This window comes from Pagrus major, chromosome 11 (assembly GCF_040436345.1).
Source record: "Pagrus major chromosome 11, Pma_NU_1.0".
NCBI classification, from domain to species: Eukaryota; Metazoa; Chordata; class Actinopteri; order Spariformes; family Sparidae; genus Pagrus; species Pagrus major.
The window spans coordinates 14,594,978-14,720,628 of record NC_133225.1 but is presented as its reverse complement, the minus strand read 5'-3'; the positions used below and the strand labels follow the sequence as shown (position 1 = coordinate 14,720,628).

The 125,651-nt window shown below is 42.0% G+C and overlaps 2 protein-coding genes across 5 annotated transcripts in view; one reads left to right on the top strand and one right to left on the bottom strand.

Moving 5' to 3' along the window:
• Positions 1-32,533: 32,533 nt before the first annotated feature.
• On the top strand, positions 32,534-117,772 carry tle2b (TLE family member 2, transcriptional corepressor b). The gene is made up of 20 exons (XM_073476733.1): positions 32,534-33,355; positions 44,055-44,152; positions 46,356-46,419; positions 66,189-66,233; positions 88,646-88,708; positions 91,461-91,535; positions 94,079-94,259; positions 95,402-95,418; positions 98,198-98,338; positions 100,877-100,930; positions 105,087-105,254; positions 105,704-105,863; positions 106,569-106,738; positions 107,494-107,570; positions 108,489-108,738; positions 109,043-109,290; positions 109,840-109,987; positions 110,982-111,132; positions 111,280-111,356; positions 114,340-117,772. Exons 1-20 carry the CDS (start codon positions 33,332-33,334, stop codon positions 114,445-114,447), a joined length of 2,319 nt encoding a protein of 772 aa, XP_073332834.1. The 5' UTR covers positions 32,534-33,331; the 3' UTR covers positions 114,448-117,772.
• Positions 117,773-120,263: 2,491 nt separating this feature from the next.
• tle2a (TLE family member 2, transcriptional corepressor a) overlaps positions 120,264-125,651 on the bottom strand; it is a 44,886-nt gene continuing 39,498 nt past the window's right edge. For all 4 annotated transcript variants that reach the window (XM_073477070.1, XM_073477072.1, XM_073477073.1 and 1 more), the window contains exons 13-20: positions 125,054-125,250; positions 124,687-124,766; positions 123,952-124,201; positions 123,428-123,675; positions 122,234-122,381; positions 121,978-122,128; positions 121,684-121,760; positions 120,264-121,446 (exon numbers count right to left, since the gene is read on the bottom strand). In XM_073477070.1, the coding sequence (XP_073333171.1) occupies positions 121,339-121,446; positions 121,684-121,760; positions 121,978-122,128; positions 122,234-122,381; positions 123,428-123,675; positions 123,952-124,201; positions 124,687-124,766; positions 125,054-125,250 (1,259 nt within the window). In that variant the 3' untranslated portion in view covers positions 120,264-121,338. The remainder of the gene's footprint in view (positions 121,447-121,683; positions 121,761-121,977; positions 122,129-122,233; positions 122,382-123,427; positions 123,676-123,951; positions 124,202-124,686; positions 124,767-125,053; positions 125,251-125,651) is intronic.

The window sequence follows — 125,651 nt, the reverse complement described above, 5'->3', positions numbered from 1 at the left end:
TGAGTTGGAGATCAACAGGACCAGAAGCTAGCACAGATATCGTCAAGAGTCAACATCCCAGTACAGTACACACAGTAACATCTGGTTCTGGTTTAAACGACTCTAAATATGATCTTTCATGATGTTGTGTGACTTCCTGAGAGCACAGAAGTGTCTTCTACTCGGATTCATGCTGACTTTGAGTCTACCCCTCCTACATCTGTTAGTCCAGCTTCTTTAGGACCAACATGGAGTTATAAACAACAGAGTTCTCAGATCAACAACTTCACTGAATCTGTTCGAGAAGTACAGAACGTGTGACTGCCTCAGGCTTCCTGTAGTTCACAGCAGATCCACCAGGAGGAAGTGTTGATTTACGTTTCTCAGCCAAGGTGAAAGCGGCAGCAGGTAATTGCTCTGAGGTATTATCGGGTCTGCTCTCTGTGTTTGTGTGTCACATTTGACAGGGAGCTGCTTCCTGTTCTTTTGGCTGCGCTGATGAAGGTTTATCTATTCAGCGCCGCGTGTACCCAGAATTGATGTGACATCTCTGAGACGGAGGATCACGGCCTGTTTGGCACCTGCGCATAATCCTCATTTAGCTGCTCTGTCTATTAAGACCTGGGACATAACTTGGTTTGTTGCATTCACACACACACACGCACACACACACACACACACACACACACACTGATTGATGCACATGCAGGGGTTGTTTTTTGACAGCCATCCTTGCTTTTCTTCTCCTTTATCTCCTTCTAACTTTCTTTTCTTCTTCTGTTTGCCTTTCCCCCAGTGTGTCCATGCAGGCTGATGAGTGTGTGTGCCTCACTCTGTGTCTGTGTCTGTGTGTGTGTTCACAAATAGAGAAGAGAAAGAGGAAGGCTTGTGAAACCTCAGAGTTCCTGTGGTTGCAGCCCTCCTTCCTCTCTTCCTCCCTTCCTCTCTCTTCCCTTCTCCCTATAGACAGCTCTGGATCTGACACTTGAATAAATATGAAAGTGCCCTATTTTTTCTCTTTCTGTCTGAGGATTCACACACTCCTCACAAGCAGCGAAGCCGAGGCAGCAGAGGGGAGGTTTTCTCTCATCCACTCTTTTTCTGTAGAGCACATTAGAGCCTGTGGAAAAAAGATAAAGTGGCACCATCACACTCGAGTTGTTTAATTAGTTGCACCTTAAAGGATGACGCTGATGATATTATGTGTTTTTCTTATTGTCAACAAACCCCAAGAAAAGACTAAAGACGATGAATTTATCCCAATAAGAATTAACGCCTGATATTCTTCACGATTCAGGTCAAAAAATGATTAAAACACATCAGTGAGTCGCACAGGGTGACATGTTCCACCGTTACAATAAACACACTGAAGTTTATTTTAGGTCGGCCACACTCACACCAACCTGCTGCTTTAAATGGTTTTGTTCTTTCGTGGGATTAGTTGACAATATAATACCGAAAACATACTGATCGAATGTTTTTATTCGTCTCATTTTATGTGTATTTATTTCTTTTATGTTCTGGATCGATCCTTTAAGGCACGGGGATCATCAGTAAACTGATTAGAAAGATCAGGGTTATGTTTCTTAACTTTTCTATAATTTGTTGTTGTTGGGGTTTTTTTGTGACATACTGCATAGTTTCACCTCTCAATCCAGGAGGGAAGATCACTTTTAAAGGACAAGTTCACCCGAAAATGAAAATCCAGTCATTATCTGCTCAACCCTCATGCTGATGCAAAGTCAAGTGATGTTTCGTAGCCCACAAAACATTTCTGAAGCTGTTTTGTGGACGATGAAACTTCAGACTTGCATGAGGGTTGAGTAGATAATGACTGGGTTTTCATTAAGTGGTGAACTTTTTACAAGTTTCTTTCATGTCAAAGGACATAACTTGTGTTAAAATGTTGGCGAAATGGCATTGTACGCTTCTGCAAACCGAGGATACGCTTATTTGTGCGTTTGGCACGCATCATAGCGACGGTTTCCACTTTAAAGAACTGTAAAGTGTCAGTGGTTTGCAGAAATGTACATTGTTAACATTTATTCTGGGGACTGGATTGCAAGTGGTCACAAGTAGCCAAGCCTTGAACTAATTCATTCTCACTGAACGAGTCCATATCCACTGCACCCTTTACACAACAGCCAGTCACTGCCCGGCTCACTCTTGTCCCACCACTCACCACTCACCTGTCACTTGCTGCAGACGCTCCCAGCATCCATCCATCCACCCACCCACCCACCTGTAGGCTCTGAGTATTATTGTCATTCCACACTCCCTGCTGTGCTGAGCCGGCTGCTTTGAGCTCCAGACACCAAATATCAATACTGCACATATTCTGCTGTTATAGCTCCTTCAGTGTGAGACGGCTGACTGAGTCTCATTTTTAAAAAGGATCACAAACCAACAAACCTCTGCTCGTGAGACATCAAAAACATGAATGTATGTGTCCTGATGGGGATGCAGTGGAAAGCGACATTTTGTGTGTCTGTGATGATGATGATGATGATGATGATGATGATGATGATGATGATGAGTCTGAGCGAAAAGAGAGAGACAGAGAGAGAGAAAGAGAGCGAGAAGCGTCTTGATTAATCATGATTGACTCATTCAGAGCCCACTCGTCTTTTTCCCCTCGCTCCCTCGCTCGCGCTTTCCTTTATGGCTTGATTACGGAGACGCACTCTATCTCTCATTACCTCCCCCCCCCCTCCATCTCCATCCCTCACTCCTTTTCTCCATCTTTTCTCTCCCCTTCGCCGCCCTCCCTCCCCCCTGCGCCGGTTTATTCATCCGTCCCCGGGAAAGGAGGCTGTCAATCTCCGTCTGCCGCCTCTCCATCCTCTAACCCTCCGCCTGTCCCTTCGCCTCTCCCTCCATCCATCCCTCTATCTCTCTCTCATCCATCACTGTCACTCTTTTTCTCCCTCTTTCTCTCTCTGAGACTCTTTTATATACAAATCCTCTCTCTCGCTCTCTTCAAAGGCCTCCTCTATTTATCTTCATCCCTCTTTTTTTCTGCCCTCCTCTGCATTCAGAGTGATCTGTCGTTCCCTGTGTGTCTGTCAGGCACACTCAGAAATGCATACACATTTTTATTTCACGTTGCCCCCCCCCCCCCCCCCCCTCTCTTTCTCTCTGTCTGCCTGCCTCTGTGTCTCTCGCCCTCCCTCTCGGCCTCAGCTGGAGGAGCAGTCAGTGTTGACACAACCCGGTCTAATACAGATGCTTCCAGAGATGCACCATGGGAAACCGTCTCTTGGCCTGCTTTTCTAATCTCGTCTTCTCTCTCTGTGCAGTTCCCCATTGCGCGCGCACACACACACACACACACACACACACGTCAACCTCAGTGTGTGTTTGTTTATGTGTTTGCATACTGTATCTGAACGTGTGTGTGTGTGTGTGTGTGTGTGTGTGCAGCAGCTGCTCTCCTCCAGCAGCAGGAACCAGAAAGAGAGATGAGAACTATTCAAACTTTAATGGACTCATATGAGATACAAACAACCTCTCTCTCTCTCTCTCTCCCTCCGTCACCCGCTCTGTCTGTCTCCTCCTCTCCTCTCCTTCACTGACCTTCCCTCCTCCTTCTCTCCTTTCTCTTCCCGTCCTCTGATATTTTCATCTTTTTTTATTTTTTTGTTTTAAATCCGCCCTAACCTTCCGTCTCTCCTCCTCTGTTCTCTCCCCTCGTGGCTCATTATTTATTCTCTTCATCATCTCACCCTCTTTTCTCTCTCACTCCCCCTGTTTTAGGTTTGTCTTTTCATCTCCTATCCTGTCTTCATGTTTGACTCATAGCGGCCCCTCGCCTTATCTCTATTACTCACCGTCTATCTCTGTCGCTTGCTTCTGTCTCTGAATATTTTTGTTCTACTGCCTAATGACTTTGCTTTCTTCAACCAGTGGCCTCATGGCTGTCCTCGCTCTTTCTTTTTGTCTTTCTTTCTTTCTTTTCTCCTGCTGTTGAACTGCTGTTGAACCCTTGAGCTTGAGCATGAGATTAAATCATTTTAGAAAGACGAGAAGATCAATACCACTCTCATCTTTGCTTTATGTTTTTATATCTATCCAGGGCATTTTGCTTCGCGTAGCTTAGCAAAAAAGATGAAGAACGGGACGATGCACTCACCTCGCTCTCTAAAAAGTTCTTACCTACCTACCAGAATCTTAAAAGTTGAATTTACATGGTGTGTTATGTGGAATTAGTGCATGATTAGCAGTTTCCTTGACGAACACTAGCTTATCCTTCGGCCCAGCACATATGTGTAGCATCCCTAGTTGTCAGATGTTGTTGATGAGCTTAAAGGAATTTGGGAAATGAGCTTCACCGTTGTCTTGCCTAGAGTTAGATGAGGTGATAAATACTGCTCTCATACCGATTTAAATATGAAGTTACAGCTAGCACACATTTAGCTTAGCGCAAAGATAGGAACCAAGTGGAAACAGCGAGCCTGGCTCTGTCTGAAGGTCAAGAAATCTACCTCTGAAACTCAATAATTAACAGCTTATATTTCATGTGAATAAAGACCTTAACAAGACAAATTGGGATTACAATCCATTTTTACGTCCACGTTTACCAGGTATGAGTCTTATTTTTTCTGCTGTTGGCGCAACCAACCACCACTCAGAGGACCAGCCTAAAGCCATCAATGGGAATCTGTACACCACAAGTTATGTTCAGCAGACACATGACATTGGTATCAATCTTCTCATCTCGTTCTCAGAAGCAAGGCAAATAAGCTTATATCATTAAATGCTGAACTGCTCCTCTAAAGTTCTGTATGAAGAATATGTAAAGATGCTCTGAAGTTTCTTGGTTTTATAACAGCGAACAAAACCGTTTTTACTCCGATGTCCTCTTTTCTTTCTATTTCCTTGATATTTTTTTTTTTTTTTTATCCCTTCTCTGTAGTCTCTCCCTCCCTCTCTCTCCCTCTCTCTATAGTCTCTCTCCCACTGGTAATGTTGTTCAGTGTACAGCCCTCCCCTGTGTGGTTAGTGGGCTGTTACCCAGCTGCCTCTGATACTTCCTGCCTGTCACTTCCAATCCTGGTGACAGTGTGCCTAAACCCCCCCCCCCCAACACACACACACACACACACACACACACACACACACACACACACACACACACACCCTCGCCTTGTCTTTTTCTGACACACCATCGTTTAGGAACATTATGCAGTCGCCTGTCCGATAGATATGCATAAACACGCACGCTAATGTTTTTCACACACATACTTGCGAAAACAAAATCAGCTGCGGATGCCCACATGCAGGGAGAAACACACACACACACACACACACACTGAGAGGCAACACTCCAACAAATGCTGGCAGTCATACATGTGTATATATGAGGATATGAACATACAAGCACATATGCCTGCACACACACTCACACACACACACACACACACATTAGCAGCACAGCAGTTGAGTAGACTCCCTATCGCTGAAAGCCAAATTCATTTAGAAAGTGCCCTTGCTCTCTCTCTCTCTCTCTCTCTCTCTCTCTCTCTCTCCAGCTCTATTTGCAGCCTGCCACACTGCTCATCCTCCTCCTCCTCCCCCCCCCTCCTCCTCCCCGTCTCCTGGCTGCCAGAGGAGAAACCAGGTCTCCTCTTTCTCTTCTTCTATCTCCTGTTATTCTCATCTTTTTTTCCACATTTTTGTCTGTCACTCTCGCTGCCTTTTTTCATTCATTTTTCGCCCTCTTTTGTCTCCGCGTATCGTTCATAAACTGACTGTGAAGGCTCATTCTCTAAAAAGTGATAACTTGGTCCACTTACTGGCAAATACTGAGGCTTTCAGCTGTGTTTCGAGGTCGTCCACACAGGATGGAAACTGCGCGTACTTTTTTCATCTGAGCAAAATCCTTCCACTGAGATGCGATAGTCTGAATCACTGGATGTAGGGCCCAGACACACCGAACCAACGTCAAAGAACTAACGCGGTAAAGGTTCACTGTTGTGTCACCTCATGTCGCTTGTGTCTCAACGCACTTCAACACACTGCAAAGGCTACCGCTGACAGCCAACTCACTCGTACATTTGAGAGGAAATACGCTGGCGCGATATATGTAAAAAAAAAAAAAAAACATGAACAGCATGTTTAAAACAGTCTTTCATGCAAAAATAAATATTTCTGGTCCCTTTTTTTTATTGCTGCTGCTTTGGTACATTTTCCAATGTTTGCAGATATCTGGCCGAGTGCAGACAACAACAACAGTACCTCCTCTTTGAACATTTCCAGTGTGGCTACAAAGTTTGACAGCACATTTCTTTTCAGCTGCCTAAAATGTCAACAGTGAACCTCAGACCTTGATGCCAGTGGAGTCTAATCAATGAGCGAGGTCAAAGCTCAGGAGCTAATGCCAATATTTAACAATCATACAGAGAGAATTCATCAGAGAGGAGGAGGATAGAATTTTTCTCTCTGTCAGTAGCCTCGAACTACCAGAACACAATGTTGCTTCATTCATTTTGAGGCCATAATGCGATAAATGCATGACAGAACGAGTCATCAGCAACCTTCTCCCCTGTTCTCTGGGTGTTTTTCAATTTTTCTGTCAAAAACTGTAAGTGCTTGCTGAAAACACATCAAATGAATTCCTTGAGAATCACAAATTGGTATTGTTATATCACAGACTTTTGTGTGAGTGTGAGTCAATTGAGTATTTTACTACTACTACTTTTCACACACTAAGAGGAGAGGGGTTTATTTTCTTGTGGCCCAGCGGGGCTGAGAGGACTCTCTGGTCTGTGGTCAGGCACCAAACTGAAGATCGTCATACGGTCGCAGTTACTATGGGTTATGTCTATGGCTGCCTTCACAGCTGACCTATACTGTCGTTTTTCTGAAAAGGATAGTCTGGATTTTAGCATTAGCTCCTTTCATAAATTCCTTTCTGCCATCGTTATAAATCTTATCTTAATGGCTTTTCTGAATTACTCTTTGCCTTCCTCTCTTCTGTTGTCAATTTTGCTTTTAATCCTCTAAACGTGATTCTACGGTGCTACTGCCACTATTACAACGGATTCATTAGAGCTAGTTTCATTTGTTAGATTGTTTTTTCTACTGCTAAAAAAACCACCAAACTGCCAATATGAAGCTAAGAAACTGAAACTTAAATCGAGGAATATGGTAGTTTAAGAACGAAAAAAATCTGTAACTGAAATACAGATGGAACTGAAATAAGCCAGCATTCAAACTGACAGGTGTTCAGATTGTACTGAAGTGTTGTTGCCATACGATATGTGTCTGACAGTTCATGGGTTCATGGCCGGGCTTGTCCCGTCTATCACTCCAGCCTCATACCCCGAGCGTACCGACCCGTCCCGCGTGTGCTGGCTCTGTCTGCTCGGCTCTGTAGTTTCTGGAAAGCACTTTCATCCTGATCCTCATCACTAATTCATCCGCTTACGACCTCCATCCATCAGCGCTAGCTCAAGTATGAAAACACCTCAGGCTAACTCACTACAATAGTGCCCCGGCTTCCTCCTCACGCCATGAAACCCACTCTGCCTCTTTTTGTTTCCTCTGATACACCTGGAAAAAACCCTATCTCACCTTTTTTCTTCAATTTCTCTTCATCATCTGCCTCTCTGTTTCTGTCTCCCTTTTCTGCTTGCTGCCTCTTATATTCTCTCTATACACTTTTTTCTTCAGCCCCCCTCCTCCCGTTTTTTCTTCTCTAGCTGCTAAAAGCACAGATTACAGCGAGTGCCAATGACAAGATAATGGTGTGTTTGTAGTTACTCTCCTAAACACAGTAATGCTAATGTTAGATCCTCTCAGCTCCTCTGCGTGCTTCACAAATATATTCCTGCCAACATGTACTTCAGAATTCTAATTTTGTTGGTTTTCTATTTTGTCCTTTGTTGTTCGTATTAAAAATTCATGTGACTCTCCTGCAGCACCCTTACGCAGGGATCAAGGTTACAGCAGTCTGAACCGCTGCTCATTGCGGTGGAAGGCATTTAGTTGTGTTTGGATTTTTTTGACTTTTTCACATCAGGAGAAATTTCTTCACTGTTTTTCGAGAGTCATTTTTTACAGTCTATGGAGAGCATTCAAAGTCTTTTATACGACTTCATAAATACATGGTTGTCAGGCTGTAAAATGTTCCGTTTGCTCAATTGCTGCTATGCTGATTTTTTTCTGTGATACAAGTGTTTTCAGCTGTCATCTGTGATTTGTTACCCAGCGTTAGCTCGCCAGGCCACATCCCAAATCCATTTGAGTCTGTCCACTCTGGTTTCTAATCCACGCTATAGCGGCATGGCTCTAGGGATGTCGAGGTCTGTCTGTCCACAGCGTCGGTCCAGAATGAAACGTGAGATCTCCGGACATATATTGATTAAAATTTGGTGCATACATTCATGTCACCATCAGGATGAATTGCGTAACTTCGGTTATCCTCTGAGGGCCGTCATGAGGTTACAATTCCCATGAAACAGTTCACATGCTATTTGCTTTGGCAGAGTTACGTGTTTCCTGCTAAAACAGGCAGCTGGGGATACCCTACCTTGCTCGGCATTACCCGCCTCTGATTGGCTACATCCTGCCCGTTAAGTATTGTGCATGTGCAACTCAACAAGATTGAACAGGCGAGATGTTTCACCCTGTAGCTAAAACGGAGCGTTCAAGAGACAGTGTGAAAAGGGATGCTGCAGCAGTGCACCATGTGAGAAAAATAATGTGTTTTTTGAAAATTAAAGTCTGTAAACCTATTCTACTAGGACCCCCAAATAAAAGTATGAACCTGAAAATTAGCATTATATGACCTCTTTAATACAAGTCAGCGTGTCCTTTTGCAGTCACGTCTGAATAGTGACAGAACAGAAATGTGTTTAAATCTGATAAAAGCACAACATAGAATAAATAAAAACACTGGATTATAATATGTTTAATATCCTTATCAAAACACATGGAGTGAGTGAACAACATACAGTTGCGTAACAGTATGTTCCAATGCTGAATTATTAGTAATTTGTCACATTATACACGTGAATGAAATTAGGTTTTCTCACATCCGGAGCAGAACAAGCTCTACATTCACTCATATACAGATACAGAGGTGTAAAACACACATATTTTAAAATCTGTGGCAAACAAAATCCGAACCTCTTATTTTGTATTTCTTGTCTGCCTTTTGTTGCTTTTTAAAACCATTGTTTCGACATGTGACTGAAACAGAAATACTTTTTTTGTGCTGGTAGCGTGCCCATGTAGCTCTCTCTGGTTACCTGTGCAACATAACAGAAAGGCTTGCACGTAGGCAGCTATTAAAATAAATCATTTCTGCACAGTGAATCCTCTGTCAGCTGAATTACTCAGTTGTCAGTAGTAAATATAGCAGGTTTCACGCAGACGGGTTGATGACGGAAAGCTGCATTTTTTGACAATACCTAAATTGGGCTCTTGGTCTGTGTAAACGTCTGCCTCCTTCGTCTTTGCCTTTCTGCTTGTCTTTCCTGCTCTTTTTCTCTCTCGACAGTCTTTTCATACCTTCTTAACGGCACTTCAGCTCTCTTGCCAACTCTCCTCCCCTTGCCCTTCCTCTTTTCTACCTTGTGTCCTTCCTTTCCCATCAGTCCTCCCTCCTCTTCCTTCCTTTCTTTCCATCTCTCTTCACTGCTTTCCCTCCCTCCATCCCTCCTCCCCCTCCCTGCAGAAAGCCATATGCAGCGCTGTAAATGGCAGGTTGCTGTGTGGTTGTGATGTGGTCTCTCTGTGGTCTGTTTGCACTGCCACTGCGGTTCATTTTGCTTACCAGCCTGCTGCTTCACCCCGTCTGGACCCAGCTGGCTGCCTGGTTGGCCGGCCTGATGGTTGACTGACTGACTGCTGCGTAATTGAGGCAGTAGCGCAAATGCTTACACACACACACACATATACACACCACCACAAGCCTGCCATAAACTATCCTGGTGTGTCGCTGGAGACACAGGCCAGCCATCAGTGTCCCGTTGCTGCTTAGTGCTCCCTGTTGTCTTAATACTCTGACAATACCACCAAACACCATTCATCATCCCATAATTGCAACCTGCAGAGAGCCGGTCAGTGATGAAGCTGAGAATGATTAACGTGATGACTCATGGGACTTTATATGGTCGTCCGGCTGATGGGAACTATGATATATTTGTGAGAGGCACAGTCCGTGTCTGTATGTTGGTAAGAGTGTGTGTTTAGCTGCATGTAGCTATTAGACAGGTAGAAAAGAGATGGAGCAAAGAAATGGAACAGTTACATCCAGGGAGAAAGAAAGGTGGTGCGAGAGGTTCGAGCGCAGTAATGTTTGTTGCCTAAGTGTGTGTTTGTGCGTGAGTGTTTCACCGTCTGCAAAGAGGCAAGAAGGAGAAAGCGAGTCAGACAGCGAGCAGACAGAGAGAGAGAGGCAGAGAGGAAGCAGGAGGAGGGGTGCTGCCAGAGGGTGAATGTTGGAACATAGAGCATGCTGTGTTGATTTGATTAAATTCAGTTCTGTTCTATTTGCAGTAGGCCTAGTTACTCAGCTATATTTGTACAGTGCTGTCTGCTGAGTTTTAACAACACAGACACAGATTTCTGGGAGAGCGGGAGGCCCAGGATTAGGCTCTGAAAAGCACTTTTAAAAAGGATACACTCAGTTATTGAGGAGATTAGCCCCATTTGTCTGTTTTCATGGTTCATCCATTGCCACTGATACCTAAATTAATCCACATGTACTGACATTATCCCAGAATATTTAACCCCAGAGAAATCTGTAATTTTGTTCAATGTAACAATTTGTTTGTTGCAATAACTTAGGAGAGAGTCCGAGAGTGAGGAAGGAAGTCAAATGTGAGTGAGCTTGTTTTGTTAAAGTACATTATGGCCGAACAGCTGCTCTCACACAGTCTGTCCTCCAAAGGTTTTCTTGGTCTGCTGTTAAGACGATCCGACAAGCACTTTGTTTGAAGCAAAGAAGTGGCCCTAACAGTGTTTGAAATCCCCTCCAACAATATTTCCTGACTTTGAAATTGGGGGCTGACAATTTTTCAGACTTTCCAAAACTGCCACTTGTTACACAGTGACTGGCCAGGTGTGCAGAGGTGAGAAACTATCAGGAACACTTTTGAGAAAAACGGTCAGTGTGAACCCTTATTCCTATTTACCTGAACCCAGGAGAGATCAGGAAGGCAGTGTGATGAAGCCACGAGGAGGTTGTAACAGCAGGCTTTTCAATCCACCAGTGAATGTGGCTGTTTTGCTTTATAGACGTGGTTGGATGGCACATGGTACAAGCTCATTTCAGGAAAACCATACTCGCACTTCATTTGAAGCATACTAAGACCCAAAAGCAAGACAGAGAACAGGAGGGTGAAAAAAGCAGAATATTAGCTGTTAATGATGAGTGCTTGTAGTACAGTTAGCAGCCAGTCAATAACTTCACACAATGTCTTCTCTACCCTGAAACTCCACCAGTACAACAGGTAATATATGAGCAGACGCACACAGAGAGAAAACAGAAATGCAGCAGTGTAGTTGATGTGGCTTGAATGTTGCCAGTGAAATCATTGAAGCTTTAATAGGACCAAACGCTTCCTGGAAGAGAGTTCAATAAGCAAATATTTCCTGAAAACAAATCCAATTCCAGGCGTAACAAGTCAGAGATCTGAAAAATATTACTCTCTAACATAATTCAGTTGAGGGAAAGAAATTGAATTCAGCTCAGTGAGGGATTAAAAGTTCCTCTGAATGTGTTCACGTTTCTTTGATGGATGGAAGGAAGGAAGAAAGGAAGGAAGGAAGGATGGATGGATGGATGCTTGGAGGGATGGATGGAGGAAAGCAATGGATAGATGGATGGATAGATGGAAGGAAGGATGATGGATGGAAGGATGGGCGAATGGGTGAGTGGATGGATAAATGGATGGTAGATGGATGGATGGATGGATGGATGGAGGAAAGCAATGGGTGAATGGATGGATAAATGGATAAATGGATGGTAGATGATGGATGGATGGATGGATGGATGGATGGATGGATGGATGGATGGATGGATGGATGGATGGATGGATGGATGCGTGGAGCTTGGTGAGTCAGTGTGTCGTGAGTGTATAGCCTTCTGAGTCAATGTCTGGTGACAGCTTGGGAACAGTCAGCCAGCTCCAGTCCAGAGGGATGCTCAGACTAGGTCACACACACACACACACACACACACACACACACACACACACACACACACACACACACACACACACACACACACACACACACAGCCCAGACACTGGCTTGATGCTCGCTCAATGTCACTTTGACATTTACTCTCCAAGGGAACGCTGCTGTCACTGAGGACGATGTGTCATAAAATGGAGGCAAATTCTTACAAGTTTACTCTGTAGTGTACACACACACACACACACACAATAACACAATATACACTGTATATAGTAATGTTTCATTTGTGGGTTGAGTCTCATGATTTCTGGTCTGTTTGAAAGTAAAATCCCAAGTTTACATCTCTTTTAAGAGCTGTTAATAGTTTCCCCTTTCAAAGTGATGGATGTGGAACATATTGCACAACCGTTTTTAGCTGAATGTCCCGCGTCTGCTGCCAGAAACTCATCCGGCCAGACGCACAGCATCGCTCTCTGTCACACACACACACACACACACACACACACACACACACACACACACACACACACACTGTATGTTTACATAAAAATGAAATAACACATAAACTCTTCCTCTTTCTCTCTCTTGACCTCATTCCTCTCACAGACACACTTGCACATATACCTTTTAATACAATTTCTATAATGCAGACACACACACACAAACTTGACACACACAGACATCCCCTTGCTGACCATGTTGTCCCAGCTTCCTGCCAGATGGTGTCATTTGGCCAGACAAGGTTACTCTGCTCCACTTGCCTGCAAAAATGTCCACCCTAACAAGTTATTTAAAGGGTCACTTCACCCAAATTAGTCCTCAAAGCTGTGGTAAATGTACATTTGAAAACAGGCACATGTCTGTGCACAACTCAGTGTCCACAGACATCCCTGTCAGTGTTTCCTGCACTCCCCTTCACCTCTAGCTACCTGCTTCTCCTCTATGTTCATGTTCTTTCAGTTCATATGTGTTAGCTCCTGATGATGCTCTTCCTCCTTTCACTCTCTCCTGTCACAGATACGGTTGTCACGGAGAACAGGGATGTTAGAGGGGGTGCGTGTGAGGCAGGAGAGGCAGGGAAACTAGGTTAATGTCTGAAGAGGTAAGTTGTGTGAGTTTGATGGCTGGTTTGCGTGGTCTGGATCTGTCTCTCAGAAGGTTAGTGTTACTAAGGTCAGTGTTGATGGGTTAAACTGTGTGTGAGGGTATGCGTGTGTGTGTGTGCGTGTGTGTGTGTGTGTGTGTGTGTGTGTGTGTGTGTGTGTGTGTGTGTGTGTGTGTGTGTGTGTGCGTGTGTGTGTGTGTGTTTGATCTCAGTTCAGGACAGGGTTAATAATGTGGGTAGGGGTGGAAATCCCAGGTGGAACGCTTTTAGTTTCTGAACTTAATTGCCGTGACATGGCCCGGGCAATGTGCCAAGTGTGTGTGTGTGTGTTCATGTGTGTAATGATGTGTGCACCTAGCTGCTTAGATATGTGCGCACATTTGCCTGCAGTGACACAAACATATGTGCTCATGTCTGCACGTGCATGTGCGTGCGTGTGTGTACATGTTTGTGCTTCCATTTGTATACATTTATTTGTGTGTGCTCATTTACAAGTGCAAGAGTTTGAGTGTGTGTGCGTGTTGATCATTTATGTGTGCGTCTGTGTGTGCAGACATGCATGACAGGTTATATCAAGGCGGTAGGCGCCACAAGCAGAAACAATATCTGATGTCTTTATCTCAGCCTACGGTCAGTTCAGAGCTGAGCTGTAGCCAGAGAGCATGAACGTTTCTGCACGTAAAGCAAACACAAAGAGAACAGCTTCAGAGCGGGCTAAAGGCTGACATGTACAGTGTGCACACGCTGATCCGGGACAATCACTGTTCTATACATGTACATACAACATTCATGCTTTTCGTCTTTTCTGCAACAAACCCGATAGGATTTGGCTCAACAAATCAACCTGCTGGATGTACAGATGTTTACAGTCTTTGAGATTTGGGAGTTGGATAGGATTATTTTTGAGTGAGCTTATCCTTTTAGAGTCAGAATGAACTTTCACTTAAAAAATTAGGTCACTCATTTGATGGCACAGCAAGTCAGCTAAAAGGTGACGTGTTAATGTCTGTAACTCTGGTACTGAGGCCCTTACCTACTGTGCTGACTGTTATTGCCTTCCACTGACAACATACAGAGGTATTCCAGCCTCAATTTTCCATGACAAAACATTACCATAAAAATACATTTTTTGGGTTTCATTACAGAAACAAAACATACCGCTTAACCTCTGATATATATTATTGAAAAACACAGGAAACAAAACATAAAGCAAGTGCAACAACAAAAGAAACATAATCCCTGTTATGATCTGTACACTGAGAAACAAGATAAATAATACACAAATAGATCCACACCAAATAACAATATATTGAGTCCTGTATGGTACTATTGAGCCCATGCATTGTAAACAGCTCTGTTGAAACACACAAAGCTGCAGTGGCTGACTAAGAAAAGTAGAGATCAAGTAGAAAATGGGGCTGTAATGAGAACTCCGGCTCATATTCAGCTCTGTGTGAAGCTCTGGGTTTGTAACGCCAGCCGCTGCCAGTTTCCATTACCTAGTGCAGAGTCCGAACCTGCTCCACTTGGGCCTGGAGTGCTATGTTTGCTCAAATGGTCTTGGCACGCTAATGTGTAGTACACCTCACTCAACAAACACTGTGTCGAGGGAGCAGCCATGAAGTAATGTGTGTAATGGGGAAGTTAGGATCACGCCGTTCATACGCAAGGAAAGCATGTTCTCCCAGCTTCCCTCGCTTTTTCTTACTGGATTTATCTCTTTTACATGCATGTGAATATAAACATTACACGTGTGCTAAAAAAAAGTGCGAACATTGAAATGTCATGAGAAAAAAAACATCTTTCTTCCTTTTCCTCCCCTCTCTTTCTGTCTCTTCCTCTGCACTTTGTTTGGTTGCAGTTTTTCAGCCATGCTAGCAGTACGGCTCTAAGGATGTCTGTCTGTTCAACAACCCCTTCGGTTCAAACTGAAATATCACAGCAACTACTGGATGGATTGCCATGAAATTTTGCCACATAGACGATGAATCGACTCACTTAAGTGATGCCCTCACTTTTCTTCTGGCAGCTCTGAAGGTTGACATTTTTTTCCCCCTCAGGATGAATTGTAATGACGTTGGTGATCCTCTCATTTTTTATCTACTGTAGTATCATCAGATCAGTGGTTCAATGCTTTGCTTTCTGACCCAATCCTCCAAATCTAATAGCATTCCCATCAGCCTCAGCTGTACTTTGTGAAATTAGCATGTCAGTAATGTCATTATGAGCATGTTCGCATGTGCAGCCTCACAGAGCCGTTAGCATGTTTGTTAACTATTTATTGTCATTTTTCTGGCAGCCTGGCACCGTTTCTATCTGCTTTCACCTGTCCTTTATAGAATAAATAAAGTCAGGTTTAAGACTACGGAGGTCAACAGCGAAGTTCTTGAGGTGAAAATCCCATATTCATATTCTGAATCGAAGATGTTGATCATCAGCCATAATGTTGTAACCATCCAAGGTACGAATTACAAGATTGTGAGACGATGGTATATGCTCCTGTGGAAGCAAAAAGGCTGCACGATATCAACTTTGTTTTAAGAAAAATAAGTTTTACTCACAATTTCATGGAAAAGAAATACACTACCCACAATCCTAATGTGTAAGAGTGAGCTCTCTGTTTGGTGGAAAGTCATGTCAGCTAGCGAGTTACTGCTAGCACAATCGGATTGTTTACGTTATGTTTACAAAAGAGTAGTCTGACTCACCAGATGTCATTGGGTGCCTATTTCAAGCCGTATTCTCCTCCTACATGCTGAAAAGGGCGAGTTGTTCTTACACTAACCTGGTCATAAACATAAACAGGCTAGCAGCTGTTACCTTGTCTTTTGCAGGAATTTAGAGATTTTACTGCAAGGGCTCATCTGCTCACATGCAAAACAAGTTCACCCTAACTGTATTTTGGAGGGGCACCATCACTGCATCTAGGGTGTAGCCCTACCCAAGACAACTATAATTGTTTTACAGAAATACAAACAAGCCAGAGCATTCTTTCCACTATGCCAAAATGAGAATTGGTGCAGCCAACCATAGAGTAACAATGACGTCTACTTTGTGACATACTGCGTTTTTTTTCTTAGAGATGAGGAAAAGAGTCCAAAGGCGTGAAAATCGCTACAAGTACAAGTGTTTGCAAGTTGAAAGTCATTGGAAAGGAAGCATCTGTAATTTGTTTATCGGATGAGTCATCCTTCACTCCGTATAGCGTCACTCCTCGCCTCTAAAAAATGATGCACACAGTATTCTACCTTTGCCTTTTTTTGTGTTTTGGTTGGTTCCAGGCTTTAAACTTATTATGCAAGGATTTTTGATTGAATGGGAACTTCAATTCCATAAACAGAGCAGTCCAAAAAGTGTGCGGTCACAGTTGAGCTCCAAGGACAACAGAAAGCAATCCAGTTATGTTTGCAACTACAAGAAAAAATACCACTTGGGGAGAGAAATGTCTTATTTCATGATGAAATACGAAACATGTTAAACCTACTGTCACCTCCATGTACTGGATGAAACGTAACCAGCACGCTACCCCAACACTAATGAACTCCTTTTGTTGGAATACACTTAGTTTGAAGTTAAATAAGTCCATGTATTTGTATTTGTTGGAAATGTAAATAACTAACATATTATTCTGTGTGAAATATTCACTTGACAGTCGGATGGATCTGGCAACTTTGTGAGACAAAGAAATACCCAAGAGGCTGACAAAACCGTCTCCAAAAAGGGAAAAATCAAAATAACAAAGAGACGTTTCATTTCTTTGTGTCTTTATCGGTGTTTCTCCATATCTCCCAAACATCTAACTCTTTGATTCTATATCCTCTACATAACACAGGCACACACACACACACACACAGACACACACACACACACACACACACACACACAGAGGATTCACAGGTCCAGTGTGTTTTGCGTGTGTGTGTGTATAGTGCCTGCCTCCTCTGTAAGGCCAGTTGAACAAGAAGATATCCCCCAGGAATCTCCAAACATGGCATCATGAATTTTTCAACACTGACATCCGCCATCTGCACCTTGGCCAACACACACACAAACACACACACACCCACACACACGATCCAGCATTCCACACACGCATACATGCATCTGCTCGCTTTCAGTCTGTCTCACCTCTCTCTCTTCTGCATCTGGTCGCGAGAGCCCCTGCCAGTACATTTTATACCTCCATAATGCATTCTACTGTCAAAATGTTTAAAAAGAGAGGCAGGTAGAGAGAGGGGGAAGAAAGTAAGTAAGTACGGGGTGGAGGCAGAGAACAAAATTGATTTTCCTGTTTGATTAGTAATATGGATGAAACCATTTTTTCCACTCCACTGAGGCATATTGAGTTCAAGAAAGACCTGAGAGTCGGATGAAGAGGTGTGAGTCTGAGAAATTGAGGGAAAGCATTTTGGTATGCAGGCTGTATAGATCAACGTGCAGGGATGGAAAACAAAAGGCAGCGAGCCTGTGCTGTGCTGCTGCCGCTGGATAAACGACCGGCTATCACAAAGTAAAGAGCCGCACCGATTTATTTGCCTGGTGCCAGTGGAAATGATCAAGAAACGCAGGGGCACAAATGAAGTAGCACACGAGGTCTCACGCACAGGAAATGTTGCTGTTCCACTGAAAGTATCAACTCAGGAGGGTTCTGTTTTATGCTGCTGACTATGAAAACACAGCACCAGTGAATGAAAGATATACTATCACATGTCTGAGTGTGAGGGACTCTGGAATGTGTACATTTGTGTGATGTAAAGGTAAGAACTGAAGCTTGTTTAGTTATTCTAGACGCTTTTTTGTTTAATAATTCAACATTAATAATTGAACATCCCGACAGCAATCAGTAACTCAAATGCTCCGACAAATGAAAGGGAAAAAATCCAGTAACTGTGGCTGTTGCAGGACTCTAATAAGCTCATCTAATTGTGTCATTAAGCCTGTATGTAAAGATTGGACAGATAGGAGTCTCACACAGACCGAGGTGGATGTGTTGCTAAAGCTATTTGCAAGCTCGTGGCACAAGGTGAGTACTCACAATAACCTTGTTCCTTGTTTAAGTTCATCATAATAATGTTAGGTGGTTTCTTACATGTGGGTGAGACATGAAGTAGTTTTGTTATGGTTAAAAATGACAACGATATGCTGTGCTCACAGCGCACAGTCTCTGAGTCTGTTGTTCAGCAGCTAGCTAACCTAGTAGCACAAAGCGCACTGCCAATGAGCCAAAGACTGAGTGAGCAGCAGTTTTTCAGCCGCTCACCGAGTACCACAAAGCAAACAGCCCCTGAGCCAAAGAACAGAGTCATGGCGGCAGAAGAAGTGGCTAACGTTAGCACAAAGCACACAACCCCTGAGCCAAGCTAACTCAGTTACCACACAGCACACAGCTAGGCCAAAAAGCTAAGAGAGCTTGTGGAACTTACAGGCTGGACACAGTGGATGCAAGTGAAGCGCTGCTGCACGGCGTTTCCTCTCGCTTTTCATTTCAGCCTCCGTGTTAACAGGTTAGACCGGCCACCCTGGATGCATGAGTTGCGCTTCTCACATGTGTGTCAAGCAAGGCTGCTGCGTCACTTCATCTAGACATTCAGATTCTGCCTTTTTCTACTGTGACACACATGCAGTTCTCAGCAAAATAGACCTGAACATGACCTGTAGTCATACGGACATCATACCAACATTTTACTACAGTTTAATGTCCGTATCTAGAGAATATGTCACAGACATAAAGAGAATACACACAACAGGTGAAGGGCAGTTTTTCTTTCTCTCTCTAGCCCTCTCTGTCTCCCTCCCACTTTCTCGCTCTTTCAACGGGGATAAGGGAAATTCACGTCATCATAATTATTGCTAATTATCAAAGGCAAACTCCATGTAAACAGATAGGGCAGGCAGGATCCGCGCTGCAGCATCAACTCATCCTATGTGAACGCAAATGCGCGTGAGCAGCAGCCACTCAGCAATGCAGCCGCCACGCACCAAACAAGCATTCCGTGTGGCCAGCATATTAGTGAGCTAGCTGCCAACTCATATCTCCCTGCTAGCAAGCGAGAGCCACTGGGCAGTCGGTGTCTGTGTAGTCAGCCAGTGAGCGATCATTGGAGGAGTGTTTTGGAGGGAGTGGGTGGGATTTTTTTCTTGGACACTTTCAAAAATTGAGCTTGCTGTCGCTGGTTTCTACAATCCCAGGAAACCCCAGCTTTAAATATTGCTATTCACATTCAGGAGAGATGCAGGCAGAGAGAGAGAGAGAGAGAGAGAGAGAGAGAGAGAGAGGTGATGGTGGTGATGATTGAAGAGGAGGAGGTTTTTTATTCACTGCAGTCTGCCTCAGTCCCTATTAGTCACACAATTGTCCTGTGCCAAGCAGGCTGATCACAGCACAGTCTACTGTAGCCTGGAGGGACTCTACACACACACACACACACACACACACACACACACACACACACACACACTCATACTGGCACCCGTAAATTATGCACATGAAAAGTGCACATACTGTACTGCTCTTAGAATAGGTCATACTTTCACACACACACACACACACACACACACCAACCAACCGAAAAAGCATATGTTGTATGGACACACACACACACAAATCCAGAATCCAGCCCAGAGCCTTCTCACATGGCACATGTATGATTCACACAAACACTCACAATATACTGATATACTTCACCCACAAACACTACCTCATACACACATGTGTTTACACACATACATCATATCCTCACATACCTACACACTCACTCATTTATGGGAAAACATGGTGTCCACAGGAAAACACACACATTACAGCTCATGAGATGTACATCGACAGATACAGTACAGGAATCTAAGACATGCACGTAACAACCTATAAAGCTTTTAATACATCTTCACATCCATCCTAATCTGTGTGTGTGAGTGTGTGTGTGGCTGAACAGAAGAAATGAAAGGCTCTACGTGCAAGGCCATGGTCTCACATATAGACAAAAAAACACAATTTATACAGTGCACATACACACACATAAATATAAATGGCATTGGGCTGACTTGATTCATAGAACAGGTCTACTGGGTTGCACATGTACCAAACATGCAGCTGCCTCTCTGATTCTCTCTCTCTCTCTCTGTCCATGTATGTCAGAATAAGACAGTGACTGACGCTGACTTCATTACGCTCAGTCGCCTTATTTCCTGGAGATTCGATCTTGATGTGTCACAGTTCATTAGCAGGACGGGAAGACAGTTCCTGGTGTGTGGCTCTGTACTCCCGTTGGTCTCGAAATCAAACAATGTGATGAGGTTATAACTTTCTCTTTTAGCTTTCATTCAAGGATATTTGCATCCACGTCAGATGAACAATCGAAGAATTGTAGCCCTTTTTGTAGATATTCTGTAGATTTTAAGGTGGCAAACCCAAATAGCTTAAAGTAATTTCTGTTGTTGTGTTTTATGAAGGTTCTTGTGCATGTAAAAGGTCTTGAAAGTTAAAATGTACCTACAGAAGCTCCTCTCTCCCACAGAAAACACCGCTCATGAAATGCCTCGACACTAGTCCCGCCTTTAACTCTGTGGATTAATGACATCACACTACCTGACCATGTCACATATTTGCATAATTTAAACCTATAGTCACGGTAGAATTGAAGCTAACTGGAAGCTGAAAACAGGACAGAGCCATCCGGGGACACGGTGAGCGAGGCGTGTGTGAGCTGACCAATCAGAGCAGACTGAGTATTCAGGAGAGGGGGCCTTGAAGAGACAGGAGCTAAAACAGAGCACAGTGTTTTGCTCCATTGGACAGTTTTAGAAAACAAATTCATTTTTTTATAGTCATGATCCAAAATAAAATCATGAACCTGAAAATGAGCAAAGTAGGTCTCTTTTAAAGAGTACTCCACACTACATATTGTATGAAGGGAAAGCGTTGCGTGGTTTGTTGCTCCACTAGTTAGAAGCACATGCCAGATTATATGCAGTTGGTCTTTAATTAAAGCAGCATTCAGTTATTATGCGCCACATATCTGGAACAAACTCCCAGAAAACTGCAGGTCTGCTCCAACTCTCACCTCTTTTAAATCAAAGCTGAAGACCTTTTTGTTTGCCACAGCCTTTCACTGAAGCAATTTCAAGGCTTTAACTGCACTGTGACTTTAAATGTTTAGTCTTGTCTCTTTTAAACCTATTCTATTTTAGCTTACTTTCCTATTTCTTAACTCGTTTTAATGTTTTGTTTCTTGATGTCTTCCTACTTGTTTTTAAATGTATTTTAAATGCAATTTTCAATGTTATTTAATGTAATTGTATGCCCCTGTAAAGCACTTTGAGTTGCCTTGTGTCTATACAAATAAACTTGCCATGCCTAAACAAATCGTCTTGAATATCTAATTAATGTCTAAAGGCTTTGACCCAAACACATCAGCAGATACTTCTTATCTTCTCTAGTGATCCTTTGGCTCCGAACTGAAGCTTGCTGAATTTCCTGCCTGTTTCAGAACCTTCTTGCCTTCAATCTGTTCTTCAACAAGTGCAACCAGCCCAGCATCCTGAAGATGTATGCCCATTTTGGATGATTCAGCCCCTCCCAGCTTGTTCTGTCCAATGCAAAAGTTCCTTATCAGTGCAAGAAATGGTTTGGCTTTAATGTGGTAAGGAGGAAAGTTAGGTTGTGGAGGTTGGGATGGTGGCCTCCTGTCACAGACCTGCAAAGAGTAATTTTTAGTTACTGTAACCATTATCTTTTCCATGTCTTAAACAGCTGTTTTAATTGCCCAAGCTTGACACATTATTTGCGCTTTCTTATATATAAACCATGTGAAGATATTGGAGATATTATTTACATTTTTTTAAGGCATTGGATGAAAAAAGAAATAGCTGTAATTGGTATGTCCCAGGACAACATTTTGGGGGGTTAAAAATACATCATAATTGCGACTTTTGAGAGTTTTTGTTGAATTGTCCTATATCAACATTTGTGTCAGGTGATGGGGTGAGTGCAACAAAAGACTAAGGTCCGCTGACTGCCTTGGTAAGTCAATAACATTACACTGTTTGTCCCTGAAGAACTCACTGGCTGCTTTAGCTTACTGTTCAGGATCATGACCCTGCTGCATTTTCCTAAAACTGGTGTGCAATGTCTGTAAAAAGGTATAATAAAAAAAGTCCTACACTGTTAACTCTCAGACATCGTGCCTGAATACAGAACTATGTCACTGTCCACACACACACACACACACACACACACACACACACACACACACACACACACACACACAAGACTGACACAGTTATTTCCTGCAGCCAGGAGCAGGAAATAAGTTGGATGAGGCTAATTATGGCATAAAGTGTTACTGCACATGTCCCACACATACAGGCTAGCTATGCACGCAGCCAGGAAGTCACACTGATCTTGCAAAAACATACACAATCACACCCAGACACGTCAATGCACGCACAAGCAGACACACAAAAGAAAACACACACAGGCACGTATATCCATATACTGAATAGCCAAATGTTTGCACTGCAAGGTCAGAGGATCACATGTGTTTGCAGGTGCTCAGGGACTTGTAACACACTGCAGGTACATACACATGGCAGCTTTATTTGCCCCGTGTGTCTGAGCGGTTGCTTGTATGTGTGTGTGTGTACAGTGAGGCCTATATGTGTGTGTATGCCAGTGTTTGAATAGGCGTCTGTTTATCCGCCATTAAACCAGACCGGAGTTTATCCAGAGTCCCACATCATAGGGGTAGGGTTTCCCACTGTGCCGTTTTTCAATTGGACCTATTCTATTTAAGCTTATTTTTCTATTTTTAACTTTTGTTTTTTTTTAATGGTATGTTTCTTGATGTCTTTTTGCTTATTTTTAATGTCTTTTATTGTCTTTTAAGATGAGGATGGTGTGATACGGTTGAAAGGTTCGGATAAGGCTTGTAAAAGGACCTTAAGTTAAAGCAGCATTATGTAGAAATTGGTATTTTGTGTGAATTGGCACCATCCTCCATTTCTGAGTGCAACATCACCGTTGTAAATACAAATTTGAAAACTTGAAAACAAAGTCTGCACACGACTCAGGACTGTAATGCAAAGCTAATGTAACGTGAACCAAAGACAATTACACCTGGCTTTAACATGCTAATGGCTAAACCTCTCTCAGAATGGGCTGACTCGGCTTATGATCAAAAACTAGCGATTTGAGAACTTTGCTAACACAACCAAACATCAAGCAAGTGCAACAACACGAGACGAATATCTTAGCAAGCCAGCTTATATTACTTACTACCCAGTACTTACTACAACCACAAGTTTGGCGTCTTTCATCGGCCAAAGACTGAAAGCCAGTCTCAGATCGTCTGAGATTGTTCAGTAACTGTCCCTTTTCCTCTTCTTAGTTTCCTCCATCAACATCCTCTTCGGTCTCTTCACCTCTGTCATGATGTCCGTAGAGGCAGCTGAGTCCGGTTTCACTGGCCGCTCACTCGGCTTCGGCTCTGCTGCCCATTCCAGCCTTGGACCTGAAAACCTTTTTCCTTCCAGTGGGTCCAAAGTTGCTGAGATTGCAGTGTAAGCACCAACACCTCTTCTGGGGGTAGATAGATCCCAGTAGCTCACTTGGTAGATTGTGCACCCATGGGTTTCCCCTCCTCCTGTCATTTTTCCTGCTATCCTATTGAATAAAGGACACAAAAAGCCCCCAGTAATAATAATAATGATCAAAAGAACCGTCCCTACAGACCACTGTACCAATAAAAATGTTATTTTAAGGTGAAATTGTTCTTCCAATGTCAAGAATGAACGTTCCCACTCAATAGAATAGAATAAAATAGAACCAGACGGGAGAAAATAGAGCTGAATTCAAGATAATTAATTTTAATATAAAATACAGAAAAAGTTAATTAGCATATAATATGAATGGAAATCAGAACCAGTGTGGGCAGACATTACTCTTTCATGAAGCTTTTGAATAAAACACTTCAATTAAAACAACTTTATTGGCATGCAAAGCAGTTCAATATTACATGCATCTCATATCTAATGATCTAACACAAGGATGGTAAATGTCAGACTTTCAAGGAGCAGGTGAATGTTTCCAGACAACCTTCTGCGGGAGAAGACAGTTTCTCCATTAACAGCAGCCTCAACAGACCATGCAGTGAAAGACTCACTTCATGTCGGGTCAAAAACACTCATGCTGTCACCATCATCGAGGGGCACTCAAAATCACTAAGTGAAGAAGATCTACTGTGGGTGAGGCAGGTTGAGGAGAAGCAGGAAGCCTACAGAAAATACCAATTACATATTCATGCACTGAATTGTCGCAGTCTGTGATGATCTCATCGGGCTCCTGCATGGATGTTTCCTCTGATAAGTAGATACAGTCAGGAGGACCTTTTCCCCCACCATGCATATTGCATTAAACAGCTATACATTCATGAATATGACAGTATCCTCTTTGAGAGAAAAATGCATGTACCCCGTCCATAAAGCTTTACGTCAGCCTACGAGAAAAGACAAGGGGGTGAGTAAAATGGGAGTCAGCAGGTTTTTATTTTTATTCTGCAGCAGCGGTGTCGGCCTATAAAATGTGGTCTGCGAAGGGGAGCTATCATGGCGAAGCGTGTTGAGACACACCAAATATCATAATATCACCCTGAAATGAGATGTATGGAACAAGAAAGGAGCTCAGAGAGGAAGCGTGAGGTTATGTGTGTTACATGTAGAGAAAGAGGGGAATATAGGAAGCAATGACAGCAGGTGCAATTGTTATGCAAGAAAGAAAGAAAGAAAGAAAGAAAGGAAGAAAGATCCAAACAAAACATTATAGGAGTCAGTGTGCTGCAGTATTTCAAAGCAGAAACACAAAAACTGCAGGTCGTATGTCACAGTCGACTGCTTTTATCCCTGTAGGTTATGATTTATGGTGTTGTTCCATATACTTCATTATTTTAATTTAGGCATGTGAGGGCCACCCCTTTACTTATTTTGATTTCAGTGTTTGAAGTCGAATAAAGAAAACTGGCAAGAAAAAAAAAATCTTTAATTTCGAACCGGACTTCACTCACAAGGTGTTTACCCACTGTGTGTGTGTGTGTGTGTGTGCTGTAGAAATAGCGGGATTGAAATTAACGGCGGAATTTACTGAGCATTTATGTAGCGTGACTGACAGCGTGCGTGGGCGCGCGCGTGTTTATGCTTTTGTGTGTGCCTGCGTGTGTGTGTGTGTGTGTGTGTGTGTGTGTGCAGAATAATCGGGACTTCAATGCCCACAATCCCCACAGACTCCCCCGCCCTCCCCGGGCCGCCCACACCCATTCAACGGCCGGGTCGGCTCGCGATTGGCCTGATTGCCTCATGACATCAGGACCCAACGTGGGGTACCCTTAGAATGATTGGTTGGACCGAGGCATCCCTCTGGCCAATCAGAATGCAGAGACAGGCCTCAGACGAGGAATAGCTTTTAAGGTGGAGCGGAGCGGTTGCCGGCTTACTTCTCTTCAGTCTAAATTGAGATGTGTACGCATTAAACTTGAGTTTCCCTCTCCTTTACAGCTTGTTGTTGATGTTAGAAAAAGTACAAGGCAGGCACAGTTACCTAACTGACAGGTGACCTCGTTTGAATGTAAGTTACATCGTCTCTAGCGACCGTTTCTGGTGTGTAGTTCAGGTGAAAATGGTGCTGCTCTGGTCGTATTTGAACATACTCTTTCATCTATCCATTTAGTTTATATGTTTCTGTTTAGTTAGGGTTTATTTGCATGACATTTAACATGTAGCCAAAGTACAGTTACAATTATGAAAGATAAGGTTGAAAATAATGACAATAAAATGATGCTATCAGCTGTCACTGAGTTTGAGACACGCCCTTTATTCTGTAAGCAAGTTAGGCTAAGTTTAGCTAACAACCCTTACTGTGTTTTTGTAGCATGTAAGCTAACGTTAGCATGACCTTTCACCGACTCTTAAAGCACTTCAGTGAGACAGAATTTTACAGTCTAACCTTTGAAGAATTGAAGCATTTGGTACAGTCAGAAGAGTATTTTTTTAAAATTAATCATATATAGTAGCTTAATGAAACTGCCTCATGTAGTTTGATCCTGTCCCGCTGAGCATGAACATATTCAGAAGATGTCAGTTCACCTTCTGTGCTGACCTTGAAAAGGTGTCCAGTGGAGAGCCAGAATGAAAGTTTTTTTCAACCTTCACCATTGATGTGTCATCCTAACAGGTTTCAAAATGTAATTTTTCAACTTCATTTACAGACGTCTAAAGAACTTCTCGTGGTTCAAAATGAAAGTAGCAATCTCGGAAGCGGCAACTGCAGTCAGTTGTCAGTTGGCAGCTTTGCCACACCTCCATAACAACACCACCACAGGAAAGCCAAAAGGGAATGAATGATGAACAGTAACGTTAACTGTTTATTACCAACGCTAGCAGAGACCAGGACAAAACAAACTGTTATGTCGCGTGCGAACCATCTGCTCTCTCTGGCCGACCAACCACTGCTGGGTGAACGCGTCACGAACTGGGCGCTGCTTGTGATATTTTCTGGGAAAGTCACCATCGAAAGCCAGTGTACATCTTTGGTATTACAGCAAATGCAAGGGCTTTCATCAGTGCGCCATAGGCTCAATCATCATTGTGTTACCTCGTTTGATGATAGATAGTGACTTAACAGATATTTGTTTACATGAAAATCTTTGAGATTATTACTTCAAAGTTTTTATGACAGCCAAATTTTACATCATGCAGAAAAAGCTACAGGGTGGATTCAAAACTTGAGCCTCAACCTCAGTTGCTTGCATGAAGCATGCACTTTACCAGGTCAGCTATTCATCAGCTTTATTAAATAATGTGTTTTGGTCATCCAAACTTAGTCAGGTAGGCTAATATTCCAAGGTTGGATGATCAAACATGGTTCTTAAATTGAATAAATAAATTGATGTCTTTTGGATAGTTTATGCTCAGTGGGTATGTCCCTCCTGGACTCCTCACTGTTGGTCCTATCGCTCAGTTTGGTAACCTCTGTCCTCGCCAATGTGGGCTTAATAGTGCTCAAATATATGATCACGTTATTGTCAAAAAAATAACCTTATGAAGACTACTTGCGGTTATCTAATCTACTGTACATGCTATGTGACACAATTAAGTGCTTTTATTCTGCTAAAAATGTTTACTACAGCTATTAGTTGTTCAATATAATCTGTTACTGCTGTTTAGGGCTTTGAGAGCTGAGGTTATAGTGTCTTTACTGTATCTGTGCCAGCAGCTGAATCTGTTCCCCTGTGTTTCAGATGCTGACCATCACTCTGAAGGTGCTGACTCTCCTCTGTGCATCCCCTCAGCCTTTATCCCTGAACTTCCTCATGCATTACAAAGGCAGAGGTCAGTAAAAGGCACTCTTTTTAAAGCATTCAAAATCTATAGAGAACTGCAGTTAATTTGCTTTGCTAAAGGCAAACTTGCCCTCACTGTGCATTATTGTTTCCCAAGTTTTCACTACGCTTTATCCAATCCAAAATCCAGATGTAGCCTATTATGATTTGCTCTGCTTTGCTCTGCCCTTTTAAACTATAAATGGTGGAGTTGGTATTCACTTTGTCAACATGGGCAGGTGCAATCAAAAAGTGCTCATCCCACACTGTGTTGCTGAGATTACGTCAATCAATGCAGTATTATGAAGTGCTAGTGGTAAACTCAACTGCTAGCTTTGAATTTATCTAACTTCTGGACTGGGTTGACGTCTGTTTGTATGTATTCCTGCCCATCTGTCTCCCTGAAACCCAGTGTGAGGAGTTAGGGGAATAATTACCTGCATAATCCATTTTAGACAATTAGATAATGCTTATTAGTGCAATAGGCTACAGTGGGATTGATGGTGGTGGTGGTGGTGGCGCCACTAAATGACAATGTACAGTTTGTCTGTGTTTGTGTCTGAAAGAGAGATTTTTCAATGAAAGCAGATTGGAAGAAGAGCTGGAAAGAGGACGAAAGACACACAAAGTGAAAAGTATGTACAGAAAGGACTCAACCTCCGGGAAGCTCAGCGTTTCTCACTAAATTTCATGGTAATCAGCCCAATCAATTGGACTGTAATGGATCTTTTGACTGTTGCCTCACAGCATGAACTTGCTGTGCTGAATTTTAGACAGCTTGTGACTTTCTGTATGAAGTTTGTGTTCACTCATTGTCTGTAAGAATGACCTTCCACAGTCTGAAGACATGCAGGTCAGGTAAAATTGCTTTGTACTGTAGGTGTGAAGGTGCTCTGGTGACCTGTTTGGGGTCGACCTCTCTACCAGTGTGTGCTGGGGCAGGCCCCACTGGGCCAGGCTCCACTTTACAGGTTAAGTGGTTTGGATGTGAATAATTTGGATGGATCAATGTTTACACAAGGAAATTTTAGGCAGATGGTGGTGCTGATTTTGCACAGTTTTTGCCAATCATGGCTTCTGACTCAACACATTATTTCCACTTTGTCTCATACTTTTTTAGTCTGAGACAAGGCTGAAGTAATGAAGGATTCACGGAGGGAGGTTACAGAGGGCAAACACTGAGAATAATGCTAGCCAGTGGGTTGTCTTGTTACTGCCCTGTGGGTTGTTTATTTATTTATTTTTTCTTTTGGCACAACAGCACCCACTCTGACCATGAGTGCTAATTATAGGATAATGGTACGTTGAATTTTCCTGCATTTTCTAGGATTTTTCTTGGTTCGTTGCTTGATAGACATCGTCATTAGGTGGCACGAATAACACCCAGTGGAATGATATCGCAAGCAGTTACATGTCCGTTTGTTTTGCTTTGGTGGTGAAGTCATTGAAATGTTTATCTTTGACAGGCTAAAGAAAACACAATTAGAGAAGAGTCTTAAAGTGAGTGAATGGACTTAGTGACATGTTTTACACAGCTATATATCGTAAAGGTTTGCTAACTTTAGCCACCATAAGCTATATGTCATACAAAACCAACTAGTGGCAAAACCCTTGAGTGTATATAATTAAACAAGGCTGTGTATCATTACTTATGAATTCAAATTTTTATTTGTCAAAGGATGGATGTGCCATTCCTTCTTTTAACATTAGTAGTCTAGCTTTCAATTAAACAGATGCATATTTTAAGTTTCAGAGCATTTGAAATGAAAAACACAAAACAAATTAACTGTGAGATGAAATATGATGAAGACATTGACAAGACAATTAAAAAACTTCATATGTTGCCATTTTTAAAATCAATTTAATACACTGATTTGTATGTCTATTGTCAGTTAAATACATTCATTATTTGACGTCAGAACGAGGAAGTAGAACTATTAATTGACAAATATCATGATTATTTTATTACCTGTTTTACTCCTCTTTTTTCATGGTAACGGACTCTTGCTTAAATCCTGCTTGCTGGGTAATAGCTTATACCTGCTAAGTACTGTTAGTTCAAGGCTTTCATCACTGCTGTCACCACAACCTCATGTTGATGTATATCTGTATAAATTCTGTTTCCCTTTAAATGTCCACTAGCGACCAAGACTTATCTTTGAGCCAGATTAACTAAAATTACTCATCCTTGCCCTTCTCCTCTAATATCCAGACACATTTTAACACACAAAGTTTCTTACTCAAAATAGCACAGTGGTTTCTTATCATTAGATCAGATCCTGGGAAACACACTTTGCAAGGTTAACATAAGCCAGTATTAGGCTTCCCCAAAAGGATCTTACACTATATATAGGCTAGTGTTTAGTAATATACTGCATTGGATAATAGGATGTCTGTACGTGACCTTAATTGAGGCTTTGGGGCTGCCCTCTGGCTAACCCGCTTGTTATCAAATGCAGTTTCTGTCTTACTGGAAACCCTCCACAGATGCCAAGACTGACTGTGTCCGATCTTACAGTGTCGGATTAATGGCTGTTTGATCAAGTTCAAAGGCAGAGCTGCCCTGGATAAACTCATTATAAACAGCGCCAAAACACTGCTTGGCCAGACTGGTGTACTGTACAGGAAAGGCCTTTAAATACCAGGTCTTACTCAGTCCAGGTCCATTCTGGGCTGTCCTGTAAATAACACGTGCACTGGAGCCAGCAGTCAAAAGTAGGCAGGCAGACATTTTTATCTCACTGTAGTGGGGATATTTCTGGGGTGTTACAGTGGTAATCCCCAAGACACTCGACCTATTGATTTTGATGACATCTTTCGTGGTAAGTGGACGTTGCTTGTGTGTTTCTGCACTGCACTCTTGCCAGATATCATTACACAATGTGTGACCCTTTATTTAATGTCCATTTCCTTGGAATTTCTATTGTCAGTTGCACACTTTCTGGTGCTTTTGATCTTGTCTTGTTTGGGGGTTACTGCCCATTTCCTCTGTTTATTTGAAACAAACCACTGTTGCTGCCAAGGGAAAAGTAAAATGAATCACATCCTGTGTGCCAAGTGGTTTTTTCCCAAAAGACCACCTACCAGCAGATGGTTAGAATAGCAAATTTAAATGCAACACAATCTTTCAGTTATATCCATATGGTATGATATCACATGGCAGACCAGCAAGAAAAATATTAATATTTACTTTTGTATTGTTATCATATGCTTTTGTTTAGAACGCTTGTGTGTTGAAAATCCCTCCATCATGAACTAAAAGAACATGAGTTTACCCCAAAGTAGGAGTTAATCCGAAATTTTATTGTTGGGTAGATATCAAAGACGCCACACAGTAAGTGAAATAAGCACAGGTCGGACCACCTTGTTTTACTATGTATCTTTAAACGTTACAGTTATGGCTAAAAATGACAACAGAAATAAACATCTTGGCAGTTCAAATCAAATTCAAGTTGTCTCCCCAGAAGTGACTGTTGATAACGTCACGGTAATTCAGTCTATATTGGGAAGTATCTTATATGTTTCATGGTGAAGTCTAAAAGTGAGACTTTCATCAACAGCCAAGTGTGAGTGTTCTTGAGCAGGACATTTAATTTAATGTCAGACTACTTGCTACCTACCTGCATCATTGCAATGAATGATGCATGAACATACGCAATAAACACATCCCAAAAGACACGATGAATAACAAAAACATTTTACTTATATGTGCCATGCATTCACACTTAGCATGTGCACATTTGATCTATCAGATACGTGGGCACATGCACATGCAGGTTTTTTTTTTTTCTGATCTTCAAATCAAGCAGCATGCATACTAACTACTTAGTTTTAACAGGATTAAAACAATAAGTAGGTTATAGCAACTGACATTTTATACTGGTTTATATAAGCAGAATTCAGTGCCAAATCTGAGGGAGCATTACTTCATCAGAATCAGAATCAGAATTCCTTTGTTTGTCCCGCAAACAGGGAAATTTCATTAACAGATCATTGTGACTTGTGTCTATTATTTCTAATAACTGTGCCATGATCTGAATTTTCGGTGTTTTTCCCAGTTATGTGACACAATGAACATGATGCATTGTGGTGTTTTTATACACAAACAACTGCATGGTGTGGCTTAAACGTAAAATAATCCATGCAAAAACCCAAACACAAATTCAGTGCCTCCGTCTTCTTTCTCCTCGTTTGTGGCACAGATCTGTCATGTGCTGCTGACTTGGACATAAACCAGATTAACTGAGGGATGTGACATTTCTGTTGCTCTTCGGATAAAGTTGCTCTGAGGAGTTGCGAGTTGACTTATGTGGTTTAGCATGGTGATGTATTTGCACTTAACATCTGGATGCAATGCGTCTCTGACCGCTTCCTGAGGAGGTCTGAGCAGTCGGATCTGTAGCATTCATCAGTGTGTGTTTACACCTGGATTAATATGTGATTAAGCATGACTGGCCAGTCATCCAAGATGCATTTTAATGCAACTTGCAAACTGAGTAATAAACTTATCACTCCGGGTTACTGTTATGTGTGTGTGCAACTGTGTGTGTGTGTTTGCGCTGCGTAACAAGTGTGTCCACATCGCTGTCATGAATTTGTGTATGAGTGTCGGAGCATTTGTGTGTGAATCTCGATTCATATCAGTTTGAGCCTGAGTCTTTGTGCATGACTGATTGCTTTGTCTGTCTGACCACAACTGAAAAGAGATCCATCTCTCTCTTTGCCTCTCTCTCCTCCCTCCGCCTCTCTCTCTCTCTCTCTCCCTCTCTCTGTGTGACTGGGTGTCTCTATCTACTCAGTTCCACCTTAAGAGGAGCTTTAGCAGCCTGTCGTGTTTGTGTTGAAGCCAACAGGCACAATATATTACAGTCTAGGGCTTGCTGCTGAAAAGCCCGCTGGATCCTCCACTGACCTGCTGTTCTTTCCTGCTTTCCTCTCGCGTTTTTTTTTCCACATTTAGATTAAAAACAAAGCTCTTACTCTCCCTCTTCTCCCCTCCCTCCTCCTTCTTCCTCTTCTCCTTCTTATCCTTCTTCTTCTTTTCTGCGGCAGCAGTCAAGGCAGAGGCTTCAGTGTGTCAGAAAGAGGGTGAAGAGGGGGAAAAGCAGAGGAGAAGACTGTTTGGACGGAGCAGAGTGTGTGTTTATGTTTGTATGTTTCGCCATTGGACGGCCGGGTGAAGGGGCACAAGGAGAAGAGTAGGAGAAGGAGGAGGAGAAGAGGGGAGCCTGCCTGGATGAAATTCTCTGTGTCATGTCACTGCGCGTGGACCTTGACTGATCACAGGTTGAGGGAAAAGGGAGAGAGACACTGAGCGGAAGACGAGGAGGTGGAGAAACTGAGACTTGAGGTGCACTGGGAAAAGAAGAAGAAGAAAGAGGAGGTGGAGGAGGAGAAGGAGGTGAAGTCTTGGTTTATCATGACACTGTTGGATAAACGAGCCGACGGATAGAGCGCTCTTCAGTTGTGTGTCAACAGGAATTCGCCTTAAAAGACAGAGAGAAGGAGAGCCAGGGAGAAAAGAAGGACTCTGGAAGAGTGAAGACTGCTGTGTTCAACCCAGCTAAGGAGCAGGGACTGGACTTACTGTGTGTGTGTGTGTGTGTGTGTGTGAGACTTTGAGAGTGTGTGTGTGTGTGTGGCTGTGTAACCGGTGGAGGGCAGAGGAGTGGAGGGCCAGGGGACTAACCTGGCCATCAAACGGACTGGCAGCCTCTCCTCTCCTGGGATCATGTACCCTCAGGGCAGGCATCCGGTAAGTACCTCCTTATGTCTCTTTCTCCTGTCCGACTCTTTTTCTGTCCGTCTCTCAACTCTGTCTCTCTGTCGCTTTTATATCCCTCACATTTTCCTTGTCACTTATATCTCTCTGTCTCTTCATATTTCTCTTCTTCAATTATCTTGTTTCTTTCCTCCTTTAACTTCCTCTGTGTTAGAAGTCTCAAGTCTTTTTCCTCGTTTTTGTCCCTCTGTCATTCTGTCTTGTCTTTTTCAGCCTGTCTCTGTTGTCCCTCTCTCTTGTTTAGTTATAGGGACTGTACTGTAACATGAGGAGCGATACGTGATGGGAGGGGGGGTTGTCTGGGCTAAGAGATTCCCTGTTATGTGTACACACACACAAACACACACACCACCACCTCCTTCCTCTCTGTCAGCTGCAACCAGGTGCCTTTGAGATCTTGTTGATGGTTAGCTGTGTAGGTGGCATATAACTGAATCTGCACTTGTCAGCTTGTGTATGCGTGCATCCATTAGTGTTTGGTTGTCTCTAGGTGTGTGTATGTGTGGTGACGTGTGTGGGAATAGACCTGTTTGTATGAGTGTTTGTGTGTGTGAACTGGTCTGTACAAGTGTCAGTTGTCCATTTGCTCTTTTCTGTTGCTAAGCAAACGCTTGTGCACACACAGACACGCACACACACACACAGACAGTTTAATTGATAGTTAAATTCCACTTAATTCATTTCCATTACTAGTAAGAAAGGTCGTGAGTGCACAAGCACTTCCCCTTTAATACCTCCTTAAAGTCCCTTCCCTCCTTCAGTTTCGCCCTTCATCAGCAGTGAGAATTTGCAGTTAATTTACGTGCCCGGGTAAAATAAAGGTTAAATACATAGAGTAAAAAAGCACAGGAGGATGAATGACAGCTTAGGCTCAGTCTGGCTTAGGCCATTCGTTTCACTGGGGCCCTGGTCCGGTTGCTATAATCAGATTTGGTTGTCAGTCTCTTTGTATCTGCTACAAATGGGTCAGTGGCCACTTTGCCTTGAAGCCAGCCAGCCAGACAGCCAACCACTCAGTCAGCCAGCAAGCCAGCCAACCACTCAGTCAGCCAGCAAGCCAGCCAGCTAGCTATCACACAGAATTATGAATGACATTTTCACAAGAGGAAGGCATGAGGAATCAATTATATGTACAGAGAGAATGCTAATAAGCCAGTCGCTGGAATAGAAGGGAGAGAGAGACGCCGAGAGAAACAAGAGAGAAGTGAAAAACAAAGGGAGAAAGTGAAAGATGTAAGAGCCAAGCAAGAAAAAAGAAAGAGTGAGAAAGAATTCTTTAAAAAGGCACGGCCGGGGGTGGAAAGAGAAATGAAAATGAATGAGAGATGCAAAGGAAGAATAGAGTGTGAACATTCCTCTGTTCTCTCCTTTAGAGGCGTATCAGAGAGCTTCCTGCTGCGATGCTCTGCGTTTGTGATAAAGTTCAATCCCAGATTGAGCCAACTCCAACCGATCGATAGCCTCTCTCTCTCTCCTTCTGTCTCTCTTCTGTTTTTCTCTGTCTCTCTGTCTTCTCTCTCTCTCCCTCTTCCTCTGCAGCCCTCCTTTGCCAGTGGAACTTTATTTCTGGTGTTGCTATGAAATGTGATCTGTGGAGAGGTGTGAGGGTGCAAAGAACAGTTGTGTGTGTGTGTGTGTGTGTGTGTGTGTGTGTGTGTGTGTGTGTGTGTGTGTGTGTGTGTGTGTGTGTGTGTGTGTGTGTGCATGAATGTATTTGTGGCTAAAGACTGCTTGTACGCATGTCCTTGCGTACATTTACGTACATGTGTGTATGTGTGTGTTTGTCCTCAAAGTCAGAACGGGGTTACTTGTGAAATATGTATTTCCTCCTGCTTTTTCAAAAGCACAGCTGGAATATAACCCTTGTCAAAGCTCTGTCTTTCTGGTGCAATTCAAGAAAGATACAATATTTAAAAAATTGTAGGTGGCTGCTAGAAAGAATGATGCCAGAAAAGGAAATCAGAAGCCAAACCTTAAGCACACTTGGAAAATGTGAAATGGGCACCGTGGGCTTTGGTGCATCAAGCTTTTCAGAAGTTGATTCAGCTCAGATGTCGGCTTATCCTTGACTCCACCAATAGTTTTTAAAATAGTCTCCTCTTGCAACTGCATTATCACAAGATGATAAGGTAACTTTGGCATAAAAGTAAGAGTGATGAACTGTTCACTGAGTGTTAATTTGAAGCAAACTTAGAGTTTTATAGTTGTTTTTTTCATACCAAGTTGACTGGCTACCAAAAACTAGCTTTAAAATGACTCTTTTACAGAGTTTTGGTGTTGGTACTGTGTGAATGCACAGCTACTCACCTGTTACTAAAGAATTATTTAACTCCTGGAAAGATAGTCCTTGCATAAGAAATTGGTGCTACATATCCTGAGAAAACCGGGGGTGTTGTATTCCCTTGCACTCAAAATTTAGAAAACCTACAACAACCAGAATGCACTGCCCCGCAAACACTACTGCTGATGGGTGACGTACTGCGAGTTGGGTGGTGCTTGTTCTTGGGTCTTTGTCCATTTTGAAACAGGAAACAGTAAGGAGGCCGGTTAGTAACAAACAATATCGCGGCCAATCTGTACACTAAAATATGCTTCTGTCATTATTTTAGGTGAGAAATATGCAGTGTTGAAACAGGATCTTAGTTTTTAGTTTATCAGCACTGCCTAGTTTAGACAGTTTGATCAAAGTTTGGTGAGACACCCCTTACTCGATCCAAAAATGTGGAAGTACAATCTGTAGTTGATGGAACGGCCCTAAAATCCACCAGATGACATGTTTTGCGTCACCAAGAGGATTTCTGACGGCAAAAAAGTCAGGAGCTCTGCGTGCAGGCAAAATGGTAAAAAAATTTACAATTGTACATTTACATGAACATTGTAGTACTAGAAAGCTGGTTGAAAAGTTGAAAATCGGCAAAGTTCCCATGTAAGTGACTTCCCAGTAAACAGGCTTGACTCTTGTCTCTCAGTAGCCTTGCTGGTGTCAATCAAACATCATGGACTACTTCCTGTCAGGCAGGACAGAGATGGCCTTGAATGCCGCTCCTCTCAACCCTTCTGTGTGCCCCTTTTGGAAATGATAAGAAAGGTGTCTTCAGAATAAATAGATAAAATGGACATCCAAGGTTAAAGCAGTGTTATTTTTTTTCTATCAAAAGAAGAAGTCCGACTTTGTTCTCCTCGCTCTCTGGCAGGAAAAGGTTAAAACCAAGGGCTGATTTGCCAGGCGAGCGGAGCTGTAATTGGTTCCACTGGATTTTTGTGGCAAGCGTTATCAGAACTGTGTGAATGTGTGTGTGTGTGTGTGGATATGTGTGAGTTGTGTAAGTGTGTGTGTTTTTTTTTGTATTTGCTGTGTGTGGATTTTCTTTTTATGTGTCTTTGCCTTTTTAGTGCTTTGTGTGTCTCTACATTTTTGTATTAACTGTGTGTGTGTTTGCCCTTTTTGTTTACTTAAATGTGTGAAAATGTGTGTGTGCATCTCCTGTGTGGTGTTTCAGTTTTATTTTATGTGTGCATTTGCTCTCTAGTGATAAGTGTCTTTGTGTCTAAGTATATGTACATGGTGTGTGTGTGTGTGTGTGTGTGTGTATACCATGTACGTGTTTGTATTTGTCCTTGTGTGTGTGTGCGTGTGCGTGTGTGCTTGTGTTTGTGTATTCAGCTGTTAAAACGTGTGTATTTTGTGTGTGTTTCGTGTGTTTGTATCTTGGAGGAGAAGGGGAAAGTAGAGCGGCGGTGTTTGTGTGTGTGTGCACTGCGTGCCAACAACAATAACAATAAATAATGTTCCAGTCCGACCTCGACTGTTGCTGTGAATGTACAAGCCCTTGATTGGCTGCCACACCCCAGTGAGGGAGAGAGTGAGAGGGAGAATTTACTGTGTGTTTTCATGGTTAAGAAAGATGTCTATAACTGCTAGCCTGCAAACAGGACTGATCAGAGCTAAGACTCACACTAACATGCACACACATTTACCTTGAGAGTCTGGAAAGTTTGTGTGAGTGTACACTTAAAGCTGTCACTCTGCATGTAGACTACAACATTTCTCTCACACCTAAGAGTTGTGGTGGCTGTGGTCTAGTGGGTGTAGATCAGACAGTTTTCTTAAGAAAAAGCGTGTTGAAGAGGAAAAGAAAGAGAGGTTACTCCAATTTAGTTGCTGAAGGTGTTGATTGTTGGTCTATTAATGCAACTGTACTCTATCAAATCAAATCTACTCTGATCATTATTATTACACCATGCGGGAACATCATTCAGTCACTTTCTGCTGTGGAAATGTTTGTCATGACAATCTAACATCTGTTGTAGCACTCAGGAGTGTTTGTGTGTGTATGTGTGAGTGTGTTTTGCGGGTACAAAGAGGAAAAAAGTAAATTCTGAGGGATAAATAAGAACACAAGTGTTCCAGTGTGTGTGGTACAATCTAATTGTTGGAAAATCATTGCAACCAGGATGTATAATCATGTGTGTGTACGCACGGGGAGAGCTTTTTTTTCCTTTGGCCATGAGAAGGCTAACACTTTATTTTTATGGCCAAATAAACAAACTCATACCAAATATGTGGCCACAGAAATCACATCTACTCCATTAATGGGGGCAAAGCCACTCCAAGAGTGTATGTTTGTCTTAAAGTTGGATTTTGATGTGCATGAGATTAATTTTGTAGTTGCAGTGGCAGGATGTGCTTAACTAGTTATTATTGCGTCTTGAATTGTGTAAGTGCCTTTGATATGCAACTGTATCTGCTTTCTTGTACACTGGACTTTTTAGTTTTTGGCATCTAGCTGTGTGAGGCAGTTTGTTTTTCCCCAACATTTGTGGCTGTAATATAAGCCATGTACGGTAAACAGCACAGCGGATTGCTGTCACCTCCCACGGATGACATTCTCCCCTCCGTTCCTTTGTCCTCATCTTGTTTACATTTAATTTCATACAGCATTTCAAAGGCAGCCCCGTAAAATGGCAAAAAGTCAAGTAACAACAATACAGCTGCGGCGAGACGACCCACTGAACAAGCAAAGAGTCGCACAAGCAACCGACAACTCCATCATCAGCCGCCCAGATTAAGTCTGCTCACTGAGTTAAAAAAAAAACAGGCTTTTTCTATCCTCAAATCCTGTGTTCTGTGTTCTTTTCTTTGTCATTAAAAGAAATGATCAGAGTGGGGCTTGGATGGAGTCCAGAGACTCTTTTGGCTGCCAATCTTTCCCTGATTTGTAATCCACCACTGGCTTAGTGGCTGACTGTTGAGCTGCAGCATTAACTGACGAGCTCTCTGAATGACTTGCTGATTGGTTAACTGGTAAGACTGACCCACTGTCTGACTTTTGGTTTTACTGGCTGGATGACTGATTGAGTGTTGGCTTGTCAATTTCACTGTCACCTGAATGACTGACTGCCTAGCTGGCATAATGAGTGAGTGGTAAAGATTCATTGTGAGAGCGCCACTAACTCTAAATGAGCCTCTTTTCTTGGGAGCATGGCTGTCTCCAAGTTATCAAAACCTTTGAGTGGTCTGTGGAAATGCAGACAACACTGACAGAGAGAAAGGGGCAAATGTGAGGGTGTGATAAAAAGATTGCTGATTTGTAAGTCACATTTCCATTCTTCCCTGCAGCTTTTATTCAGTCTTTCATCAACACCGTCCAAACCAATGAGCTGTTGCTTATGTTCACTGCTGCTCACTTCAGCAGACACATACACACGAACACACTGAGAGACATGTACACAAGGGGCACTGACACTGCTCTGCCACACTTGGTATTTCTCATCTATTCATGTGCCTTTTTCCTAAATATTTCACCAGCCAATTATTATTTCATGTGCTATCTGAATGTGTCTCTGCTTGTCTCAGAGACACACAGGCAAAAAGAAGAACAAAGGGTCTAGGGAGGAGAAGTAAAGAACGAAAGGAGAGAAAAGGGAGGGAGGAAAGAGACGGAGAAGCAAGAGAAGGGGAGCAAGAAAGAGAAAATGTTTTGTTTGTTTGTTTTGTTCGAATGAATGCATCCATGCATAGGCATGCCTGCTTATACTGTGTGAATACTCATGCATTGGTAGAAAGTGAGCCAGGGGCTAAACAGAGACTGAGATGACAAGCAGATAGATAGAATCATTTATTTCCCAATCACTCCCAGACCTGCATCTGTTTTACAGTCGCTGTCTCTCTCATGCAGCCGCTGCCAGTGGTGGAAAAACAGACAGCTGCTTGAACAGTAGACTTCCATGTGACGGACGGACAGGCAGACAGAATGACAGAACCAGAGTGACCTAATATGCAGATGGACTGGGAAAACACTGAAGTGTGACTGAAAATAAGTAATACAAGTCACTGGATGAAGTCAGACAGATTGTTGCAACGTCACATCAAGGTTAAAATTTTCGACATGTGTAAATAATTTAGGGTGAATGAGTTAGTTTCAAGCAGATTGCTGTCCAGGCACTTATAAAAGTTTTGGAACTTCATCATCATCTATGTAACAGCAAAGGTTTGTGACAAAATCCTGGCCCATAAATCAGAAATGAACTTATCTTATATATTGGTATAGGCTTATACACTCAGTGGCCAGTTTATTAGGCGAATTTAGCTAAAAAACAATGTAGTCTAATACAACAGTACTGCAGTATATCCAGTGTTCATCAAGGTAACAATGTTCAAGGGATAGTGGTGGTGTAATAGGTGAGAAGGCTACCAAGCCAGTGACCGCAGTTCAAGCCTACGTTTCAACATTTGTAAACATGAGACGACAGGATATTTCTAAGTTTGTGTCGACAAAAAACATATTTTTGACGGGAAGTTGGGCCATCTTCAAACATGTTTTACCAATGTTCATATTATGAAGATGTTTAACATGATGGTTTTTTTTAACCCTAGCCGAGGGCATAAGTACGGCGTTGTCACAAGATAAAATTGAAGTAAAGTTGCAACATAAAGAAATGTGAACTTTCATTATATCTGTGGTTTGCAGAAAAGAATATTGCTTCCTTTTATTCTGGCTCTTGGGTTGTGGTTGTGATTGTTACCGGTAACACTTTTTGTAAACAGCAAGACAAGATTCTAGTGATGTCAATTGATCAATGTGATTTCACGTTATCACTTCACTGAAACTGCTAATTTATCAAGTCATACAGTCAAACTCGTGACAGCATGAAAGGCAGCTGAACAGGCAGGTAGGCAGACAGGTGATGGTTACAGCCAGTGGGTCCCACCTCCGTCATGTTATGTGATACAGCACAATGGGCTTCATCCGCCACTCCTCCACACGCCTCACCTCCCTCCCTCCCTCCCTTCCTCCCCACTATAGATAATCCCTCCTAATTCTCTGCTTGCCCGTGCCAGCTCGACCAAATTGTGATTGACTGCTGTCCCACATGGTGTCTGTGTGTGTGTGTGTGTGTGTGTGTGTTTGTGCACAAGTGACCCTTCCCTCCCTTCCTCTCCCCCCTCCCTCCACCTCCACCTCCACCTCCTAGATTAACCGGATCAGTTTTGGGTTTCAGGATCCCCTATGCTGGCTGCTACGGTGCTCACACACACATAAACACACATGAAAACACAGGCGGTAGGCTGTTTTTTGGCCCTTCGTGATGCGCTATTGGACCCCTAACAGTCTGGGCTGCCATCTGTCAACAATACAGGAGAGACCAATCACACACACACACACACACACACACAGACACGCTCCAACAACAAATGTTAGTTCTGGTGTACATACGGCATGACGTGATGATGCCTCCATCTTTGTAAACACTGCAGAAAGATGCGCATATATCATTGTATATAACTTACAGCTCAGTTTTATTTTTACCTGCTGAAGTGTCCTTGAGCAAGACACTGCCACTCCTATTATTACTAATAAGCATGAAGTCATTTGATAGCAGCTTCCCATACTTGACTCCTATTCCTGACAGGCACAGCTCCGCACAGGCAGAGAATATTTCTCCTTGTGCCTGAGGACCTTTTTATAACTTCTTTTTTTTGTGTGTGTATTTTTCATTTCCTTTTTGCTCATAAGAAGTTTTATCGCTGCGGGGTCCATGAAACTCATTCAAAAAAGGTGCAACTGGCAAACCAAAAGGAAGACATTTTTGAGTTTATGTCCAGCACATGAAAGGAATTCAAATCTCTGTCATCAGCACACCACGGAGGACGCCATGTTGACGCTGACGGTTGTCACTCGCGGATCTCTTGTATAAGCCTGATCTGTGACTGCGGGCTTTGTTATATGACTTAGTGCTGCTGATGTAACCCGCCAGCAGCACTTTGTCTGCGTGCATCTGCGTGAGTATGTGTCTGTGTGCTCATGTGTTCATGGCAGCAGATGGTGGGAGCAGTATTACCACAGAGCGATGGACAGTGCGCAGGGCAGAGCGACTCGGCTGTGTTGACTACAGCAAAGACAGTGTGACTCTCTCTCTCTCTCCCTCCCTCTCTCCGTCTTCTCTCCATCCCCTCGGTGTCAGACCGATGAATGGCTGGCTATCTCTCTCAGTCAGCAGCCACGCCGCTCTTTCATCATCTGTCTCTCTGCTCGTTCTTTCATTCCTCTGTAAGGATGTCAGACCAGTCTATCACTCCCTCCATCCCTCAGTCCATCCATCCTTCTGTCTGTCAGATGAGTATTTATCTCTCTTCCACCTCTTTTCTCCCTCATCAGTCCATCCCTCCATCCTCCCACTGTGTGTTTGTGTGAATCTGGATGTGCAGTAGTGTGTGTGTGTGTGTGTGTTTGTGTTTTTCAATGCGCTCATGGGTACGTGGGTGTGTGTGTCTATCTGCGCGTGCCAGATCACTATCTACCCCCCTACCCCTCCCTTCCCCTCCCCCGCTGTGTGTGTGTGGTGTGAATCAAGGTCAGTGGGGATCTGTTGGCAGACACCCCCCATCGCATCTATCCCACCCACCCACCCACCCCCCTCCGCGCCTCCCTCTCTCTCTCACACACACCCCCCCAGAGGGTGTGTGTGTGTGTTGTGCCCATCCAGCCATCTAGATGTCCCTGCTATGCCTGCCTCAGCTCAGTTTAGCTCAGCTCAGCTCGGCTCCATGGATTAATTACTGGGGAACCCACCGCGTCTCTGACCTCCACCGTTGGACTAATTGAAATCTAATTGAATTGTGCTTGTCTAGACTAATGAAGCCCCGCCACTGAAACCGCCAATCTTTTAGCTATAGCTACAGGCCGATAGCCACCCAGCTTCACTGTAGCGTGTGCACTGCGCTGCTTAGTTTGGATGGATGGACGAATATGTGAACAGATGAACAAATGGGAGGATGGGTGGATTCATAGTTAAATTACAAAGTAAAAAGAAACAGTTCATATGTTTTATATCTTTAGGTACTTAATTAAAGGCCACCATATCATCAGAGAAAGAGTGCATCTATACCAACCAACAAATGTCCTTCCTTATATGAGAGATTTGATCTGAGCTTATGTCAAAGCTGTAGTGGCATCTTTGCTGTTTGCCTGCACCAAGTCACAACGTTGACTTGAAATGTTTATTGTTGAAAATACTCGAACTGATTAAACAATTCTCAAAATACTGATAATCAATAAATAGTTGCAGCAGACCACTGTGGGGATCTGGGTTCAGTCCCCAGCTGTGGTGCTTTGGGTTTGGCTGGATATTAACACAGTGTGCAGCGTTTGCGGGGTTGGATGCCGATGAGGTGTCCTTGTCTCTGCACCAGCAGGGTCAGAGCACTTGTGCAGAGGGAGGTGCCATCTAGATGTGATAGTGTGAACCTCAATACTCCTGTTGAGGCTGATCACTGACAGGTGATGAGAAGTGGCTGAAAAGAAGTGGCAGAGGCACCTGGCAGGCTGCATCCTCCCCAAGCTAACAGCGGGAGTTCCCCCGTGCAGGGAAAATCAGCCAATCCAATTATATATATTCTTTGGAGAAGAATGAAGAAAGATGTTTTCTTTTTACACAAAAATCTACTCTAGATTTGCCTGACTAAAAACTAATCCCAGTCCTCAAACATGAACAATTACAGCATCAACAAACATCCACATTGTCGTTGTTTCTAAAACTTTATGAAGACCATGGAGGAGGAGGGTGGCTGTCGAAAGCGCTTTAGACAGACATGGAGGGCTAGTGGTGGTGGTGGGGTGTACCCCAGGGAGGTGCTTGTTTTGTTGGGCCTTCTTTAGCTTTTAGCAGGTGAGAGACGGTGCCGTGATTCCCTATAAGTTATTCATTTGACGTTTCCTCCCTTCTCAGCTCTTTGTAGGCTGGAATACATTAGCAACCTGGCAGAGTGGAGAGGATGCTAATGTGGAAGAGAGGGAGAGGGAGAGGAGAGGAAGAAAGGATAGGGGCAGCGGAGGGAAGGAGGCAGAGTCATTAGAGGAGGAGGAGAACAGAGAGAGAGAGAGGACACGGCTTTATGATGTGTGGGAAGGGGAAGTGACCTTCCTTCTCACTTTCATCTTGGCTTTTTTCTCCCCTTGCCTTGCTCCCTGACACACACACACATGCACACGCACAAATACACACTCAGATATATGGCGCATTCAGGTGCACATGTGCCTATACAAATATATTAGAGGCACAATGCATACAATCATTTTTTTGAGCAGCAACATGCACACATGCACTCACACTCACACCTAAGTATCTTTTTTTCATCCCTTCTTTCTCTTCCTGTCTTCTTCCTGTGCAGGTCCCCTTGCAGCCTGGCCAGTCTTTCAAGTTCACAGTCCTGGAAACCCTGGACCGTATCAAGGAGGAATTCCAGTTCCTCCAGGCGCAGTATCACAGGTACGCAAGCCATATTACACTGCACACATGACACAGACATTATACAGATATGCATGCATGCACGTACATAAATGTCCATATGGTATTATGAATAAAGTCAGAAATGTGGTTAACATAGTTCAGTTCTTTCTAATCAAGAGAAACTGTTATGAATGGTATGAGGAATCACTCTTCCATACTCTTTTAATATTGTATTTTCTCTACATTACTTGAAATAATTATAGAAACACCACATTGAAATTAAATTCATATTCAGTTCATTGGAAGTGGGTGTTGAATTCTGTAATGTTTGGACCAATACTGTTAAAATGACAGCGTGCTGTGTGCTGTCCTTTTAATCTTTATTATTACACTGAATGTAGAAAAATACTGGAGACTGATTGTGAGTTGCAGCCCTTCATACTGAATTAAGTTTCAAATCACATCTTTACAAACTTCTCTGAGTCATTATCTTAAATGTATGCACCGTCTTCTTTATTACTAATATTTGCAGTAATGACAGAAATTAATAAGGGATCATAGTTTTCTGCCTATATTCCCTTTATCAGTTCTTTTTACATTAAGTGTATTTTTTGTGTGATTAGTCAGATTTCCAGTTTTCTTCCATGATATTAACAGAATTTTACAAGTGATATTCTTAACTTAAAGTGAAAATGGACAATGTTTCAAATTGCCTCCTCCTAGTTTCCCTGTGGCACTACTGTTGGTGCCGCTGTCAAAAAGACAGGGTTAACAACATGGCTTCAGCTAACGGCCTGGCTACTGTCCAAACTAAAAAACAACCATAAGAAACACGATTTGACTTCAAAATTCCGATGTCAGTGCTATGAAAAGGCAGAGTAAAACACCCGATTGTAATAATGTTTTGTTACTTTCTGATCTAGTAGAAAGAATGCTGGTTTTGAACTGTGCCGAGTGCCATTGTTCAGTGGAATCACAGATCAGCGAGGGACTTTTGCAGTGTAGCGTTTCCACAGTTATTCCAGTTGTTCCACCGTTACCTGGACCCTTACTTATCCAATTGCCTTAATTTGTTCTTCGTTTTTTGCTGGAAAAAAACATTACCGATTTACCGGTGGTGGGCCGAATAGCATAATGAAAGCGAGGTTTACAGGGAACAGCTACACTATGTAATCAGCAACTATTTTAGAATGATAAGTTAAAGCAAAAAAGTTGTCTATTCCCAGTTATTTTTTTTTGTTTGCTAAATCCTCTTGCCATTATACTTTGTTACAGTTTAACTGAAGTTGTGGATAACCAAGTTTCTAGTTTCCAACATATCATACACATTATAATGCAATTAAGGTCTTTTTTTATTATTCTCTACAGCCAGAGGTCACTGATGGTCACTTTATGATATGGCTGACCAGAAATGACCTTGGCCAAGAGAGATAAACCTTTGTAGGCTAAAACATCCAGCCTCTTGCTCACACCTCAGTGGGCAGGCTGAACACCCTGCTGCGATATAGCAACACCACTTTACTGATTTGGCATTAGACTGCTGGATCTTAGTCATACACACAAAGATGCAAACAGCTACAAACATCTATCCATGTGCTCTGTAAATGTTTACATGGTAAGTTGCAGTGACGCTACACAAATTGCAGCCAATTAACAGCAAGATGCTATAGCTTTCAATAATAATAAACCAGCTGACTTACCTGTCAGTCTGTTAACCTTTTCTGAATATTGTTCTGATAAAGTAACTGTTAAACTCATACACTCATTCCCACCTCAGCTTGACAGTTTAAATAGTCCGGACCTCATTTTAATAATGTACCTGCAATGAAGCCTTTCCTTTATCTATGTTTCATCCACTACTGACTAATGCATAAACTCGACACGAACACACCTATGCTACTTTGTCAGCACCTATTTGACTCTAACATAAACACACCAATGTACACATGATGTATATAACTAGCCACACTCCCACACACACGGAGGTATGATAAATTGCAGTAGTGAATAAAACATACTCTGCTGGCAGTTGCTACCACGTAGGTGATATTTTTCAGTGTCACTTTCAGCAGTAATGGGTAGCCCGACTGTGTGACTAAGAATCATTTTTTGGTATCCTTACTCGGTCTTAAACTATGTTTGACCTCTGCAGTATCTAAGTCCTGTGGAAATTATAATTTATTTCAGTGGATGCAAAATACACCATTTAATCCATGTGTGTCCTTTTTCCGTCCTTGTGCAGCCTGAAGCTGGAGTGTGAGAAGCTGGCCAGTGAGAAGACTGAGATGCAGAGGCACTACATCATGGTGAGTCCAATCAGGACAGCAGAGCTGTATGGTGATTTGCTAGTCTGACTGTGGCACTTAGAAACTCTGAAAAGAGTCTGATGGGTTCTTGTACAGGAATTACAATCAGGGGAGTTGTATCTGTGCTTTTGATTAGCTGGATTGACTTTGTTGTGTTTGGATCATTCAGGAGTAAAAGCTCTGTTTGTCTCTCTACTTCTCTGTTGTTTTTTCTGTCTTCCTCTCATGTTTTCTCTCAAGATTTTTTCCTTTCTGTTTTCACTTATTTCAATCATTTCATTTACATCAATAAGCTGTTTATAAAACAAAGATAATGTCAAGGAAACAGCTTTCTTTTTTAAATCAATTGTTAATATCTTTAAACATCATTATTTACTTTGAAAACAATGTTATTTGCAGTACATAATTATTTGGGGTTCATAATCTTGAACACCTGTAATAGTGGAATATAGTTCAAAATGTCCAAAAGTTGTACAAACCGTCACCAATCAGAATTATATGTTTCTCTTTCTGTGTCTTGCTCACTCCCTGCCCTCTCTCTAAAACGTACTTTCCCATATCTCCCCCCATTTTTCCCCCCATCAAACCCTCTATCTTCCTCACTCTGTTTCTCTTGTCTCTTCTTCCTCTCTCTGTTTTCTCTTGTGCGCTAACAGCCTGAGCTCCCTCTGTGTCGGTGTGTCTGTGCGACTAAAGGCTCACATGTATCGTAAGCCTTCGTCTGTGGTACAAAACCCACACAGAGCCGACCAGAATACGATATGCACCATCTGCTAAGCTGCTCGCATTTCATAAACCTGGGAGAGCAGGCAGGATCAGGGCCGTAAGCTAGATAGACACACAGATGGATAGACAGAAAGAGAGAGACAGAGAGAGAGGAAGAATCAGACAGGCAGAGTGTGAGAGAGAAAGGAGAGCAGGCAGACAGGGAAACAGACAAATGGATATAGAGGCACACAGACAGACAGGCAGATGATAAACAGATAAAAATATACACACACAAACAGACAGGAGATACTAAATACACAAATTCATTCACTCTACACTTACAGATCCTTGTTCCTGTGTTCTTGTCAGGACCTTCCATTAAAAAGCTCCAGCTAATCCTACCTCCAATTCTTGTAATAACGTTATATCAAAGTAATAATAATATCAAAACAGGATATAATAGGATAAATGAAACAGCTGAGTGTTGTCCCGATACTTGAATTTCTACTTTGATAACAAACCTTTGAAAAAATTTAGATGATACCATTTTCAACACTTGAGGTCTGCAAACCGACCTGAGGGCTAGGGCCGGGTCAGGCTTTGTTTTTAAATACACAATCAGGGCTCGGGTCAGGCCGGGCTCCGTGCTCTTTGTTTTTTTTTGGCTGCTCTAAAGTCTGTGCTCCTTGCTGAAGCACTGACCAAGTCTATGTGACACACACACACACCCCTCATCACTCCTGAGCTGTCAATCAGGCTGCGCACAGTGACACACACAAAACACACACACCTCCCTCTGCTTGTTGTTTGCATGTAGCGGTTTGGCGGGAAAAGTGAGGGAAAGGTTCTAGTTCAGTGTCAGCCATGGAAGAACTAAGGCACAAGGTAGCGAAAGGGGAGCTTATTAAAATCCCAAACGAGAATGGTAAGGCTAGTTTGTGGGAGTACTTCGACTTGATTGTCGAGAGTGAGACCCGAGAGTACACAGGGAATGTGCATTGTCGCCGCTGCAATACGATTTTAAAATATGATAGCAAGAAGACCCGGGACATCCTCCCTCCTTCGCCATGCGGAACAGTGGCTGCGCCGGCGGCCGTTTTGGTGCTGCTAGCCAGTCAAGACAGTTGCCAGTGACAGCCTTCACTGTACCAGACATCAAAGTGCCAACTAAAGTGAAGCCTGGAGTTTTGGATAAGTGTGTGTGTTACATTAAGAGTTTGTTGTTTTGTAAATCAGAAATAAAATAAGCCTGTTTAGTCTCTGCTGTTGCTGCTGCTGTGTGTTTGTTTGTGTGTGTGTGTCTCAGTCTCAGCCTTATTTCTGATATTTAGGTTTAGTCTCAGGCACGGGCTTCAAATGTTGCATTACAGTCGAACCACTTGTCGGCTCCACGTCATGAGCAGTTCATGGGCACGGGCTTAATTTTCAAGTCTGTGCAGACCACTATTCAACACCACAGGGAAAAATTGACACAACAATGAGGGCATAAAAAAGATAAATATAAAAAGCTTGTGTGTGTTATGCACGACAGCTTCTAAGTAACTTATTTACTTCTGACCATAGTCCAAAGAGTGAGAGGAGTAGGGCCTGTGTGGACATTACAGCACTGTGTATGTCAACTCACTGTTGGAGGGAAGAAGGAGCGAGAATGTGCAGCTGTTACCGGTGTAGCGATATGGCAGAAAGTTTGTATTAAAACCATTTCAAATATTCCAAATGTATCGAGAAAAATCCATATTTTTGCCAACACTACTATAGCATTTTGATACAATTACTATTGCATATATGATGGCATAATGATTATACTGTTTAACATTGTAGTAGTTATTCTCAGTCGGTGATAACGTGGGGTTGGGTGGGTTTACAGGAATATTCATTCATTTATTCAACCTTTATTTAAATCTCGAAAAATTGAATTGAAATTGTAGGAATACTACAGAAAGCAGTGTGTCTCTATGATTCTCTAACTCTTCCATTACTACATGTTGCTACTTGTCACTTTCATCATGAAGGTAACCCTCTCTACTCTATAGAGTATATTGGCTAAAATATAGTACAGAATCAAGTATTTGTAATATACAGTTTAGAGCAGATGAAAAGGCACAAATACAAAACCATCTGCTACTTCAACACCACAGACAGCGCCATGGGTTTATCAATACACAGCACAGTTAGGCTACTGATATTTTAGAGCCATGGTCAGGACCATAGATTGGTACTTGCACAAACCTCACATAAAGGATCAATGGGTAAACAACCCTTCTGCCCCTGCTCTCTCTGCTACTTGGAGATGGAAAGGGGACATGGCAGGTTAACAAGGGGGATGCATTGGGATGGCATACCACGTCTCACTCCTCCTCAAATTGCCCACTGGTTATTCTTATGCATTGTTGTCTGCATAATTAGAGTTGTAAGAGGTAACATAACTTTAAAAGGAAGAAATAACACATTGTTTTTCTTATAGGTTGTCACTGCAATCCAGAATGAATTACTCTGCAAAAAAGAAGATCAGTACAGTCTGATGCACTTGCTGCTGCTAGTTTTACAGCCTTACTTGGTCTGTTATGACCAGTACTGTAGCTTATGGTGGCTAAGGTTGGCCAGAAAACCACAGGTACTTATGGCTGCGTAACGGACATTGCTGAGTCAGTTTGTGACTCTTCTCTGCTTGTGCTACTGTCACTGTACTAAATTTTAACATTTCAGTAGCTTTTTAAAAAACATAAACCAAGTAGTTAACACAGGAGATCTGTTTGTTGTTTTTGGCATGTTCAGTCACTTTATGATGATGTCTTTAAAACATGTGGCTCAAGACAACCTTGAATAGTGATGTGAATTCCAATGCCCTTCATTTGTCAGTTGTGACCAAAGTGGCCGCTATTCAGCAAAAATTACATAAACTCAGTTAGTCACTCTGTATACTTAAGTTACGACATAATCTCCTAGTCACATCCTTGACCCAAATAAGGGACATTTTTATTGCATTTTAAAGTTATTGCATTTTCTGGCAGTTGCATAAACGCAATACAACTTTGAATAAATCATATACTATATAATAACATACAACTGCAAAGCCAAAAACTTGTTGAGGTTTGTTTAGGACCTTAAACTACCCAAACCCCAACCCCCTACTGGTCCCTTAAAAACAGAAGGATTTTCTAACCGACCTCATTTTATAAAAATATTCTCACTGTGTTTTTCAAAGTGGTGAAAAATACAAGAAGAAACATGTGCACATAAATATGATACATTGCAGAACACACACAAAGAAAAACCTCTGCAAACCACAGACTTTTCAAAAACACCCACTTCCCTAATCTCAGGCACTCCCCATTTTAGCTGTGGTTTCACAGAATTACTGTGTGGAACAAAGAGCCCGGACAAACATCCACCTTCTCCATTGTAATCCCCACCACCCAGTCTTGTACAAAAGCAGAGGTGGCGTGCCAGGGTAGATGCAGTTCCCGTCTTTCAGTTGACAGGGGCAGTGGATGACATTTGATCAAACTTTCTGCATATTAAATGTCACGGCCTTTGTGACCACTGAGCCATTGGTAAGCTAAGGAAGCAGAGAAATAAGGAGGAGTGTCCTCAGCTATATATTCAAGTTCAACACTCGGCTTTAACAGTTACCTATGGCAGGAAGTCAGGGAGCTGCAGATGCAGAGGACATATCCACATACTGTAGGTTAGCATGGCAGATGGTTAGCACTCCAGGCTATATTATTTGAACTAGGGCTCACCCTGGTGTAGTGGATGGCTAACACAGTGCTATGCTACTTCATACTGTACTGTAGGCATGGCTCCGAAATGAGAGGGAGGGAAAGAGGGAGAGAAAATGAGAGGGAGGGGAGTGAAAGAGAGGCTCAAAGGGAAAGATAGCTTGAGAGAAAAAAGGCTCAGCGAGTGTCAGACAGAAAAAAAACTGGGAGCTGCTGAGGGAGGGAGGGATACAAAGGGAGGCAGAGATAAAGAGAATAAAAGAGGAGAGGGAGAGAGTGATAGAGGCAGGAGAGAGATATAGAGGGAAAGAGAGAGAGAAAAAATGCTGAAAAGGAATGAGAGAGACGAAATGAGGAAAGAGAGATACCAGGGGACAGAATTGCAGGGAGGAGAGATGGAGGGTAAAAAAAAAGATGCTGTGAAGGGATGAAATGGAGAGAGAGAGGGAGAGAGAAGAAAGAGTAGTATGTAGCACAGAGTGCAGGAGAAAGAGATAGTGATGTGTTTGTGTGGGGGGGCGTGAAATGAAAGAAAGAGAGATAGAGAGGGGAAGAGAGAGAGAGGGTGCACGCACAGACACGTAAATAATGTGAAGCAACAACGGACTCGCTGCGCCCACAGAGGAGATAACCCAGAAGGCTATATTTAGCTCGTTAGGCCTGTCATCCACACTGAGGCCTGTTTCCACAGGCTGGGGCTCTGCTCACCACGCTGCACTGCTCCTGCCTTTACTATTCATCAGTTTTAAGCTCTTTAAATACTAGGGTGAGGGGTTGGAAAGTAGGGAGATGGTTATACAGGGTGATACATGCATGTGGAATTCTTTATGAACACCAAAAAAATATGACAATTAAGAAAACATGCTTTTTTCTCTCTGTAAGGTGGCAGTCTCTGAATGTTTTATTTAACTGTACTCCCAAAGAAAACCACAACATAAATCCTGAAATACAACATGTTTACGTTAAAAGTGACATTGAACTCTCATGGCTGTAGAGAGGAAAGGCGGAAGCAGTGTGAAGTTGTTATAGAGCCACAAGGTCTGCCGAGGTAGGAGTTCTGGGTGGCACAGTTGGTCAATAAAACAATGGATTTTGACAATTTGACTACATTCATTCAATGTTGGTTTCTTCTAACCATGACCATGATTGTTTCCTTAACCAAGTAGTTATTTTAACCCAAACCACGATCTTTTCCAAACCCTAGACAAGCCATTTTTGTGTCTAAACCTAACCAAAACTTAACTATAGCTGTGTCACATCAGGAAAAAAATGTGTTTCCTAGATTGGAAAATGCTTTCATGTGTTGTGCTGGACGGCAAATGCAAATTATGTATTTTGACTTTTATTTGAAAGAATTTTCTTTAAAAAGTTTCAGTTTGTCTAGGTAGTGTGTCGATGCTCTCCTTGTCTGATCATCAACAATTCTCAGCATAACCTGCTTACTAACGCAGTATTCTTGTATATATTATAAATAAACCATACATACTTGAGGAGTAGAAGTTCCTCAGAGGCAAATACCTGAAAATCTGATAAAGACATACTCTAGGTTGAAACATGAGTTGCTGCAGCTTAAAAAAACACTATAATCATGTGCTGCAGAAATTTCTTCCCAGATTCTACCTGACAATCTGTGCGTAAGTAAAACCGAGCCACCACAACAGCGTAAATACATACCTTTTTATATTTGTGGGAAAGCCAGAGTAGAAGTACAGATACCTCTTTAAAAAGACGGACTCAAGTTAAAGTAAGAGAGTACAGGCTCTGCAATGTACAAGTAAAAAATATCCCTTGGAAGGAGATTTCTACTGGCCTTTTCTTTGCAAAGCTAACCGGACCTCACGTCATATTAATATAATTCAAAGACTATTAAACTTAAAGGTAGAATGAGAGGGATTTGTCCAAGCTGTTCATAAATGCACCAGAAAGATAGTTGATTGTTGAGTCTCATTCCTAGGACGTCAAATACCAACATTTTGTGTTGGTAAAGCATCGTTTGTAATCCAATTTCCCCTCAATTGCATTAAAACTACAGCAAGGATCCTGTTTTGAAAATGTAACGAGTAGAAAATACAGATATTTGTGTTGAAATGTAGGCAGTAAAAGTAAAAAAGTAGTTGGAAAAATAGATACTCAAGTTAAGTACAGATACCTGAAAAATCTACTCAAGTACAGTTCTATGTCAGTTCCCCTCTCTGGGAAAAGCACATTAAATTTCAATGTAGTGACAGTGCAGGTGGTTCCAGAAATGTCCTGAGGAAACCACTTCAGTAACCATGTACTGAAACAGTCTATTAGACTCAAAACGTCACAGCTAAATTTAACTATTTGAACGAATGTGACAATGCAAAAAGCAATAGGCTGTAGAAAGCCTATAACTGTGGTAATATTGTTGCTGAAAAGCTGTACTTTTCCACCAGCCATCATGTTTTCAAAGTTTTGAAGTTTTAATATGCTGATATCTCCTTATGGCATGCTACTTTTCAAAGTCTGGAAGTTTGTTTTTACTCACATTTGCCACTTAATTTCTATAGCTGGCAATGGTAGTGATTTACAAATTTCACGCTTGGAGAGATGATGCCATAACCCTCTCAAACTGCTCGTCCGTGATGTTTCTTGCAGTAAACGGCAGAGCCAGGTTTAGATATAGTGTGTTTTTATGTTTGGCAGACCCGCTCTCTTGTGTCTTTTTGGATGGAGTATATGTTTAGTATTGGATGCTTTACTAGACCAATTTCTTTGTATGTGAAGAGACACTGGCAAAGTGTAACTTTAGTGGTAGCTGCAAACACACAAACATCAAGTAGCACACATTAAGAGTGTCTGTGGGCGTCTTGCTTTTTCTCCTTCTGTTGTATTTATAATTCATGGCTCTCAGATTTCACTGCTCTCCTGGAATTCCACTGTGTATTTTTAAATAAGGTTGCATTGTAGCCCTGACTAATCAGGGGGCGTAGGCGTATTGGTCACATGCTTACACACAGTGCAGGCAAGTCTCCCGCCTGGAGAGCCATGTTCAACCTCTGCTTGCCCGAGGTTGAATCTTTGCAATGAGCAGATACACCAGCACGAGGCTCAGTGGATTGTGAAAGAAGAGGAGATAAAGTCTTGCATCATAAAACTCGAAAAGCTAATATCTTAATGTAGTGGACTGTTTAAGGCGTGCTGGCATACAGTGGGAAAACCTCGATGATGGACTGAAGGTTTTACAGTCAAATATATGTTGTAGTTGAGTCGCTGCCCTTTTTTCTTTCTAGGATTAAATGTCTTCAGAAACCTTTTTTTCAGAAACAGTCTTAACTGTTCTACAGCCTTCCTCTCATTCCTACTGTCAAACACAAGACAAAGCTCTTATGGGGGAGTGGACTTCCCGGACCCTTTAATAAAAAGTATAAAAAAAGACATGTCTATTGGAGGGTGACACCTCACAGTCAGGAATCACATTAGGGGGCCTTTCATTGCTCTATGTGTGTGTGTGTGTGTGTGTGTGTGTGTGTGTTAAAGTGAGGTACAAAAGCCCTGCAGGGGTCTGGTGTTAATGAACATGCTGCTGGCAAAAGAGACAAAATATTGTTGCTTCAGAAATCAATATAGAAAATAATGACAAAATGAAATGTGTGATTATTATATTGAATTTGACCATATTTTCACCCCTGCTAAGTATGTGTGTTGTTGAGTGGGGAGATGTTTGACAATAAGGCTGCCACTTTTATATATGAAATCCAAACTGCTGTTAAAAGACGTGGGCATTGATTCAAAGGTCTTGAGCCAGGCTAACCAGTCAGCATGTCATTTAAAGGTATAATATGTAACACTCTGAATGTTTCCAGGAATGTTTCAACCAAGAGAAATACGTGATATTGTTCAAGGTAACGGTGTGTTTTGTTTAGTAGCCTGTCGCTATAACTTGAGGTGGAACATCAGATGATACGTCTGAGAGTGAGGTAACGTGAATAAAACTTAACATTATCTCATCTGTGTGTCACGTCAGATAGATTTGTAATGGCAACAACAACAATGAAGACAACAACTCCCATGATCCCGCGCTGCTTCATGACTAAGCATTTTGTTTTCATTGTTTTGATTGAGAGACCCCTAGTGGCAGAAATGACATACTATGCATTAAATGGAAATTATGTAATTTCTGCTGCTAAGGGTGTCGTAGTCAAAACAAAACAGAAGACGTGAGTGGCGTGGGATCATTGACTGTTGTCTTCGTTGTTAAACGACCACAATTGCCAATAAAATTCGGACTTGACTCAGGCAGAAATGTTCACAGACGGGGTAATGTACTTTAATTTTATTCATGTTACTTTTAGTCATGTTCACCAACTTCTGTCCTCACTCTCTGACGTATCATCAGGTTTTTCCTTTTTCCCCTGAAGTGATAGCGACAGGCGACTAAAGGAAAGGATTTTTTTTTAAAGTGACAGTTCCAGTGGACATCAATGCCTCTGTAAAATGATTGCTTACTCTGTATAGCAGGTTGTCCAAAAAGCTGCCACTAGTGACTCTAATGTTACTCTAACATAACGTTCTCTTTGCACGGAAGACTTTCTTTAAGCCTTCTGCTAGTTACTAATATTTTTATTAATGTGTCAGTATTACATTGATTTGACCTTATATTACACCATTAATTACATTTAAATGCTGTCTCATTTGTCTAGATATTTCATTTGAAGCCTGTACCAGGATTGTATCATGGCCTCTGTGTTTCGTCTCATGCCTGCCATGCGGTCGTTTGTTGGAACATTGTGAGCATGTGTGTGTTTGTGGTCTGTGTGTGTGTGTGTGTGTGTGTGTGTGTGTGTGTGTGTGTGTATCAGTGTGCATCGTCCGTTCATCTCAGCCCCTCAGGCAGAGATGAAGAGTGTGTGTGTGTGTGTGTGTGTTTGTGTGTATGTGTGTGTGTGTGTGTGTGTGTGTATGTGTGTGTGTGTGTGTGTGTGTGTGTGTGTGTGTAAGGATTAATGCGGTGCTCTCAGCCTCTTACTCTGCTCCCAGCTCATCTGTCTGATTCAGGCTGACACACTGTGTTCTCTTCAGCAACATTACAGTCACAGACTGCTTGAGAAAAGGGGGAGGAGGAGGGAGGGGGTCAGAGAAAAGGATGAAGGGAGGTAAAAATGAAGGTAGAGAATAGAAGCAATAAGGGGAGTGAAGAGATGGGGACAGTGAGAGAGGGACAAAGTGAGCAGAGCTGACATAGATGAAAGAGAAATATGAGAGAGAGAGAGGGCACAAGGGCATTGGCAGAGAGTAGAAAGTTAAAAAAACAAACAGAACAAGGACATTGGCAAAAAGAAAGAGAAGAAACACATTAGTGACAAAATGGTGTTTTTTTTGTGTGAGTATGATAGAGAAAGGAAGGGGGATAAAGGGAAGGGTTGAACAGACAGAGGAGATGAAGAGAAAGGCCAGAAAAAAGCAGAAACGAGACTGATGTGAGATAGCACGAAGGAAGAGGGCAGAATCTGAATAGGGATTGCTCCTCTCTGAGCCGAACCTTGCTCTGCCAACCGATAGTTGGTGAGGGGATTTAAGCTGGGCCAGATGTAGGGAAGGATTGAGTCTGTTTTAAGAGTCTTAAACCTGTCTGAACTGTCTGGAGCGGGAGAAGCAAACAGGGCAGGAGCGTGCATAAAGATGTGCTGGGACTCCCTCGCCGTACATACTGTACACATGTGTTTGTAGATAGTGAACCCCCTCAAATTCAAGGTCAGTCCCTTCCCGTAGTTGTTGTGGCTCTCCCTCTGATGAAACAGGCTGCAAGAGAATCTGCAGTGAGGCTGAATGTCTGCCGTGACTGATTTAGTCGTCACCTGCTGACAGGGCACAATGGAGAAGTCAGAGCCTGCTAACCTAACCTCTGATGTGGGTTAGCGCAGCGTGCTAATAAATGTTTTAACATCTTTGTTATGTGTGTGTGTGAGTGTGTGTGTGTGTGTGTGTGTTTGTGGGCGGGCAGATGAGAGAGACAAGCTCACCCGAGAGACACCGATGAACAATGCTTTTGTTAAGGTTTTTACACACATCCACACGCAAACACACAAATAATGCATGCAGGAGTAAACACAAGCTGCTTGCACACACTTGTAAACAGCACACACACATACAGTGTTAATTCAAACATGTTGTAAAGCCACACACACACACACACACACATGCACGCACATGAATGTCCCATTTAGATAAATCACCTTGGATTAGACCCACTTCCTAAAGCTCATTTTTAAGTCTGCCAGTGTTCTTCGCAGAATGCATAGAGGAGATAGAGAGAGAGAGAGTCTGGCACCATCGTCTGACACTCTCTCAACACCATGAGGGTGGAGGGAAGGAGGGGGTAATGAAAGAGCAAACACTCCCAGAAGAATGGAGGAGTGGAAAGAGGAGGGAAACACGAGAGTGGAGGAAGATGGAAACAGAAAGAGAGGAAGAGGGAGAGAGCAGCTCATTGAGAGAAATGCAGGAATGCTTTCTGTCTGTCCTGCCCAGATGATGACAGCGTAGTGTGTTTGTTATTAGCGGCAGATAGACGTTAGATATGATGTTCCGAAGAGTGGAATGTTACAGTGCGATCAGATAAACAAGAATTACGCCGCAACCTCATTTATCTAAAGTAACCCATCTGCTGAACTGACATAATGAGCCAAAAAGTGAGAGAGATGGAGACTCTGCTGTAAATCTCACAATGTGTGTGGATAAACTGGAAAACAATTTACAACTCCAGAGATCCAAAGTTTTAAAAAGGACACAAAGCCTTTCAGTTTTGTGGTTAATATAACAAAAAAGTGCTGAAACTTGCCCCTTTTTTGTTAGTTTCTTTTTTTGTAGAGAATAGAGCAGAATCAAAATGATAACAAGAACTCAGTTCACATAAATTTATGGTAATTTCAGTATTACATAAATACAATATTTAAAGAGCATCTTGCTCATCTTAGACTTTGATAGAATAATATTTATATGGAGAAATATCCTCAGGCATACAGAAGATGTAATTGCTGTCTAACTTGGACAGTTCAGTAAATTATATATTTGTGTTGATGTAGACCTGTCAATATGGTTGAAATTCAATATCCTGTTACTGATGGTTAAATTCCTGTCTTACAATCATGATTTTGAACAGATTTCGGTCCAACAATAACACAATTTGATATTGACGGCTGATCACGCAGCACTGAATGCACATGACCTGACTGCATACTAACATTATCAAGGTGACAAAAACTCCCAAAGCTGCCTGTGGTGCTCCGTTTGCTGTAGTTTTAATCTGCAAAATGTTATGGATTGCAGCTTTTTATTTTTAATCACAGTTTTTTTTTTTTATTATGTGTTGTGTAGTGGAGGAAGACAAAAACATATTCAGTTTAATGAAGTTGTGGCCATCAGTCACAACAATGTTCACTTTATTTGTTTAACTTTCCTCGAGCCCAGGAAAGTGATTTAAAAATCCATGACGTCATCACAATATGAAGTCTATAGGCTGAGCGGGAACTACATGTAGTGGAGCCAGAGGGAGAACCCTGAAGGTTAAAAACTTTTTGGGTGTATGCACCAGGTGAGCATTTCTCACTGGACTGCATGTTTGCTTTGGATATCTAGTTCTTCTATAGTATTAATCTATTGTAACAAATAGGGAATATACAACAGTAACCCAAGCAAATTACTTTCTCACTCTCCTCATTATAAGGTAGCTGAAATTTGTTGTTATACGAGTAGTCTCATTTTCACTGCACTCGTGGATGCACATGTACATATATGATCACATTTCCTGTTGACATTTACATTGTATTCTTCATATTTCACTTGAAAAAATTAAAAAAGAAGTCACATATTAATACACATAGTCTCACTCACACACACACACACACTGTTCTCTCTCCCTGCTCTCTGGGTGGGCAGTGCTGGGTGTTCTTGGTAAGCGACGTCAGCCAGTTGGCTTAGTGCCCCTCTGCCAGGCTTAGCGTGCGCACAGACACACACACACAGACAGACACACACACACACACACACACACGCACACGCACACACACACGCACACACACACACACACACACACACACACACACACACACACACACACACACACACACACACACACACATCCACTACAGGCGCCTCACAATCTGCCCACGATGACAAGAAATCTTACACAGAGTGCTGAATGAGAACGCAGTGACACAACAGAGGGATTATATAAGGCAGGGGGTGTGGGGTAATTGGAGGAAGACAGGATGAACCTATTAAAAAAACTGACTTTTACCCCAAAAAACATACTTTACCACTGCAATTTCAACTGCTCACGCACAGTACAATATCTTAGAATCATAATATTTCTTTCATACTTATGTGTGTGGACTATACTTGAACATGCTTGTCAAGTGTTTGCTTTCAATATAAATGGGACTATGCAGGAGTCATAGTATTACATGCGTACAGTGTAAGATTAAATGTCAGTCATGCATTGTCACCATACTACACTTCCACACATCCAGAGAGTACAGAGCACAGTTGTTAGCACACTACAGTCCAGATCAGACTCCCATGGAGCTTTGTCACCAGAGTGTTGTACAGACTACACAAATAGTACAGTAGTCACTTCACTGCTGTCTAGCCTACACCCACAGGACAACTGCCACCACATTTCAGTCATTTCTCCTTTCTGCCTCTTCAAAGGAAACCCTGACTGGACCAGTTAATTGTGGAACTGAATTGGTTGCACAGTTAAAGGAGCAAATTTATAACTAGAGTGACTTATTTAATACTGTAACTGAGAAGTGTTGTGACTGACCTAGTAGCTTGAGGCTTTCGGCCAGATTACCCATTCAACTCTGAGCTTCTTGTCAGAGGTTGGTGTTTATAGTCCTGAGATTGTAAGACTGGTTTCTGCCTGATAATCACTGCTTTGTTGTATTTAGACTAAACGACTCCGGTTTATGTCTTGGCAAATAAACAGCATTCTGAAGTGTTTTGAGCTGTCCTGAAAGTGATCCTGCAGGGACAATTTAATATTTTTTACCTGTGGTTGTGCTCCAGCTATAGTGGACATGCAACAAGGGGTATTCATACATAATGCAGTGAATAACGCCCTGCTACTTGGAGGATGACTTTGCTTTCCTTGTTTTTCTTTATTGATACCGCACTGGGAAAATTCAGTTAAACCAAATTAATATATTTGATATGTGAGAATCGTGTGAGGCAGCTGGATTCGCGAGAACACATTATCATGTGATCTCCCAAATCTATTTAACCAGGCTTCAAGCTATGTGATTGTGACCGAACACATGGGCGCACACTGCGGCTGTGGGTTTAGGTGTGACAACCAGTGAGAGAAGCAGCTGAACGTTTGAAAACAACAATAACAGCTCATGAAGAGATTAGCTTGGATACTGCTAGCATCAGTTATATCAGAACTGGAGTATATTTCATTAAAAGTAGAGAAAGGAACAGTAAGGAAGGCTTTTCTTGATGGAAAACATGTTTGAGCTCTTCTCTCAATTAGCTTCGGTAGGAGTTTGATTTACCAACGGGCTCTGCTGGTAGAAACTCTCTGCTACTGTTGATCTGATTGATTGAAGTTAGCAAAGGTGATGGACAGATGGTTTGTCCAATCCCCTACCAAGTATGTTTTTGACGGTGAATGCTCTTTTCTAAACAGTTTCTGGCAGCACCCTCGCAGATGGTTCTGTGTAACAAAATGTTGTTTTGTTGTTGCAGGTGAACCTAAGTTAAACTACAACTGTTTAATCCTGAGTAATGTGTGTATAACGTACACTATTTCCTTCTGAAATGTAGTGAAGAAGTAGAAAGTAGCAGACTGTAGACATACTCAAGTAAAGTACCACAACCCAAGAATACAATAACTAACAAAACTTTAATTCCTGATGGCTGTGGAATGCATCGACGTGAATCACATTTTAAATTCAAAATTAATCAGTATCAATGAAACTTGACAGAAGGGAACTGAAATCCTTTTTATTGAGTTTACTGATGCTCAGAAATGCACAGTGGCAGCATCAAAGCTCCTTAAATTTTACTGTCGCTGCAGAGCAACATTCCCATCATACCTTTAATGCATTCCTTCCATATTGTCGTACTGTTTACATCCAGTCATCCAGTCATCTGCTTCATTTTAGTCCAGAGTAGAGAGCTCTTGCTGAGGCCGCCTGCTGAAATGTTACTTGCAAGGTTGTATTCAAATACTGAGGCCCTGGTTGATGCACTCAGCTGTTTGTGTAGCGAGGGAAAAAAGTGAAATACGAAATTAAAAGAGGATTTTAGAGAGGGGAGAATGAAAGGGGAGCGAGTGAAAAAGAGAAACCGAGTGTAATGACAGAGAGGTGGAGAGGCTGATGTGAGAGATGGAGGGAGAATTAATAAGGAGAGAAAGACGAGAATTGAGTTAAAAAGATGGGGAGGGCCGAGGTGAGGTGTAATGATGGAGAGGTGACGAGAGAGGCTGATGAGAGATGGAGGGAGAGAGAGGGAGAACAAAGAGAGATGTCACATATCTTTCATGTCGAGAGGGCTGGAGGAGAGGCAGACATGGAAACACAAAGAGCCAGCTGAAGTATATGTGTGTGTGTGTGTGTGTGTGTGTGTGTGTGTGTGTGTGTGTGTATGTATGTGTGTACTTTCATTTCTTACGTGTGCATATTAAATGTGAAAGAGATTCCATGCATTGATTGTTTATGCTGTTGTGTGCGTGAAAACGCATTTTTGCTGTGTGTCAGTCTGTCCATGAGAGAAATAAAAAAGAGCTAAATACACAGCGGAGGTGATCTCACCGGGGGAGAGAAAGGAGAGAATATAGATATAGCTCTCGACAAGGACGAGAGAGAGCAAATATCCAAAGTGAGCAAGCCAAGCAGAAAATGGCAATAGAGAAAAAGAGAGCATGAAATGGAAAGAGAACATAAAGGAGAAATATGATTGATAGAAATGACTTATAGGAGAAAGAATGAGAGAGTAGAAAAGAAACGGGGTGTAAAGGACAGAGGCGAAAGAAAATGATACAGCAGATAGATAAAAACAAGGGGAGATAAAAGACAGACAGAGCAATAGGGAGAGGATAGGGTAAAGAGGTTAAAAAAAGAGAAGGATAATTGGCAAGAAAGACAGTAAAGGTTCTGAGAGGAGAGAGGGGGAGAGAAAGCACAGGAGGAAGAAGGTGACAGAGCAGAGGCAGGACAAGAGGGTGACAACATAGGAACAGCACAAAGTAAAGCTTGGATGGATGGATGGATAGATTGAGAGATGGAGAGATAGATGGTCATGTCAGAGACGGAGTAATACTTCCTGCTACGCTGCAGTCTGTATAAAGACAGACAAGTCCTGAAGCCATTATTTGACAAAATTGACTGTGTCAATTTTAGAGAGAGATCATGGTCATGGTTTAAGTGTTCAGTCCGTCTACTCTAGCCTCCTTTCTGAAATGTTTTGCGATACTATAATCACTCTACACCTGCCATTGATAGCGACAAATTAGTAATAATTCACACAGCCACTAGGAATCTCCGGCAGGTTAGCGGAAGAAATGCACCATTTTTAGTTTTACTTTTCTGATACTGATTCTGATACCTTGACGAAGGGTATCTGCCGACACAAAGTACCGATCCAGTTGTCTTTTTCCTGTTTACTTCCCTGCATGGAACTTGTCGGAATCCGGGGTCATGACAAAAAGCATCCCGTCGGCCTCTGGGAATTTTTGTTTGTGTACAGTATGTATGGCTGTTACTTAGCAAATAACAAACTGAACCAGGTGTTGACTACAACAGAGCACATCTGCTCATGCTGATACCAGAGTTATCTCTCTCTCCATAGCTCTGTGTCAGTGCTAGTTACAATCATAGGCTGGTCACTCAGCGAGAGATGTAAAAAAAAAAAAACACGACGTGGTAAACTCTATCGGCAGGCTTGTTCATTGTGAACAACAAATCTGTTTGGAAGTCGGCAGGAGGAAAGCTAGTTAGCTATTAACTAGTAGCAGGTGGGCGGCAGAGTGAGTCCTGTGGTGCGTTTGGCTAACGGAGCTAAACGCACAGCAGGACTGAGAGTTTCCTTTTAGAGGAACACAAAGTGTTACACAGTAAACTGCAGATCAGTGTGACAATACAATTTCACTTCTTTGAGTTTTGATAGGGATTGGCAGGCTAGTTTATAGGTGCATTACCGCCAGCTACTGGATTGCAGTGTAGCAGTAGATTGGCAAAAACAGCAAAACTAAATTCTCTCTATTATTCCCGTTCCTGTAGTAATTAATTAGAAGATTGTGTACTTCCCATGATGTACTTCCTGGCAGATTCCCCAATGTTATATGGTGATTTCTCTTAATTAGTACTGATATCAGCTCCTTTCTTTCTTTGCCAAACCTGTTGCAGTCTATCAGTACATGTTTGAAATGTCCTAGTTTATTACAGTGTGCATAGTTCAGCCAAATGCTTGCCTTCTGTGGAGTGTCTGGATAACAACACGTTTACAGTAAATAAATGTAGTCAAGAACTTCAGCTTAGTGCAGTTTTGTAGTAAAAGTACTTTGAATATTAATACTTTCAATGAACAACTAAAGATGATGATAACAAAGTGAAGAAGCAACATTTTGATTTCGGAAGAGTTTACGTTCACTTCAGGAGGGTTAAAATTGTTTTTTTTGGACGGTGGTGAAAAAAAACTTTGTCTGGAGCCCATTTGGAATTGGATTTTTAAAAGGTAACATGTTGTCATTTTCAACAATTTGTAAAATAAGTTCTTTCACAATACAAAACTCAACAAACTCTCTCAGACCCAAATGTAAAAAAGTGACATTGCCACTGAAGCAGCAAAATAATGTCAGAGCATGTCACAGCCTCAGGGTGAAGCAGTGAAACAACACATGAAACTGTACTGAACTCTTTCAAGATGTGCCTTCATGATTTTTATTTGATCTTTTGTTATTTTATAGGTCTCACTGTATAATCCATAGCATTTGTTTTCTCCTTTTTTTTATTTTGAATTATTACACTTTCTATTCAGCGTCAACCTTGTACAATGTGACCCGGTAGTGCAGTACTTAATTATGTTCCAGCCAATAAAGCAAATTTGAATTTAGATAGGGAGGTGCATACATGAGTAGAAACAGACAGACGAAGATAGCAAGTGAGTAAAATGAGACAGGAAATAGAGAGATAGACTGAAATGGAGAGCGAAAGAACATCTGACAGCTAGAAAAAAAGAATAGCTAGAGAGAGTAGGAGGGGTAATGTAAAAGGCAGACTGACAGCCTCTGAAAGGTAGAGATAGGTGTGAGAGGGAGGGGCTGAATGAGGTGTGGAATGAATGGAAAAAGAGAGAGAAGAGAGTGATAGAGCGAAAATGGGCAAGAGAATACAGAGAGGAAGAGAAAGAGCGTAGTGTCTCGCTCTCATCAGTCAGAGCGTTGCTCATCCGGCGGCAGAAGCTGCCTTTGTCACCATGACGGATCCTCGCTGTCTCTATGCCGCTCGCCACCAACAACATTACAGCACATTACTGATGTACACACATACACACACCCACGGAAACACACACAGGGGAGAGAGAACAACACACTTAACAAGCACTCGCATGCGTGCAGAGGTGTTAGCACAAGGTTTTTAGCAAGCACACACACACAGGTATATTTAATGTGCTGGTGTCATATATATATAAAGACATGCACACACACAAACACACAGACATTCAGATAGGAGCATGACATGACATGCTGGGCATATATATGCTGTGTTACTGATGTTATGATCTGGATATGTTATCTGGAATATATCTACAACTAATGACTATTTTAATTAATAATTTTTCTGCTTGTTTTGTCCAACAGTTCAAAAATCACATTTGAGAAACAGGAACCAGTAAACTTGAGTTTTTTGCTAAAGGACTTGACTCAGGTTTTCACTGCCCAGTTTCATCATTGTTTCAGCTCTGACAGAAATGTGCTTTATTGCACTTTTAACCAAACCCGACAGTAATGTCACACTGTCCTTGTTTACACCTGTACATTACTGCAGGGATGTGAAAAGCTAGATTACTGGCCTGTTTGATAGCATTTAGATTGCTCTTAACAAAGGAATACCTGCATTTTTTTTTTTTACAAGAAGAAGATTTCTTTTAAACATCACAGTGAGTGTCTTCATAAAAAGCTCAGGGTAAAATTGTGTTTCTGTTATGGGAAAAGCAAGCAACATTTTTTTATCAGAACTGTATTATTGTAATAATTTATACATGCATGCAAATTTATCTTTTTAAATGTTAGATTCAGTGTTCCTATCGGGGTGTGATTTGTCTGATTCGGGTTTTCACAGACGCCACTGCAGCTTGTATTTTCTAGCTTGTAAGTTGTTTGGTCTTCCTCATACAACCCTAGAATGGAACATTATTTGTGTTCTTTACATTTGCAAATGATGCAGACAAATTATGTATGTCATTCCTCGTACTGACAGTTTCTTTGGTGAAGTACTTTTAAAGTTGTTGCACCCTCATCTTAGTGTGAGCTGCATTTGATAAGTATGTAAGATCATAAAAATAGGATTAAGGACTATTTGACCACTGAATGTCCTGTTATTAGACACTAGTAAATTTGACTTGATGTTATTTGCTGCTTGTTTTAAGTCTGTTGCTTGTTTCTTTCTTTTAGCAGAAATTTTATGTTGTTTGTTCTTTCAATGTGCTGCTGTCTTGGTCAGGCCCCCCTTGTAAAAGAGATTTTGAATCTCAATGGGAGTATCCCTGGTAAAATAAAGGTTAAATAAAAGTAAAACTACATGAAAATTGAAATGCCTTCCGCATGCATTTATGTCTTCCATTAACATGTGTCTTTCCTTGCACGGATAAGAAAGCCATGTGCAGATCCAGGTGTAAATGGGATCTATGCTACTACAGCTGTAGACTCATACTGTAGGAACACACTTATCAAACACAAATGCAGAAGAACAGTACAGACATACACACACATTTAGACACAGGAACACAGTCTTATTATTCTTGTAGCCACCGTATACAGTATATTGTACAGTGTAGGTCTTCTTTGGCACACAAACACAATATGCAGCACACATACGCATAAATTCATGCTCATTTAGCCGCCATGCATAGACATACAGAGACACAAATATCTCATTATCTATACACAGTCACACACACATGCACGCTTAAGCTTGAACTATACATTCACACACTCTTTCTTCTCTTGTTTTCATGAAAAACACAGAGACAAACAGCCGCATATGCAGCTACACTGAGCAACAGATGTTCAATGAGTTGACTGAACGTTAACGTGTGCTGTGTGTAAAACCCTAACGAAAGCTCTGTTGTTTGTGTTTGTCTCCACAGTACTATGAAATGTCCTACGGTCTCAACATTGAGATGCACAAACAGGTAAGAAAGACTATTTAGTTTTTTTTGTTTTTTCCTTCTCTTGCTTTCTATAGTGAGTAGGCGGAAGGAGGTCAATGTGGTATTTTACACTCACAAACATTGTATGCCACTGTGTCATCTTGTGTGGGTGGCTTTGTAATATATTTTCTCATAGCTGTCCTCTTTTATATTTAGTATTTACGCTAGGTGACATCCATATATGTGTTGTTTCCCTTTCTGTTTCGTTCTGCTACATTTTAAGAATCCCTTTAAAACCTTGGCCCGGGGCTTCAGATGAAAAATAGCCTCTTGGCGAATTCTGGCCATTTTTTACAAAGTGTTTTTGTTTTGTATTTTCACTGTCCCTTCTTAAATAAGCTAAACAAACAAAAAAAGATTAACAAATTATTAGAATCATCTTTTATTAAATGCTGCCAAGTGCAACACCACTACAAAGTCTAATTTCAAAACGCACTACAGCAATATCTTCTTATGTGTTTTTCTATTTTTCTGGTCAGTCAGCGTGTACTGTGTTTGCAGGAAAAAACTGGATCTATTCCATTAAAATTAATAACGTTTTTTGGTAAAGAAGGCTTGTTTTTTCCCTTTCTTTTATTTGGTAGACTAATAATGAGTGAGCAGGAGCAACAAGTGGTTTCAACACTGAGCAACGGATGGTTGATTTTACTCGTTTTAATCTGGGTCACTGCACAACACTGTACTTTCAGTCTCCATATGTAATCTAAACGCAAGTACTGCTGCATGAAACAAGAAGTTAAAAAAAAAACAGCAGAGTGTTTTTCCTGCACAGGTATCATGGTATCCCTATTGACTTATTTTTTTGTGTGGACAGTGTCTTTTTTTGTTATTATCAAGCAAGTGACGGCTGTTGTAGGTAAGAGAGGAAACAATTACTAAAGTGAGAATCAGGCAAGGCAAAGACAAATGTATTCATATTGCACCATTCCGACACAAGGCCATTCAAAGTGCTCTACAAGGGCATAGAAATACATTAAGATAAGACATTAAGAAAAAAATTCAAATAAGCATTTAAAAGACAAGACAAAACAAAACAATGCAACTTATGAAGACAATAAAACAAAAGCAAAAAAATGAATAGTTATAGATTAAAAAGTGGTTATGTGTTGGAAAGCCATAGTTAACAGTAATGTTTTGAGCCCTGATTTGAGTTCAGGATTTTGTTCCCGTTTTGTTTCACCTTGCTTAGTTTTGATCCTAGAAACACAGAGTAAACCTGTCCCAGATGACCTGAGGGGAACCAGAGAATAATAAGACTATTAAATTGGCTGCTGCAGACCATAGAAATGGCAAATGTTTAACAGAACTGGTGGTGACAGACTGAGGCTAACTGACACTAGATGTCGACAAGGCCTAGCTTTTATCTGCAGCATGGGATAGTGATCTAATCACCTTCTCGATCACTCTTCTCAACCATGTAAAGACTAAAATACCAGGTAGGAAGCAATAAAAGAAGGTCAGTGTAGAGTGTGCATCATTTCACTTTATGCTCATTGAGATCCAGTATTCTTGAATGAAAATGTGTTTCTGATGAGCAGCGTGTGCTCTCAGGAGCCGGTGACTGCTTGTCAGTTTCCACACTTGCTGCTAATTTGCTGTCTGGGTCACACTGCAGGAGAGGAAGACAGTCAAATTAAAGACAGACAGGGAGACAGGGAGACAGGTAGCAGACATGAGATATGTTCCTCCGTGTTGACAGACCTCCGTACAGATGGACACAATCATTACCAAGTTGAATGGCACCTTCCTTTAAGGTGACTGCCTGTGTATCCCACTGTCTCTTAATCTTTCTATCTGTCATGCTAACTGGTTCTATACCATGGCACAGTCTTCTTTTCACATTTTACAATAAGTACCCAGCATGCCTTGCATATGTATTTAGACAGCAGCTCATTGTTTGAAACAATCTCTGAAAACGCCTTCAAATGAAAGCCTCTGCACTTTAACCTCATAATCATTTTGTCATTTCACTGGCAGGGTAATTATAGCACAGAGACATCAAACAGTTGGTTTCTGTCCAAATACTTGCAGTGCAGTGTACATACTTACTCCAGTACTGGCTGAAGTTATGTCCAATGGTTGAAGTTAGACATGATGCAAGTTTTTGAGCCAATCGGGGCATACTTTAATGATAGGCATCAGATCTATTGAATACTAAATCCAGATCATTTGTTCTTGTGCTCCAGGTAAAGGTGCTGTCAAAATTGCCTTAATACTCTATATTCTGTTTAAACACTGATACGTGTTACCTTCATTCACCTTTGTCTGATTGACATGAACAATTATATACTGTAGCAGACAACAGTTTCCACATGGCAGCAAGTATCTCTTTTCTATTGTTTCTTAAAACTTTACAGGTTTGCATTTGTAGAGCCTGACTGATGTATTGGTTGGGCCAAACTGTGCGCTGATTTGCTTGTCACCAATATATATAGAACAATTCTATTAATGCAGGCCTAAGGCAATGCAGTGGAAATTAATGCATATCTTTTAACACATGCAGCAACAACTTCCCATCATTGATGTTTATAAGAAGAAATTTCAATGTGTCAAAGTCTGTTACCAAGTCAAATAATATTGCTTTCCTGTTACAATTGTATTTCCTTCAATGCCACCCAGCAGTGGTTAAGGTCATTAGATGGCACACTAATCAATGGGAAACGGACTTCATAATGTATATATATACTTCTTAAATGTATATATTTAATCATCAGAATATTTTGTGGTATTTTTAAAATTAATGACAAAATTGAACATCAAAAACGTTTTATTTATTTATTGTCAATGACTTCTCGCGGCCCACCTGCAGTACCTTCACGGCCCACCAGTGGGCTGCGGCTCACACTTTGGGAATCACCAATGTCAGGTAATATTTAACTTAAAAGAGAACAAGATAAAAATATGTCAGCACAACCATTATAGCTCCGAATTGCCTTTGTTTGTTTTTCTGCCCCAAATTGAACCTATTTTTAAAATGCTGTGTTCGAACTGAACAACTGAAATTGCTTGCGAATGGTCCCCTTTGCTCTCCATGTTTTATTCTGCATTCTTCCAAGATTCTAATTCAACTCTCTTCTCATGGTCCAAAAATGTGAACCACATTTGAGAGCAGGAAACCTCAGTGGGACTTTATGTCGGAGTTGTTGCGCTATTAAAAGGAATAAAAAAAAGACACGTGAACAATAAAAGTGACTGATGGATGGGATAGATTGATTTCTAAACTCCCATGGCAAACACAACTATTAATGGAGCAGTAATCAGAAAGAGGGGGGAGAGACAAAATGAGAGAGAGAGACTAGAGAAAAAGGACAGAGTGTAGGAAGGCTACTTTAAAAGTGCAGTTTTACAAGCTACCAATCATTTCATACTGAAATAAGTTGAACTACGGTACAGATACACTCAGGATTAATTTCAAGTTATTGTGAAATAGAAGTGCTACTGTATTTTGTAAAAATAGTGATTAGGTCTCCACCTGTAGTCATTTATCTCAAGATAAAATGGCAGAAGCACTATCCTCTTTTAAAAAATCTATTTGGGCTATGCAGCCAAACAAAATACAGAGAAAGTCTTGCTTTTTTGACAGACATGAAGAGTAACTATTACCCAATAGTATAGACATAGGAATGGATAAAGAGAGATGGAATGAAAGACGTAGGCAGAGAAGAGAGAAAGAAAGAGAGAGAGATACTTGGCAACAAAGCCGGGCAGAACTGGACTGTCGCCTCTTGTCACCAAAAAGGAGAAATGGACTGGGGTGCTGGCTGCACCTCTGAGAGATGGACAGAGAAGGAGGAGGAGGAGGAGGGGGAAGAGGGGATAGGTGGGAAAGATGACAGAGGGAGGCAAAGGAGAGGAGAGTGTGGAAAACAGGAAGAAAGGAAGAAGAGAGGGAGGGTAAAGGAGCTTGTGGTGGAGATGACAGAAGGAGACCAAAGGCGAATGTGACTAAAAAAGAGAGAGATAAATGAAGAGGGAGAGGTCTGGTGTCAGGAACTGGTGAACAAGGCTCTGAGAAGAGTGAGGAATATGAGAGATAGAAAAGGTAGAAAAAAAAGTAGCTGTTTGAGCAACGGGGAGAAAAAAAAATGTGATTCAGAGAGAAAAACAAGAGAGCTGGTAAAAAGGTTTAACAGAAGAGGTGGTAGGCGTGCCAGTGAGAGAGAAATAAGAGCCAGGTAGTAAAAGAGAACGTACAGTAGCTCAGATAGAAAAGGAAACAGAAGTGGAGATTGATAGAAATAGAATATAAAGAAGAAGGAATAGAGAGAGAGAGTGTGTCATTGAATATAGAATGAAGGATCTGGTATAAAAAAAGACTATCAAAAAGAGACACCGAGATAGAAAAAAGAGATAGCAAAAGGAATTTGAGAGAAAAAGATAGCGGACGAGGATGAAACACAAAAGGAGAGGTTGCAGAGAAGATGGTATTACAAAGGCAGAGGAGAGGGAAAAGTGAGTGGGATAGTTTTAAAAAAAGTCAGAGTAAGATAATTTAGAAAAATTAGGACTTTGAACATACAAGAAGAGAGAGCACAGGAGAAAAAAGGCAGTTAAGAGAGTAAGGGAGATAGAGGAATGGGGGAAAAAGAAAGCGAGAGAGATGGCAGGGAGAACTAACGTTGGAAAAAAAGTGTGAGAGCCGGGATGAGAAGAAAAGAGGGGATGGAGATTAATTGAACGGATGAAAGAGGAGAGGGTAAACAGGAAGGATGGAGCCTTAGAAGAGACAGATAAAGACCTCAGAGAACAGATGAGGGGGAGAAAAGAGATGGAGATGAAAATTAGAGCCAAGAAAAGAAAAGCAACGGAGGGAAGAGGAAAGACAGGGGGAGGGCAGTGGAGAGAAAGATGGAGATAGGGATAGAGAGAGAGAGAGAGAGAGAGAGAGAGAGAGAGAGACATCAAGTGAGGGAGGGGAGCTTTGAGCCGCAGTGAGAAATAATGAATCATGAATAGATTTAACAGTATCTGCTCTTATTTCCTCTCCTCCTCCTCCTCCTCTTTCTCCCCCTCCAGCTTCCTCCCAACATCCTGTCGAGATCACTGCTATTGCCTCTCTTCCCTCTCTCTTCTAGCACACGCTCTGTCATTATCAGTGGCAGGGCCATCTCATGTCCCGGCATTAATAGAGCTGTAACAGTCATCCCATGCCTTCCTACCCTTCCTTTGAGCTCCCTCTTTTGCCCCCCCTTCGCTCTTTACATTTCACCCTCCCTCCTCTCTCTTTCACTATCTTTATCTCCCTCGTTTTCATTTTATTACTCTCCTTTCTTCTTCGCTTCTTCTCTCTGCGTCTCTTTCTCAGATGATTGTATCTGAACTATATGAAGGCACAGAAAAGATAACATCTCCCCCCTCCTCCTCCTCCTCCTCCTCTAAGCTGTATGGATGCATTGAAGCACGAGCACATGCACGCACACGCTGTCACATTATCTCACTCAGCTCACTTCCATTATCATATCATATCATATATATACTGGCTGTATCCCCCGGAGGAGCGATGGAGGCTATAAGGACTTTACACTGCTCTCTGTGGTTGTTCTATATTCATTGATATAGCACTTCTGGGGCCTGGATAGTTATTGCCTGTATCCTCCGCTACATGTAGACGCTCCACATGTATATTCAGTGACTTTGTAATTCAGTCATATCCTATGGACTCACAGTGGTTGGCTCAGGGCAACTTCTAGATATGATGCTGGGCTGTATGTGTTGGTGTAAGGTGTGTGCGGTGAATGGCTTGAAGCAGGTTTTGTATTAACAGCTGATTCTAGCAGCAGGACAACAGGATGATGGCGGGAGGTGAAGAAGAAAAGACGCTTTGTTAGACTTGTGTGTCCTGCAAGAGCTTGTGACCAGAGCGCAGCCAAGGAAAATGTGAAAATATGGAAGGCAGGAAGTGAATGAAATATGCCTTTCCTTCCATCAGCAGATAGCTTCAAAGGGCCATTAAACAAAGCACAGCACTGCTCAGAGTCCAAAATATTGGTTCAGAACCTGCCCCAACTTAAAGTGCGGTCGTGCATAAAAGTAATTTCCAGCAAACAAAGCAAACTTGATGCAATGGGGCCCGAGGATAGTCAGACCAGGCTGAATAGTATGATGGACTTTGATCAGAAACTGATAGTGAGTCCATACAACATTAGAACAGATCAGATTAGACTCGACATAATTTAGACCTGCTGGACAGACTCAAGTCAGACACTTAAAATGTTTAAAGGAAGGATACAGCTATGCCTCACTAAATTCTTTTAAATCTGTGTAAATTAAGTTAACATAGGTTTACACCACAAGGAGTAGAAGTAGTGACTCTGATAATTCCCATTGTCAGGGGAATCGGTTTAGAGCGGCTGCGTGTTTTAATATTTGGTATTCTACACATCCATAGATGTGACATTTTCTTTACTCTCTCCAGTTAGTTTTGTGCCACCTGTTTGAGCGAGACAACTTACCCTACTATAAATTTTATTGGTACAAAAAGTTTTGTGACATTACGTCATTCCCAGTACAGCTCCACCCAGCTTCAGCCTCACTAGAGACCAAATCAGCTAGAGTAATTAAAAGCACCGGTGTGGATGTGCAGGGCCTATAATTCTTGGTTAAAATGAAAGCAGAAGTGATATCAAACTACAATATGTTTTGTTCCAGCATATTTTAATGAAAGGAAAGAAATTATGCCTTGCTGTCCACTCGGGTTGCATCGTTTACAGTGACACTGAATGTTCTCAGGCAATAAACAACCAACAGTTTGTATGTACTGGACATGTATGATGCAAACTATTTTGCTTCATGTTCTTGCAAACGGAAACTACGTTGGAGCTGTAAATGGCAACATTTCTCTTTCCTCTGTCATGCAGTGAAATGTGTATTTTGTCATACACACATATATTCTGCATCTTCACAGTTGCAGTATGGTAATGGCTAATTTTATCAGTAGGGCCCATTATTTCTTGATAGTGTCCCCCAGTAGACCCCTGGAGCCAGCAGGGAAGCTACTGTGGCAGCATTTCAATAACAGCCTAGGTAAGTGTTTCTAAACGACTGGGTTGGGACCTGACAGTGCATCACAAAAAAGATGACTGTAAGGGTTCATCCTCACACTGTTACTGCAGGTAAGGCCCACTGCCTATCAGAAATAAACACATTTTGGTGTCTAAATTTTACCCGGAAAGGGAACAGCATTGCTAAAAAATGGCCTCAGCTAATGTTACATCATTTGTTTATTCTCCTCCTCAGCAGTCGCTGCACAATCATATCACTGGAACCAGGAAAATCCTCCGATTTGGATGACTCACTGATGCGTTTTTATTATGATTATGCATGTACAACCATTACAGCTTTTAGGTGTGTATAAATGCCTCCCTGATTTATTTAGAAATTGATATACTAAGGAACCAAGTAGCAGCCTGTCTGAGTCAGGACTGCGTGGTTGCTGATTGAAATACTGTCGACTCAAAGGTTAAAATCCTTCAAAGTTGTGCTTTTTACATAAGGTTCCACATTGAGCTGTGACACCAATTTATGTGTGCGGGAGAAACACTTGATGTTAGGTTGCTCGAATTGTTGCATATTTGTTTGCTTTTTAGTAGTCTGATACAGCAGGATGCTAGGCAACAAGGCTCCTGGGCAGCGACGGTGCCTAATGAGAGATTAGACAGCAAGAACCTGGAGGGGCCTGTGTGTGTGAAAGCAGGGTCACAACTGGATCTTTATAATAGATTGACGCAAACTTTCTAGGTGGTTAGGACACAAACAAACTGATCATGTATTGGAGGATGAGAACAGAGTGCTTATATCTCAGATACTTTTATATTGCTTTTCAGTTAAACTCACAATAATAGAGCAAGCAGAAGCCACTTGAACTCTATACTAACTTCTATTAATACTCACGACAGCTGTACAGTATATAAAGAAAGGTGTCCAAATGACAAAAAAAAACATGAAAACCTACACCACTTCAAGTAAGAAATGTTTTTAAGCATCAAATATCTGAATGTTGAAAAGCCATCTATGAAATACACTGATCAGCCACAAAATTAAAACCACCTTCCCTTTGTGCAGCCAAAACAGCTCTGACCCATCAAAGCATGGTCATTAGACCGAGAGGGTCATGGTAGATCCAATAAGAACTAAAGTTTAATGCCAAATTTGAAGGTCAAATTTAGTTTACTAACAATGTTACCGCTGTACTGTTCAGCCCACTTGACATTTTCAACATAAGTCTGTCTCACTTATTATAATCTTGCAGTGATGTCCACAATTGGGCTGTCTTGTTATTCTTATATTCATCTCTCTTACACATTGCCATGTTTTTGCACACGTTACTTAATCTTTTGCAAGATTAAAGTCATTGTTCCATAACTGTCATAAGTACTCTACATCGACATTACCCTCTTGATATGGTAAAAAAAAACCCAACCTATTTTGATTATTTTGACAGATATTTTGATTGCAATGTGATCCATGCTTAGCTGGAATGGTAATTTTTGCATCACAGTTTTTAATTCTACTGATAAAATTATCAAAATCACGATCTACTAAACAAACATGTTTTCTAACACTTTGAGAACAGATTTGTAGGCATGACCACAGAAGTTGATTATGAAGCTGATTTGTCGCACATTTTACTTACAAATAATTGCAGCCTCTGTGATTTGGATTTGGCCATATTTGTGCAGCCCTGCCTTTTAAAATATTTTTATCATGAATAAAGCCTCCCTGTATCTGAAAACAAAGAGTTGAAATTTTTTTACCTTTAAATTTGAAATATTTCTAAATGTCCTCCACAACAATAAAAAAAGGCTAACAAGCAGAGAGGTGGCCTTGTGGTGGGAGGGAGCATCCCATTAGTGAAAGGTGTCAGTGTGTGTCGCTGTGTCCTTGAACTGATGGTGAACCTCGAGCCTGTTACTAATTTTGAAGCCATTTAGGATAAAAGCAGCATGAGTTAAAAGCCTAAAAATGACCAGCTCGTGACTGAGTAAGCCAAATATCAAACACCAACACACCACTACACAGTATACACCTGATTGGTAGCCAGATTCCTTACCTTTGCAACACCTTGGCTCCTAACCTACATCGTGTCACTGAAATGAATACTTGGTTTATACTTTCTTTTTTCACTGGGATACAAATGCCAGGCTCACACACCATGGACAGGAAGATATTGTAAGAATCAGTGTTAGCATATATATAGACTATACATACTGTACCAGAATGCTGGATGGAGAGACGACGTGGTTCACACACCAGGCAGGATATTATAGGAAGCTGTGTGTGATAGTCAGGATGCTCGGCAGCCAGACGGTTTCCCCTGTGGACTCCTGAGGACAGATGAAGCAGCTGGCTGTCCTTCCTTCCTGCTCTCTCCTTTCATTTCACCACCACACATGCATGTATGAGGCTGAGGGTGTGTGTGTGTGTGTGTGTGTGTGTGTGTGTGTGTGTGTGTGTGTGTGTGTATTTTTGTGACAGAAAAGAGTCGCCCAGTCTTTTGCGATTTCTGTTATGTTATATAGCAAAAAACATTAACATTATTTGGATTTTAGGAGTCACACAATTAAAGAAACATCTGTGAATCGAGCTGAAAAAGAAATTGAGAAAGGAGAAATCTGAGAGACGGCAACGACTGTGAACAGAGTGAAGAAATAAACTGAGAAAATGAATAAAACAGGAACAGGGACCGAGGAAGATTAAGACAGAGTACAAACAAGCAGGAGAGGGAGATCACATGAGAGACTGTTTATCTGTTTGTGTTGTATAAAAAAGTGTGTGTGTGCATGCGCTTATCCTCCCACCTAATTAGCCCGAGCTGTCTAGCCTTTTTATGCATGTGTTTGTGCACATGTGTGCGAGCGTGCACGCGTTGGTATATTTGGCTGAAGTTGTGACCTGAATCCTCATTTCATCTGGGAGAGAAAGTGAACAAAGGGAGAAAGAAAGTGAGGGAAAGAGTGCAAGCGAGAGATGCCTTCATTTTCAACTCACTGCTTTGGTACGTAATAGGATTGGGCCCCCCCCCTATTTTTTTTTTCTCAATCTCACTCTTTCCATCCCCTCTGCCTCATCTTTTTTCCTCCTTGTCATTCCCACCACCCAGTCAGTCGATAATCCTGCGGTTGTGGTTCACGTTTTTTCTTCTTTTTTTTAAAAAGTGATTTTATTTTAAGGGCAGGATTAGGGCGAGTCTTCATATGTGGGTCAACTAGAACAAGCTTTGGAGAGGTCAAATGACTTTGTGTGTGTGCGTGTGTGTGTTTATGGTATGTTTGCACTCTCTCTGATCGTTGATGTATGCAGTCCCTCTTTGCACATGTTGTAGCATCTGTGCTCTGTATGTGTGCAGCTTTGATCTCTCTCCCTCTCATTCGCTCTCATACTGTGTGTGAATGCCTGTGCATACATGTGTAACAGAGCTCATTTGTGAATAATGAGGCATAGAGAGCAGGATAGAGTGTGATATAACCCTTTAGGAATGATAGGAAATAAGTTAAGTGAAGGAAAAACTGTGAGAAAGAAAAGAGAGAAAGATGAGATGAGAGAGAAAACAAGTGATTAAATTCCCAGGGAGCTAGCCCTTTTAGCGTAATGGCTTTGTCAGTGTGGCAGAAGGGCTCTGAGTAGCTACACACTGTATTGGCTTATCTGAGTGTCTATGTGTGTTTCTGTATGTGCACATGTATGTGATAGTGGTTGCATGTGCCACCATGTTCTGTGACCTGAGCCTGAGTTGGAAAACATTAGATGCTGGTACCCTGATGGAGCAGCAGGTTTTCATCCAGGTATGACTGCTGAACGCACCATGTGAGATCTGTTTGTGTGTAAAGAAAATCATGAGTGAAATAAAGAGGAGCATATGTTCAAGTTGCTATTTCATTTAAATGATAAAATGTTGTGAAGGATGAAAGCTTTTTGCCCAGCTTGTGGCATGGCTATAAAGATGACAGTGTCCAGACTGAAATATTTCACCAACTATGTTATGTTGTACAGATGTTCATGTTCCATAGAGGATGAATCCTACTGACTGTGGTGATCCCCTGAGATTTGCTCTTGTGCTATTCTTCACCGATCCTCCCTGAACTATCTCAATATCTACTCAATGGATTGGTTCAGTGGTTATCACATGATCTCTTGTACTGAATTTGGTGCTCTCCTAACTTTTCCTCTTGTTCCAACATGAGGTTTACATACTGTATTTTGTCTGGACAACTACTGGATTAATTGTCGCAAAGTTTGGTTCAAACATTCAAGTGATCCCTTAACTTTTCATCTCCTTAGAACTTTTAATTTGTTAAATTCTGGTCAACATCTGCTGTACTATGTTTGCTAGTGCTTATTTAGCTTGCTTACATGCTAATCGAAATTTGGGGAATATGGTAAACATAACTTCCAAACCTTGTCTTTGTGAACACGCTAATGCTAACATTACCATAAAGCATGACTTTGCCCAAGTACAGACTTGCAGAACTTCTAGCATGGCTGTAATACTACTCAGTCTTCGTAATGTATATTTTAGTTTCAAACATCAGCTGGTTTTAGAAGTACTTATACCCATAATAGCAACTGCCACCATAGCCAAGGCCATACCATGTGAGTATCTAACAGTGAAGGTGAAATATTGTGGGTGACCATAAAGAGGGAAGGCTCAGTGATATCACAGGTTGTACCACCTGTACTCTTGATCTGATTTACACTGCAGCTGAAGTCACAACAGCAGCTGAATTCAATGAAGATCTCTTTTTTGTTTTAAGAATTTTTTTTTCTTCCCCATTTTGGCTTGGTTAACTTTTTAGTCGTGGATACTGTACCCACATTTACCAGGACATAAAGATACACCATACAATGCTATTTTGGGTAAAAGTCTGATGTTGCTATGGCAGTATGTACCAGTTCAAGCACTGTCTGTTGTGTCCTGCACCACAGTCTGTGCATGCTCCAGTACCCCTCACACACAAACAACAATTAAATGTGTGGCAACACCAAGATTTATTAGCGTTTGTTTGTGTGTATATGGATGTTTGTGTGTGATGTGCACATTTTTGCTTGCATGCATACTGTGCAGCCAGCTTTGCTGCTCTGGCTACTTTGTGTCTGATTGCATTGCGGCCGACATGAGTTTGAAGCCGTATGCAGTCTGTCAATGCAAGCTGGTGAGCTGGCACAGTGTGAATATGACTAATAGCTTAGTGTATAATATAGCCAGAGAGAGAGGAGAGAGAGTTCTAGTTGGTTGTAAAACTACAACCCCAACTGTGAGCTACAGATTTTATGTGTCACAGTCACATGCCCAAGAAAGATTACTTGTGTGTGTGTGTGTGTGTGTGTGTGTGTATTTTTAAAAGTGCATGTGTATTTGTGTGTTACATGTGTATGAACCATACATCTGTATCCTTAGATACAGGCTTATACATGCAATTGTGTGTCACTGACGGTACATGTTGGTATCTATGATAAATATCCACGTGTGTGTGTGTGTGTGTGTGTGTGTGTGTGTGTGTGTGTGTGTGTGTGTGCGCGCGTGCGTGCGTGTGAATGAGAGAGAGAGAGAGAGAGAGCTGTCTGTCTGTATTTTTCATTCTAAATGTTTCTGCTGCCTGGTCTGCTGCCTATCTTGTATTGTTACTGCACTGAAGGTTGAATCTGTGTCTGAGGAAGAGTAAGTGTGTGTGTGTGTGTGTGTGTGCGCATGCACGTGTGTGTGTGTGTGTGTGTGTGCGTGCGTGCGCTTATGTGTGCTTGTTGGTCTCATGCTGGGAGGCTCTGCTTGCTCTGCACACAGCTCTTGTATGTGTGCTCTCCTCTGCTCTGTTTGGATTGGTTTTCTGTGTACCCTTGTTGCTTTTGTGTGTGTGTGTGTGTGTGTGTGTGTGTGTGTGTGTGTGTGTGTGTGCACGACTGTTTGTGGTGGCTTTTGTGTGCGTGTATTTGTATTCACGTGCACAATCCAGAGAGTCCATGTGTGCACGTGTGTGTGCCTTTTAGTGTTTTTGTGTGTGACCGTGTGTGTGTTTCGGTGTTTGTGTGTGCTTTGCTGCTCCCCTTCCTCTCCCTCTCTTTCTCTGTTTCCCTTCCTCTCCTTCCAGAATAGAGGGGCCATCAATCAGAGGCAAGGGGGATAGAGGAAGGGAGGGAGGGGGAGGAGGAGGAGGAGGCGAAGTGGAGGAGAGGAGTTGGCTCAGTGCCAGGGAAGAGGAGCTGGCACGCTGCCCAGAGGAGAGCGAGAGAGAGAGGGCGGAGAGAGGAAAACAAGACTGAGCAAGAAAAGAAAAGAGAGGGAGGGTGGAGGGAGGGAGATTTCTGGGAGAGAAGCAGGGCAGAGAGATAGAGCAAGAGGGAAGGAAAAAAATGAAAGAGAATGAGAAGGAGGGCAGGGAGAGAGAGCAAAAGAGCGCGGCCAAGTGCACTGAGGGAAAACGGAGCACGAGGACAGTGAGAGAGAGACAGAGATATACTGTGGAAGTGGAAAAATGAGCCGGCAGAATAGAGAAAGAAGAAGGCTGATTGCATGGAGAGAAAGAGGAAAGAGAGGAGGAGGTGGTGGGGGATGAAAGAGAGGAAGCAGGAATGGCTGTTTTCATTGAACAGCTCTGTGCCTGCAACCCCAATCAGTGGGTGATTAGTACGTCATTGGCTACAAATATTTACCTTAAACTGTTCACAGAGGGGAGAGCAGTCCAATTAGAAAGCACGGGACACAGATAAGCTCCAGGATTGTGCTTGTGTGTGTGTGTTAGATATATACTAACCCTCTGACTCTTGAAATACATCTGCAGCCGTACACATGCAGTACACAGACACATGAGGCAGTGTAACATGCTCTATGTCCAAAATCACTTAATAGCATGTTCAATCTTTTTTGCTTAAAGTCCCACAGTTTTTTTGATTGTCATTATGTCTAGGTACAAAAAACAATATAATAAAAATTAAAAAAAGACATGTAATAGTAAACAGAATGTAGAAAATAGACAAAAGCTAATAAATAGAACAGAAAAACAATAAATAAGTAATGCTGGAAGACTGGAAGTAGATAATGGGGGCATATTCTGCTGGAAAAAATTATTGATTAACAAATAGTTACTTTTAATTTTCTTTAGATTGGCAAATTGATTAACTGACTAATTTTTAAGCTCTAATTGAGTGTTTTTCAGAATCGGATTCAGAATCGGCTTAACTGGCCGAGTATGTGTACACAAACAATGCGTTTGGCGTACAGTGCTCTGTAACGCCTACCGGAGGGGAGGAGCTTGAACAGTTTGTGTCCGGGGTGTGAGGGGTCTACAGAGATGTCACCTGCCCGTTTCCCTGACCCTGGACAAGTCCTGTATGCAGGGCAGGTCGGCTTGAATTATTTTCCCTGCAGACCTGATTGTCCGTTGCAGTCTGTTCCAGTCCTGTTTGGTTGCAGATCCGAACCAGACAGTGATGCAAGTGCAGAGAACAGACTGTATGATCCTGGTGTGGAACTGGATCAACATCTCTTGAGACAAGTTGAACTTGAACAGAAGTACAACTTCTGCTGGGCCTTTTTCCAGACAGTGTCTATGTAGAGGACCAAGTACTGCCAAGTACTGGGTACCTGTGAAGAAAAAAAAAATAGTGCAAACAAAGGCTACATATATCTGCAAGGCTGTGGCTCGTCTGGCTGCCTTGGCTGGCTTTTTTCATCAGCACCTGTTACGTCACGCATGAACACAACAGCGAGCTAGAGAGCTAGCATGCATGACTAGTGTGTCACAGCAGCAGTCACAGTGCTGGATGGACCGCGGAATACGGTCAAAGGTGTGGCTTCACTAAGTTAAAGAAAAACATGGCAAGGCAAAGTGCAATGCATGTGGGAAGCTCATTAGCTACAAGTCAGCGCATCAAATCTGACGAAACATTTAAGGCAGCATGGCATTGATGTAAACGAGTGTGCCGTGTTTGATGTCTTGCGGTCTCCGAGCCCGAGTGTGTCAGCCTCAGCCAGCGCCGGCACATCTATATCCATGCACAAGCATCTCTATCCATACATCTCAAACATACCCCGTCCCTCTGTTTTTATATATTGACTTTATTTGGTTACAGTTAGGTGCCGTGCAGTGCCACTGAATGCACTTTAGTTCCATAATTTTGAGTGTGGGTTTCCTTTTGTAATGTTGCCTGTCTACGATCACTGCTGCTGCCCAGTGTAACAGAAAGGACAGTTATTGCACGTCGGTCAAGGCTCAATTCACCTTTGGTTCAATAAGTGCAGTTTGACATTCACTCTAATGTTTTTTAATATACACCTGTGTGTGGATCATACATTTTTATTTACTTTGTGAATATTCAGTTAACACTTAAAAGAATAAAGATACTTTTGTTGTCAAAACATTTGACACCCCCAAATATTATACCAATCATGCAGTAGGATGTATGAAGGTCACCACTTTCTGTCACCACAAAACCATTACACAGTGTATAACCTTCTTTCTGTCAAGGTAACGTCGACTGGGCACGTATCCTTTTTTTCCATCAGCATCATGCATCTCATTCTCTCTGTGGCACACATTCATGTTTCAAGTTGCTTATTACAACTGGTGTCCTCTGCAGTTGGAGGTTAAGATGCTCCTTCAGCTACATCCAAGGATTCAAACCAGCAACTATTCTGGTTAAAATCGAGAGAGAGGTGCTAGGAATAGAAATAAAATCGGAGCTAAGAGACATGGGCAGAGATTTTTGTTGAGAGCAATTAGAGCGAGTAGAGGAGAGGGGTATCACACACACACAGGCCCCCCCTCTAACGCTGGCTTGCTCAGCCGTAGTGGGACTCTGAAGCTGGCACAGCTGGCAGTGCCCGAGCACACTGGGCACAATCTCTCTCCTCCTGTGCCAATCTCAACCCACGCTCATCACATTCAAATTCACCAAGCTTTATTGGCAAGATGAACGCGGTCACTGTTGCTTGCCGTCATGCTGGGAGAACAAATACAAAGCTGATCTTTCACAGGAAAGTGGCTTCCCTGTTGATCCAGTTCAAGTTCACTTTGGTGTCATGAGTGAAAAGTGTACAAAGAAAAACGTGAGCTTGTTTTCTGTCAGTTCTTTTCTCCTTTTCTTTCTGGTCTTGATGAGAATGCATTAGATATGAACCTCCATATATCACTTTCTGCCTCTCACAAGCCTGCAGATATGCTACAGTTACACAACGCCGGACGCCTTGTCGTTCCAAGCAGTTGAAAGAAAAATAGCTCAGGGGCAGATCTCACTCCAATAGGCCCCCCTCCCTCTAAAACAAGCTTTGTCTTTGTCAGAACAGTCAGGCGCCGGCTCATTAAAGAAAATTCCACATGCAGATACACTGTTACACCATCAGTTTCTGATGGCTTATTTTGTGAGTGAGCGTTATTATTTTCTTTTCTAGTGTACCCACCGCCTCATCTACCCACCTGTCTCGTCTATTTCTTCTTCAGTTAGTCATTCAATACGTTTCCTAGAATGCCTTTTGACAGCCCTCACAGAACAGGCAGGAACGTGTTGCATTGGCACCGTGGGTTAAACATGTGGGTGGAGAGAGAGCTGCAGCAATAGCGATACCAATTGCAAAGTAAGTGAAGGAGAATGAGTTTTTCTAGTCAAGAAAAATTGAAAATTACATCATTTGCGCAAAGCACAACTCTGGCTTCTGCAATGCATTCTGGTCGACTGAGCTAAGTGTTGGTGTAGAAATTGTTTCCACTGCCTCTTTTACTTTGATGGATTTCATCCTGATTGACAGTTGAATGCAGATACAAAATGTTGGTTCAAGGAAGGTGACACCAAATATGACCTTTGCTTTTTATGTTAAATTTTTCTTGACAATGAACTGTTGGAGGTTTTTCTAGTCTTGCATAGCCAGAATCCCCACCATGCTGTCTGCCTACAGCCTTTATCATTATGCCAAAAGGGGAAAATCCTCTGGCTTGTTTGTTTTTCTTGAACCAATCACAATCATCTTTGGTGGCACAACACATTGGCTCGTGGGCAGACGAGCAGTGGCATTAAAATTACTGAATCCCTGCAAAAGAAAAGGCAACTGCTAGCTTGTTTACGTTCAGATCGTTGACAATCAGGATGGGGTTGGGATAACTTTCAGCATGCAGGTTGCTAGCTCGGAGATTGTTGTTGTTTTCCATAGAGACAGGGATTTTTAAAACCATAACACGCAGATAGCGCAATGAGAGAGAATGCAAGCTGAAATAGTCAACCAAAAGCAGCCTTATACCCACAGTCTACATCTGGTCAGTCAGACTACAGGTTCTCAACATGATGTCACATCATCTACGGAAGACCAGTTATTGCAGAATTTATAAAATTACAACAGTGAAACAGAAACGTTAGTGCACATCAAATACTTTCTATTTTTCTAATATTCCTTGGTAATACTCTCTTCATAAAACCTCACAGAGTTGTTGCCCTCCATGCTCTATTATTTTGCTGGAATTTTGCTTTGAATAGACTGGGCACACATGATGATCTTCAGGATCAGCAACAATTGTTTTGCCTTTTTCATTTAGACTTGAAGGACACACCGGTCCTTCAATAGGCTTTAACCATCACTGCTCACAGGTGTATGCCAAATATTGCTTGACTCTATTTCTGACATATTTCTCTTCACTGGCTGTGACTGTACTGTCTGTTGTGACCACTTGAAATCAATATTAATACAGCTTTGTCATAATTGTAAGTGCTGGTGTGAACATGTGGTTACTTACAAGCTTTTAGTATGACTTTCAATACTTCAAAAATCTGATTAGCTGGTGGACTCACCCATGCAAGACACTCAGTCACCATAGAAAATATGTGCACATGATGTTAGAATAGGTAACAGTATTTTTTATTTTTTATTTTTTATTTTTTATTTAGGTGTCATATTGATTGTACTGTATTTGTGTGTGTGTGTATGTGTGTGTGTGTGTGTGTGTATGTGTGTTACCTTTTCACACATTTCAGGTTGTATAATTATGCAGCAACCACGCACTCTGTTCATATAAACGTTTTGCTGGCTGTTATTATCATCCTGTCAATGATCTGACGAGATGACAAGTCTGAGCACGCTGCTGCTCTGTATGTGTGTGTGTGTGTGTGTGTGTGTGTGTGTGTGTGTGTGTGTGTGTGTGTGTGTGTGTGTGTGTGTGTCTTAGGCCGTGACAGGCGAATATGCACCACAGCCTCTGGAACAGGCTGTCCTTGCAGTACATTTCTTCTTCTTCTTTGTCTTTGTCTGTTTTCTCCTCTCCTCTAACCTTACTTTTAGTTTGCATTTATCCGTCTCTTTGAATGTTTTGCAGAATAACTTGTGAAATTTGTGCTCTTCTAAATGGAAAGCTTTCTTTGTCTCTCTCACCTACATTTTTTTTTATCTCCGTTTCACTTAAAGCCTCTCTCTTTGCCTCTCTCTGTCCCTCTGCCAGTTGGCAGCTTATCTGCCCTCAGGTGTTTATTGACCAGCCCCCTCTCTTCCTTTGTATCTACCCATCCATTCATCCCTCCATCCGTTCATCCCTCCATCCAGCCAGTCTTTGCCAGTACTCCCTGATGGCTGTGCTTTGGCAGGGCTCTGGAACGAGACTGTGCCGTGTTGTCTCTGACACCTGGCCCAGCTCAGACTGCTTCAGCCCGGCTCACTTTCACTCTGTTGTCAACCCATCGGCTGATTGTCGCCTTAAACTCATAACACCATCCACTGCCTCCCAGCCAGAACGTAGAGTTGGTGGGATGCTGTCAAAACCAATGAATCAAACAAATGAAAGCGTTGCTAATAGTGCTAAACCTAAACTAAACGTTGCAGCTTTATGCAATGTTAGGTGGCTTTTGGTTTACAGTCTGCATGGTGCTCATCACATGTTTCCATAGTACCCTACCTATTGAATGAACAGCCAGAAAAACAACATATTTATAACATATGAAACACAGAGGAGGAACATCCAAACATCTCTGAAACTTCACCTGATGCTTAATGTGGCTAAAACCATTCATCAGTATAATCATTGATCATTTAGAGATCCATTAATTAATCAACCAATTGCTTCTGAACTTGTTTCAGTTATGTATTTTATCCTTAGATAATATTTAGCTGTGAAGGCCGTGCAAAGCGTAACATAGAAAATAGCCATTCCTCATTGAAACCTGTACTGAAAGAAATGTGTCTCTTTTCTATGTCTATTCAGTTACATCTATTGATATAGCTTTCAATCAAACTCACGGCCACCTTTGAAATAGTCAATGAAAGCAACCTCATTGATCGACCATGTTCAGGGCAGTTCTGTCCTTTTCTGCTCAGACTTATGGTGCAGCATCAGTCCTGTCAGATTGGCCTTTCTCTGGCCAAAACTCAACCAGGTCATCTCCATTGATCTGTTGCCTGAGGACAACCTGTTGTTCGTAAGGTGGCAATGTGGTGTAGCAGCAAAGTTATTACTAAGGAGAGGAAAGTTCATGAAGCATAGATGATACAGTATGTTTTACAGCTGCAGCGATTAGTGGATTAATCGATTATTCTATTGAAAGAAAGTTGCCAGCTATTTCAATCATCAATTAATCATTTCAGTCATTTTTCAAGCAAAAATGTCTGGTTCCAGCTTCTTAAATGTGAGGATTTGATGCCTTTCTTTGCCATTTATGACACTGGGAAATTGTGATGAGCTTTTTTCACAATTTTTTGTCATGTGATTGATGATTTATAGATTGATTGTGAAAATAATTAGGGGGGTGAATATTTTAAGCTGTTTCTTTGATGGATAGTTGGCTGCCTTAACGATTGATTATCGGTTAATCATTAATAATATATAAAATATGCTGCACGTTTTTTCAGTAGAGAACTGTTTGAACCATTAACATGGTGTTTGATGCAAAATCTACGAAGACTACATTAGGCGTAAAAAGAACAGATAAAGTTAACACTAAGTTACTTAAATGATAAACTAAACAACAAAATAATGACTTGATTTTATTTGCAGAGCCCCCATCTGTTGCTATTCATCAACTGGCCCAACAAAATCCGATCCATATTGAGGTTACTTAATGGTTAAAATTAAATGATGTCAGTTTGTACTTTGTCTTTTTTAGTTTTTTAAATAACAAAGTAATTGTATTTTATTTCAATACATCGTCTGACATCAGTATTCTGTGTTTTATTTTGGTATATTTGATAAGCAAGTATTTGTACTTTTTGATGTATTTGTATTTGATGTATTTGTTTGTTAATGCATTTTTAATTGGTTAAATTCTTCACGGCGATAAATGATTATTCATTAACATCCCCATGGCAGATAAATCAATAATGAAAGTAATTGTTATTTGCAACCCTAGTATATGTAAATGAATTGAACAAGAGTATGTAATGTTTACCTTTATGAACAAAGTTTTACCATTTGTCCATAAAGAAAATAATATGTGCCATAGGTTAGTTCTGTTTTTCCATGTTAAACCATTTCACAAGTTGCTCCAAGACTAACTCAGGTCAATTCAAACAGGGAAACATATTTATTTGTGAAAGGACCCTTTTGAGGCTACTTGTTAACAAAGCCAACTTGCCAGCTCGTGCAGCCATCGTTAGACTCTGTAGGGATCATTATCAGAGGTAGGAATGAGTGTGGGTATAGTGTCATTTTACTTCCAGCTGTAATTTAGTGGAGAAGTTAGAATAAATTGAGAGCACAGAAGGGGATTAAGTCAAGTTCAAGCAGACAAACATACAGTATTTTTTAACAGAAATGGAATCAGAATACTGTGTACAGCAATAAGAAATGTTGTAATTTCCTTTTGTAAAAACTCTTCTATTCTTTTATTTTATCCTTTCTCTGGTTGTCACTTTACTCTCTATGGTGAGGAAATGAATACTGTACATGCATATCATTCAAAATACACTGAGGAGCTTTGGCACAACCACCCACCTCCACACACACTCACACTAATGCACACACACCTGCATATATTGACACATGTATGATGTGATAAGTCTGTGTCTGTCTGTGGAACAGAGCTGTGTGTCTGGTGATAGCCAGTTTATGAAGTCATGATGAGACTGGATGTAAGTGACAGGCCGGCTGGTGTGTGTGTGTGTGTGTGTGTGTGTGTGTGTATGTGTGTGAGAGAGAGAGAGAGAGTGAGAGAGAGAGAGAGAGAGAGAGGGAGAGACTTTGCATGATGGTGTATACAGCCCTGTCAGTCTCTGCACTGCCCTCCATTGCCCTTTTGCTGTCTTTTTTCTCTTTTCTCCTCCGGTATCTTCAAGTGCCAGAAACATGTGTTAGTGAGGATAGAAGGATACAGAGAGAAAAAGAGAAAAAAAGTGAAATAGGTAGAGGGAGGAAAAAAGAAAAATGTATGCATGTAGTATGGCCGCGGTAATGTGCGACAGCAAAGGAACGAAGAAAAAACACGAGAGCGACTGATGTAAGAGGAAGAAAAGAGGGCAGCTGAGAGAAAGGAGGGAGGATAAATTAGAACGGAGAGAAAGTAATAATATAGAAAAATAGAAAGATGGGAGAAAATGAGACAAAGCGAGCAAGGGAGAGATGAGAGAGAGGGGGGAGGAGAGGGATGGGAGGAAGAGGATGAATAGGGTAATAATGGCTCAGTGTGAGAGCTGTTGTAGAAAAAGAGAGAACGGCTGAGTGAAGAAGAGAACAAAATGAGGCTGAGGGCACTCAGACAGATAGAATTAGACACACCGCAGAGGTTCAGTGTATGTGTGTGTGTGTGTGTGTGTGTGTGTGCTTGCGCGAGTGTGTTTGTGCATGTGTGTGTCACAGAGAGAGTGTGTGCTTATGTTTTTATGTGTTTGTGTGCAGGCTGCTTTATTCTGCGGATGGTTACAAGGTTTGCCACGTGTGCTTGTGTGTGTGCGCATGTTTCTGTGTGCATATGTGTGTGTGTGTGGGCTGGGGGTAAGAAAGAGCATTTTTATGGTTTTTACGAGTTTTAGGAAATGGAGAAAAGTAATGGCACTGAATAGCAGGCTGTGACAGGCAGAGAGCTTGAGAGAGAAATCTTAGATGTGTTCTGCTTTGTCTGAGTGCGTGTTTGTTCGCTCATATGTTTGTGTGTGTGTGAGAGAGAGAGACTAAGAGAGTGAGAGAGGAAGACTGAAGTGGGTAAGAGTGCGTGTGAGGCCGAGCTAAATGAGAGTGTGATGGTGCTAAAAGACCAGATGATGACTGGAGTGCTGCCTCCATCCTTCCACCTTTGCTGTTCACTTCCACATTCAGCCACATTTTTCTCCTTGTCACTGGCAGAACTCGTCGCTCATTAGCAAAGGTTTTTTAATGCTGCAGAGGCTTAATGTGCTGTTAATGTGGATCATCTTCTCCCTTCATTGTGTACTTATTATCGTACAGTATGCAGCACAATCATATATCCATTTCTCTCACCTTCTGTCTCTCTCTCCATCGCAGGCGGAGATTGTCAAGCGTCTCAGTGCCATCTGTGCTCAGATCATCCCTTTCCTCTCTCAAGAGGTAAGTGTCACCGCTGCCAGACACACTTAGACATAAACAAAAAATATGCATAATCAGGAGTCAATTATTCACATTCCCAGTACTATATCATATTTTCTTAGTATTCGAAATAACAAATAACCCAGAATGGATACATTTGCATGATAAGCAAAGCTAAAGAGGAAACAATAATTCAGAAGTTACAATTCAGTCATGGTAATATATGTGTGCAAGTGAAGTGGACAAAAACAGAAACATTTTCACTGTACTCACAATTCAATACACGTGTTTGCTGAAAAAGTTTCTGTTCAGACATGAGTTGATTCAACTTAATACAAGGGTAGAGAGTAACTTTTTATTATCTATTTACTCAAGTACTTTTTACCTTAGAAGAATTTTGAGGTACTTGTACCTTACTCAAGAATTTCCATTTTTTTGCTTATTTATACTTTACATATTATATCTATATTTTATATTTATACTATACTACACTAAAGAGCCAAATATTATACTTTTGAATCCTCTTTTACATTGTCAACATTAAATCGGTGTACACATGAATAGATCAGTAATTATAATCCAATAATAAATGGATAATGTTATTCGGAAATGGGCCTTTCTGAGTAAAGAATGCTTTTACTTTTTGTATTTTTAGTATTATTTGATGCTATTACATTTTAGGGCATGGATACCTGACCCAAACCCGTCGGGACCTGCCGGGCCGAGCTAGGACAGAAACAAGTGATATCCAGTTTTGGGTCAGATTTATATATATATACATGTAAAATATAGGCCTTTATATTATGGATTTTATATCTATAGTATGTTCGTAGAACAAAGCCTTTTCATGGTCATCCACACTGTACATATCTGTAACAGGGTAAACACACAAGTTGTAACCATGGCAACAACTGCGTGACATGGTAACACAAGCTAAGTGCTTCAGCTTAGACAACTGCATCAGGCTCGAGTTGCTTTCAGGTGACTGTCTAGTTCGGGGCCACTTTGAGTCTGTGGTTTGTGGTGTTACAGTAAATACTGTTTGAGGTATAGATATTAAACATGCACTAGTTTTCTGCATATAAATGATGGCACGGCTCATTAGCTTTCAGAGTTTTCTTGTCAATTGTTTCTGTGGAGATCTCATCCCTATTATTGCAAGCTGCTCAAAAAGTTATCCTCTGTGTTTTCAAAGCAAATCAATCAGCAAATCCATTGATGTATTATCAAACCCCCATTTTACTTAATATATCTTCATTAAACTCAAAACATCTGGCTTATCATTAAATAAAACAAATCCAAGCAAATATGTAAATTCAGTTAATTATGGCACATGGGTAAAACTAGTTTGAAACATTCTGAATAAGCATGAAAGAGCTTAGAACTGTTTGTGGTTAATTATTTTGTTTGCACGGTAAAATACCTTTGTGCTCTCAAAGGGAGGGCACAAAGGTATCTAAATCTCATTTATATCTAAATGAGAGAATTATTTGTGTTTTGTGCAAATCAGATTAAAAATAATGAAGGAAAAAGTCTAAATAAATTCAGTCAGAAACATTGATCATCATGTCACCTGATATTCGCTGATGTCCAATGGTATAATCATGTTCTGTGCTGCATTTTTGTAGTATGTGGTCATGTGGTTTTGTCCAAATGATGTGTACCAGGTAGAAAGGTACTGATTTAAAGCCTATTCCTGTAGATGTCAAACAATACAGAAAATATAGGCATAAAGAACGCTTTGTGACTTTAAGTTTTCATAAACTACATTATTTAATGAATATTTAGATCCCATTATTTTTAAAGCAACATTATGTAACTTTTTTTACCTTAATATTACAGCTTTAAAATCATTTTGATGGTACAGTGTCTTGTAATAGGGTGAATGGTGTCTCTGTCTCAGACACTCTGCCAATTGCTACATAATGCTGCTTTAAATTCAATATAGACACTCCTTAAAGATTTACTTTGGATCCTCTTATTGCTCAGCAACATCATTATCTATCCCGTGTTTGTACATGTCATGTCTTTAACTTAACTTGCTTAATACAACCTACATAAGTAAGAGGTGCAGTGATCATTGAAGATAATATTATTTTATTGTGTATGTGTGTACATGTGCATCGTGTGTGAGTGTAGTGTTCTTTGGTGTGTGTTGGTTGAATGTGGGATTGTGTAGATGGCAGTACAAACCTGCAGACACACTTCTCTTTGTCTGTGAGTGTGAGTGAGCTTTGATGAGTGGGCTCCCTGGAGACAGAATGGTCACAGCTCTGTCAGTTTGATCAATATTGACACTGTGTGTGTGTGTGTGTGTGTGTGTGTGTGTGTGCGTACACGAGCACTGTTGCACATGCATATTTGCGTTTGTGTGTCTGATTACATTGGGATTTTGTGTAAACAGAACTGAGGTTTTAGTTAGTGTGGCTTTGAGCACATCTGTGTGTGTTTGTGTGCGTTCGTGTCTGGCTGTATGTGTGTTTCTGTTGGTGTGACTTTTTTTTGTCAGTGTTTGAGCTGTGTGTGAATGCATGGTTGCCCAATCCATTTACGTTTATACACCCAGTACAAGCAGAGTTTAGATGTTGTAACACCTTCATCAACTTTAGTTCATGTAATGGTTCCTGCTGTGTACCTACTGTATCCATTATGTTTACTTTACACTTATACTGTAACATAAAACACCAAAGCAGGAAAAAACCTGCCTGTCTCCTTACTGTCTTTCTGTGGCGTTTGATGTGTATGTGTGTGTGTATATAATTTGTGTGTGCAGCACCAGCAACAGGTGGTCCAGGCAGTGGAGAGGGCCAAGCAGGTTACCATGGCTGAACTCAACGCCATTATCGGGGTGAGTCACCTCCATTCGTCATGACAACACAAACACACACCTACACAACACACACATTAACTGATGATGTTCCAACTGATCTGACTGGCTCTGATGACAGTCAGCTGATCAAATTCTCTCACCACTGGTCCATATACATGTAGATCAGAAAAACTGATCTTCAGATAGGTGAGGCATTAACGTAAATGTCGATCGAGGTGTTTACGTTTGCTGTTTGTGCCCCAGATGGCGATGTTGATCATGTGGGTCATGCAGGTATTACTTAACCACCGCATGCTTTGATAGTATTCTATGAATTAATGTGGCTAATAGGCAATTCAAAGTTGTTGTTTTTTTTTAATGGAAATTGGCCTTTGAAGAGATTATTGTGGCATCTGTGTTTGAAATTTTCTGTAACCAGCCTGTTTGAATCAGATGTTAACCAACATCTCATCCAGAGTGTGGAGTGTGTTTCTGTTGTATCAACGTAATGATCAGCGGCAACTGCGATGTAGCGATGTCCTATTTTAGTCTGGACCTATTTTGGAAGATACAACTTAATATGCCAAAACCTAATGAATCACCACTCCCAGTCAAACACTTGGTTGTTCTTGTTCAGACAACTCAGAACTTAAGAATTTCCAACCTCCTACTAGAAAATGCACAGTGGAACGCAACTCGATGTCAGAATTCCTACTTGTAAACTCGTGGTACATCCATTTGCCCTGACTTCACGAGGGAGCAGTTGTCTTGACATCACTCAACAATTGCACCAACCATGGAGAAGCGATAGGGTGTATTTTTAGACCACAGTATTTGTATAAAGCTAGTGAATGAAATGTTTAGATACGTTTCCAGGTATAAATGTGCCGTAAAAGAAAATGTATCATGGCATCTGTTACCTTGTTTCGTTTTTGGTCCTCTATTTTGTTTATAATGCAAGGAGTCTGCACTGCTGAGGGGGTCAGTTGTGTATGCACTTGCCAAAAACACCTAGTATTGTTGCGGCCAGTCAAGTTTTTGGTCCACTTTTGGCGTCATGTACCTGGAATGCTTGGAGGTCAAAAGTTGGAAATTTCAGCTTGGAAATTTCGACCTCTGACGTAACTATTTGTATAGAGAAATACCATTAATGTTAATAGCTTTCGTCTCTCTTATGTGTCCACTTACTGTGTATGGTTTACACTGCATTAATTACAGCTCAGTTTCAAGGTTTTTGGATAAAACACTTTGAGCTTACATTTTATATTTAGATAAAACTGAAGCTAACATACAGACTGTAACTATAGAGTTATACTGAACATTATAACACCTACATTTGCATCTGATAGTGCATGATGACATGACCAAGAGCAACATAATATACACTTGCTTGTGTACACACATCTTTATGTGTACACACACACAGACACAGTGATGGTCCTGAGTGCTCTGGTAGACGGGGCTTTCCAGAGCTTGTCTGAGCACTGATCACATTACTGTCTACTTAAAGCCCTTTGTTCCTCCCAGCACTACAAACACTGCTGTCTCTAAGGTGTGTGTGTGTGTGCTCATGTGAGTGTATGTGTGTCGAACACAGCAGCTCGAGACGACAACAACACACACAAACACATCATAATGCTCCCTTCAGGATAATAGCCTTTCTTTATCTGTAGCTGCTCCTTTGCTCTCCACTCTCTCTGTCCTCCGTCATCCTCTTTTTTTTTCTCCCCGCTTTCTCTTTGTCTTTCTGTTCATTTTCCTTCTGGATTTCACCCAGAGTCATCTCTCCTTTTGTAATCTCTTATCATTCTTTTCCTCTTACTGTGGCCCTGTCCTAATTTCTCCTCTCCCATTGTTTTTTATGTGTTATTTTTTGCTATGTCTTATCTTTTGCTCTCTGCGCTGCACACTTTCCCTCTCTCTTCCTGTGCTCATTTACCCTCTCCACCTATCTTCTCCCTCCTGCTCAACTAATTCTCCTTCGCTTTTCACTGCTTCCTCCATGATTCCCCTCTGTTGCTCCCCATCATTTACTCTCTGACTCAAACATTTTCTTCCCTCTCTTTAAACCTCCCTGTGTTTTCCCTTGACCTGTTTCTCCATCTCCTCCTTTCCTTCATAATTAATCCCTTTCATCACCTCACTTTTTTCACCGTCTCTTGTCATTCTTTTGCTTCTTGGCCTCCTTCTTCACCTGCTTCACTTTCCTGTAAACCCTGATCATTTAACTTCCTTCCCCCCTTCTGTCCTTTTCCTCTTTCTCGTTATTGGTGTCCATCTTTCTCACCTCTTAATCCACTGATCTCTTTTACATCCTATCTTCCTCCATCTTGTTTTCCTCTGTATGTGGATTTGATTTAATTTACTTCCTCCCTTTCTGTCTCTCCCCTCCGTTATTCCAAAAACAACCCCCACCTCCTCTTACCTTTTCCACCCTTTTCTTTTGTTCTCTGTGACTTTCTCCTTCTTATTTTCTATCCATTTCTTCCTCTACCTGTTTTTTATCTAACCATCCACCCTTGTATGACACCGTCCCTCTCCGACCCCTCCCTCCCCGCTCCCTTCTTTCCCTGTGGCCACAGCAGCAGCAGCTCCAGCACCTGTCTCATCACGCCCCTGGCATCCCTCTGACGCCACACCCATCAGGCCTGTCCCTGGGCGCGGGGGGCTCAGGGCTTCTTGCGCTGACAGGAGCCCTGGGGGTCTCGGCACACCTGGCCTCCAAAGATGAGCGCAACCACCTTGACCCCGAACATCTCAGAGGTAAAGAAGTGTCGATTTTTAATTCTTAATTTTGAGTCTAATAATGAAATAAATAATACATCAATAAAATGAAAAAATTGTGTCTCTTAAAATATTTTTTTATCTTGCAACTTTCTGTCAGTGGCAGCCTGCTGTCGTAGAAGAAGACAGTAGAGTCACAGTTTAAAGATCCAAACTTTATAGTAAGATTGCTCTGATTGATAGTGGAGAAACACTGACATTTGTACATTTTGACTGTGTAGTCTTCTGGTATATCATATCTGCTGTAAACCATCACATATCACATACACAAGAGTTATTGTTTTATTCATTATATATTTGTATTTCTGCATGTTGTATGTTTAGTTCAACTTAATGTATTCTGTATGAGGATGGGCAGAAAAATGAAATGACCACAGCTACAGAATAAGAAATAGATAATTTTAGACTGGATAAAATGCAAAGCAGGTACTATACATCATTTGTGTCAGGCTTTTGTATCATTTGTACAGTGAGTCACCTTTTGGACTGAATTTGAACCCTGTTGTTTAGATTGCAGTCATAATATGGACAGACGTATTCATAGCACTTGAGTAAATGCAGGAGAAATGCTTTCTACCGACGAACTTTCATTCACCCTGATAGAATATCTTATCTCTGCGCTCCGTTTCAGGCACCGAGCCAAGAGAGACTTTCTCATGAATAAACCGAGAGTTAGAGAAAAAAAGTAAAAATAAAGAAGTGAGACTAGAGAGGGAAAGAGATAGAGAGATCAATGTGTTCATATTGCAGCATTAAGCATCTGTGTGAGAGCTTATGCATGTCTGCAGCTGTGTGTGTTTCTGTTCTTACATATGAGAGGAAGAATGAGTGAAAAGCAAGTGAGCGCTGAAAGAGGCAGCAAGGGAAGACAGCGAGCTTTGTATGGTTGGAGAACAGAGAGAGGGAAAGATAGAGAGGAGACTGGAATCAGGCACAATAGTGGGTCTGTATCTTTATTAGAGAGGAGCCGTCGAGGTTCAGCCTAACCTTGGCTGACTGGGGGACTGTTGTTATTATCAGGACTGACGTCAAACTTTCTCTCTTTTCCCCTTTACTCACCTCTCTCACTCTCTTTTTCTCTACTCTGCTGTCTTTTCCTACCTTTCTCCGCCCCATCCCAGAGGGAGCACCCAGCAGGGTGAGTAGTTGTGTAGTGTGTTCAGTGTGTGAGTGTGTGTGTCTGTGTGTGTGTGACAGTGATAAACTGACAGAAATGGAGACGCACTGTAAAGTGGCCTCTAAAAACCGCTACGTACTGCTGGAGCTCCGCCAGTAGTAGCACAGCTCAACATCAGCACAGCTCAACACCAGCACAATAGCCGCTCAGCGCTATCAACCTTGAGCGTCTCAAGGTTTTCTACATCACACTTAGATCTGAGCTCACAGCATTGCACTGTTATCTGGAAGAAAGTACAAATTGAATGAATGGATGAACAAGCAACTGCTTGTATTTCAGCACCACAAATGTTCTGGTAATCTACAGGACTTACAGAACAAGTGAAAGGATTAAAACCCAGCAAAAGCTGCCCAAAACACGCCTGTTAGTGTCTGTAGAAATGAGCAAGTCTGGCTTGAAAATGTTGACTTGAGTTCAAGATGCATCCAGTATATAAAACTACAGGAGGCTCCTTAATGTCTGATGTGAAAGAACCACCAAATATTTCTCAATGGGTCACACCACTGAAATCCATTTGAAAAGATGTTTCCCAACAGAACCTGCTCTGTTATATCATTAGTTAATATTTGGTGTAGAATTGCACAACTGCCTCTTGAGGAGCGATCGGGAACAAAAAGGGCTGAGTCCTTTTGTCTTCATTCAACTGGTGACCAACTTGTACCAGAAAACCAAAAGGTTGTTGAACATGAATAGAAGAACATGCACTCTGACCTCTGATTATAGTGTAAAAGACTGAGATATATCAATATTAGAATTTTTTTACTCCCTTGTATCAATATCAGCAACAGCTGCAAAAATCAGTCGATCTTTTCTGGTTCTGGTAAAAGGACTTTATATAGTGATTTCCAGTCTACTGACCACTCAAAGCACTCTACAATATCAGGAGGAAATTGGGGTTCAGTATCATGCTCAAGAATACTTCAACATGCAGCCGGGGGACCCTGGGATTGAACCAACGACCTTCCAATTAGTGGACGACTCACTCTACCTCCTGAGCCACAACCTCCAGTATCTTTCCAAAACAGTTTCCTTAATGAAACCTGATTCTGTGCATTGGTAGGTACAGTAAACATGGAAGCAGTGATGATATTATTGTTTATTATTTTGTTGTCTTTCTGTTGACATAATCACATGTCGCTATCATACATATTTATGTATTAATGTGAATTTTTAGATTAGTGGCTGAAGAGGTTGGCTTGTTTAATAAAACACACCAAGCTTCTTTAAAGTTCAGATTCAAGAGTCATTTAATAAAATGCGACTGAGATGTGACACGTTGGTGACTCAGGTTACCATTAGTGATGGGCAAACCAAAACAAAACAAAATCCATCCTTAGAAAAATCAAGTAAATGCAACATGCAGTTAACCATTAGTGCATACAAGTGTTCATTTTGCCTCACAGGTTTTGCACATATTTTCTGTCACTGTAGTTAGAAGTCCCTGTTAATCGCCTGGAGAGTTAATGCAGTGCAAATGGCCTGATTGAAATTCAGTGGATGTCCATGGTTTGTCCTGTTCTCTGTGGATGCTTTATGGAAGCCATGTGAACACTCCCTTACTGTACTGGCTGCAGCGGGCAGCTGGGCTTCATCAGTGTAACTGTTGATAACACAGAGAGAGGGGGTGGGTTGGAGGGAGATGGAGAGTGAAATTGGAAAAGGAAAAAGAGAGAGACACTAAAGAGGAAGACAAAAACAAGAAAAATAGGGAGAGAAGGTTGTTAAAAAATACCAGCAAGTCTTTGTTCTGGTTTTTATTGTGAAATGAAAATGATTTAAGAGCGCTACTGACTTAACTTTCCCTCCCTCTCTCTCTCTCTCTCTCTATCTGCAATGAAACCCTTGGCATAATTTAATTGCTAAACACAATGCTGACTGTTAAGCACCGGGAAAATATTTCTCTTATGAGTTAAGGTTTGTGGTGAACTTAGCCAAGCATTACAGCGTTTGGGAGGGAAAGGGAGGGGAGGGAGAGATGCATATCAATTGGCATTTGTCAGAGAGCCCCGCACCAGTAGAACATGTTGGAATTTTAAATGGAGGGGAAAAAAGGGACAGCGAGAGAGGAAGTCAGGAGAAGAGGGAAGAAGGCTGCGGAGGAGGAGAAGAAAGAAGAGAGGGAATTTTGTTGAGCCGCACTGAGGTCCATTGTGTGGTTTTCTCCTCTCCTCTGTCCAGCGCTCCTTCCTGTCCGCCCCGTGGGCTCTTTCCTGTGTGACTCATTGGTGTGTTAAACCCTCACTGTTCTTGTCCTCCCCACAGCAGGGGACAGAGAATGACAAGTGGCCCTCACCGAACCTCTGGCCCCTGCCCCAGAGCAAACACAACACAATGCTTTGATGGGCTTTTCAGAGTGCTGAGCACCAGGCCAGGCTGTATTGTAAATATGCCGGCACAGCTTTATTGCCCAATAATGAGAGTCATATTTTACATGAGGACTGGTGTGTCGAGGGGAGAGCACTAATTAGCTGTATAGGCTGTCTTGTGTGCCTCCATGGCTACGTCTTCACCTGTGCTTACGCCTGCTGTTCTTGCTGTGTGTGTGCGTGTAATGTTATCATGTGTGTTTTTATGGGGCGATCTGTTAATGTTTGTGTTCCTGCTTTGTGTGCTTTGCCCGAGCTTATATCTACAGAGTGACTGTGTGCACGTTTCTTCACATTGTGCCCTGTACATTGACGTATGTGGGTGTGTTTTATGTGTTTATGCAAGTAAAAAGATGTTTCATGTCTTCCTCCAGAGTAAGTCAGCATCATCAACAGACAGTCAGCCACCTGAGGAGCGCCAGGGCCCGTCAGGAGGCTATTCCTCCTCTCAGGGAGGCGCTGAGGCAAAGAGGAGGCGTTGTGATGACAAGGAGCAGCTTGCGCCACACTCCTATGTACGTGATGTGTGTGTCCTTGTCCTTAAAAGATAGGTTTGTAGCCACATGGTTACCCCGCATGGCCTTCACAACGTTGCTGGTTCGTTTCCAGCTGACAAACTTTTTTGATGTCGTACCTCTCTCTCCCCTATGTTTCAAGTTTGCTTCTGCTGTCTAAGGGCCCGTCTAGATGTACACGGGTATTTCTAAAAATGCCTTTTCTGTGCATTTTGGCCTTTCTTAATCACGTAAATGTTGTTTTAGGTCACTGACACATGTGGCTCTCTTGCTCCTCTGCAGCAGCTCCCTGTGACTTTGACAAAAAATGACATGAAAATGAGTGATGATGGTTATTGTTATACACACTGCTGTAGGCCCAGAGTAATTCTTACAGTCATCGATTGTGAAAATGCATAGCCTACACACAGTTTAGTATCTGTTCTAGCAAGTTGTGATTTTGTCAGTGAATTGAATGACCCTGAACTGATATTGTTGTGCTTTGTGCTCAGCGCTCAGTTTGAATTCTGTAAGGAAAGAAAAAACATTACCTCACATTGAGATGGACAACTACAGTAGCCTGTTTTTTTTCTTTTCTTTTCTTTTCTTTTTTTTTTTTTTTACTTTTACAGTTTTTACAGCTAGGCTGCTGCTACATGTTTTATTTATTATAAAGGAAGGCTACTTTTTTTTATTTTATTCATTTTCACAAACACAGGGAGGATTCAAGTCACCTGCACATAGTTCTGTATTGCTACTCTATTTCACAGTAGGCCTACCGATGCCAGTGAATACTTTCTTCACCTCGCAAGTGTTCATTTTTGTGTTTTGTTGGTATAGCATTCTCCAATAAAAATAACATATATTTAAACTTTTGCACCAAAACATGGTATTATTGTATTGGAAATGCCAACTAAATAATGAGAATAAATAGCCCACTGCAGAGTATCCACATGTGAAAATATTAATGAATGCTCTTTCGGGCCTTTTTAATAATCTTGATAGGCCAATTTAGACTTTTTAGGCTGTAATTTGTGGCTCCAGACAGATTTTTTTACAAAGGGAGGGGGTCAAGAATGGCTCTTTTGATGGTAAAGGTTGCTGACCCCTGGTATAGATTATTTCTGAAAGCGTGCTAAAACATTTGTCTCTCTTTTAAAACCCTGTTTCTGTACTGACTTATGTACGTGTGGAGTAGGCCCAATAAAGTTCGGAAAAATGCCCCAAAAATAATCTTTAACAATTCTGAAAGATTTTGAGCTTTAAGTGATGCCTGGAAGGAAAGTGAAAAGTTATTTTTCAACAGCACATGTGGGATACAACAAGAAAAAATAAACATAAAAATGACAAATAATGTCAAAGTACATGTGCGTCTGTGTGGTTGCGTGTGTATGTGGCATCACCCATGACATTATAGCCCACACAGGGGTCGGGGGCCTGTGGCCAATTAGAGTGGTGTTTGGTTTGGATGGGTCCAGTGAAGAAGAGCAGAGAGCCATAGGCGATGCAATGCCAGAGGAGAGACGGCCAAGGCAGATAGCTGTAATGAATTAGATGGCTGTGTGTTTGCAGTCTGGAGGATTGATTGACACTGGGAGTCCGTCTGCGCAAGATGGCCTCCAGCTAAATCAGTTTGGCATCCACAACCACAGTCCAAATCTTCCCATTAGTTCCGAGCGAGAACAAGCACGGGTAGTTTCCACTTTCTGAATGTTTTTTTCTCTTTTTCTGTCTGTCGAGCAGCATTACAGCTCCCATTTCTCTCTATTTTGCGTCTTGCTCTTCTGTATCTCTCTCTGTCTCTTTATCACCGGCTCTCAATTTCTCCACTTTTCCCTCTCTCTCTCACTTCCCTGTCTTTTCCTGTTTTCTTTTCAATTTTAGTTTGTCTCTCATTTCTTATTATCTCTCTCTTCCTCCTTTTACTTTTTTCTCTTTCCGCTCCCCTCTCTCTCTCTCTCCCTCCCTCTCTCTCGCCCTCTCTATCTGTTTTTTTGTTCTCCGAATAGACTGTAGACGTAGCCCTGTTTTGGTTCTGTATAATTAGGTACTGATGTCACTCCACGCTGATGTCAATAGGAATATCAGGCCATGATCACATCAAAGCGCTGTTGCCATGGTGACTAAGTGCCATCGTTCTCACCCCAGAAAAAGGGAGAGATAGATATAGAGAGATGGCTAGACGAGGAGCGAAAATGTGCCATGGATGGAGAAAGAGCAACAGTGTGTGTTTGTGTGTGCGTGCGCGCGTGTGTGTGTGTGTGAACGAGAGATGATCAAAACAGTGTTTGTATGAAGGAGATGTGTGAGAATATATGGTACACAGTGGTATGGTATCTCTGTGTTAAATGTTGCATGGTGGGCAGCCAGTGGAAGGAAGCAAAGAGCGGCTAGTAATATTGATATATCGATCCGTGTGTGGACTTGTGTGTGTTGCCAGCTTTATTATTAAAGTTCTCTATATACACATACAGTATATATATGTATGTGTGCGTGTCTGTGTGGGTGATAGAGAGACAGACTAGCAACTAATGCTGCCATCTTAATTTTTCTCCGCAGGACAGTGATGGAGACAAGAGCGAAGACAATCTCGTAGTGGACGTCTCCAATGAAGTAAGTGGCCTTTCACATTCTCATGCTCAAACTTTCTTACATGTGAAACTGGTAGCTTGCAGTGATAAATCAACTGAGAGCTATCACCTGACTCAGCTCTTCCCTCAGCTCTACAGACTTTCACAGGCTTTTTAAAAAAAAAAAAATTCACAACTTTACAGTTTTGGTTCACTCTCACCACTCTCATCAACCTTGTGTTAAGCGACAGCAGGCAGCTGTTTCCAGTGAAAAACGTGTAATAAATTCCACTGTACACTACCTGCTCAGCAACAAATGGCAGACAGACAAAGTTAGCAACCAGCTGGTGATTGTTGTGCAGCATTATGAAGCTAAAGAGCCAGATATTTCCCTCAGGAGACCAAAACAGAGCTAAAAGGAGTGTAAATGTTGGACTCATATCAGCACAGTGACTGGAAACCTGACTACAAATTAACGCTAGTGTCTGCTGGGTGTGTAAATAGACAAGCTTTTGCTAAGAAATTTGCCATATCACCAAAAAAGGATGCCTTCATCACCCACAATGCAAATTAGCCACTGATCGGCATCACTGGAGGCAATTTATCAGATTACACAGCTTCCTCTGGAACCACAAATGGCTTCATAGTACTTTTTTAGAGTTGCCCTTTGTAATGTTGCTGTTAGTGTTCTGTTTAGATGGACCACAAGAGGCTAAAAACTGAATTATTCATTGATAATATGATTTCATTCATATTATTCATTGAACAAATGTATTTCAGAACTGCTGAAATAACAGCTTGGATCATCTTTAAAGCTAAGTGGTCATTTATACAGCATAATCTGTGGCTGTGCCTTCTGTAAAGGAGAAAATTTGTCTCATAGATGAAAATTAATCACACAGTAAACACTTTTTAACTACGATGGGTTGTTTCTTTTAATTCCTTAGCAAGCAAAGCTGGTAGAAAATGATTATGTTTGTAGCTTACCTGCAATGTTATAATAAAGAAAGTGACCATTTAGGGATGTATGGGTTATTTTCTGTACAGTCATTGCTTAATGGAAAAGTTTATTAATGAGCCAACCTCCCAGAAACTTCATCCACTGGTGACCACCCTCGCAGAAATTTCCCCGTCACAAAATACACAATAGTTTCTTCTGACCTCTTCAAATTAATATTCCACCTTCACTACCAATGTTTACTCACAATTTTCCATCTCTACTTCTGGAAAATATCTTAAGTCACTCACAGAACTCACACTTCACTCTCACCTCCTCACAGCTACATCCTTGTGCAAGAGCTGTGCATCGCTGTCAGAGGAAAATATCTTTGATTTCCTTACAAAGCCACAAGTTACAAGCCGCCTTTATCCGACAGAAGCTCTCTGACACTGTGTTGCAGCCCACACATGAATAACACATGAATGCAATGTTGGGAAGACCGGTGTTGCTCGCTGGAATGACTGTAGATGTACTTGCCACAGCTTTGGAAACACCCTCTGTCCTCTCCGTAAGCCTGTCTGGCTGGCTGTCGATAGTTCAGTTCACTCGCACATCTGGTTTTATGTGCACAGTGTATATGTGTGAGGTCAGTTTTTAATATATTTTATTTTGATTTGACATATTCATTGTTTCGTTTTAGTGTCTCTGGAGATTTGGTCTTCTTTATCCATTTTTTTTGTTCCTTTTTCGTGACCACTGTAGGTTAGGGTTACTTTTACATTTGACTCTTTTAGTTTAATGCTTTGAGTATTTTGACAGTCTTTGATTAAGAAAATGTATCCCGACTTACTTTTCACATTTAGAGAAAGCCACAATTACACCTAATTGGAAAATTGCCTGAAGAAAGTCTTAAGTCCCTTGTCTGAAGTAAAATACTTAATAGATTTAATATCCTAATTTGATAATTGATTATTTATTTGTTTTATTTTAGTTAATTTGCAGGCAATGATTATTATTTTACTTCATACACTCCAAATGTTACACACCAACTGGGCTTGAACTAACAATTATTCCCATTATTGAAAAATCTATTATTATTATATTTCAGATAAATAATTTGGTCTGTAAAATGTCAGAAAATAGTTGTTTTGTCAGAAAAAATCCCCAGAGAGAGTTGTTTTCATATCATCAAAGAACAGCAAAAAAAATAATCACATCTGAGAAGCTGAAATTAGTGAACTTTTGGTATTATGCTTGAAAGACAACTCAATTATTAAAATACCCACAGAATAGCCTGATTGTCTGACTATCAACTAATCGTTTCAGTTTGACACTAAAACACATGAACACACACAGCATTGTATTTTAGTGTTTTTGTTTTTTTGCTTGTTAGATTGCTTGTTTTAATGTCTTCTATTGTATCCTTGGCTGTGTGTTTGTGCGTGTGTGTGTGTTTTGTTTGGATCTGTGATATGTGAATTGAGTCAGCAGGTATGTAGCTAGTTTAGCCTTCCGCTGCACTTTCCTTGTAAATAGGAAGAGCTCCTATGTAAGCTCATTATCAGCCGCTGCTTTTTGTGTTGCGAATTGTGTCCGTCTGCATGCACACACACACACACACACACACACACACACACACACACACACACACACACACACACACACACACACACACACACACACACACACACACACACATTCACAAATTCTTGGTCTACCTATCTCTTGTGATCTCTCTCTGACCTCTTGAAGCCTCTGTTCTTCCATCTCTTCACTGTCTCTTTTCTTTCCCCTCTCTCTCACCTCGCTCCACCTCCCCCCCTTTTCTCCTCCCGTCTTTCATTAGATAACTGCAGTCTGGTTCATGTAATATATGCAAAGCCGTTTATGTCCCTGGAATATTTTAGTTCTTTAAATACTTCACGCAGTGTACCAAAATATGTTTTATCTAAGCTCTCTGTTTTTGATATAGCACACAAAAAGCGGAACCGGTCTCTTGTGTGATTTGGAAACTGGTACAAAAGCAAGAAAGAAGAAAAATGTGACAAATGGGGGTAATGGCAGAAAAAGGGAGGGAATTTCTCTTGTGAATGGTGTGTGTGTGTGTGTGTGTGTATGCATGTGTTTGAACTTACTCGGAGCCCCCTGCATACATGTGTGCATTTCTTTTTGCCCATGAGTGTGTCTATGTGTGTGGTTGTTTGAGTCCTTGATCGTGTGTGTGTGTGTGTGTGTGTGTGTGTGTGTGTGTGTGTGTGTGTGCGTGTGCGTGTGTGTGTGTGTAAGCACTAAAATGTCTGTGCTGATCACTGTGACCCAGTGAGAAGTGCTTACACCAGCACTCTGCTCTGTTCTGGGGGAGGCAGCGCTGGCTCAACAGTGGCTCCAGTGATGAAAGCAGCTGTAACAGCAACATTATCTCCAGGTCCAAACACTACTGTACCAGCGACAGTGACAATCTCTACTGTTTCATGTAGATGTTCCCAGAGCCCTGAGCTCCTTTACAAATCACAATACAGACTGTGCCACGAGAGTTTATGCTGTATCCGTTAAGTGAGAATCTGCAGCATTTTATGTATTTGGTATTTTGAAACTATGCTGGCCCACAGAAGAGATGTGTTTTGCTGGAGAAACTGCAGTGTTTTGGATGCGGTCAATTCAATGGACATGGTGCTTTCAAGTTCTTTCAATGAAAAATATGGTGCAAGAATAAATAAATATAATGTGTGTAAGAATAAATTAGGGTAAACAGGCAAGTTGTAACCATGGTAACAACTATGCAGGGTAATGCAAACATTGATTTAGCTTACATGAACTGTGTAAGCCGGCTTGAGTCGGGTTCAGATACAAAAAAAATTTCATCATTTCATTTCAGGTCGGGCTCGGTTACTTCTCTTACTTACGCAATCAGATTCAGACAGAAAAATGTGGACGCTAGTCTGAACAGCATTACATACTACACACATAGATATACATATTTTTATAGGTAGCAAAGTATCTGGAGTACAGTATAAAAACACTGTAGTAAGACTCTTCAAAAATGTAAATTAAACGTAAATAAAAGAATTGCAGAATGCTACTTTAAGGACAGGGATCCCTCCTTCAAAGAGAAAATGTCTTCATGATGAAGTGCTGTAAAATCTTGAGGATAACACTGAACAATATAATAGTTGAAGCACTGTGTGACCCTCGAAGACTGAAGAGAAATGAGCACCAGTTTACACTTTCGATAAGTTTTTCCTTTCTCTTTGTCATTGAGGAGCCAAACTCTCCTGTGGGCAGCCCTCCTCACTCCCCCCACGGCAATGGGTTAGACCGAGCTCCTACCCTGAGGAAAGAGCTCCCGGGCTCCTCTAGCACAGGAGAGGCCCCTTCTACCCCAAACCCCCGCAGCCCCACCCCAGGGAAATCCAAGGACTCTGCACAGGTAAGATAGATAGACCGTCAGGAATTATTCTGTCTGCTTTTTCCCTTTGTGCTAATATATTACTGTAATTTTTAACATGTTTAATACGATTTCCAGGCATTTTCTGTAATAAAATTATGTCTTTTTCACTTTGTACCCTTAGGTTGCCCATTCCTGTTACATGTTACGCCATCATTTATGGTGTTTTACTTTGGGAATAAAAGCACTTAAAAACTGTACAACCCATAACGCTTGTACAGTAACGAATCCCTGTCCTATAAAACTAAGTTGAGCAGCCACATGGATCACTAGCACAGATACCTGTGGCTGTAGGACTCAGACAAATTCTTCTATTATCATTAAGATCAGTCAAAAGCTGACAGTTAATGTAATAAAGGAGAACTTAAAGGTCCCATGACAGATCAGCCGTGTGTTTTATTTTTTATATTTCTCGTATGACTTCTCTACAGATGGATAAGTCCCAGTCACCATTGTCCAAGTCTGGCACCCCCTCCCCGTCCCATCGTGAGGCCCTAACCCCTGGAGCACCAGGAGCTCCAGGAGCCCCTGGTCCCAGCACCTCCTGCCTTCGTCTGGTCAGCAAAGCAGCATCCAGTGCAGACCCCCTCGGTGAGACGGTTAAACAAGCTTGATGAAATTTTAAAAACAAAAAACAGATAGTTTTGATATTCTAACTGTTACATACATTTATTACGTTTTTATGTAACCACTGACTCAGAAGGTAACTCAGCATGACATCACTCATCACTGTCTTCTTTTTAATTTCTTGTTGAGCTGCTAAACTAGAGATCATATGTTTTTTTAAGTGAACCGAACTACTTGGACCAAAGAACTCCTTGAATTTGGCTGTCGTGACCCTGATGGGATTTGCACCCAGTCTACCTCTGCCCCTCATACCATGTCCTCTTGATCCTCTGTTTTTTTTCCATTTCCTCATTTGTTTATGCGATGACATCACTATTGCCTTGTGAGTTACTGTTTTCTTGCCAAAATCTCATCCCTGATCAGAGCAAAGTAAAACAAAACGAACAGGACTGACATTTTGAATATTTAAACATAACAAGTGAGATCCCCCTGACTGTATCTATTACCATTGTGCTCTTGAGCAGGGCTCTTAACTGCTACCTGCTCCTCTGTGGCCAAAAGTGAAAACTATCGTTGTACTTGACAGCTCCTTGGTCCAAAACTTAAAACTAATAAACTCTAATAAAAGAAAACGATTTCCATTCTTCTCAGCCCCTCTATGACGGTGCTCTATTCCCGTCTTTATTTCCATCCTTCAATCCCTCCCTCCTCTTCTCCCTCCCTCCCCAGCTCTCCGCAGTCCCATGTCTGTGCCCCCCGGTTCATACCCGGCTCATTTTGGCGTGGTGTCCCACGCAGGACTGAATGGGGAGCTTGCCAGCCCAGGAGGTTTCGGCGGGGCTCTGACTCTCTCCCCACAAATCAGCGCAGCAGCCAACGCCTACTCCCGGAGCCCCATGGTGAGTAAAGGCCAAATTATTCTTCCCTGTCAAGGTGTGATTTATAGTTGAGCATCAGATCTAACCCTCAGACTGTCATAGCACTGCTGAAATATAGATGAATGTGTTCTGCATTATCAGGAAGTGTTGCACATTCATTTTATACTCAAAGTTATGATGTCCAGCATCAGAAACATAAACACAAAGCAGCCAAGCAGTCTAATCACAGTTTTTACTGTCTCCTGGAGCCCACGTAGCAACGACATGTAGTTACATTTTTGTTGATGTGCATGTGAGCTGTCGCGGGACTGTTGTGTAATGTAGCCTCAGCACGTAGCTCCCACAAGACTTCCACATAATTCAGCCTTAAGGCAGGATATTCACTGCAGTGCCCTGTTCACCACCCTGTCATCACACTGGGGAATGGCAGTATGCTCACAACATCACATATCAGTGTCAGCACACTCACACACTTCAGCACAGTTCTCACAGTGCAGACTTCTGTTACGCTCTGATCGCCCCATTGTTTTAATACTGCTTTATAGTAGAATGATTTCGTCTACATATATTTGTTGTTATAGTCACATGCAATTTATACCTTTTATCTTTTAAAAAATAGATTCAGTTGAATGAATTTGCATATGTTTTGTATTTACTTGCTACACCTTTTTTAATGATTCTGCCTTCAGGCTGATAAACAGTTGCTGCTTTTTTAAAGTTTTTTGTTTTGTCTTGTCAAGCCATTAATTGTGTCTCCCCTCTTTTGTCCCCACCAGGTGGCGTATGACTCTCGGTCTCACCTGAGGGCCCCAGGGCTGTCCTCTTCTCTGCCTGGTTCCTCTGGTGGCAAGCCGTGAGTTTGTATTTCTGTAACGCATCCATGCATCCAGTATGGGGATGAAATTTGAAAACGTCTGATGCAGTGTCATCTGTCTATAATACATTTTGGAATTAAAGTGGGAGGTGATCTGAATTTGGCTGACACATATTTAAAGCATTTTGCTACCATTAGTGTTTATATATATTTAACTCTGTTACTTGCAGTATATCCCACTGTTACACAAATATTCAAACAGTTAATTTTCTTTTCTATTAATAGTGATTATTAATAAATGAAATATGCGAAAATAGAGCAGCATAATCATATCAGGCCAAGGAAAATAGTCCTCCAAGCTGCACACTTTGGCCTTTCAGTGCTGCACATTGACCCTGAACACTGTAGATACTGTGGAAGTGTCCAGATTACCAACACACTTGCACACAGTCCATTCGGCTCTGCTGACTGAGAATATTGTGTTGTTTTTGTCATTTGTTGCAGAGTAGCAATTCATTCTTGCGGTGCTAATTTGAAATCATAAAACAGCCTTGGCTTCCAACCGCTCCAGTATTGATCGGCCATTAGCAATGCCACACTGACTCTGCCCTGTAACACAATCTGCCATTATGCATTCCCGCCCACAGCTACAGTGGACCAAGTAATTGCCAGAGTTCGGGAGAATATTACTGGAGTTGCAAGGCCATTAGGGTGTCGTCAGATTTCACAACTTTGCGCTCTGACTTGTGTGTGGTTGTTTGTGCGATATGTATATTTACCTGTAGCTCCTCTGCTTTCACTTGCTCATTGATTGATTGATTGATTCTGTCTTGTCTTCTTCAGTCTTTCAATTTCCTTTGTAGTTCCTGCTCTTCTAAACTCTATATTTTTAGCTTTGGCTCTTCCGTTCTAAAGTATCGAAATATTTCTGTTCTGTTCTCTGTCTCTGCTCCTCAGTGCCTACTCGTTCCACGTGAGCGCAGACGGCCAGATGCAGCCCGTGCCCTTTCCTCCTGACGCCCTGCTGGGCCCGGGTATCCCACGACACGCCCGTCAGATTCACAGCCTGAACCACGGAGAGGTGGTGTGCGCCGTCACCATCAGCACCTCGACGCGCCATGTCTACACCGGTGGAAAGGGCTGCGTCAAGGTGTGGGACATCAGCCAGCCAGGAAGCAAGAGCCCCATGGCCCAGCTGGACTGTCTGGTGAGACACGAGGAAAGATATAAGACAGGCAAACACACAAGTGTTAAAAATAGAAATGGGTACATCGAGGAACATTCACATATCAGGCCATGCAAAACAAACGTGTACGTTAAGTATATTCACTGAACTGATTTGTTTTTATTGCCTGTGTCATCTTTCCTCCCCAATTTTGCAAACTGACATCAAAATGTCCACATCAATTTCCTTAATATGCCCAATCATGTTACCATCTGTCCCATCAACACTTTTTTCCCCTCATCCACATCAAGCGTAAGCTAACTGTGTTTTCTTCTTGTCCAATCAGAACAGAGATAATTACATCCGCTCCTGTAAAATCCTCCCCGACGGGCGAACCTTGATCGTCGGTGGGGAAGCCAGCACACTGTCGATCTGGGATTTGGCCACGCCCACCCCTCGCATCAAGGCGGAGCTGACGTCATCTGCTCCTGCCTGCTACGCTCTGGCCATCTCCCCAGACAACAAGGTCTGCTTCTCCTGCTGCAGCGACGGCAACATCGTGGTCTGGGACCTTCACAACCAGACTCTGGTCAGGTAAGAGTAGAGAGGGAGGAGAGGACGCTGGAAGGAGAAAAAGCACATAACATTTTTTTTTTAAAAACTCCACAAATAGATTGCGTTGTAGCCAGGGGAGAGCACAGAGGGGAGAGGGAGTGAAAGGCTGGAGGATGTGGAAATATTTCAGTGACTTCTTGAGGAGAGATGAGGAAAAGAGAGAAAAGGTGATAAAATATGGAAGAGGGAGGGAGGGAAAATCGTTGCAGTCTGGGATTTCCTCAGCTAAGGTAAAGGTGTGTGGGGGGGAGGTGAACTAGCCTTAGGAGATATGGGTCAGATGAAATATCCAAATTCTGGCAAGATAGGAGAAACTGGAATTGAGGGAGATGAAGAGGAAATATTGTGGTAAGCAAAGGAGGAAGAGGAGAGACAGGAGAATTAGGTGTAGGTGGGGTGAAGGCAGTAGATGCTACAGGGAGGGAAGGATTCAAATATATTTGTTCTGACACCTCCAGGAGAAAAAAGAAGCAAAGAAACACACAGGATGCAGAGTCTGTAGAGTGTTTGTGCGTCTCCTCTCCGCAGGCAGTTCCAGGGCCACACAGACGGGGCGAGCTGCATCGACATCTCCAACGACGGCACCAAACTGTGGACGGGAGGGCTGGACAACACGGTCCGCTGCTGGGACCTCCGGGAGGGACGCCAGCTCCAGCAACACGACTTCACCTCGCAGGTAAAAATACACACTCTCAGGTATACAGCTGAACACATGCACAAACTGCAGCGAGAACAGGTACACCAGGGCTGCAACTAATGTTTATTTTCACGATTATTTATTTTTTATTTTTATTTTCACAATGCTAATCACATTTCCCAGAGCCCAAAGTGACATCTTCAGTTTGCTTCTTTTGTCCAACCAACAGTCCAAAACCCAAAGACTCAATCACAATCATAAATGACCAAAAAGCAGCAAATCCTCACATTTAAGGAGTCGGAAGCAACAAATGTTTGACATTTTTGCTTGAAAAATGACTGAAACAGTGAATCTGTTATCAAAACATTTGGAGATTAATTTTCTTTTAAATGATCTTTGTTTATCGACCGATCATTGCAGCTCTAATATACGCACAGCACATTACAGGGTCATCACAGCACATCACAGTGCATCTACACAGAGCTCACCTCACAAGTTAACACATCGACAAACACCAACGTGATTTCACCTTACAGGCGTCCTCACACACACACTGCCTCTCTCATTCACTCCTCACGGTCAGAGCACAGCTATGGAGTTTACTGCTGTTTCGATCCGCCGTGTAATGACTTTCTCTGCCACTTTCCCCCTCTTTCTCTCTCTTTCCTTACCAATCTATTAACTCACTCTATATTAACCTCTATTACGCCGATCCATTCTTTCATTTTTTTAAAAACTTTCCACCATCTTTCCTCCTTTTTATTCTCACTCATCATCTTTATCTTGATATGATTCATTCCCTCATTCCTTCATCTGTCCTCCTTACTTCCCTCCATTGTTCTCCTTCTCTCATCGACCTTATCTCCTTTCCTCCCTCATCCCCCATTCCCTCACATCTTCTCCCCCATTCCCCATTTTTGTTTTCATTTCTGCACCATTTATCTTCTGCTCTCCCCTCCTCTGTGTTTTCCCCTCTCTATTTTACTTCCACTCCTTCCTCTTGATTCCTTTCCTCCCTCTCTTTGTTTCCCAGATCTTCTCCCTGGGCTACTGTCCGACAGGCGAGTGGCTGGCTGTGGGAATGGAGAGCAGTAACGTGGAAGTCTTGCACGTCTCCAAACCTGACAAGTACCAGCTGCACCTGCACGAGAGCTGCGTTCTCTCCCTCAAGTTCGCCTACTGCGGTATGGCCACATGCGCACAATATGGTTTCAACGCTTTTCACTGCTCTACACACACATTGATATGCAGTTAATAAACAGTACATTGTGCCTCGATCACCCCTTTTCTTTTGTTTAACACGCAGTACTGTGTTGTCTGTGTTATTTCAGGCAAGTGGTTCGTGAGCACAGGAAAAGACAATCTGTTGAATGCATGGAGGACACCATATGGAGCTAGTATTTTCCAGGTGAGAGTTGAGTTCATCGTTCTGAGGATGTTTATGCTCTCTGTATACAAATATTCGAGCCTACATATAAATATATGTGTGTGCATGTGTATCTGTATTTGGGGCTGCAGAGTCATCTGTTAGTCAGTGTGGATAGTGTTGTTGAAGCTATCTCTGCTTCCTGTTCTGGTACCACACTCACACACACACACTCACACATACACACTCACACTCACGCACACAGTGAGCCCTGGAGGCAAAAGAGAGAAAAAGATGAGGGAGTTCAGAGGGAGAAAGCGAACGATAAACATTTTCTTTTTTTTTTATTCCAGGTTTGTTGATCCATAGTGACTTGCAGAGGTTTATCAGAGAGTGCAGGCTGCCAAACACGCACGAACAAACACACACACACACACAAAACACAAAACAAATGTAATAATTCCTCCGTGTTCACTCGCGCCGTTTGAGGAAATGTTGAAACATGAATATGCAGGGGTGCAATATTTTTAGCTGAGCCAGTTCATCTGGGTGTGAATGAAACTAGCATGGTACATTTAAGGTGAGTGGTGTGTGTGTGTGTGTGTGTGTGTGTGTGTGTGTGTGTGTGTGTGTGTGTGTGTGTGTGTGTGTGTGTGTGTGCGTCATATTTCTGTAAGCTACAGTGGGCAGCAGGTTTGGTGGCTCCTGTCTCTTTCCCTGTGGACTGAAAGGAGAATGTTGGCTATCTGCTTTGTTATCCAAATGCCAAACGTTTCCCCTGCCAAGCAGCTCCCTCCTGTCACCGTGTTATACAGAGCTGCTTTCTCTCGCTCCTCTTCCTCCTCTCTGGTTTATCACTGTCCTCTTCGGTCTCTGTCTCCTTGCTTGCTTTCTTTCTTTCCTTGTCTCTCTGTTTGTTGTTGTTGTCCTTTTCCTCCCTCTCTGTGCTAAATCATTTTTATCTTTCTCTCCTACTCTATCTGTACCACTGCCCTCACTTTTTTCTCTGTCCTTGTTTCTTGGTTGTAGATACTGTGTGTGTTTTGCAGCCAAGAGAGCTGATTTGTTGATTTTGTAATTTCACCCTCAGTTATGATGCAAATTTGTGTCAGGAACACAGAGTTGCCAAGTTTGTCTGTGTCTGCCTGTATCAGTGGTTAGGCTGAATCACCTTTTTGGTAATCTACAAGTTACCGAGACACTTAGTGCTGAGATGGTTCTTGGTGTTTGTAATGCTCACGGGTGTTCAGTAGAGTGACGGACAAATAATCTGCAACTATTCAATAATCGGTCAATCATCAGTGTTCAACCAAAAGTGCCAAATCTTCTTAAGTTTCAGTCTCTGTCTCATGTGGTGGTAAACAAAGAATCTGTTGGAATGTTGGTTAGATAAAGTAATTTAATGATATATTTTTGGTGTTTCTTTTACTATTTCCTGACATTTTACAGACCAAATCAATCTATTAAGTGGCACATGAGCTGTCATAAGCTTACTAAATAGCGCATACTGTATGTAGATGGACAGAAAACATTGGAACAAAGTAAAATAAAGAGGTTTCTCTTTGGATGTGGCACACAGATGTGATACCAGAAGAGGTTTTTTTTTCTTTCTCCCAAAATGTAAAATGTAAATATTGTTCTTTAAAGTTAGTGTATTTGGTGAAGAAGAAGACCAATCTGACCATGTGCAGATTTTGTTTGTGGTAATTTAAATTGATGCTTTCCTGATGGTCCCTGCTGGTGTTCGGTTCATAAAAATACAACATAACAGACTTATCAGGGGTGGAACAATGAAGTGGACTTATTCCCAGTGTTGTACCTAGCCTTTGTACAGTTGATTACGGCTGCAACTAATGATCATTTGAATTTTCCATTGATATGTTGGCCATTTCCTCAATTAAACAATTCATTGTTTGGTGCATAAAATGATGGAAAATAGCGAAAAATGTTGATCACTTTCTTTGCAAAGGCCAAGATGACATTTTGAAATGTCTTGTTTTGTCCACAACCCAAAGAGATTCAGTTTAATGTCATAGAAGAGTGAAGAAATCAGAAAATATTCACCCTTAAGAAGCTGGAATCAGAGAATTTGAATATTTTTTCCTAAAAAATGACCAGAAACATTTCATTTAATTTAAAAAATCAGTTGTTTTCTTTAAAATAGTAGACAACTAATTGATTAATCGACTAATGCAAAATGCAATGCAATTCAGAAGCATCACAGACACACAGAGAATCACATGATAAACATTGTAACATGAGAGGACGTTGAGTCAGTCTCTGAGTATCAGGTCAAGTCTTCCTCCATGTACCTTTTGTTTTTATATCTCTCTGTCCCACTTCATCTCTGGCTCGTCCAAACTCACCAGTGGCTTCATGACTGACAGCCCTGCTGTGCCTGTAGCAGGGAGGGAGGAAGCAGAGAGGAGGAGGGGTCGACATGAGAGTTGGGGACGGAGCAAATAGGAGAGCCTAAGAAGATGGAGTGGGAGGAGGTGGAGGAGGAGAGTCTGTGAAGAAAGGAAGGAAGATAAATGATGATAGAGCAGTGGGAGGGAGAGGTGGAGGGGTGGGGGTGGACGGAGAGTAGAAAGAGCTTTAGATCATCTGAAGCCAGGTGCCCAGGTCTGGCTCTCAGACACAGAGGAGAAGAAAGGGGAGGAAAGAGAGGATTGTACATTTTGCCAGTTCATGCAGACTTGTGCTGCTCGTGACGCTTAAACCTGCAGTTAATGAGGCTGCATCTCTCCAGAGGAAAAAAGGAGAGAGAGAGCAGCGTGTCTCACAGTGAAGCAGACGAGTGAGTCAGCATCCTGGAGCTGTGGAGAGTCTGTTTGGAAATAATTGCCGACTGTTTTTGAAATGCAAATATGTCTTGTATGATTGAGTATTAAGTGATGAGTCATATCTTTTCTAACATCTTTCCTTTTGTGTTTGTGTCTCTCCATCTGTCTCCATCCATCTATCATCACATCTCTCTCTCCGTCTCCCTCCTGGGTTTGTCTCCCGCCCCGCTCGCTCGCAGTCCAAGGAGTCCTCGTCCGTGCTGAGCTGCGACGTCTCCCCGGACGACAAGTACATAGTGACGGGCTCCGGGGACAAGAAGGCCACGGTGTACGAGGTGGTGTACTGAGGGCCGGGACGAGATGGGAAGAGACAGGACGGAGATTTTTGGGGTGTTTTTTTTCTTTTTTGTTTCGGAGGATGGGGGAGGGCGACCAGTTGGCCTGCCAACTGCTCCAGATCCTTATTACATCAGCAACAGCAGCACCCCTGTCTCAGTCCTCCCTCACCCTTAATACATCACCCCCTCTCCCCCTTTTTTTGCTGTGATATAAGCTACTGTGGAGGCTCCCAAATGCCACCTCCCTCCTCCCCCCTTCCACTTTCAGCCCAAGGATGAGGCATGATAGCAGCGAGAGAGAGAAAGGGAAGCAGCGAGATAAGAAGGACAAAGGAAAAGGGCGGTGGAGCATAAAGATAAAGTCAGGAAGGGAAGAGAGGGAAAGACAAGAAGGAGGAGAGAAAGCGAGAAGGAAGAGAAATGACAAGGAGGAAGAGGAGGAGGGGGAGGAGGAGGAGGGTGGCAGGGTAATTAGGGCTGTTTCCTGATTAAGAGCTCAGTGGAAGGGAGGCCCCCAGAGGAGGCGCGGAGCGGCACTGTGGGAGCGCCAGCCAGGAGCACTGATACCACACAATCGATTCATTAGCCAGACAGTGGAAGCCTTAATGAGGCTGACGCCGCAGCTCGCTCTCCCCAGCGAGAGGTGTCAGGAGCTGGGGAACGATGACGCTCCGAGATGGAGGGGGCCGCTTCAGATATCCTCACACACTGACATGAAACGCAGACCCGCTCACAAACACACAGCTACACACACACACAAGGCACACGTCATCGGGCGAGAGTACACACACACACACACACACACACACACACACACACACACACACACTCGGATACACCCCCTTGAGGTAATCGTATGAAGACAGAAACACACACACACAACACACAGAGCACCCAATTAAACATTCATCGCAGCGCTCCCCGTCTCACTGCTTAATATCTATTTTATTTTGGTCTGACAAAGGCAGCGTCTAATGAGCAGCCGAGTCAATGGGATTCTCCCAGGGCCCACAGACACAAACAGAGAACATCAGCCGAGCTGTTCCCTCTAATTCCTCTGGATTGTTCTCCTGACACCGGGCGCTGCACTCACTCTCATTAAAGGCACTGTCAGCTAGATGAAGTAGCAGCACGCCAACTTCACTGTAAGGCAGACAAGAGGGCAAATTAACACCACCCGATTACGCCGTCATCAGCAGCCGACTAAGCAGCGACTTATCCGAATCCTTTCAAATTTTATGCAACCGGTTGCTGTTTTCATTTGCAAAGCAGATGAGATTACATGTTTATCAGAGTCATTATCTCCATCTCTGCCCGCCTGCTGATGTGCTAGTGTTCTCTGGCTAAATCTCGTTCGGTAAGCTATTGATTGCTGTTAATTGAGATGCTAAACACCTTAAAGGAGAAGTTTGCCATTTTGGGAAAAACTCTTATCAGCCCTCTTGTTGATATTTATATGAGAAGATTGATTCCAGTCTCTAATGAAGTATGAAGCTACCGGCAGCAGCATGCTAACCCAGCTTAACAAAAAGACTGAAAAGAGAGGCAAACAGTTGCAAAATCAACCTGCTAATCAACCGGCACATTGAAAGTTCACCAGTTAGTTGTATCTTGTTTGTTAAGTCTACTCGGTCTACTTTTAGACTACTTGGTTAGGTTTAGAACCCAAAACTACTCGGTTAGGTTTAGAAAAAGATCACGGTTTTAGTTACAATAACTTTCAGCAAGCAAAAGTGAATATAGCAAGAAGTCATGGTGGATAGGGAGGACTTTGACACAGGAGACAGGGGTTAGTTTCCTGTTTGAGTTAACATGTTATGCCCCAGGAACACGACCACAACCATAGCTCAGGAACTTCCTGAAGTGTCTGTTGGTTCAGATTAAAGAAACCAGATCTAAAGTTTTAGTTGTCCTTCGTTTCCAGTCTTTATGCTAAGCTAAACTTACTGGCAGCTGGCTGTCGCTCTATCTTGACTCTACAAAGGTACAAGTGGAATCATCCTTCTCATCTAACTTTCAGCAGAAAGCGAATAAGCTTTCCAGATTTTCCAAAATGTCAAACTCTTTCTTTCAAACCAGATTCTTACTTTTCGACCCTCCTTGTATCATATCCCAAACCGGCAGGCAAACTGTATATCAGAGCGCTCTGCTTCTATAGAACATGCGTCACCAATGTGTAGACTTAAAAAAGGCACATTTCAAGCTTTTCTTTTATTACTCATTTATTTCAGTATTTTTTATGAATAGTGATTGCTCGTCTTATGTACTGATATGTTTATGTGTTGGGGTTTGCCCATGACTGCGTTTTGGGTTCAGGGGGGAGCAAACAGAGAGGGATGCACTCACACGTGGTGACGTATACAAAATCAAGCGGAGCACAGACGGGATTATATTTTTGTTCTTTTACCTTTTTTTTAACATTTTAAATCAGTGTGTTTTTTTTATCCTTGGTGATGGTGACAGGCAGAGGGCGTCCAACATCAGCACTCCCATGTAAAGAAAAAGAAATCCTCTGTCTTTTGTTGTTTTTGTTTTGTTCCCTTCATTTCAACTGTGCTAGTCAATGTGCTATAGTCTGTTTTCAGTCCTTATCGTGCAACTGAGCTATGTCTCTGCTGAGTGTGTGGTCAGTGTACAGCGGGCGCCGGCTGCGACATGACGATACAGATTAAGCCATCGGAGAGGTCCCACTTTTTACTGCATGCAAACACTCCACTTGTGCTGATAGAACAAGACAAATCTGGGGTTAATCAGTGGTGTAACAGCTGCAGCGTTACAGAGGGATGAATTTTACTTTACAGTATGCAAATTAGCTCCAGTTGTATAAACTTTTAGCAAGATTTGTCATGTTGGTCGCTGCAGTGCTAGTGCAGGACAGAAGAATCATGAGGGACTTCTACAATGGCTACTGTACCAGCGAGGAGTCAGAGATCATCTGTACAGTTTAATGCCTTTGCCTGCCTCTTTCCCCTTCTGCCAGTCAGCCACAGGCAGACCTAAATAAGCTTGTATACTACTCAGAGCGATGCTGTATAATGGCTATGCATTTGGTGGTATAGTGTGAATATTTGGGACATTGTATTTGATACTCTTCTTCAACTGTCAGTAACGTCTCTCCCCCTCCTCTGCCTGTGCTTTCTCTGTTCCAACACTATAAAAAGTTTTTATTTCCGTTTTACAAGCCCATGTTTGGTTTCTCTTTTAAAAAGCCAAGGAACTTTCCTTTTTTTTTTTTTAAATGCACCGTGTCTTATTCCCTCCTGATGCATTTCCCATGTGCTGTACATGAAATACTATGTGTGAAAAATAAACCAAACTTGTGTTCATCCTTTCAGGTGTCTGCCGTGTCGATCTGTTTTAAATGCCCATATTTCTTCCTCAACACCCTCCATCCGCTCCCAGTGAGGAAATAAACCCGTCGGGGAAAATGTCAAACTTTTCAGTAAGCTGCAAACACGGAATTTAAAAGCTCTTTCACCAATGATTTTAAACAAACCGAGGACATCGTCTGGCCCATCAGAGCAACTAAAAGGCAAAATGGTGATTCACAAACACTGACGATACACAGCGAAAATCATTAAAGGGACAGTTCAACCCCCAAATGAAAAATTCGTATTTTCCCTCTTAGCTGTAGTGTTGTTTATCCATGTAGATTATTTTGGTTGGAGGTGCAGAGTATCGGAGATATCGGCTGTAGAGATGTATGCCTTCTCTCCAGTATAATGGAAGGAGATGGTAGTCGGCTTGTGCTCACCACGCCAGAAGAAAAAAACATTTTCAAACTCAACAGCAGCATCTCTTTCCAGAAATCATGCATGTGTGCGTGCATCTACTCATGGACGAGAGGCTAGCACTTATGATATGGTGGGATGTAAATTTAATGGCCGAGCTGTGACATTCGGCCCCTGTCACGCTTAAAAAATGATTTAAAGAAATGTTTTTGTTTTGTTTTCGTCTCTTTTCCTAAAATGTATGGAAAAAAACATAAAAAACAACACCACATATTTGGGCAAAGTAATGTGGTGCCCCCCCGCAGCCGGTCTGCGTGTGCAGCCATCCATCATATATAATTAATGGAAGAAGCAGCGGGACTTTGCCCTTCGTGATGAAAAGTCTTCTAAAAACTGCTAGATAAACGCTGGTGTGATCGGCCACAGCTAGCTTAGTGGTGATGTGCGCTTCCTTCTGTGCAGTGATTTGGTTGGCAAATGTGGTTTCAAATAGTTCCTACATAAATCTGTTCACAACAGGGTCTGTGGATTAGCCAGGTAGGAAACCAGTTTCATGATTTCTGGAAAGAGACTTTGCTGTTGAGTTTTTCAAATGCATTCTTGCTTTGAGCACCACAAGCCGAGTGCGATCTAGTTCAAATTCTTTCAAGAGAATGCAAACATCTCCAAAACACAACTTGCACCAAAACACTCTAGATGGATAGAAAGGTAAGAGGAAAAATATGTATTTCTAATCTAGGGACAAACTGTCCCTTTAAACACTTAGGTTAGAGCTGACCAGCTGGATTAAGATTCCTGCAGTGTGACCAGTGTTGGAGGTCTTCTCGCCTCTTTAGAGAAGTTGCACACATCAAATAAAGCTGAGCTACTGGAGCTCATTTAAATACATCTCCATATGCGTAGAATTTTAAAAAGACGCTGACGCCTACATTTAAAATACGTAAAACAGGCATGCCACACATCTTCAAAGGGTGTGCTGTTTAATTGGCAGCTGAGATACTCATTTAGTGTGTATTTTGAGATCCTCCAAAATCTCAACGCAGCAGATAAACAAATGATGCGATCCTGCGAGAACATCAGTTACAGCAGGATCGCAAAGCAGCGAGAAACCTTTTATTCAGTCATTTGTTCTTTTCTCTACTGCTCACACTAGATGGCATGTGTATGAAAGCGCCAGTAGCCTTGAGGCTGTTGAGAGCTGTGATCAGGAGTATTAACAGCAGGACTGTGCATTTTAAAGAGGTCAAGGGAAAAAACAACTCAAATGAAATGAAGCTAAGTGGTTTATCAACCACCTGTAAAACAATAATCCTTCACTCTGTGCTGCAGATAAATGCTCTACTTTAATTTTTCCCTGTTATCTTCTCTCATTTTTGTCTCAGCAGGACCGTCACCACCACACACACAATCACTGAAGAACTCCCTCTTGGGCATTATTGCTGTAATAATCCGTTCCTCAGCAGACTGTACAGTACATCACCTTTGTCTCGCCACACTACAAGCCAGCTCAGCACAAAAGCATCACTGCACGGCTGCCTCATTTACGGCGTCACAGAATTCTAACCTGCTCATGCTGCGGGTTTTAATCTCGAGACACTTTGTGTGTGCGAGGATGCAGACGCTGACTAGAGAAGAAGCTTTGTGCTCGTCTTCCCCTCAGTGAGAGAAATGTTTCCATCACAGCAGAGCAGGCGGTCGCATCCTTCATTTTTTAAAAATCAAAATATTTCTAAGACGCTTTCTGGCACCTCCCAGTGAGCACACACACTATTCTGGCTGTTGTGGTTTAAACAAATATTCAACAAATGCTTCTTTTGATTTTTTTCCCCTCTTCTACTTCAGCTTTAAACATCCAAGTCAAACCTGGCAAGAACTTGATTTGGTTCTGTGGTTGAAAAACACCTTTTAAACAGCCAGTAATGTGACAAAACACACACACACACACACACACTCAGATCCTCACCAATCCTTCAGGAGTGTTTTCAATCTGTTTTTTCTGGGAGTGAAGCTGCTCATGAAAGACAACAACACACACGATACACTGCAGATCAGACACAAACTCATCAGTTTTCTAAGTGACAGATACCATCCTCGTTTGCCTTTAGAGAACTTTATTTACATGTCCATATATAGCAAGGTTGAAGGTTCATTATGCAGTTGTGAAAATACCTGTCTGCCTATATGTGCCCTAACAAATACAATAGAAAAAAACATTTAATGTTGAGTGTTAAGGATGACGATGATTTAGCAGAGGCCACGTCCCCAAGCCCCAGGGAGTCCCCTTCTGTGAGCTGTTTGACTTCAGTTTTCTGTCCTCTGTGTTGTGGTTTCCAGGCTGGTTTCCTCAAAAACATCTCCAGAATAAGTCTGGCTCTGTTCTTTTATAAAGAAAACAAATCAAATAAAAAGGAACAAAGACGCTGGAGAGAAACCGAGCCCTGTTCTGTCATGTCTGTACTGGAGATGATACAATCATGTTGCTGCTGAAACTTAACCTGGAGAAAGAAAATAGCTGGAACTTCACAGCACGCCATCTCGCCATCTGCTGCGCATCTGCTGCCCCGAGGAGCAGCCACGTGCTGCTGACTGAGCCGGACCGGACCGGGCCGATCCGGGCCAAGCTGACCCAGGCTGGGACCTTTTAACACAACACAGAATATGGACTGTATTTTTCCATCAAGAGTTTCCAGCCCCCCCTGAAACCTTCCCACACGCCCTCAGTCCCACGTCTCTCATGTCTTCTTCCACTCGATGTGGTCCAACTGTTTGCGAAAAATTCAAAGGCTAAAAAAATAAGTTTTTTTTTTTGTTTTTTTTTTTTGCTAATTTCTTGTTCACTACAGAGGTTTTATTTTGTTTAAAAAAAAGGGAAAAAAAGGAACAAAAACAAAAGTTCTTTGGAGGAATCCACATTTGCGCAGCTCTAACCTAACCAGCGTTCTCAGAGCAATAAAAACAGTTTGTTTTTTTTCCAGAGATGTGACTTTGTGCCCCCTTGCTTCCCTTCTCTCTCATTTCTTTCACAGACGTAAACAAAACAACAAAGTAGGAGTTGAGTGTCTCTTGTTTTCCATGTCACCGATGCTCTGTACAGTCATTGGTGCAGGAGGGAGCCTCGGCCCCGCCCCCTGATTATTAGTGTTTTTTTTTTTTTTTAGCCAATCATAGTTCAGTAGATGACTTCGTAGACTGTGGCCTTCTTGTCTCCGGAGCCGGTGACGATGAACTGGTCGTCGGGGGAGATATCACAGCTGAGAACCGACGAAGACTCCTTCGACTGAACAGGGAGACGGAGAGGAAGACATGTTGGATACAAACACTTAATAAATCATGTTTTTGTATAAACAGCGATGTAGAAATTCCCAAGTTCACAAGTTAAAGCTGATGTACTTGTATCTAAAAATAACCCACTAAATTTCAAAAAAGATGATGAAAAAGCCTTTCAACATTTTTCAGTTATTTTTTCACCAAAAAAAGGAGAAAAATGTGCTTAAAATCAGTGTGTTTGGCCTACCTGGAATATGCTGGATCCATAGGGTGTCCGCCATGCATTCAGAAGGTTATCTTTGCCTGTGCTCACGAACCATTTACCTACAGGAGGCAACACACAGAGCCGTCAGCAGATAAAGCCTCCAGGGAGGTGAGATATGGAGAAGCCTGAGAGGAGGCGCCGCTTTTGTAAAGAACGGGAAGAAACTGTTCTTGTATAATGAGAGAAGCAGGAGATTTGTTCTGCTTCCCCAGTCGTGTGTGTGTGTGTGTGTGTGTGTGTGTGTGTGTGTGTGTGTGTGTGTGTGTATATACGTACCACAGTAGGCAAACTTGAGAGAAAGAACGCAGCTCTCGTGCAGGTGCAGCTGGTACTTGTCAGGTTTGGAGACGTGCAGGACTTCCACGTTACTGCTCTCCATTCCCACAGCCAGCCACTCGCCTGTCGGACAGTAGCCCAGGGAGAAGATCTGGAGACAAAGAGGGAAGTAGAGAAAGAAACAAGCAAGTGTTAATGATCATCAGCAGCCTGTTAGCACATTAATGCCTATTAGTCTGCGTGTGTGTGTTCTTACCTGCGAGGTGAAGTCGTGTTGCTGGAGCTGGCGTCCCTCCCGGAGGTCCCAGCAGCGGACCGTGTTGTCCAGCCCTCCCGTCCACAGTTTGGTGCCGTCGTTGGAGATGTCGATGCAGCTCGCTCCGTCTGTGTGGCCCTGGAACTGCCTGCAGGGAGGAGACGCACAAGAGCTCAACCTCCTCACTCTAAAAATACCTGACATACAGTTGCTGATGCATCAAACTGAAACATATCCTCTCTATTTTTTGTTCAGCTTTCTTAATTTTTGCATGAAAGTCTTCACAAAATAGTCCATGCACATAAAAAAAAATTAAAAACTACAGTGACTTATAAATGCAGATTTAGTATTTCATCTTTATTCGTCTCCCTTTTGAGCATTCAGAAGCAGTAAGTGAGTTTAAATAGCACCTTTCAAGAGCAGACGCTACAATAAAAGACAAGAGCAAATAAAAGACATAAAAAGGACAACGTGATATAAAACACAAGTCTAAACAAATCTCAAGCTGCCTTTCAAATATAAATAAATATTTAATAATAGTGTGTGTAATAACACGTTAATGTAGTTTTAAGCAGATACATGACTCTTACTATTGGGACCTATAAATTCTGGCTGCTGTATAAACAGATAATGAGTGCCAATATAGTACAACACAGCTGTAATAATATAAAAATATGTCTTTATAGGAGAGGTTAAAGATGCCCTGTGTCGTCTTGGGAAAGAAATTTTAATGTTGAGATTTATTTTCTTGACTGAATAGCTTTAACCAGTGTTCTAGGAACCTTATTTCCCACTGAGGACAGCTTTCGAACCTATTCTAGTAGTAACCCAAAATAAATGTATGAACCTGAAAATGAGCATAATGTCTCCTTTCAAAAAAGACTGTTAGAAATACAAGCTGCATCCTCCTTCCTTAAAGTCCTCCTCCTTTATGTTCATCCTCCATGCCTAGACCGTTTGCTTTTTACTCTCTCCACTTGATGACTGACGATGGATATTTCGGAAATTGCACTGTTCCTTCAGTCTCCCTGTGCAGCCATCTCTCTCTTCTCATTTCCTACTCTACAATTTCTCCTTTTTCCACTTTCTTCTCTTACTCCTCTCCTCCTTTCTTGTCACTTGAACATAATCTGTCTATTTTCCCTGAATCCATCTACTAAAACATGACGCAGTCTCCTGCCACTCTCCTCTTACCTGACCAGAGTCTGGTTGTGAAGGTCCCAGACGACGATGTTGCCGTCGCTGCAGCAGGAGAAGCAGACCTTGTTGTCTGGGGAGATGGCCAGAGCGTAGCAGGCGGGAGCAGACGACGTCAGCTCCGCCTTGATGCGAGGGGTGGGCGTGGCCAAATCCCAGATCGACAGCGTGCTGGCCTCACCGCCAACAATCAAGGTTCGCCCGTCGGAGAGCAGCTTGCAGGAGCGGATGTAGTTATCCCTGTTCTGATATGGCACAATAAAACAACAAATATGAGCATTTATATACAGTAATATATGTTGTAGTGCTCTGTAATTGATTACAGGATGCAAAGTTAAGCGTGCTGCTACAGCAGGAAATAAAGATGCTGGGAGGATTTGGCTTTAGTGCAGCAACACAAAGGTGATTCATCATCTAAAGTGTGTTTTTATGTGCAGAAAAACAAGAGCATCACTTGGTAGTAAACCACAACGAACTTTAAATACGAGTCTACAAACATCCATCTAAACAGCGTGTCTCACCAGACAGTCCAGCTGGGCCATGGGGCTCTTGCTTCCTGGCTGGCTGATGTCCCACACCTTGACGCAGCCCTTTCCACCGGTGTAGACATGGCGCGTCGAGGTGCTGATGGTGACGGCACACACCACCTCTCCGTGGTTCAGGGTGTGAATCTGACGGGCGTGTCGTGGGATACCCGGGCCCAGCAGGGCGTCAGGAGGAAAGGGCACGGGCTGCATCTGGCCGTCTGCGCTCACGTGGAACGAGTAGGCACTGGGGAAGAGAGAGAGAGAGAAGTGAAATGGATGAATGAATGAGATTAAAGATGGAGCTCGTAGCGGGAGAGGAGAGAGGCAAAAGAGGACTCTGTTAAACTACAAAGAACAACAAAAGGATAATAACATAACTGTGTAACTTTACTCTAACTCATTTAACTGCTTGAGTCTGTTGAAGCTGCTCACTGACATCACGAAAAATACCCAAAACAACACAAAGTAAAGTAGAGCCAAGAATGGAAGTCTTATTTTTCGGGTGCTTTGAGGGTGAATACTTTCTTAAATGTTTCTTGATACCTGAACACAGACTGTTGATTTAATCAATGTTGCTTCAGTGCAAAGTTTATTTTATTTTTTCCCCTGCAACATCTGTTATAGTTCATCTTTTATTCTATTGTTGTAATTGAAATTTGAGAAGGCCCTCACAGCAGTTAATGGTGAACAGGTGAAGATTTCAGTGATAGCAAAAAAGAAGAAACGCACGGTTTTCCGGAGGCAGCTGACTGCAGGCTGGCAGGCAGCCCAGGGACCCTCATATGTGGGTGTGGAGACTCATAGCCCACCTGAAGAAAAATGGAGGAGAGGAGAGGGTTCACTCATAAGAACAGATAATACAGAGACACTATCAGATAAAAGATCAGAATAAAATGAGATCATATAAAAACAGACTTTTCAAGAGCCAAGGCCATAGATTGTTACGATTAATGACAATGCAGCTGCTCTCCCTCTCACGTATTTTCCGTATATATTCCGTCTCTCCTTCTGCCCTCTCTGACGGGGTTACATGCTGACGTATTACACATGACAGTGACACTGGAAAGACAGATTATACGCCAAGCGGCTGGCTCACCACAGGGGACCGTCCATAGCCTGCGGCAGCTGCTGCCGCTGCAGCTGCAGCTCCGTTCATCTGGGGGGAGACCAAGTGGAGGCCGGCGCCGTAGCCCGCCGCCCCGGGTAGGTCCCCGTTCACCCCTGGAGGGGGCAGGCCGAAAGCCCCTGGGGGGTAGGCTCCCTGCACAGCCAGGGGATTTCTTAGACCCAGAGCTGGAGGAGCAGACAAGACAGAACTCATTTATTTTAAAAGAAGAAATTATTAATTTAAACTCGAGAGGGTTTCATCTTTCGTTTTAGCATAGAGCAGAATCTGCTCCACATTCTATTAAGGTGACTCCCTCTGCAGAGCCTCTCAGTATGAGAGACAGATGTGACTGACAGGCTGTGAACAAGCTGCCGTCTGCCATACAAAAGGCAGGACATTACAAACTGCAGCACTGGACCACTACTGACCCCTGCTGGCCACCGCACCTTCCTGCAGCGAGACAGTGTGTGAGTGTGTGAGAGTGTGTGTGTGTTCCCATACTCATTCTCTACATCCTTTTACTATGCATGTAGCTGCATCTACGAGCGTATGCATACATAATGTGTATGTCCGTGTGTGTGCAAAT

Coding starts and splice junctions, on each gene's coding strand:
- tle2b (XM_073476733.1), top strand. CDS start 33,332: ATGTACCCTCAGGGCAGGCATCCG. Junction 33,356..44,054: donor ACCCTCAGGGCAGGCATCCG/GTAAGTACCTCC, acceptor CTTCCTGTGCAG/GTCCCCTTGCAGCCTGGCCA. Junction 105,255..105,703: donor AATCCAAGGACTCTGCACAG/GTAAGATAGATA, acceptor ACTTCTCTACAG/ATGGATAAGTCCCAGTCACC.